Source organism: Aedes albopictus, chromosome 2 (assembly GCF_035046485.1).
Source record: "Aedes albopictus strain Foshan chromosome 2, AalbF5, whole genome shotgun sequence".
NCBI classification, from domain to species: Eukaryota; Metazoa; Arthropoda; class Insecta; order Diptera; family Culicidae; genus Aedes; species Aedes albopictus.
In genome coordinates, this window is record NC_085137.1 from 259,934,860 (window position 1) to 260,073,971 (window position 139,112).

Sequence of the window (139,112 nt, forward strand, 5' to 3'; positions counted from 1 at the left end):
GATGGCCGAAAGAGATCAACTGGTAATGCAACTTGAAAAGAGTCAGGACATGCTCATGAGCTTCCAGCAAGAACTCAACGCTGCCGAGCTAGAGCTGCAGAGGCAATGTGAAGAGAACAGGCGATTGAAAAATTCGCCTCAAGGTGCACACGCTCAGGCGCAACCCAATTCTCAAGAGATTCAAAACTATAAGAAGGAGATTGCACGGCTGAAACAAATGCTTCAAGAAACTGGAGCGAGAGGAGACAGCGAACTTGAGCAATGGCGAAAGGTCGTCGAGCAGGAGAAAAACCGAGCCGATCAAGCAGAAAAGGCAGCCATCGAACTGCAAAAGAGAATGCAGGTGAGTGGATCAAAGTGCCCCTTCTTCTAGTTACGATACAACTTCATTACTTTATTTTTATATTTTTTTAGGTGATGGAACAGCAACTGAAGCAGCAATTACTACAGATGACGAATATGCAGAAACAAATGACTCAACAACAGCAGCAGCAGCAACAACAACAACAACCCCCTCAACCCCAACAACCCCAAATTAATCCGAAAGAGATGGAGAAAATTCAAGAAGAGCTTAAAACAGCTGTCACACAACGGGATCAGTTCCAAAATCAATTGGAACTGTTGGTTCAAGAGCTGGAAAAGAGTCAGGTATGCATTCCAATGCCAATGAAACTATCGAACACCCATTTACTAACATTATCTGCCAATTAGATGGAAGCTCAAGAAGCCGCAAAGAAAGCACAACAACAACAGCAGCAGCTTCAGCAGATGCAACAACAGATACAGCAACTGCAGCAGCAATTGCAACAAGCTACGCAAACGGCAAATCAAAAGGCAGCCCAGAGTGCGAGCATCTCGGAGCAGGACCGAAAGCAGCTAGAAGCACAAATGAAACAAATCGAAGACGCCACCCGACTGTTGGAAAGCGAACGCAAAACATTCGAAGACCAGCGTAAGGTCATCGAAAATAAGCGAAAGGAACTGGAAGAAAAGGAAAAGAACCTGGTGGAGTTCGACAAGCAGCTAAAGAAACGAAAAGAACAAATGGATCAACTGGAAAAGTCTCTACAGAAGGTGAGTACGTGAATAGTTAATCTGATTCGTTAATAAATTTCAATTTCGGAACCGTAAAATAGAGTAACCTGGGGTAATACGCACCCCTGGGGCAAAACGCCCTCAAGCCTCACTATATAAGTGATATTCCGTCAGATGCAAGCAAACTAGACGTAAAATTGAGCCGGACAAGCCCAAGAATGACAAAAATATTCGAATGAAAAGCGTGGAAAACGATGATTTTCTACATTTGAAAAGATTGTCTAATTTGAAGCGCACGCAATTAAAACGATTGCGCGCTGATTATATGGAATCAACCTATTAACTACCATACCGTAAATAGTAAGATGGAGCCGCCTGGTATTTCATTAGAATTCAAAGGGGGAAATGCAAAAGGTCGCATTGCCCCACCTCAAGGTGCGTTTTGCCCCCAACAGTTTTTCAGCACCCAAAACGTACAACTTTTCTAAATTGTCAATTTAATTCGGTAAAATTGATATCATGCGGACCAAAACTTGACGTCACTTAGTCAAATAAGCAAACTAACTTTCAATACGCAAGACACCCGTAAAATCATCTTAATCTTAGTTATTGGGCCACGTTAGGGAGTGCATATTACCCCACCTTCCCCTATGTATTGACTGCAGTACTTGTGAGCTCTCTATGATTAAAATTCTGCAGTATGATGGCTCAAACCACCAGGATTTCGTTTTATTTCATTGAACGTTATACCTAATTTTGGTGGAATATTATATATGAAATCCTTGTTTTATTTAACTTTATTCTCGTAGTGTTGGATGAAACGTCGTACTAGTAATACGGAGCCGTGGGTTCAAATCTCAGCAGAACCAAGTTGTACTCTTTACGTACTCTTTTGCATTTTTTTCTTCCAAATTGTCATTTAAACGTGCACATTTTTTGGAAATTTTAGTCTACTTAGGTAGTGCAATATAGATTGAAACAATTCTAATCCTAAACAAAATCAAACTTACAGGCTGGAGGTACAGCAGCAGCGGCCGGAGAATTGAACAAACAGTTAACAGAAACACAACAACAGTTGGACAAGTATGTGAATTATAAAATCTCTTTTTAAAAAATAATCTCATCACAATCTTCTTCAATTATTATCAGAATCACCAAAGAATTGAACGATTCCAAAGAAGAGGCTCAACGATCAGCCGCCGAAACAGAACGTCTACTGCAACTTGTACAGATGACGCAGGAAGAGCAGAACCAAAAGGAAAAGACCATAATGGATCTGCAACAGTGAGTTTTTAATATCTGTGGAGTCATATATATGTGAACTAATTTCATGCATTGCTTTTTTACTTACAGAGCATTGAAAAACGCTCAAGCAAAATTGAAGACAGCACAATCACAGCCGCAAGATGCTGGACCAGCCGGTTTCCTGAAGAGCTTCTTCTAAGCAATATACCGTCGATACTTCAACGATTTGTTCATACTGATAAAGCACCAGAAACGGCGTTGTGTAGTCATCCATATACTTGTTTAAGATGCCCCAAGTACAGTTCCCATTTTTTTATGATTATCTTGAATTCTTTGCCGAGTTACCTATGAACACGTGTTGTTCCAGTGGATTCAAATCAGAGCAACGGTTATTTTGTCACCGTGAGAATCATAAATAAGACCGATCAACAACTTGTTCGTGAGCAATATATCATCTGTAAAAATTGTTAGAACGTGTCGATCTAGCGAAGTAATTGTTGAAAGATACAAACTAATACAAACCATGCTGCCATATTGATAAAACTAAGTAAAAGAGTAAGATAAACTACGGAAAAGTGATATTTACCTAGTCAGCATCGCTACACTCGGAGTACTTTAACCAGCGCATGAGAATTCGAGATAGTCATTGAATTATATGCTGTTGAATAGATATTTACTGTAAAAAGTATACACGTGGGTAACGTGCATATTTTCTCTATTTTCGCATGTTACCTAAACAAAAAAAAAAACAAGAGTTGGGCAGTTCGTTCACGATTTCAAACCTGCTTAAATTCGAAGATATATCAATTTAATTTTATCGGCGACATTTCATTCTTTCACCTACAAATTACGAACTTAGATATTTTCTTTCAAGTCCACCATGTTTGCAGTGCTACAATTAGTTGACATTTTACGTTGCTCTAAGTTTAAGCTAAATGCGCACTCGCCCATCTTGAAGGAGCACCACTACTGCTGCTGAAAAGTGAGCTCTCATCGGCAACTGCGTCGAAATCGGAGCGCTAGGATAAAGAGTATAGACAATAATCTAGAAAAGCACCGTAAAAAAAAGAAATACTCTTCATTTGGTGACACAATGGAGGCATCCCGCCGGGTTGTCGTTTTTAAGTGATGAACGATAACGATTGGTAACATTTGGTGCTTTCTACTTAATACCAAATTGTGAACAAACAGTATTGTATTTTGCTCGATATAATCGCAAACCTTGTCGCGAACATACATCGTAAACTTGATGTTATGCTTGATGTATTATTTCAATCTCTTGCTATTGCTTTTTACTCGAACATTTCTAAATAAATAAGGGTAAATTTTTATTCTCAGTCCTCAATCTGTCAGCTAAATGGCAGTAAAGCATGTCCTTATATCATATTGAAACCCACATTGTTGAGGTTACACAGATCGAAAAAAATAGTGTAAATTTCTGTGACATAGCGTTGGAGAGTGGGATTTCATAGAATTTTACATGACATTTCATGTAAATCTAAACAGAGTTGTTACATGGCATATAACACAAATTTACATGATATATCATATAAACTATCATAGCTAAAAGTACAGTTCAAAATGGTTACATCGAGTTCGCTGTAACAAATTCACCTCCATTGCTTCAAACACAGTTCTCCATCGGATTGTAAAATTATAGGTTGTCTGCAGTATGGAAATGGAGCTTTCTTACAATTTTTCATGCAATAAATTATTTTATGTAAAATCGAATGAAATGAATGAAAATTTAAACGTTCTACGCCAGGTGTAGTTTTCAGAATATCTTTCTATGGCCCCACGGGAAGCGTGTTCCTAAAACACAGCTTTAAAGTTAATACGCTTCATGATTCCAGGCTGGTCGGACACTACATGCTTAAGCAGTTTTCGGATGACTGGTACCGATACATACAATCTAAAAAGACACTACACCGTCTTCAGCCAGAGGCTGCACAGACTGAACATTACCAACATGAGACTACGGACAACACACATAACACCCAGTGGCCCAATGGAGAATTTTCCGTTTGACGAAAAGTTTTCCCCGACTGGAGCGGGAATCGAACCCGCGCTCCGAGGCTTACGAAACGCCTAGACGACTGACGCCGCTAACCGCACGGCCACGAAGCCCACTACGATCTTTTCAATGGCGTTCAACACGCAGTCTTGGCCATGTTAACCGTGAGGTAACAGCAAGATATTGAAACGTATGAGTTGACCGAAAAAAAAATCCAAGTTGTCCAAAGAACATGCCTTTCTGTTGTGTACATGAACGTGCAAATGATACAATGTGTTGAATACCTACCTTACCGGTATTAACATAACACACTAGAAAGACTCAATTAGGTTGGAAGCTTGAAACTGTAATTATTTATAAAATAATTTAGGGGAGTGTGATCATTGATTCGTCATGTGCATCTTGAAACAAAGGATGTAACTTTGGTTTACTTAAAATCCGAAGAATTTTACCAAAAATTGATTCTAATTGAGTCAACATTTTACAAGTTTGTAACTAGATGGTTCAAACGGGGCAAAAGTCCTAGGCAATAATTTAAGAAGTCCCGGGAACCTACACAGATCGAAAAAAGAGTGTAAAATTCTGTGACATATGATGCACATAATTGGAGCGTGGGATATCACAGAAGTTTACATGACATATCATGTAAAGTTCATGAAATATCATGTAAAATTCCATTATATGTCATGTAATTCAGCATGACTCTGAGAGTTTACATGACATATAACACAAATTTACATAATATATCATGTAATCCATCATAACATTAAGTTTACATGACTAAAATGAAGTTTACATGACGTGTAAATCTCATTATTTTTATCTGTGTAGGGAAAACCCGGGATGAACGCTATTCTACAGTTCAGATTGCCACACACTTAAAACGGAATGCCGCGATCGGCCTTGCAAATATCGCTTTTGAGTATGAGCATGATTGACCGCCCGTGGTTGCTCCTCTGTTATTGCAAGGACATCTGCATTTACACGAAGAACCAACAAATTATGCTTGGGACTAGCCTTCTCCTCATTGTGTAAATGCTGATATCCCAATACTTTTACAACCACTTCGAACAACTCCTGCACTTGTTTTGGTACATCGACAAGCGGTGGCATTATAGATACATATGTAGTTGTTGGCAAAATATAAAATGATCGATTAGGTTATCTCTGCAAGGGGGACATTTAAATACTTCCTTGAGGTGAATGTATCTTTGAAGGTGCGAGATTTTAATCCTCAGCAATGCGGGTTGATGTGGAACAAAGAAACACACAACCAAAATGCTCGAGACCGTTAATCTCTTGCTCGAATCCGCCACATCGTGGTTACGCCATGATATTACACTCTTAACTCTTAACTCTTACCGAACTTGATACTAATATAGAACGCCAGAGAAGATGGTCTGATCTGGACGAAGCAATTTAGAGTGAAACGCAGTGTAATATCGATGCAATTTGCAGTATAATGCAGTATATCTCAGATCATCTTCTAGCACTTCACTACATGGCACTTTCTGATTAGTTAGACATCTTTTACTCGACATCCTAGCATCGTTGAAATATGAAATCATTTACTGACTGCATAAGCTGTACTGCATTTTTTTTAAATAATAATATCCTGATTATAAGGTTGAGAACTGTGAATAAATATTTCACCTATTGGAAAGAACGCAATCCCTAACTAATGAATAAGGTTTTTAATTTAATCTTTATCCTATTCATGCACACACTTCGCTTGTATGTTGCACAGTCAAGTCCTTCCTAATAAAATGTCATCATAAGAAACACTTTTCACTTTTCTCTGTGGGCAATAAAAAACAGTAAATCTTTCTCAATCTCGAGCACCCTTTCGTCAATCGTTTCCAAGTTCACCCACCAGCAAAACTTACACGACTTTACGTATAACAAGCAACTAAGCATATGCGTGTATTGTTTATGTCTAGCGTGCATAATATGGAGACGGAAGATGGACCATTAACGATGACACTAGTACTGTCACAAATTATAGTCAGAAGTGAGATCGATATTACTATCTATTTTTTGTACTACAAAACATTCGTGAACGGAGGACAAATATGTAAATACGTGTACACAAATTACAAACTATCGAACTTTAGAAAAATAGCGCGGAAATAGTAAACATGCGTCGTTGAATAGTTATTTTTAGGATTCTTGTTGTTAATTAGTTTAAAGTTTTTTAGTTTCCCAAATGTACAGTCTGAAGAGTAGCTATCGGTTCTAGCTGATTCATAATGGTTATCGGATTTATTCACAAACTGTTGTCATTGACAAAGGAAAAGCACAAAGTATAGTAAAATGGAAAACCTTTCATTCTCAATCACCAACTGTTTATCTTCTACGGAAACTATTTTCAGTACCTTATCACAAAAATGCATGGAAAGAAGATTATATATACACATACATAGAAACCTATTTGATAAGACTTACTACCTGTGTCCAGCTTCTTAATATTAAACTGTATTGAGTGAAGATACAGACGAAGCCAATTCCCTTCTCGACGAAGGAACAGATGATAATCTAGATCGACCAAGCGCAATTTATCGACGACATTTCTAGTAAATACTATAAACATGAAATGCGGTTGCTGTTCCGCCTTAAGTGTCTACTAAAACATCATCATAACAAGTCGAAACACAAGTTTGGTTTAGCAAATTGAATAAATGCAGGATTCATGATCATGAAAATAATGCGCTTTTGAATCTTGCCCACAGAATACTTCCCATCGATTTTTGTTCTGTCCACATTTCACTTTTTATTAGTGTTTTCCAATTTCCAAAATTTTATATTTCCAGAAGGATGAAAACGTTGCATGACATAAAAATTGAAGTCCTATTTTTTTAAATTTATTCAACACATATATCAGAAATATCTTGGTAAAATCAGGTTTAAAATATCTATTCAATAACCGGATTTCGTGCTTTCGCTTTCTTCCAACTCTGCTATTAAGTTTAACGCGGTAATGCTTCTGAATAAATTCTCGAAACAATTCAAACAGGCTCCAGCAAGTGTTTTTTGGGTTGGAAACCGTTTTCAACAGTGCTCCTGAAATGTTATGAACTCCACATGATTCTGACAATTGAAAATTGCTAACAACATACTCACCTACTCTAAATGACATCGAACAACATCTTTCTAGTTCCTTTCAGAACTCATCATGGTAGGAAGTTTCAAATTTCCCGATAGAGAACATTATAATGTTAGAGCTCTAGTTTTGGTGGAGTTGTGCATTTCTGGAATAAATAATTCTTTGATAATCAATCGTCTGAAGCAACGGCGGTTTTAAAAGGGCGTGTACTGAGCATTTTTAAAAGATAATCATTGAAATTAAATTGATGTTCTGTATTTCTCATGGAGTTTTTTTTTAAATACGTGGTGTTCAATTGGTTCGGATACACAATAAAATTGAATGTAAATGAATGTATTGATTGAAAGCTCACATAATTCTGATCAAATACAGTATATGTTTTGAAATAAACTGTCCTGTAATAATTGCACATGTGTCTGAAGTTCCTTTCGGCCGGCACGCACGTCTTTCTTTGGCATTTCGTCTAGTTTTTTATTGAGTAACTAGCTGACCCTACGTGGCTAGCCACGTTTTCTCAATTCCGAAAATTATCCTAATGGCTTAAAGTGTTTGATATGCGTTTTAAGTTTATATTCAACCTTATTAAGAAACGATATTTATTCCTCTGAACTGTTCTAGAATATCCTACTACCTTCTTTGTCTTTTTTTTGGCAGGTTCGTCCAAATTCAAACAGAAAACTTTTAAATACGCTATTATTCGTGGTAAATTTTCGAACATGTTATTGGTTTGATTCTTACGAAGAATGTGCGGGACTGTTCATGAATCTTCGATTTCATCTTCTGATTCTCACAGGAATATTCCTACAATTTATTAGTATTCGTACTAGTGGCTTCCAAATATTCCATTATTTCTCAAATATGTTTGGTGATTGTATTATTATTTCTCTAAGAATGTTTTAGAATATTCCAAAATCATGCGTATCTTCATCTTCTTTTTCCAGAACAGTTTCAGAAATTTCATTAAATTCGAAAAAAAAGTTCAAGAACATTTAGTTTATACATATGCCTCTTTATTCCTTGAAAATACATTCTAGAATATTTTGTTTTCCTCGTTTTTAGAAAGTTTTGAAATTTCTTCTAATTGTGAAAAGAAATCAAGTTCTTCCGAAGAATGTTCAGAAACTTGTTTTTCTTCTTCTCGGTAAGCTCCAGAAATTTTTTGTTATCCAAGCAGAGAACTTTCGAATATTATATTATGCTTGGAAACTTCTCGAACATTTGTAAAAAAAATCTCGAGCACTCATGGAAAGTTCTGGAAAAGTTTAAAAACCTCATTTTCCTTCCTATTTTTATTTGCTTTTTCTTCTCCTTATTCTTTTTTCTGTAGTTCATACAATGCTTTTCCCACCATTCCACCATACAGGAAATATTTCAGTGAAACTTTGCTAGCGTGGCGGGAGGACAGATATTCAACTCCGGGTTGTATTTCATGTAGCCCTATTTTGATGCACCTGTTTTCGATCTTCTTAACATAAATTTAGAAAAAAAAAATATCCATCAAGGAGATTCTTGAAACTTCTAGTATGCTTCTCCTCAGAAGCCAGTGTATCAGGAAATATGTGAAACATTTCACGCAGCATTGGACTCATCAGAAGCGCCAGAATTTATACTATCATGTATCTACTTTTTGACTGTAGACGATTGTTGTATATTTTTTGTCCATTGAATGGAACAATGTTCTAGAAATGAAAAACGCCTTCCAAAAACGTACTTCCAAGTACAGACCTCGAAAATTTAAGAAGATTAATTCTTCAGAAAATTCCAAAACGTTATTCTTTTTTTTTTGAAACTTTCAGTAACTTCCAGATAGTTCTCGGAAGTTACATATAAGTATTTTGATGCTCCAGAACATGCCAGAATGTTCTTCTTCTTATTATTATATTTGAAGAGTCCAATAACTTCCAGAAAGTTCTCGAAATTTTTAGACGTTTGATATAGCTATGGTGAAACATTTCAATGAAACATTTCAAAGCGTTACGGACAGACAACGCTGGGATTTTATATATATGATGATGGTGTTAAGTTAAATAAAATTAGGTTGTTGTCCTCAGCATTAGTGGTAGCATCTATGACCATACGAAATAATCTGTAAGATTCAGATTGGGTGAAGTACGGAGTCATTTTATCTTGATCTTTAAAATTGCTAAAATTGTCGCTGTACCTGTTTTAATGATTTTTGTTTTGTAAAAAAGCAAGGATGCGTTCTATCTCAGTTTAATCCATAATTATCTTCCAAAACTTGATTATATCCCTATTGTGGCGAATTTTACCGATTCTGTTTTTTTTTTGAAAATCTGAATATTTTACATAAATTATTCTTAAAATTTTGATTCGAGCTATGTAAGGCATTGTCCATTTGAAGTCTGAATGGGCAAAACACGTATATCACGTAGAAGATTGAAATTATTTATTGTCAAATGTTAACGAATTGAAATTATTTTTATAGTTTTTATTATACATCTACATCTTCTCCCTTTTCCGTGATAACAGCCTTATAAATCAACATATAGGTAGTAAATTTTAGAATCGAACGCTTCCTTATGTTTGTTCTATATTTTGATCATCTGTCGAGTGCCTTGAGCCTTTTTGCCAGTCTGCCCAAGATTCATAATGAAACATTCGAAATATTAGTTTTTTTTTGTGAAATTAGAGCTAATCCGGTTAATTAATAACAGGAGAAATTTGAGATCTTTTTACATTGATAAGAGAACTTCTCCAACTGCCATGGCAATTTTTTAAAATAGTTTTCAAAATATATCTGAGTAATTTCTTGAAGGTCTATTGCAGACGTATTATCAAAACAGCTGGAGCCCATTTGATGTCTGTTATCGATTCGAAGCAAACTTCTAGAGGTGTAATTTAGGTGAATTATATAACAGCAACTTTCCACAATATTCTTGAATTATGTTTTTAGTTGTGTGAATTTTAACGCATTGTTAACTTATCAAAAGCACTTCTCAGCTTCTATTTGTGTTTTCCTTCAATATTTCAACTATATTTTTTTAACCCTAAATTTATTCATATATTATCTTTATGTTGGTATTTTAAAAGTGCCTTATTAACTTTATTAAAGCACAAAGCTTACAAAATTGCTCAATTATCCTGACTCATTTCCACGTACAATATGCTTTAAAGTTACTTGCTATAACTTTTTTTTAATAATTCCTTGCATTCAACGTTGGTGTGGTAATGGTCTATTTCGTAGATCGCAACTACTCTAACGTTAAAATAATCCAGACTGCTCTTAGGAGCAAGGCTAAGTACTTAACTTTGTTCTAATCTTTAACAAGAATGCTACAACCATGGTCACAATTCCTGGCCACATCCATTTTTACGTAACAGTGACCGTCTCACATTGAAACTAGCATAGCGTTGAAGTAAACAAAAATCATAACTTTTCAAAGATTGTAACTTTGAAAGCGAGAAGTAAATTCAATTGTATGAAATATGACACAGTGCATTACCCCTTTAAGTTAATGGCAGGCTGTCAACAAAAAGATATATGTGTTTCTTTTTTAATTTCATTAACTCAGAGCATCAAAAGTATAAAACATTCGTTAGCAAAAAATGAAGCTTTTGAAAATCTCGTGTTGTGCGTTGGGTTTTCAGTGGCAGTATTTTTTTTTTTTTGTTATTTTATATTACTCATCCTAAAAATCATTTAATTCAACTGCAATTACACTGTTAAAAATTTGCACTAACTTTACAAAACCAACAAAAAACTCCTCTACACCATTACAAAGGCCCTCATGTTTTGCTTGTTCAAATGTTTTGTGAACAATAAAAAATCTACACACTGCCAAATGCCACAACGTTAGTCCCCTTCTCATGTATAATATTTGATAAGTGTTTCTTATTGTTCAATTTTAAACTATTTTCGCGTTGATTTGCAGTGATTTTGTTGTTTATTTATTTTTGAAACATGCATCTTATTGAAATTATTTCACTAACACTAAGTTGGTTCTTCAAGAATCAATATACTGCATTCTACAATATGCAACTCAAATGACAAAATTTTAATATATTCATTACCTAAACAATTTCTGAACCTTCAAACCAATGAAATATGATATTACTATGTATATCACAAATATGTGACAAGAAACGTTACCAGATACACTTGCTCAAAAGGAACGATACAAATCATAGAATGAATGAACCATTTGAACTAGACAAAACATGTTCGGACAAGTTTCACTCAGACACACATTTCAAATCTGTAATTCAAAGCAACTATAAATCAATCAGCAAATCTGACAACCTTTAATCCTTTAACCAGAGTTTTATATTTCAGTCCCTTAAACTAAAATGAAAATACGTGGACAATGGACCATTACTAAAGTAAATGAAATAGCATCACAATAAAAAAACGTTGTTGTCGTTGAAAAATACAATCATATGAATTCATCGAAACAACAATAAATCTTGAACATAAACCCAGTCGAACTTACTATAAATTCGCATGGATTTAGTGATTGCAAAGAAAGTATTACTAGTCTATGTTTAAATCAACACGAAAATCATGCAAATATAGGAATACTCGTAAAACAAATTAATCATCTATAACCGGGAACAGATGGTTCAGCAAGGGTGTAAAATAATTTCGAATAGTACGAATTAAACAAATCATGTTTATTTCTTAGTAAAACAAATAAAACATAGAACATTTCATTTCTTTCACATATCTCGAGAATCACGATTATAAGATATACTACAAAAAAAAACTAAAAACGCATTAAATCAGATTGAGGCAAAATACCTGCAGACACGCTAACTGTTATTACCGACTAAGTAGTTATCTATCTTTGACAAATTGAAACCTAACGATCGTATCAGGATAGAATAAAAATTAATTGGATATTTGGACACTGGAACGCAAAAAAAAACACAAAACAATCTGTATAGAATAGAATGAACATTGGTAGGAAATGCACAGAATCGGAAACTGAAGCCGGTAAACATATGATGACAGGATCGGTATATATTTTCACGTAGAAGCATATACTTGGTCGAGTGGAAAACAAAGACTCTAAGCCCAAAAACGCCAGTTAGGGAAGGACACTGATCGTCGGAACTCATACTCGATTGTAAATCAAAGAACACTAAACTAAAAAGATCGACGCTACTTGATGTGTGCAAATAGTTAAGCGGTAATACAAATGTTAATATTATTAATTATATGAAACAAAAGAATATTGTTTTACTCTATCGAAAATATCACCACCCACATAGATATTAATCATTCTTCAAACCAGACAAACTGTTCCATGAATGTAATGAAAATGGTTACCTATTCCGACTATGGTACCGAAATATTCTACCGATTACTCTGCAAGTCTGTAATACCATAGTTTAATCTCAAACATTGTTGAGTTATTACTCATTATGAATCACAAAAAGTTTGATAATGTATCCAATTCGAACACATCTGGATCTACCACAATGGAATATGTTTATACTACATCTGCTGTCAGTTCTGGATTTAGGGGGGGGGGGGGGGCATAAAGGCCAGGGCCCCAGGCTAACCCATTTCAAGGACCCCACAATATTTCACTTCGCGAGAAAAAAAAGTGACCCAAGAACAAAAGCATAGAAAGAAACTTCTCTTGACTTTGGTGTTGTCATAAGAACTTCAAATTACTGTCTACTGGCAAGATGTATGTGATAAGTTGTGATTATTTTAAGAAGTTCTGCCTCCGAAAGCCATTAGAATTATTTTTATTTTCGAGCAATTTCTTAAGAAAACTTACCGTAAATCCTGAAGAAAATCTTTGACTGAATTCTAGAAGAACTTAAAATCTCTATTCTTACGGAGTCAAAAAGTTCCTGCAAATTTTGTTTGTTTTTTTCTGTTTTAAGCTTTTAAAAATTTTTGGTTAATTAAAAAAAAAGACACGGACAACGTCTTCAGCTTTCGGCTGTACACAGACTGTTTTAAACTTAACATTAGATAACGAACAACGGAGCAAGCACCAGTGGAAACGGGGAAGAAACTATTCTCACGAAAAGTTTCAACGCCCGAAGCGGGAATCGAACCCTCGACCCATAGCATGGTGCGATTATAAGCTTGGTGACCCTAACCGCAATACAGATGTTGAAAGAATTAGACGATTTTTTTTTTCGAAAATTAGAAGTATTTTTGAAACTTGTAAATTGGGTTTAACTAAGACAGCTTTCGACTCACTGAACACCAAAACTGGTGATTTTGTTTTTCTTTGAGGAAATCTAGCGTCAATTATATTATTTTCCGATTATTTTGATGAGATTCAGTCCATTTTTTTAAGTTGAGAGATTTGCTTACTGAAATAAGGAAGAATCTATGGCAAGCTCGTGAAATATTCAATAGATTCCTTGAAAAAAAAATCAAAAGAAATTGACTAAAAACTGAAGATTTTCAAGAATACTTAATAAAAAAATGGAATTGGAAATTATGTCAGAAAATCCATCCATTATCATGGATTCCAACTAGAAATTTATTGCGTCGAAAATTATTTTGGGAGGTCACCAGAACAAAGACACAATTGGTTGCTAAAGCAGTTATGCCCATTTGAAATGTTGGTGCCAATTTTTGGATGACCCCAATGTTTGATTGTCCAAAGTAGCAAACTGATTGTCGCAATAAAGCAGTTACAAAATAAACTATAGGGTGTCCCAGAAAGTATGGGCACAACTTCGTATAGCGAAAATACAATCATTTTCTTAACAAACAACAATTTTTATATTTTTGTATTTTTATTCAAGGTATTTTATTTGATACCTGTAAAGAGTTTATACATTAAAAATGGTTTTTGTATGCGGAATATTTAAAATGAAAAAAACATCTTTCAAAACTTCTGCACAAACTACTTTTTTACGGTTTTGCCAAATATCCGAATTCGAAACATTTTTTTCGAATTTTTTTTACATGATATATTCGAAAACATGTTTACTCAGATGGTTGATTGATTTTTTTTTATAGAAATATGTTTTGCCTGTGCGTACGTGTATTTCATAATTTTGAGAAAACTGAAAAATTCGCCTTTTCTATTTCTGGATAAGACATGCCCACAGACATTCGAGTTTTTAAACATGTTTTAACGAGAATAAAAATAATTCAATCTACACTTTATAAAGCTGGAGTATTTATTTTACTTATAGTGAAATTAAAATGTAATTTTCTGCATGTTGCGATATATATTCAGAAGCTTGTTTTCATCTATTAGAAAACCGAGTTTTCAAAAATATCGATTTTGGCGTTTAAATTCATTTTTCAGGTTCAAAAGTTTATGTTTTCAATTCAAGCTAAGGGTTGCACAATAGATACGCATATGGAAATACACGAAAATATTTTTTGAAATTTTTATTGAGGTCAATTTTATGCTTAGGGAACAATTTGTTAAGCGATGTTATTGAAAAATATAGCAATTTGTGCAGAATCTTCAAAAGGTCTTTTAGGGAATGTTCTTCCGCTTTCAAACGAAGTGTTAAATGTTAATTTTAATGATTGGCATTTGATGTCAATATAATAAGGCAGGATATGTGTGAAAATAAAGTTTGTTTATGCATCCATTCCCAAATGGCAGAGCTACAAAGTTGTGCCCATACTTTCTGGGACACCCTATAGTGGGCTCGTTTCACTTTACTTCCATTGTTTACATTGCATTGTTTTCCTGTCTGTCAATATATTGCAGTCTTGTTTACGATTGTTAGTAAATAAAACTAGTAGGGTATGTGTTCCATCAGTAATCTCACGCTCCCATGTTCATCCTATTCGAAAACAAGCGATTACAGCGCCGATTCCGTTCTTTTTGTTTTCATGGGTGCTCAATTCTAACAAAAAATACAAAAATAAGAAACAAAACAAACAGCGCTTCAATCCCTTGTTTTTCGTAGGATGAAAATGGAAGCCTCATGCTTAATAAGGGAACCAGTACCCTAAATGAATTGTTTTGTTTCATTATCTATAGTCGCAAGAAAAGAACAATCATCAAAACTTGAGTTCTTCTCAGAAAAAATTGAAACTGAATTCGAATAATAAGGGAATTTTCGTATTTTTAGCAGTTTTGTTCTTATCGTCATGTTTTTTTAATCTGTTGAACTTAAAGTTGGTTCCAAATCCCTTCCAACCATGCTGAGTGATATGCCCCAATTGCAGCTAGTTTGATATTAATTTAATACTAGCACAGATAACAAACGTTTATGCTAGCATACGAAATGTGTGTAAACCCTATCAACCGTCATTTCAATAAGGAAACCTAACTGGCTTCCATTTAGAGCATTCATATCGCTTTAGTGCAAATGGCAAACGCAAATAATCCCTGGCAGATAGCATTTACTGAAGCAATCTGTTGTATAGATGGAAGCAGTGAGCAATCATTTTAGTTTTAACACAGGTTTTAAGATAAATTTTGTTGTATGATAGATATCTGTTATCTGTGATACTAGACTGGGCCAACATGATCTATTTTTAACGAAGAGTACACTTAAGCATCTAAAATTCTGCAACATTTGTCATTTAGATCTGAAGAAGTAAACTTGACTTTGTCCCTACGACATCATCCATGTGTAAATGTTATACAGTTTAGTTGAAATTCTCCATAGTAATTCCCATACAAACTCCTTTTGCCTTTGGATCACCATCAAATCAACACATAAATTTCTAATAATGTGACAGGACTCTAGTTTTGTAGCAAGGTTAGTAATGAACCTATGGGAGCTTTGGATTTTTCACATATTTGAAATCTGAACTGCCCTAGAATCGCACATTACGGCTTACAACTAAACAACGCTTTATTCTTCAGCAGCTCTTCAGTTCAGAACATGTGTCTTCGATCCTTATTTCTTTCCGATAAGGTGGGAAAACGTGAATCAAATGTGGTCAAAACAAAAATTTGGTATTAATCAAAGGTTTTTTTTAAGTACCGTAAACTGGGATGTAGTTGATCAATGGGTTGAACCTGATCACTCAATTACCCACGGATATCCACTTTCAAGGAAGTTACCATTACATTTTATTGCTACGTCATTGGATTGCGAATGGTTGAAATATAATTGTTGCTTCCTTGAAAGTCGATATCCGCGGGTAATTGAGTGATCAGGTTCACCCCACTGATCAACTACACCCCAGTTTACGGTACCGGATCGGATGTATAAATTGCGGATCAACGTATACATTACTTTCAAAACATACACTGTATGTATGGACTACATCAACAGTATCTAATCATATTTTTCTACTCCGTGATTGGCCAGAACAATCGAAGTTGCACAGAGATCCAATGAATGGTGCTTGGGACTAGCTACACACTCTCAATGTGCACAATTCAAGAGTTAAATATTTTAAAGTCAATAACGGCGTCGGCCACGTCCTTACGGCCATTGGGAATGGGAAGGAATTTTAGGTCGACAACCGTTGTTATTGGAAACCGTGGAATCCACAGCATCCCCACAGCTGTCTCGGGAAGGAGTATTTGTTAGTAGGGTAGGGTGGATCTTAGAGCCACCTTTGGTAGGTGATATGAACCACTAGTTATATGAAAATACACGACACGGTCTTCATCCCGATTATGATTTATTTGGTCGCGATAGTAAGGATAATGTTCATACGTCAACGAGCATTCTATAATTGACGCGTCACCACATTGATCGTTTACGCTACCGTGAAAAGCGACTTTCCCACAAAAGTTATCGCGCGCTTCAGATTTCGCATTCAAGATTCACGTTCCCCATCTTCCTACCGAGAAAACCGACCGACTCACGGAAATAGTCGCGCGTTTCCCACAGTATTGAACTTAGAGTATACGGAGAATAAACTTTCAAGCTTAGATAGCTATTTTCGAATTATGTATTTTACTAAGAGTAGTCTCATGGTAGAGTAGGCCGTTGAGGTAATTTAGCCAATAATTTTTAATTTGCTCAATGATTATTGTGAGCTGCAATTACTTTCTTCTAACATTTTTATCGCTTCAATAATAATCCAGCACCAGAGCTACAAGATTAGTTTGCAGATATTACCAGACTCCAGGAGTCCTCATTAAAACGCATTGGCGAAATTACCCCAACTTCTTGTAGTATGTAAAGAAAAAAAAAACTCGGAATGATCTCACCCAGTTCCATGTCGTCGGATAACCGCAACCGCTCATCAACTCCTTCAATTTTCTGCAATACTGTTTGCTACCAAGAGTGCGTCCATTTTTTTTCACTTCACGAGGAAGGAAAATGTGCACCTGCCCCAAACACGTGTCACTTTTCCCTTCAAACAATAAAACGCGACCAAGATTTTCATCGCAACTACCACAATCACGCGTCACTTTTCTTTTTTTTTTCGCCGAACATTGCAACCCGATCGCGATCCCCAGACACGCATCATTTTTTATTTTTTCCTTCGAACAATGCAACGCGATCGAGATCCCCATCGCAACTACCACAATCACGCTTTATATTTTACTTTTCCCTTCGAACAAAGCCACCCGATTGAGATCCCCATCGAAACTACCCCAAACACGCTTTATTTTTCAATTATTTTTCTTATGCAGCCATTCCATAGAAAAACGATATAGTGCAACTCCGGTTATCGTGAAACTTGGTGGATTTGTAGTTCATCGAAAATAATTAGCCCGTGTTCTTTTTATTTCGTCATTAGAGAGACCGATTTTTGATCAATCAAGATTTTTAAAAACTAAAGGTTTTCAAAAAATCATAACTGTTGAACCAGTTGACCGATTTCAAACTTCTTTCTTTGTTTAAAAGCTATTGATTTGTAGCAATTTTGCAATCGAATATAATGTTCATGACCGACCATTAGGCTGCGGCTTACTTTTCAAAAGTTGTTGAAACCTGTAATTCGTAAGCTCTTCTGGATTCAAATGGCATAAATAGAAAAGTGTCTGAGTTTGAGTCAAAAATATTGACACTTAGAAGTGGCGCAATCATCTCAAAGTTGAATTTTCGAGTAATAAAAAGGTATTTTCACTTCAAGTGCCATAACTTTTTCACTTTTCAACCGATTTTCAATCTTTTTTCATGAATTTCTCACAAATTAAAGAATTAAGAAGAACATCATTTTTTTCAAAGTCACTCAAAATATGAGTTTTTAAAGATCTTATTTATTTTTTTCTTCTTTTTATAAAAAAAAATTTAGAGTCCGATAACTTTTCAACCGTTTGACCAATTTCAAATTTTTTAGCTTGCTTTTGTAGATATTTCTGTTGCCTATCTTTGTCCCAAACCAACTGTTCGTCAAAGCAGTCACTTTTATGATACTTTTCACCAAAAACTGCCAAAACATGCCCTTAAACTTGATTTTTTTATGCAAAATTGGAGTTTTCGGGGGTTGCATTTTTTACTCCAAACCAGATAAGGAAATGGTTCCCTTATTAAGCATGTCTCTTTTTCACCCTTCGAAAAACAAAGGATTGAAGCATTGTTTGTTTTGTTTTTTATTTTTGTATTTTTTTGTTAGAAGGGAGCTCCTATGAAAACAAAAAGAACGAAATCAATCGGTGAAGAAAAGGGTCCTTCAAATATGACGTCCATCGTTTAGGGGGGAGGGGGTCTGAGAAAGTGTGACACTCCATGTATAAGTTATACAAAATAGCGTGACAGAGGGGCGAGGGGGGTCTAAAATTCCCGAAAAATTATGGACGTCATATTTGAATCGGCCCTTATCGCTTATTTTTTAATAGGATGAATATGGGAGCATGAGATTACTGATGACACACACAGGGATGGGAACACTCACTTTCAAAAAGTTACACTCACTTGCTATTTTCCCAGCTCAGAAGCTTGCAATCAAGAAACGATGTATGGAAGACTTTTGTCTTGTGGTTTTGTTTAAAACTTTTCCGAATAGAGTAGAGGTCGCACACGAATCCCAAAGTCGTAACAGAGCTGTGAAAGCAACTCTCCACGAGGTGAGTGTAATTTACATTCACCTCGTGGAGACTTGCTTTCGAAGCTCCCTCACGACTTTGGTATGCGTGTGCCACCCCGACTCTATTCGGCAAACATTTAGACAAAACCACATGGCAAAAGTCGTCCATACACCATTTCTAGGTGGAACGCCTCTGAGCTGAGAAAACTGCAAGTGAGTGTAACTCTTTGCAAGTGAGTGTTCCCATCCTTGGGCATCATATTTAGGGATATGAAACACATTGGAGGATTTTTTTTTCAATTTTTTTATCCTCGCATGAAAATGTTTTTTGATTGATTTGATTCAATTGATGTTTAAGGCTTCTATATGATTATTTAGAATAAATATTTCACTTTCAGTCCGAAACTAAGCATGAAAACAATAAAAAAATTGCCAAAGTTCTGCTTTTTCTAATAAAATACGTGTTTTTAACCGTTTTTGGTATTTATCCATTCTGACACTATATTTTAAAGGTACAGTTTATTCACGGCATTCTAGGGCAACAAAAACATCTACAAAAGCAAGCTAAACAATTTGAAATTGGTCAAACGGTTCAAACGTTATAGGATGCTAAAGCTGAAAAAAACTGTAATAAAAAGAAAAATTAAATTAAATCTTTTAAAAGTCATATATTGCGTGACTTTGGTAAAAAAATAATATTCTACTAGTTTATTTAAAATTTAATTTGTGAGAAATTCATAAAAAAGCTTGAAAATCCGTTGAAAATTGAGAAAGTTATGATACTTGAAGTGAAAACACCTTTGGGAACGTCCATAAATTACGTCACGCTTTTAGGGGGGAGGGGGTTTTCAGTAAAGTGTGACAACCCATACAAAAATTTGAGAGGTCTCATACAAAAAGTGTGACATAGGGGGGAGGGGGGGTTGAAAATTGGCAATTTTTGCGTGACGTAATTTATGGACGCTCCCTTTTTATTACTCGAAAATCCAACATTGAGGCGATTTCGCCACCTCTAAATTTTAATATTTTTGTCTCAAACTCAGAAGTTTCTCTTTTTGTGTCATTTGAATCCAGAAGAGCTTACGAATTACAGGTTTCAACAACTTTTGGAAAATAAACCGCAGCCTAATGACCATATGGTTTAACTGGTTTTATAACAAGCTTATTAGATGTGCTTTTTGATTCAATACTTGTTTTACGGGGTTTTAGTTCCAATTTACTTTTAACATGGTACATTTCGTAGAGGGACACCATCGCAGAAATCTTGTTTTTGAAATTTTCAAACTGAAATGCGTATATCAGCTCTGTTATTAGGTTTTCTATAATAGGGGGCCCATATAGCCGAGGCGGTAAACGCACGGGTATTCAGCATGACCATGCTGAGGGTGACGGGTTCGATTCCCGGTCGGTCCAGGATCTTTTCGTAAAGGAAATTTCCTTGACTTCCTTAGGCATAGAGTATCTTCGTGCCTGCCACACGATATACGCATGCAAAATGGTCATTGGCAGAGGAAGCTCTCTCAGTTAATAACTGTGGAAGTGCTCATAGAACACTAAGCTGAGAAGCAGGCTTTGTCCCAATGAGGACGTTACGTCAAGAAGAGAAAGAGAGATAATAGAATCTTCTGGACATTTCTTCTTTGAATTGATCTGAACAAGATTTCCGAAGTGAGTTTTACTGAGAAATGTATAGTTTAGGGAATATCCTTGATCTAGTTTCGGAAGTGAAGCGTTACGCTAGCGTGCAAACAGTATTCGGCAAATGGTTTCCCGTTACGGCGAAAGGTATGTAGTTGTAGATCAAATGCTTTGAAAAAGCGGGAGATACCAGGGGTAAATGGCCCCTCTCTCCATCTCTCTGTGAAAAAGCTGGCTACGCCGTTGATTGCTGCGGAAACAAGTTCTTCTTATGTAAGCACGAATCGCTGAAATATCAGTGTATCCATCCGATCGTCTCGTAATAGGCATATTCAGGCAAATTTCATAATCACGTGTCTAGACACTCAAATGCATTTCTGTCGTGTAATTTGTTTGAATTGCTGGTTCTTTGATGATGCATTTTTAGCCATGATTTTCCATTATGCGAGCAAATTTCCGAGGTCAATTGAAAATTGCACAGAATTATTTTCGGATTCCAAAACCGTTGTCAAGAATAAATACTACCCATTGAGTCGAATCATGATGGAAAGACTTATTTAACATGTGACATTGTACAGAAACATGTGCTAATTGATATATTAGTACAATCAAGTGCTGTAAAACTATTTTGTAAAGAAATTAGGACAGGTCAAATAGAATTCTTGTTAAATTTGAAGATGATGATGGTCATGCATTGGCTATTTTTTTTTTCATTTGAATTGATTTAATTATTTAAGAAGTAATGTTTATAGCATAATTATTCAGCATTATTCGGCTTTCATCACCATTTTCAAGCATCAATTCAGCATGCACGTTTTTTTTTTCGGTTAGGTGTTTAGGTAATTGAGGTAATTTAGGTAATTTAGGTAAATTTATTCTAATTTATTCATACCTAAATTGCGGAGACAAGTGTAGGGAATTTTAAATTGTAAAGGCTATGCATGCAGCCAGTTTTGTAACGTAACGTAGTATAGGTCATCAACCAATCCCTGTTAGTGTATAAGTTTTGTTCGTATCCATCGTTGTTCGTGAATCATCGTATCGTCGTTCGTCGTCATCTGAACGATCTCCTTCTTCGGCCCGCCTGACCATGACCGTGAAATTTTTGTGCCAACTCATGATGGCTATATATAAGATCCGCCAAATAGGGTGGGCTAGCTAGTATACTTTGGATAGTCCGGAGGAGTGACGAATGTCGGTTGACGATTTAGTCCGTTACCATACTAATCGTCCTAGTTCCGTGTACGTGTGTAGTGTTCAAATTATTAAAACCTTAAAACCTACTCTAAAACTTACAAACTATAAATAAAGCTAAAAGGTGTGTAAATCCACAGCTAAAATTACCATTAAAATTTAACACCTAAATAGTACGGATCGTATTGGGAAACACCACGAACGGTTGGGAAGTGAATGTGCACCAAATTTGAAAAACGTTAAACCTCAACCGAACTAGTCCCAAACGGTCATGAAAGTGCTAATTTGAATATCAAGCGAGCCAGTGGTGCTGGACTTTGTACTGCAGTTAGAATTGTGGAGTGATCAAGCGGACGGACTATGAAGTGAGGAAGAACAATGGTAATAGTCAAGACTGTGGCCGTCCAGCTTACCAGTGGTGCCAGCTCGCTTGATTGATCACTCGAAATTTCGCGCGCGGATTGTACCACTCCCTGGACTCGGAACAATGGCCCACGTTACAAAGGCCTTACCGACATGTGATTCCCTTGTCAAGTGTGGGAATAGTAAATAGAAGAAACCCATCCCGAAGAAGAAATGAGAAGCTGAACTGAAGAAGAAGAAGAAGAAGAAGAAGAAGTAGAAGCAGAAACAAGTGCTCCAGATCGCCCGGTGAGTCCCACGTCATCATGCATGCCAACGAGTCCAGCGAACGGCCGCAACGGTGAGCTCACACTGAAACCAATTTAAATGAAATCGTCCAAAATTGAAATTAAAAATCCCTTTTAATAAAACTTTTTTTGTGTGGCCTACTTAACCTCTACTGTGTATCGTAATTATTCATATTTAGAAAATCTTGTTTCCGCCATTTTGTTGTGTATTTTCCGCCTTGCCACCGAGTATTAACGGGAAGATTGTCCGGGAAAACCGCATTGCAAACGACCCTGTGAAAAGTGTGTTGATAACCCCTGTTCCATTGACTTTGCCATAGGTCAGGGGTTCCCACCCCGCTTTCAGTAAGTAGTATCAATGTATAGAAGTCACTGTCACTTATTCCCAGTTTTTGTGGGCAAAATTGCCTGAAATTTGGGCATATAACTCAGCTTGGTTGGAAAGGATTTGAGGCCAACTCTCAGACCAACAGGATTCAAAAGAAAATCCATGACGAAGAGAACAAAACTGTCGAAAATACGTAAGTTCCCCTATACGTTTATATTTTAATTTACATGTTTTATGTTATTAATAACAAAAGGTTATTGCAACCATAGTAAATTGCAAATGCTCCATGAAGATCAAAAAGCTCTCTATACAGAATGGTCATATGTTCCATAAATATGTGCAATGTCCATAAATAATCGAAACCATTATACTTCATAGAAAATGTACTGGTAAAACTAGAAATTGTCTCATTGAATGTGAAATTTTGCACCAATAATACTGAAATACTCCATAAAAATACAAATGCACCATAATATTTTGCTCCATAAATAATTGAAATATCTATAGTCTGCTACAATACACTCTCGCGTTTCTGCGAATCTCGCAGAGATATACGGCAAAATGATGTTCTTTCGAGCTTGCTGTTTAATAAGGAGAGCGGGGATACACAAAAAGTAATTTTACTCCTGTACACTTTTTGAGTTCCATTTTGGCCCCATATCAACTGTGCAAAATTTCAGCTCGATCGGAGAAACTATATTTTAGCGCCAGCCGCTTTAAGTTTTCATACGATTTACTATGGGGAAATCACGTTTTCAAAGAAAAATCGCCACAGGTTGCCCCTTAACCCCTAAAATATATCGATTAATGATTTCTGTTGGAAATTGTACGAGGAACAAACCCTCTGAAGACTGCAAAGCGATCTAAGGTATGTGAAAAAAGTTATTGACTTAAAACCGAATGGCATACCAAAGCTATTTAACATGTAAGGAATAACAATAAATAATAAAATCTCGTCATTTTATCGATCGGGAAAGGCTTAATAACTTTTTCCACGAATGTCGCATCGCTTTGCGGTCTTCGGAGGTCTGATTCCTCGTGAAGTTATCTACAGAAATCATTCAACGACTCATTTTTAGGGATCAATGGGTGACCTCAAGCGATTTTTCTTTGAAGAAGTAAATGTTCCCCATAGTAAATCGTATGAAAAACTAAAAATGGCTGGCGCTAAAATATAGTTTTTTCGATCGATCTGATATTTTGCACAGTTGATATGGGACCAAAATGGAACTCAAAAAGTATACAGGAGTTGGAGTTTTCCCATTTTTTATATTTTCCCATATAAACCGTGTACCAGGCTAAAACACACGTGTGGAATCATTTTCACGAAGTCCGTTCAGCTGCTTGGTTTCGCTGATGATATTAATATTAAAGCCCGCAAATTTGAGACAATGGTGGAAACTTTGATCCGTCTAAAAATGAAGCCAGTCGAATCGGATTGGTCATTAATAAGCCGAAGACAAAGTCCATGATGACAAAGGGCTCCAAGGAGGAATCACCGCACCCGCCATCCCGATTTTCTCTCGATAGTGATGAAATCCAGGCGGTTGAAGAATTCGTGTACTTGGGTTCAGCGACTTGAGGTCCGCCGACAATGACACAAGCAGAGAGACACAGGCAGGAAATCGATCATACTTTGGACTCCGCAGAACTCTACGATCGAATAAAGTTCGCTGTAAGACGAAGTTAACTATCTACAAAACGCTGATTAGACCGGTCGTCCTCTATGGGCACGAAACATGGACCCTACGTGCAGAGGACCAACGCACAGTGCTGCGAATGTATGGAACTGCAGGACAAAATTCATAACTAACGTACCATACATTTTTTCTCAAAAGTGTCTTCGGTGAAGTTGTCAAACTTGATAAAAGCTACAATTTGCATAAATGTCCTATGTATAATTCATAATCGCTTAAATGTCTTAAACGCCAATTTATTTTAATCTAGCTGTTTTTTTTTCTAGAATGCATCTTAGGCAACTGTATAAACATATAGATCATAATAAAACGGTAAGTGGATCCGAATGACAATAGTTAAAAGATCCACTTTAATAAATAAATAAAAAAAAAATAAAAATAAAAAAATAAAACGGTAATTGCAAGAATGACTTATTTACCAAACTTTATTCTCACCGAACATTTTATTTCTTGAAGGTCGTGCGTTTGGCCATTTCTTGTCCAGTTGCATACTTTAAAACAGGAGAAATTGTTAAAGTTTACCCTCAAATTCTTCGTAGAAATCAGCAGTTTCATAAGGAAACGTGGGAACAATATAAACTGATACATTTTTTTGTTTGAATGGATCGGAAATGAACACTTGATCAAAAATCATCGATTTTGACTATAAATTTTGACTATCACTCGGAAAAAGCTCGATTACTAACAAATTAGCAAATAAAAGCAGCTGGAGTCGAATTCAGTATTCAGCGGACACTATAAAGAAAACATGGTGAAAAATTCAGAGAGGTCTTTTAAGGTCATTTTTTGTTCCATCAATTTGAATTTCGGGGTCGTTTTTCCTCTACGCCATATAGTACTTACATTATGACATTTTATTTTCACAAATATCAAAACATATTGCCGTGCTAAACAAAAAAATAGATTCTACTGATGTGTTATAGACCTTCCATTTTGATTATCACTGAAAACTTAAACGTTTAATAATGTTGATCTAGACCAAAAGTGAATCTGTTTTAAAAAATATTATTTTTCTATGAACAACGAAAACACTGTTTAATAATCTAGGTTTTTTGGTATAATAAACACGATCTTCTAACTTATAATGGCCGAGCAACATACTTCAAGCATGTATGAACAGCATGGCATACTAGATTGAACAAAATTTTGAAGTCGATTTTTTCACTTTTGTCTATGGGGCGCAGCACTGTGCAACGCGCCCTTGGAATTTTGGAACAGAAAGTGTTGCGTACCATCTACAGTGGAGAAGGCGAATGAACCACGAGCTTTATCAGCTGCTGAGAAGCCAACCATCATCCACACTGCAAAAATCGAAAGGCTACGGTGGGCGGGTCACGTCATCAGGATGTCGGATAGCAACCCGATTAAAATGGTTCTTGGTGCGTGGCAAGCTAGGTGAGTCGATCAAGTGGAGGACGATTTGTGCACCCTTCGCAGAGTGCGTGGCGTGACTGGAGACGCACAGCCGAGTAGAATGAAGACGACTCCTACGTACAGCAGAGGACACTCAGGCCGTTGTCTGACCAATAAGGTAAATCTTCTACAATAAGTGCGTATGGGGCCAAGGAATATTACGCCATCAGTAGTGTATATCTTTTTCATGCAATACTAAGGGGCTGTTCAATAGAGGCAATTTTCACGATGTTTCGACACCCACACCACCACTTGTAAGATTTTTTGTATGAAAGCCCTTTTTTTGTAAGGTGCGTAAGATTTCTCAAACCGCCTCTTCTCATAAACCCCAACGTAATTAATGTACGGCCCGTAAACAGTATCATCATCAATTTATGAATGCACTGACTACCGTTTAACTTTCCGTGCATTTCTTCATGCTGAAGTTGTCTGCTATGAATGACGAAAGGGAACAGAGAAAAAGCTCAAAGTAAGCTCGAAACAGTCGCTTTCTCGAGCAGGTAAGAGTGTTCTGATGATGTAGTAGTACGTATGGATTGGTATGCATACATGGTTGAATTGACGTTCAAGTTCAGTAGAAATGGAAATAAGCTAAAGCGAAACACAATTAGTTCATCGAAAACCTGATTGTCAAGTAGTTCCTATTCTAGTAAGAATTATATTGAACTATTACTCAAATCAATAACGAAAAGAACCATTTGCTAACGCATACAACAACAATTTTTGTCGCAAGCTACAAATCCAACACCACTACTGTTTTCAGTAAATTCTCACCCGACCTCCATATTGTATGCACATCGGATTACTGAGCCGAAGGAACCGGGTATTTGCAAAGAAGAACAGAGTGAAAAAGCATAAAGTGACATTTGCTTCAGCCATCATTGGAAGGCAGTAAAATTTAGTATAATCCAACGGAAAAGACAGTTTTGTCGCAAAAATGATTGATCCTGTGCATTTAAACTAATCAAGGACTGAATATTAGAGTTTTTTGAAAATTGTGTGCAAGCAATGGATAAAAACAAATCTCCGATACGCCGCGCAAAACGTCAGTCAAAAGTTGTAGAGGAAAATTTTTGGGACTGCAGTGTCTGCACATACAGAAACACAGCCGAAGCGTTCAAGTGCTTAATGTGCGACGTACGAAAAGGTAAATGAAATTCATCTCGTCGAAATGAAGATTGATTTGAGTATCGCCTTTTCCATCGACATTATTAAAGATTTGTAAATTTTTGGAATTAGTTGTATAATTTATTCAATTGTAGTCGATACTCTAATCAGTTTTGCCTTGGAGACGTGTATATTTATGTATATTTATTATTGCCAAAAAGAATAGAATGCATTATAATTAATTTCAGTATACTCGGTTCCAGGCACGTCGACCCGCAAGCCTCGCCTTAATTCAGCGCTGGTGGCACAACAGGCGGCGACACAGGCATTCCCGGGTGCGTCCGGTGCTCCAACGCAAAACTCCAAATCACCCGGAAGTAAATCATCACGCAACAAAAACAAGCGATCAAAGTATCCAGCAAGGTTAAAAAATATTGATCGATCCAGCGGACAAACCCGAGAAGTTACAGTCAACTCAGTGACGGTAGTTATTACTGAATACAAGCCTAAATCTACTGTTAGTCGACATGATTCAAGTGAAAGCTTTAGTGAAAGTAATGATTCAAGAAGTTAGATTAATTTTAAATGTGGAGTTACATTTCCACAATTGATTAACTTATTACAGAGAATGTCAAAGTTTTAACTATGTAAGTAAGAAATGTAGAAACAACATGTGAACTTTTTTGCAAAGATATTAAGAGTACTGGCATCTATCTGCTCAAAGTTATGATTTTCTTGTTTAATTTATTCCACAATATGTTGTGACAAATAAGGTCCATTGTAAATTTTTCTTTTTCAACCCTACAGAAAGCACTCTTCCATTGATGGTTGTAATCCGTGTTGCAAAATAATCTGACTTACATTGTGGTGAAACAATTCCACATGATGATATTAAAACACACTACATGGAATCACAAACTGTACTAGGTTAAGAGAACTGTACTGATTTTTATGTGTAAATTTCCTTAGAATGCAAAATAATGTTTAGGACCATGAATTAAAATTGATTCAACTAACACCATAATTGTTTCTATTAGAAATGTTGACCTCGATTGATTTTTATTATTTTATTATTCATTGTACTACAATGTCTTTTAAGCTTAAGATGATTGATAAATCAATTGTTAAAAGAGTTAATACTGCCACGAACTTCGGAGTAGCACCTCGAATATGTAGATTGAATTACCAGTCCAGACGTGAATTTGTAAGCCCAAGCCTAGATTTAACATGGTACATTTCCTAACAATAGACTTCCAGTTACGACACAATTATTTGAGAAACATTTTTGAAAAACAAATGACACTGTCGAAAGCAGTATAATGCATTTATCACATACAATCTGAACAATATGCGAGCGGTAATCCATCGAATTAGTATTATAAAACTCTTATTTTAGGCGAGTGATTTACTCTTTAAAGTCTGAATTATCCGTCATAAGTGGAACAAGAGAGTAAACCAATTTCAGTGGGTTGATTATGGAAATAGAACAAAGTCTAGCCATGGAATCAAAATAAACGTGAATTATGAAACGCACATTCGGTTGTAGTTTTCTTGAAAATATCATATGCATAGTTTCTGTTTCGAAGGTGAACGAAGTTGGTGTTGAAAGTAAAATTTATATAATTAGGTATTCAACCCTTTTTCGAAGTTTTGTAATAAGTATAAACGCCAAACCATACAATGGATTAGGGTAAGTACAAGTGATATCGGTCGAATGAAATGGGCATTGAAGGGAATGAAATGGCTTACGAGTTTGCTAAAAGTGGTTCCAATTTACGGTTTGCTGACCCAGAACCATTCAGTGGTATGTCAAACTGTACAATAAAAATGGAGCTGAAAAGATGGGCTGAGCAGCGGTGACATCCAAATGGATGGATATCAGATATTGCATCCAGTCAAAACAATTTAGGGTCTTGTACCACAAAAACCAAGTACATGATTGCTGGTGGTCAACGTCGGTCCGATCGTGGTAGTGGTGACGAAGTGGTGCTAGGTGGTGACGAAGTGGTGCTATTTGGTGATAAGTTTGTTGTTGTAGACGAATTTGTTTATCTTGGTACTCTAGTAACGTGCGATAATGATGTTACCCGCGAGATGAAAAGACGGAATTCAGCTGCAAATCGGGCCTTTTTCGGTCTGCGAAACCAGCTGAAGACCCGTAGGCTGCAAGCGAAGATAAAACTCGCGTTGTACAAGCCTGTGATTCTTCCAGTCGTTTTATACGGCCGTGAATCGTAGACGTTGAGAGAAGCTGATCGGAGAGCATTCGAACGTTAAGTGCTGCGAACAATACTCGGCGGTAAACTGGAAGACGACATCTGGCGGCGTCGCATGCACCACGAATTGTACCAAGTATTTAAAGAGATGGATATAGTGAAGCGAATAAATCACGGCAGGCTGCGGTGGGCTGGGCACGTAGCTCGTATGCCGGAGGAACGACAAGCTAAACCCATATTCAGCAGAGAATCACGAAAGGGCCGTCACACAGTGGTCCAGATTTGAAAATACCTGGCAAAAATTTCCAAATCGTAGTAGTCTGCTAGTTTTAGCCTATATGAGTGTATTGGTACATGATTTAGCGCACAATTTCATTTTTAAGGCATTTTCATTTTTAGTCGATTTCTTCGAACAAAATCAGAACAAAATTGATGTTTTGCATACAATTTTACGGTACACATATCATCATGGCGCTATTGTTTTGGCAGCTCTTGGCAGTTGCATTTTTCTTTAACCGTTCTGCATACATAAACGAGCATTTGAACGGAATCTCCTCGCGGGGAGTAGCGGGGAGCGATTTATAAGACACTTTGAAGTCGAACTGTAAGAATTTTTCGTACTTATGACATGTAATGTCAATTTTGAAGCCAAAAGTGTTATTTTGATCTCTTGCTCCATTGCAGATGTCTGATACATATACACAAGAACTTACAAATAAACTTTAGAAAGCAATTGTATTACTTATATCAATAGACTTTTGTAGTGGTTGAACTTGTTTGTGTTCTTTATCAAAAATTCAGCACTTTTTCCATCAGCAGCTATTTAGCGTTGTAACAAGATAAAAAATCAATATATCCAATTTTTTTAAATGCCAGTTAGTGCTCCTGGTATTACGGATGAATGCTCAATATACTGTATCTCATATAAGACATGTTCAAAAATTTAATTTCTGCCAGCTTTTCTCAAAATTGGACCTCTGTGCGTCGGCTTCGTGGTAGGCCGCGCTCACGTTGGCTTTTTGCAGTTGAGGAGGACCTAAGAAGGGCTCTGAACATTCAGGGTGACTGGAAGGACGTTTCAGCTTGTTGTTGTTCCATTCTAGTTTTCTCGGGGGTCTTTTAATCAGTAAATGATCAACAATAGCATTGGCAATAACATCGGTGAGTTAATCTACAGCAACAACAAAGGAATAACAACTCTTTAACCAGTTTCGCTTGTGTTTTTGGCTAGAGCAGACGTGCGGGCGCATCTCTCTAGTATTGCAAGCTTTTTAATCCGTTTTTATCGTGCTGGTCCGTGTGATTTGTGTGTTTATCACTTAGAGGAACGTGCTAAAAAGCACCACTTTGTATATCGTACACGATTATTACGCGAAAAACGCGATCGAGTGAGTGATTTTTGCTACGAAAATCACCGAAAAAGCCCCCTTTAGCCGGCTTCACGGCAAGGGGGCCTGTGTGCAGAGCGAATAACAATTTCATCACCTTCGCTTTCGGGTGCTTTATTTGTACACCGCAAAGCAAGAGTTACACCAGTGATCGGGGTTAACCCCAATAAAGTGTGTGCGTGTGTGCCCGCGTTAGTGGCATCTGAGAAGAATTTCTGTAATAGTCCGAAGAAATCGTAGCGACCGCTAGAAATCGTTGTGTTTTGCGTCATACCAGCACCTCGCTGGTCACATTGAAAAGAAAAACTTACCGCTCTCCGTAGCGAAGAACTCCCATCGGGAGCCGGGTGAAGGCACACAGTAGTGAATTAGACCCTTAATAGTGCGCGAGTGGACCCACAAGCGAGTGCAAACACATTCCGAGTGCTGTTTCTCGCTGCACGCAGTAGGATTTTTCGACGAGAAGGTACCCGAAAAAACAGGTTAGTGGGTGGTGGTGTTACTTTTGTCATAAAGGGGGGCCGCTATGGCGGCGAGTTCATCGGGACCTCCCTCTATTTCCTGGGGAGACGGTCAACCAGACATATTCACACAAGGGAGGATTGATGACACGTATACCGGAGCAACCCTTCCGTCATACATGGACCCGGAGGGAATGTACGGTGAACTGCATCTGCTGCGAATCTCGGGGGCTAACGGACCTCTACCGAACCGGCCTTTTCATATCCGTCGATCCGTAGAGAAGTTTGTTGGAGGAAAAATTGAAGGAGCTTTTCCGGAAAACAACAAAACGACATATGCATTGAAAGTGCGGAATCTACGACAGTTCAACCTACTGCTGAACATGAAGGCGCTTATAGATGGCACTGCGGTCAACGTCACTGAACACCCAACGCTCAATTCCATCAGGTGTGTTGTCAGCTGTCGGGACGTAATGGACATGCCCGATGGCGAACTCCTGGAGGAGCTAAAAGAGCAAGGAGTCAAGGATATCAGAAGGATTACGAGGAGGAACGGACAAGCGCGCGAGAACACTCCGGCGATAGTGCTGACCTGCCGTGGGACGAATCGACCAGAAGCAATCGATTTTGGCTACATCCGATGTAGAACACGTCCTTACTACCCCTCACCCATGCAATGTTTTTATTGCTGGCTTTTTGGGCATGCAAAGATGCGCTGTCAGGCCAAAACCGCTACCTGTGGGACCTGTTCCGGAAATCATCCGATTTCCGAAAATAAGGAATGCAACCATCAGCAATTTTGTAAAACCTGCAATACGAACGATCACAAAGTCTCCAGTAGATCTTGCCCACTTTGGCAACTGGAAAACACCATACAAAGAGTCAAAGTGGACCAAGGGGTCTCCTATCCCATGGCCCGTCGGATCGTTGAGCAAAATCGAGGTGAGAGCGCGTTTGCCAATATTGTCGGTCCCGCCGACAATGACGCACTCCGGAAAACTAACGAGAGGGTAGATCAGCTAACTGCTGCTCTGGCATCCAAGGATGCTGAGATAGCTAAACTTCGGGCAGCCCTTGCCTTCCGTCCCACCCAACCGATAGCAGTCAACGAAGAGATCGCCGCCTTGAAATCTATTGTTGCCGACCAGGCAAAGCAAATTCAGATACTCACCAGCCAATTATCCGCGTTTCTCAACGCCGTTATGCCCGCAGCCAGCATTTCCCTCCCTCAACCTGTTGTCTCTTTACCGACTAACATCGTACAATCAGGTGTGTCTACCGCCGAACCAGTAGCCGCTACCTCTGCCACCACTACCGTCGGTGCCACTGCTACAACCCTTACTGTTACTCCGATTGCTCCTACTGAAGCCGACGACGCTACCATTGCCGTCGAAAGTACGGCCACTTCTTCAAACTCCACAACCGCCGACGCCCCCATAACCACTGCTAAGCCTCTCCCGGTAAACGACCTCGATAATGTTTCTTGGGACTCCGATTCACACTCCTCCGAACAAAGTGCAGAGTTCTTCTCTCCACATCTAGAGAAGTCTGTAGCTTCACCTCGTACGCCACTCTCTAACCGCCCTGGAACACCCATTCCTGGGTCTGTCAAGTCAAATACGGATCCCACGAAAATTCCTAGTAAGCGTCCCAGAGGGAAAATCTCTCGGACTGAAACACTTTTCCAGCAACAACAGCAAAAGAAATCCAAACTGAAGAGTTCGTCCATTAATCTTGGGGCTATCCCTAAGTCACGGTAAGACCATTAATCTACTCCTCTCTTCCCCTCCATCACCACCCCTACCTAGTAACATGACTGATAACGCTGTACCTTCTTGCTCCAATTTTCCTGGAGTCACAGAACAACGAGATACGGAACAAACGGCTTCGGGTCGTCGGGGCGCCAGCGTACCGGAAGCCCTGTCCCAACCGGAATCGCTGGACCGACTCCGGCACCCAGCCACCCAAAACTGTATCACTGTCCACCTTGATAGTCGGGGCGCCAGCGTACCGGAAGCCTTTCCTCAACCGGAATCGCTGGGTCGACTCAGGCATCTTGGAACGGATATATACGAAGAGCTCCAGAACAATCGATGCCCAGCTAAATCCGCCGGTAGCCGTGGCCCCCTCAGTGCGGACGTCTCCCACACCGGAACTGACGGACCACCTGCGGCGCCGGGGGGAGATCTGGAAGAGGGTAGTACGGCCTCAATGCCTGCTACACTGGACGACGTGGGAAGAAGTGAAGGTTTTAACGAAGTCGGGACGCGCCGGGCTCTACCCGCTACCCCGAAGGACTGCGTGGGAAATCAAGCTTCTTTAGGACAAGTACCCACCACGGACGGCTTAGAAAGCCGCCTACCAAGCACTTTTTCCGCCTCTGATGGCCAAAGAAGCAGCTCGCCAAGGATATCGGTCATCCCGGATGGCCAAATAAGTTGTCTGTCACCATACGCTACCCCATTTTTCCCAACCACCACTGGACCTCTCGGACACTCAACGGGTCCGTCAACTAGGTCCTGTATTAGCGAAGAAACAGCAGAGACAGCAACATCCTTTTTTTCCGCCGTCGGATCATCCCTGCCTTTGGTGGGTTCACCATCAGGACCTGCCACTGGTGGGGCTCTGTTTCGTTCGAGCACCACGTTTGTCACTAGCCCCACGTCTCAGGTAAGGTCTAATCACCCTATTCCGGCCCTGCCCGAACCGGTCAGATTTTGTCTGCAATGGAACATCAACGGATTCTTTAACAATCTGGCGGACCTTGAGCTACTGGTTAATAGTGAACCTCCCTGGATTTTGGCCCTTCAAGAGATAAACAAGATTACAGTTGATCAACTAAACCGCTCCCTCGGTGGGAGATACAGCTGGACCATAAAACGTGGAGTCAATTTTCGACACTCCGTAGCCCTAGGTGTTCTTAGGTTCCTCCCTTTTGTAAACCTGGACATTGACTCTTCCCTCCCAATTGTCGGTGTTAAACTGCAGGGCCCAATCAAGATGGCGATGATCTGTGTTTACCTGCCATGCGGGGCTATACCGAATCTTCATAGCGAGCTAGAAAGTCTGCTAAACCAAATCCCACAGCCAAGAATGATTCTTGGCGATTTCAACTCACACCACCCAGCTTGGGGCGGAACGCGTTCTGACCACAGGGGGACGACACTTTTTGAGACCTTCGAGGCTGGTGATCTAACCATCCTCAACGACGGATCGCCAACGTACTTCAGCGGACCTCACTCGACCGCGATCGATGTTTCCGTCGTCAGTCGGTCCGAAATCCAGCGTTTTTTTTGGACTCGTAACCCGGATCTACATGGTAGCAATCACCACCCGTTACAAATTTCAGTGGCAACTGAAGCACCTGCTACGACGAGGCGTCCTCGCTGGGTCTACGATCTTGCTAATTGGACAGAATACAACAAAATAGTCTATGCTTCGTTACAAACCTCCAGTCCGAAAGACATGGCCGAATTTACTGCTCTTCTTACGCAAGCGGCGACGTTGTCCATCCCAAAATCCGGGAGCAAACCTGGTCGCAAAGCACTACGTTGGTGGTCGCCGGAGATTAAAAAGATAGTTAAAGCTCGAAGGAAAGCACTTCGAGCCGTCAAGCGAGTGGCCCTCGATCATCCAAACCGAGAAATGTTGCTGGATCGCTACCGATCCTTGCGTAATGACTGCCGGCAAGCCATACGTGAAGCAAAATGAACCTCTTGGAAAAAAATTCCTAGAGAGTATCGATGCCAGCCAATCTTCTGCCGAACTGTGGTCCAGGGTTAACGCCCTTAGCGGTAAACGTACTGCCGTGCCAGCCACCGTTAGCTTGGATGGGACCAACACCACGGATCCGATCGCCATTGCAAGTGGTCTTGGCAAATATTTTGCTGACCTAGCAGCCTTCGACAGCTATGACACGAACTTTGTGCGGCAGACTGGCGCTACTACTACCGATATTGCGAGTTTCTACGTCCCAGTGGACAGCATACCGCTGGACATCAATCAACCATTCTCCTACAGTGAATTGCAATTCGCCCTGAGCTGTAGTAGCGGCAAATCAGCCGGCCCCGATGACATTGGGTATCCGATGCTAAAAAACCTCGACTCGTCTAGTAAGCTTGTTCTGCTCGAGCTTCTAAACTCAATATGGAGTCGTCATCATTACCCCCCTGAGTGGCGGGAGAGTTTGGTGGTCCCTATACCTAAGCCCGGCAGCCAGACACGCCAGTCATCCAGTTTTCGACCCATCTCCCTCACGTGTTGCCTTTCGAAGGTAGCCGAACGCATGGTCAACAGGCGTTTAACACATTATCTGCAAGAAAACAGGTTCCTCGATCATCGTCAACACGCTTTCAGATCAGGGTACGGAACCAACACGTATTTTGCTGCCCTAGGAGAAGCTCTACAGAAAGCTAAGAACTTAGGCCACCATACCGAGATCATTTCCTTGGATATCTCGAAGGCGTTCAACAGAACTTGGACGCCTTTAATTCTCCGTAAACTAGTACGCTGGGGCCTCGCTGGTAACATTCTCCAATTCATTAAAAACTTTTTAACTGATCGTACCTTTAGAGTCATAATAGGGGACAGCAAATCGGAGTCCTTCAGAGAGGAAACTGGCGTTCCACAAGGATCTGTAATCTCAGTGACGTTATTTCTCATCTTGATGAATGGTGTCTTCGAGGACCTTACAAATGGCGTCCAAATCTTCGTGTACTCCGATGACATCGTCATTGTCGTGTCTGGCCCCACCATCCTCGCCACTCGCAGGAAGGCACAGGCAGCCGTGACCAGGGTAGCCAAATGGGCTGCGTCTGTAGGGTTCACCATGTCAGCTCCAAAGAGTGTACGCTGCCACATCTGTAACTCCGGTCATCGGGTAAAAGGACCACCCATCAGCATAAACAACCAGCCGATTCCGTTACGCAAAACTGTTAGGATCCTAGGGATTACTATCAATCGCAGTCTAACCTTCAAACCACACTTCGACGGCGTTAAGGCTAGTTGCCAGAGCCGCCTTAATCTACACGCAGAAAAATGGCGCTTGTTTAAAACAATAAAACGCATGGTTGATTTTCAAACTGAGAATTTACTTATTCCAAAGTTATATTTAATTGTTTTCATTTAGAGTTTATCGATAAAAACAACCGATTACCATCATTTCATATAATGTCAAAAATTTCATTTGTTTCAACAAAATAAAAACCATAAACATGGTCCGAAAGCACTCACACACCTATAAAATGCTTACCCCAACATCGCCACAACAAAGAAGGTGCAGCAAATCCATCACGCCAACTTCCAAGTGCAGCTTTGGTCGTGATGGATAACGCGCTGGTACTCACGACAGCATCCACAAAAAGTTGATCGGCTTCGCCTTTTTTGTCTTTTTTTTAGTTGTTCTCCTCTCCATCCGCTCACCGACGGTCTAAAAATAGATTTCCGAGCTGCCGCAGGAGCTGCTGTCACCAACACAATCACATTCCGGCTTTGTTAGTCACAAAAGTGCAGTCGTTTAAAACAATCTGTTATTTTATGTTGAAACTACCAAATCTGTGTTTGTTCTAACAAACTGTGGAATATTTCGTCAAATGAAAACATTTGTATTATCAATCAATGCAACAGTTCAGTTTAAACTAGAAATCAATTTGTCGCTATAGTAAACTGAAAAATCGGTTGATTTGAACTATAATTTAATTATGTTTACAATTTATTTTTCTGCGTGTAATAAAAGCGCTTTCCAGTTCCCACCGAAGCATCAATCGGAAACTTCGTTTTCGCGTAGCCGCCGCCACTGTCGACAGCCGTTTACTGTATGGTCTGGAGATAACCAGCTTGTCCATTGATACCTTGATCAGAACATTCGCGCCGGTGTACAACCGGTACTTAAGGATAATCTCTGGTCTTCTGCCTTCCACGCTGGCGGACACCGCTTGTGTTGAAGCAGGCCTTCTGCCCTTCCGTTATCGAATAGTTGCGGCCCTCTGCTGTAAGGCTGTCGCTATAGCGGAGAATACCGCAGGAAATGCCAGAACCTACCTGCTAGAAATGGCTAACAGTCTACTCCAGAACATTGCGGGTGTCTCACTACCACCAATCGCCAAGTCCCACTGGTCCGGAGAGCGCAATTGGCGTGGGTCTAAGTTTAAATTTGAACGCAAGATTCAAAACAGTTTTAATGCCGGAGACAACTCTGTCCAGCTACGACAATCCGTAGCTGAACTACTCCGTACTAAGTATGACAACCATCACCGGCGGTACACCGATGGCTCGCTGTCTTCGCAGGGTGTCGGCATGGGAGTCGCTGGGGAAAACTTGGCGATCAGCAGGAGCCTTCCTAACCAATGCTCGGTTTTTTCTGCCGAGGCCGCGGCCATTCTCGCTGCCGCCACAACACCGGCAAATCGGCCTGTCGTCATCATAACAGATTCAGCGAGCTGTATCTCAGCCTTACAATCCGAAAGGCCTCGGCATCCATGGGTTCAGCGAATAATTAAATGCGCCCCACCTGGCGTGACATTTCTCTGGGTCCCAGGGCACTGCGGTGTTCCTGGAAACGAAACTGTAGACCACCTAGCAGGGACAGGGGCATCCGACAGTCGCTACACACGTACAGTACCATCGATCGACGCCAAACGCTGGGTTCGCTCAATACTACACGATGCTTGGCAGAGGGAATGGATTCAACCTAGCGGAGCGTATTTGAAGAAAATAAAGAGAAGCGTGGATCCGTGGACTGACCCCAAATCTATGAAGGATCAGATCATCATCTAGACTGCGAACGGGGCACACCAGGATGTCTCATGACTTCGGAGGTGGTCCTTTCCATCGGACCTGTGAAATTTGCGGAGTTCACAACTCTGCTGAGCACATTGTCTGTGTCTGCCCAGCATACGAGGGTCCACGGCAGCTGTACGGGATTCCGGGAAGTATTTGCGATGCCCTCAGCAACGATGCGTCGGCACTCGCGGCTCTTCTGTGCTTCGTGAAAGACGCTGGACTCTATTTTAAGATTTAGATTTGCTCCTTAAATGTCTATTTTTGTTAGTTATATGCTGTATCCTCGTATTGCAACGTTCCTCTTTTTGTCGCATTATCTATTTGTAAGATTTTCGGATTTCGTCCGCTCTGTGATTTAAGATTTCTCCGATCAAGTGTTGTATAGACGTTTTTAGATTGTATCCTTCTGTAACTTTTGAACTGTGTTTGTTATACTCTGTAAATGATGCTCTGTGAAATAGTTTTAAGAAGAACTTGTGTAGTTTTTTCAGGCGAACCCTTCAGGATCGTCCTGTTGATCGAGACTCGGGATGAACCTGCCTACGGCAGAAAATCCCTAAATAAAAAAGAAAAAAAAACTCTTTAACCGGCGGAGTTATTATTTCAAAGATATTTTCTTTGACACATTCTACCGTGACGTTACAACGCACATTGGGCAAAACCAAGCCCAAAGGTGGAAAAATAATAACTTTCTTAATACAAGACCCTATGTGACCATCAATGACTCATAACAAATCATAACAAATGCCGTAAAACAGCATAAATTCTCAAATTATAGGGGGAACTGGGGTAAAACGGGCTCTATAACTCGCTTCAGAGTAGTTACCCGTACATGAATCATCCACCAACCAATTCATGAGAAAATTTGCTTTCGAATAAGCCATAGGGTCTTGTATTAAGAAAGTTATTAATTTTTTCCACCTTTGGGCTTGATTTTGCCCAATGTGCACTCCATGAATTGAGTAAACGAAAAAACGGGACAGCATAGCATAGCATGAATACTTGCACAAATGTTGGATGGAGTTGCAAAGTTGAATATATCCATTGACATTGCTGATATCGCTACTATCTAAAATGTCATAGATCCACTCAGCTCCACACACCTGTCCAAGTCCTTGCAAGCATTTATAAAGCCCTTCATCAACTTAGAAAGAGCCCAGAGCTGAAGCAGCTTCCAATAGATAAAAGGATGTTGAAAATAGCGAATTTTCAACATATATAACAATGAAGAGTACAAAGAGAGTAATCAGAAAGACCTCACCAAGTTTCGCGAAGTCCACTGACTCTGAGCGTTACGTTGCACCTGTATTGATCTGCTTTGCATGAACCATTCTTTCTTGATATGCTGCAAACGGCTGGGCTGGAAGTTTCTGCCAAATGCAATCGCGCTGGGAAGAACTGCCCGGCAATGTTCACCATCAGGATGATCCATCTGACATTCACCCGCTTGATCCAATCCATCACGACCATCTTGAGCTCTTCGTTGCCCATCATCTTCTGACAAATTTCCTCCTGAAGAAGATGCGTTCGGAACGAACCTCCGGACGAACGTGGCAGCACTAGGATCTTTCTTCTCCTCCTATTTTCCTTATCGTCGACCATTTTTTAACACGGAAATGGTCAAGCTTTCTCCTTCATCTGGCAGCTTCGCAGACATAACAACTCCAATGGTTGTTCCAGCAGGCTAAACTTCCGGCGGTTTGGTTGGCCAAATTTCGTATTTTATTTTGAATTTGATCGGGGCAATAAAAAATCGGTGGGGGGGGGGGAGGTTGTCTGAAATGTCCGAAATATAATAGACGTCGTCTTTAGGTGGCATCTTACATGTGAGATGACCCTTTTGCACCGCTTCCGTTTCACGAACCAACTTTTAAAATCGATGAAAATGCATTAGTTGTAACGATTTTTTTTTCAATTTGTCTTCGATTTCGACACAGTACGCCCTGCGCACACATTAAAATATGCATAAGGTCTGTACTCAAAAAAAAAATGCACCACATAAAATTATGTATAACTTTGTACTGAACGCATTTAAACAGCTACTGTATAGTATGTGTAGATGATTTTATGAAAATTTCATAAAAATCGGTAAAATATTGGCAAAGATATCTCAAACGCAAAAAAATGATATTTTTTTAAATTTTGTAAGAACGAAGATTAAAAAAATAATTCTTTTTTTACTCTTTTAGCTCTAGAACCGGAAATACTCAGCCGTTTACGATGAAATTCGAAACATCTACGTATTCAGTGTTTGGCTCAAAAAGTCTAAATTAATTTCTTTTTCATGAACATAAGTTCGAGATGGGATTCTTTACTAATAGTTTTTGATCCTCGTATACATTTTGCTAAACTGATCGATGGAATCATTGTATAATTATCAAAATTATCGTTATATAAGGTAACATTGATCATACCTATCAACTTTTACCAACGGTCATTGCATATAAGTAAAAGTTACACGTTTCATATTATTAAAAAAAAAAAACTGGTTCGCTCAGTACAGATTTAACTAACCCAAGAATCTTTTAATACATTTTTGTATTTTTAAATAAGAAATGTCTTCAATAAACAATGTTCGTATATGTAAAAAATACCCTGACAAGTAAAATGCAGTGTCCCTAAATTATTTTGGAGTTTTTTGATAAATAAATTTCTCTAAACCGTGATTTACGCCTAAAGGTAGGCAGGACTTAGAGAGCCAGCTAGTTTGCAGAGCACCAAACCAACCGACGTAAATGATATAAAATCTGAAGTAGGTACCAAATAACGGATCGCAATGAAAAGGTGATCGATTGGTCACTACCAGCGGCTGACCAATCGATCAACTTTTCAGTGCAATCCGTCATTTGGTTCTCAGATTTGTGCTCTTGAAAATTCAACGTGTGCCTTCGTTCTGTAATCTCCATAAGCCAAGTGTTATGGCGAGACATTGTTCATAGTTCACTCAGTGATTATTTTTCGATTGATTTGTTTGGTCCACCGAAGAAAAACCGTTGCATAGTTTCGTGAATATTTCTGCTGAATTATCAAGCAAATATTGTTTAGGTGCTGTTACGTCGAATGCCTAACAAATGAAGCTATTACAATGATTAAACGATTAAAGTTTGAAAAAAAATGGATTATTACCCCACTATAGAGTGTGTTTTTGAAACAAAGTCGAAATGCCGCTTTTTTTCATTCGGATCGGCCGCAAGCGCGTCGTCGTCGTCGTCATCTATTTGACAGTGCTCATCTTCGTACGGGGCGGTTTAGTGTGTTTTTGGAGGCAAAGTGGAAGTGCCGCTTTTTACAATCGGATCGGCCGCGTCGTCGTCGTCGTCAATTTGAATGTGCACATCGTCGTACCCGTGTGTAGTTATAGCGGTTCACTGTGATTTAGGAGAAGAGGCCAGTTAGTAGAAGATGCTGCAGCACATACGCACTGGACACTTCGAAGGATGTTTGTTGGTGAGCTCGTTCAATTTTATCATAATAATTAATTCTAAAGGATGTATAAATTCTGCTCTGGTTTTTGTGCATTTATCTAACAAATATTGAAAAGTTCGTCACGTCATGTGTCGGCGCTAGTTCCCAATGCACATTTAGTTGATAAAAAATATATGTCTTTTATTTTTTGCATGTACACAAAAATTTGAATGGTTCGTCATCTTCGGTGTCCACATTTTTAATATTTTAGTCAAAATGAATAAATGTTTTGACTCAAATAAAGGATGCATGAATCACATCACTTACCAAAGTGAATCCAAATCGTGTGACTCTCCCCCTTCTAACTAACAAAAACTCCTTCCCGTGACGGTCGTGGAGAAGATAAGGTGATCTCGGTATCTAGTAGCAACGTACGTTATACTAACATTCCTTCCTTTCCTCGATGACCGTAAGGACGTGGCCGGCACCGTTATTGACTAATAAAGTTTGGAATTCTCGAACTGTGCACATTGAGGGCGGTAGCTACTTCCAAGCTCCGTTTGTTGATTCCTTGTGCAATTTCGATTGTTCTGGTCAATCACGGAGTAGCAACTACGAATTGTACGGTCATCTATGCTCATTAGTGTGGGTCATCGGAACCGTTTTCTCAGATCAAACCTTTTTTGGTTCCGTTTCGGGTCCTGAGTATCTGTGCAAAATTTGACCACGATCGGTTGCGTCTACACTTTGCGCATTGCAATTGAAATTTGTATGGGATTTTGTATGGGAAAACATACTTTTTTGCATTTTTGTCATAAGTTGAAAAAGTTTGTCTTAAACTTTTTAACCGATACTATAAAATGATAGCCTAGGATGTTCTGAAAAACTTTGTTGAACACCGCAAAGCGATCCGATGCTTGTGAAAATAGTTATAATCAACAAACCGCATGCATGTGTTTATGTTTTAACATGTAAAGGAATATCAATTGCAACAAAATTGTACTGTTTCACCAAGCAATGTCAACGCTATAACTTTTTTCATAAGCATCAGATCACTTCGCGGTCTTCGACAAAGTTTTTCAGGGCACCCTAGGCTATGTTTTCACTTTATCGGTTACATGGTTTTAGAAAAAATTCGAGCTTGTTATGAGAAAAATGCAAAAAAGTTTGTTTTCCCATGTAAAACCCCATACAAACTTCAAACGCGATGCGCAAAACGTAGACAGAACCGATCGTGCTCAAATTTTGCACACTTATTTGGGTCCTGAAATGGGATCAAAAAAGCTTTGATTTGATAGAAAACCATTGAATTTTTAATTTTTCCATATAAACGATGACCCACTCTAATGCTCATGCTCAAGCTCAATTGGATTATTACCCCACTATACCCTACCGCCTGCGCTGCATTCTGCTCCTCCAGAACCGCTCTGAACTCCTGCCCGAACAATTCATTCCACAAGCTAGGCAAATGGGCTTTGTGAACTAGAGCTTGAAAAATGGAAGTTGCACAACCCGGTCAACAAGTGTAAGGCAGTAGAATAGAAAAAAATCACTTAAATAAAAATATTTCGTTAACCCTCGAGTGATCGTGTTGTTGTATTTTCTACAACACGTTGAAAAAATCTCACTTTTTGTATTCAGCATTAGAGTGTTGCTGGAAAAGGCTTTACATACATGCAAAAACTTTTGTACTTATCGATAAGAAAATATGATTCCTAATTGGAAAAGGTTATTTTTGCTAGGATAACTGGTCGAAACCATTTCAAAAAAGCTCCGTATTGTAAAAAAATGTCGTTCCAAAATTTTGAACAGCACAAGTACCAGCAAACGTTAAGAAGCAAACGGATGTCTTACCGACTGTTTACTGCATTTGTTTTGGTGGTACGCCAAGCTTTGCCAACCGAAAATTTAGATGAGCTGCGAAAAGCAATAAGTTTAAATGAAATGTGTTTATAAACCCCAATAAACTGGGTGGTAGTTCTTATTTGCACAGAAAACTTTCAAAAAATGATAAATTTGATTTCAGAAAAATGCTAAGGCCATCCCGACTAGATGGACATTACAAAATTATAACAAGCTGTGTTATTTTGTTACAATACATTTTTATAACAAGGGTTGTTATAAAACATGTACCGTTAGTAGTTAAAATAACAAAAATTCTAACAAATTTCCCACTGAAAATAACAAAAATGTAATAACTTGTGTTATGATCATAACAAAAATATTACAAAGCTTGTTCCATGAAATATGATAGAATTTAACAAAATTATAACAAATTGTGTTATAATTCCTTTGACACCTAGGGTAAAAACTAATTTTTATACTCATTGTTTAGGTAAATATTTTTAAGTGTGTCATTCTATTTTTAGAAAAAGAAAGTAACATAAAAAATAGTTTCAAGAACGTTATAAAATTTTTGGATCCGAACGGGATTTGAACTAAGACGCTTTCCTTCGGTAGAAATCTGGCGCCTCTACCAATGAGTCCATCACGGCTCTTGGAGAGGGTGGTAATAGAAGCTTTACTGGTTCTACATATTGCCAGTTTCGTCATTCAAATCCTTGTATGTCTGACGTACACGCGAGGGGTAGTATGACGTCACATTGGGCTCGTTGACACATAAAAGACTTGATTTGTCGTGAGAGATTTTGTTTTAATCGATCACAATTATATCATATGCAGATATGATAACAACTTTAGATATAATTTAGTTATGTTCAAAATTTTATTTTGTTTTAAGCAGTGAAATTAAATCCATCACATTAGCGGTCATCCATTAAGTATATTATCACGTTTAGAGGAGGTAGGGAGGGTTGAAAACTTCCAATTTTAGCGTTGCGTACTTAATCCTTCAGGACGCGCGCCGGTGGAAAAAGTACAATACCAGAAAACCTCGCTCGTCGTATACGGCGCGAGCAAGGTGCAGTTTCAGGATCAAACTGGCGCGAGTCCTGAAAGGTTAATGGATGCTCCCTAAGGTCGAAGTAAAATAGGCAGAATAAACAAATTCCATGATTAAAGCCTGTATCCGCAATAATCGGGATACAAAAGCACGTCAGTAGCTCTGTAATGAATCGATAGAATTGGCAAAATAATTCACTGAGGACTCTTTGGTGTATGTTTATTATTTGTGCCAAATTTCATAAAAATCGATGCATTACTTTTAACCATGGATGAAAAACAAACAGACGTGGTTTTAAGCATTTTGTACAATCATGATCAATTTTCATTCGCATACTAGATGGTTCTTTTACGCTACAGTTTAAAGTTATGTGATGATAATTATGAAACTTCGTGAGCAGTTATGATACTTATAGAGACACTTTCTTGCAAAATTTCATCAACTTTGATCAATTAGTTTAAAAGCTACTGGTGTTGATGGGGGTGAGTGTTAGTGAAAATTGTTCGTGTTTTTCATGTGCGATTTTATTCATAACTTTTGAATTTCTCTGCAAATTTTCATGAAATTTTCACAGATGCTAGTTGATTATGTGTATACTATGCCTGCAAAATTTGATGATTATTGGTATAGTACTTTCAATAGTACATTCGAAACAATAAAGGGTGCTCAATAATTGCTGTCTGAGGGGCTAAGATCACGTTCAGTCTCAATACATGTTTCGACTATAAAATTGTTCATAGTGCATCGATTTTATTGAAATTTTGCCAATGCAACTAATGTAAATTGAGAGGTTTGTGTTCAAAATTTCAGCCATTTACTTTGCCAAATTAAAGAGTTAAAGCGTTGACAAGAAAAACTAGGGCGCACATTCAACTCTTTCATTGCTACAAACAAAAGTACTGCACCGATTCACATGAAATTTTGTAGGTGAAATGAACACATCTTAATATACTATTAGACAAAATTTGAGCAATTTCAATGTATCTATTGCAGAGTTACAGCTGTATTTCTGTATCCCGATTATTGCGGATACAGGTTTTATTTGGCACAAAGCCAATTGGTTTCCTTATCATTTTTTCTTTAATATGAATGGTTTCTGAGTTACAGTTTTTCAAGAACATTCATGTCAAAACATGAATACTTCTCAAAAGTTACTCTAGAAACCAAACGATCTTTTCTCACGCCTCAACATTTATACAATTGTTATGCTGAATACGTTAGCTAAGTTTCGCCCGAAACTGAGATATTAAAGTTTTGTCGTATACCGATTTCGCGCAGATTCGCTATATAGTGGTTTCACTTTTACACGACTTTCTCTAAGCGACTTTCCCACAGTTTTGAAGTTACGCGTAGTTCATTATAGAAGATTTTTCTTTCCTGTTAGCCTTTTTTCCGCCGGTCCTTCAATTTCTACTAAAGAACGCTCTTTTCTCTCGAGGGGTCAATATTACAAAAATTATCAAACTTGTTTGCGTCAATACAAAAAATCTAGAAAATTTAGAAATTATTTGTTACAAAAATCATAGCAAATGTTATAATAAATTTGTTACGAATTTATGTTATAGGCAATTATTTTAATACGCATAATATAACAAATTTTGTTATATACCTGTTTGAATAAATAATACAAGTTTTGTTATAGTTTTGTTTCTTAAATAATAACAAATTTTGTTACAATTTTGTTATGGTCATTGAAATATGAGAATCCTTACAACAAAATTATATCAAATTATGTTATTCCTAACAACGGTTGTTATAATTTTGTTAGTATTTTGTTAGGTGCTTCTGGTCGGGATGGCTTCATGGATTTTTTTTTTCAGGTTTTGATAAAGGTATTTCTAAGACAACTTACACAGTGCAACATTTTTTTGTCTCAAGAGCAAACTTATGTGTCTCTGACAGATTTTGGGCCGCTAAATCCGAATCCGAGCTCAGATTTGCTCCAGCACGTCACAGTTTTGAGCTATACCTCAATTTATAGTGCAAAATATGCGTTTTAAGGCTTTTTTTATTTCAAGCCATTAAACATGGACATATTGTTTAAGCAATCTAAGAGTAAATTGATCAATTGACATCTACATTAATGACTCATGCAAAATATTTCGTTTTACCAAATTAAATTTGGTCAGGTGTCAAAATGAGATTCCACAAATCTTAAAAAAAAATGATTGTAGTCATCGTAATACAAGTGCAAATATATGTACATAACGGCAAAAAAAATGATCCCTTTTGAATAATACAAGAAAAACCACAAATTCTCCGAAATAATAAAAAATAAATAAAAACCATATTTTACTGGAGCTAAGCCGATTGCAGCATGTGACTTGCCTTGCATAATTAAACATTTTATAATAAATCATACAACCATCTCAGTGCGCATAAGGTGAGGCGCATTTAATAGCACTTTATTAGAAATTATTATAAAAATACTAAATTTCAACCTTGAAACATTATTACAATCGCTTATGGATGGAAACTTGAAGCAGAAAATTGCACATTTCAAAATATCGACTAAACAACATTTTTATCAATTCCAATGCACCGACACGGTATCAGATATAAATAAGTCTACCGCTAGTCATCAGCTCGCAGCAAGCAAGCCTGCATTAATTATTTTATATATTATTCTAACGTCATTTTTGCCTTTTTTTTGGTATCACAATGATAAATATTAGTTGCCACCTGCACTCAGCAGGGTCAACCTCAGGGAACTTACCACCGTGTTCCCTGCCATCATTTATGCACGAATGCACAAAAAACATAAGCTCTCCCTCACTAGGACAAAAATCGAAGAGGATGGCATGTGCAATAGAACTATTTATCGTAAGCCTTATTTCATTTTGCAAGCGTGGACGCTACCACCTGTACCTTACCGGCGGGAGGTGTTGGTGTGCATGATGCACTTGTCAGCGCAGTTTTTCGTTTTTGGTATCACTTTAATGAAAAGTTTGATGGGCTGCAAACGGTGATGGATTTTAATTTTCTTTTCAACATTGGAAATGCCACTCGCCAATTCTGCCGACAGTCAGGCGAACCCGGAAAACCAAATTGCATTGTATTAATGAGAATGTTGGTTTTGCATGAAACATAGATTCGGTCGCTGTTAGTCATTTGAATAATGAGTTTCGAATTGATATGTTTCATAGACGAGGTCTTGTTTTTCTTAATTATCGGTATGAAAAACATGACCTATATTTTTTTTTTTCAATTACGTCTAACACTATTTTGTTCAAATTTTTGCAATTATTTTTTCATTATATAGAATTGTTTATTTATCTTCTTATTCTTTCTTGTGGCGTAACGTTCTAACTGGGACAAAGCCTGCATCTCAGTTTCTCAGTGTTATATGAGCACTTCCACAGTTTTTAATGTTCATGCCAAATTATTGCATGTGTATATCGTGTGGCAGGTAAGAAGTTACTCTATACTTAAGGACCTATGTTCAAGGCTTTGCTCCAGGACCGACAATATGGGACTGTGATGACAACAGCGTCGCTATATATACTATATTTTTTTTTTTCGAGTTGATGGAGCTTCCAGGTTTTCTTCAAGTGCAGCCAATAGTGCTTTCGTGAACTACGACGCAGTTGCCACCCTATTCCTGGATTTTTGCTACTGAACCTATTCACGAAATCTGGCCAATTTGTCTTTTTCGCGAATGACATGGATATTATTGCAAGAACATTTGGAACGGTTGCTGAACTGCCCAACTAACAATTACTCATTTTACAAGCACCTTTACGACGAATTGATTCAGCATGATGCTGAATAACATTTGGATAATTTTCAGGCACAACCTTTGTTCACACAAATTTGGAGAAACTATAAAGCATAGTGTTGTGTACCAACTGAACTGTTTGTTGTTAAATCGTTTTACAACTAGGTATCAGGTATCAGTAGGTCGGCTCTAGAGGCACGTTCTCCTCCATTTGGGAAATTTGTGCCATCGCCATGAACACGAGCCTATTCATCATTTACCTGACGGAGAAGGGAAGGAAAAATGATAGGAGATGGGAAAGGACAGGTAAGGGAATAGGATCGTCATACTCGCAAAAGCGTACCACAATGGGTTCACATAGCGTCCTGAAAAGGACACTGTAATAACGCATAAGCGTGCCACAATGGGTTCGAACAGCGCCCTGAGAAGGGCACTGTGATAATGCATAAAGCGTAAAGAGAGCCTATAGCTCTTTACCACAGCTGGTCAAGAACAACAGAACGTCCTGAAGATTCAGGTTTCTGAAGTCAGTTTCACTTAATAAGTGTTTCCCGAGTACTCGGAAACGCAATTGCGCAAAAGCTGGACAGTTACATATTAAATGATACGAAGTTCCATAATCGGATTCACAGCTATCACATGCAAATGAATCAGCTTGCTGAATATTCGCCATGTGATAACTGAGTCGGCAGTGGCCAGTCAATGCTTTGACCAGCATGCTGCAATTCTGCTTTGACAGATTTGTTAGATACTTTGCCACCCCTAGAGATGGCTCAGTACAATACAATTTTGTTTGACGACATGACTCCAAACTATTCCAGTATTGTTTGTGCTGAGTGGCAGCCCAGGTGTCAATCCGAAGCTTCACCCAACACTTGGATACCGGAATAGCTGGTTCAGGGCCAATGAAGTCATGTGATGCTCCAGTGCGAGCTAACTCATCAGCCAATTCATTTCCAGCGATGGAAGAATGGCCAGGTACCCATACAAGGTGAACAGCGTTTGCTGAATTCAGCTCCTCAATTTGAGTTCGACAAGCGATAACTATCTTCGACCTGGAGTTGGCCGAAGCAAGTGCTTTAAAAGCAGCCTGGCTATCTGAACAGAAGTATATTACTTTGCCCATTACGTGCTGTTGAAGTGCTGATTGCACTCCGCACATAAGAGCAAAGATTTCGGCCTGAAAAACGGTGCAGTGTCTGCCAAGTGAATAAGACTGATACAGCCTTAGCTCACGAGAATAAACACCAGCACCTGCTCGACCTTCTAGAAGGGAGCCATCAGTGTAACATACGATGCCGTCTGAAATACTTCTCTCCAGATAACCAGATGTCCACTCTTCCCGGGAAGGGAATTTCGTGGAAAATCTCCTATATGGAAAATTACAAGCAATTGTAAGATCACTTGGAGCAAGGACAACTTTGTCCCAATTCACCAAAAGTGGAAACAACGAGGTGTGTGTTGAACTGCGGTTCACAGGAGTTTCCTCTAGTAAACCGAGTACCCATAGACGGTAAGTGCAAGAAAGTGCTTCTTGTTTGAGATGAATGTGTAGTGGGACAACGTCAAAGAGAACTTCGAGCGCTGCCGTGGGAGTTGAAGAGAACGCTCCAGACATCGCCATTAAGCACATCCTTTGGAGATGGCCTAACTTTGATTGGACCGTTCTCACTTCGCCCTTTTGCCACCACACAAGACATCCATATGCCAATATTGGCCGAACAACAGTTGTGTAGATCCATTTGATATACTTGGGTTTTAGACCCCAAGTTGTACCAAAGGTTCGCCGGCATTGCCCGAAGGCCATACAAGCTTTCTTGATTCTGAACTCAACATGAGGTGTCCAGGAAAGCTTGGAATCAAGAATAACTCCAACGTACTTTACCTGTTCAGTCACATTGATTTCAGAATCAAAGAGACGTAAAGTTCGAACACCATTACGGTTTCGCTTTTCCGTGAAAAGAACAATAGATGTTTTACTCGGATTTACCGAAAGGCCATATTGGCGACACCAACCCTCAACTACCTGAAGAGCGTTTTGCATCAGGTCGAAAAGGGTGCTGATGCACATACCGACTAACAATGTTAGGTAGTCGTCGGCAAAACCATAAGTAGGAAAACCGCTATTATTGAGTTGCCTCAATAGCGTATCTGCTACGAGATTCCATAAAAGTGATGATAAGACTCCCCCTTGGGGGCATCCACAAACACTCAATTTCCTAATCGCCGCTTGACGCAATGTCGAGAAGAGATGTCGGTTTTTGAGCATTTGGTGAATCCAATTGGAAATCATTGGAGATATACCATGACCCCGTGCGGCTTCCAATATGGCATCGAAAGGCACGTTGTCAAAGGCACCCTCGATATCTAAGAAAACACCCAAGCAGGATTGCTTTTGAGCGAATGCCTTCTCAATATCGTAAACAACTTTGTGTAAAAGAGTCACAGTGGACTTTCCAGATTGGTAAGCATGTTGGTTCACATGAAGAGGCACATTGGCCAGATAAACATCACGGATGTGATGATCCACAATGCGTTCTAAGCATTTCAGAAGAAAAGAGGTCAAACTGATAGGTCTGAAGCTCTTTGCTTCTTCATACGACGCGCGACCCACTTTCGGAATAAACTTCACAGTAATATCCCGCCAGGATTTGGGAATATACCCTGTAGCAAAACTGCAAACAAGTAGTTGTTTCAAAACATGTTTGAAATGATCAAATCCCTTCTGAAGCAAAATAGGATAAATCCCATCTGCCCCAGGAGATTTGAAAGGAGCAAAGCTATTAAGTGCCCATTCAATCGATTCTAAAGTTATGATACTCCGAGCCGAAGCTAAAGAATCATAACTACAAGAAAAGACATCAGGTTCATCCGAAGATGTAATATCCACACATCCGGGGAAGTGTGTACTGAATAAACATTCTACCACATCAGAGGAAGTGAAATCACCATTTGGCAAACGAAGTTCGTTCACTTGAAAATCCTTAGATTTTGCAAGGATTTTGTTCAATCGACTGGCTTCACTCAGACTGGAAACATTTGTACAAAGGTTTTTCCAGCCGGATCGTTCAGCAGACCGAAGAGCTTTCTGGTAGGCCTTGCGAGCCGACCTGAAAGCCTCCGATCCAACCGAACGTCGTCTGTTCCAACTCTTTCTACATTGTTTCCTGAGCTTCGCCAGATCGGAGTTCCACCAAGGGGTTCCTCTTGTGGTCTTCACAGACCGCAGAGGGCAGGCTTCTTCAAAAGCTTCCATGATGAAGGCCGTTGTAGTATCAACGGCATCATCTAAATCACTTGGAGTGTCAATTGATGGTGAGTATCCATGAAATTTGGCTGCAACCAAATCGGTAAAGAGATCCCAGTTGGTTGACCGGGGATTCCTGAAACGCAAAGTTTGCGAAGTAAAATTCACATGTTCAAACAAGATGTAACGATGGTCAGATAAAGATTCTTCATCTGACACATGCCAATTGGTCAGCTCATGACTAATTCTGCTAGAGCAAAGCGTTATGTCTAACACTTCCTCTCTACCAGATACCATGAAGGTTGGGCGGTTGCCTATGTTAAGTAATCCAAGATCTGTACTACTCAAGTATTCCATCAAACTGGAGCCTCTCAAATTGATGTCTGAGCTGCCCCAGATTATATGGTGAGCATTAGCATCACTACCAACAATTAGCGGAAGGCCTTTTGCAGTGCAGTATGCAATGACTTGCTTGAAAGCATCCGTAGGGGATGGTTCATCATGCGGTAAATAAACCGAACAATAAACGTATTTCCTGTTGAGGTTTCCAACAGATACATCTATTATGATAGCACATACATCTCTGGTAGTTAGTTCAGAGATGAGTGTAGCAACGATTGCGTTGTTGACAAGCACACATTCTCGAGGCATGACACGTGAGTTTGCCATTTCATTTTTACTGAAAGTAGCAAACACCGGATTCACAAGGTTTCCTAAATAGAAATTCCCCTTACGAAAGTAAGGTTCTTGGACTAACGCCACTTGGGCTGTACCAGTTTGCATAAGTCTACAAAGATTGATCGTTGCTGTTCTTTTGTGCTGAAGATTGATCTGAGCTATCCTAACCGTAGCCACTACCCAAACTAGGCAAGATTAAACTCTTAACAATCACAGCACAAAAAAGAACAGCAACAATAAAGCCAGATCGGTATCGAATCGAGTGCGCCAAAGGCGAGGATGCACAGAATACACTGTGTAAAACGCATAATGCGAAACCATATAGGTGAAAATCTAAACTAATTAATAACATCTTCATAATCCCGCCCTTATTCATCCTCAAGTATGAGATTGAAGAAGGGCAGCTGATTGTCTCGGAGAAACACAAGGTCCACCGCGCTATTGCTCCGGTTAGCACAGTAAGGGCAAATACTGTGGAGGGTGCCCTGGTACTCCACAGGCTCCGTTTGCGGTTAGGTTTTTATTAGACCCCCCTAGCCATTCATTCCTAGGCACGGTAAGCATAAAGCCGCATAACACCATGAATTGGGGGTCACCTGATTAGTGGATTCCTACCACTGGAACAGGCGGTCCGTAGTGCTATTCTTAGCCAGTTAAACTAACCGCTACCGACACTACACAGCTATCTAGGCTGATCGGGAAAAGAAGTTGATATTGGTGATCAACTTCATAAGGGCCCGAAAAGCCGGCAACTAACTGCCCAACTAACAATTACTCATTTTACAAGCACCTTTACGACGAATTGATTCAGCATGATGCTGAATAACATTTGGATAATTTTCAGGCACAACCTTTGTTCACACAAATTTGGAGAAACTATAAAGCATAGTGTTGTGTACCAACTGAACTGTTTGTTGTTAAATCGTTTTACAACTATACATTAAGGCTGTTATTCAGCTTTAGCAAAAAAATGATTAAAAATAGAAAAGAAATGCAAAAATTTTCAATTTCCACGAGAGTTTATGAACTTAATACTGTGAACAAATATAATGGAATAATAACTACACATAAATTTACCTAAATCCAGATTCGAACTCGAGACCCGTCGATTACCAGCCGCATGCCTTCCTATCTGCGCCATCCTAGAGATGATGAATTGCAGCGCTCAAATCAAAAGATAAACTTTCCGGGGTTTAATAATGATCAGACTTCGACTCCTATTCAGCAGTGGTGAATTAGCACAACATTATGGCTAACAACTGAACAACAGACTAGTTCGGCTGTTGTTCAGTAAAAACCACGTGTTTTATACATCATGTACTCTGAGTTGAAGTATGATGAAACGAAAGCGCTTATTTGACTTGTGAAAAACACATTATACAGATACATGTGCTAATTTTTACATGAACTTAACAAGAAGCAGAAAAAAGTTTTGTTAAACTATGTTGTAAAGGAATTACTGCGAGTCGAATAAAAATCTAATTGAACGCTTGAAAAATGTTTTTAATTATCATTGTTGATACCAATACGAAAAGTTGAACATTGGCTACTTTTTCAATTGAAATAGCATTTGTACAGTAATGTGTACAGCATAATTTTAGTTCAGCTATAATTACTATTATAAAGCAACAATTCAGCATGCATGCTTGTTTGCGGCTGGTGATTGTTAGTTGAGTGTACACCCGCCTGAAACGTTAAGCAGCAAAGGTCGGGCTGGTGGTGAATGCGGCTAAAACAAAGTACATGCTAGTAGGTGGGACTGAGCATGCTGGCAGCATGATGGAAGAATTTGTCTATATCTCCCTTGCTAACGGCTGATAATAACGTGAGCCGTGAAATGCGAAGGCGCATCATCAGTAAAAGTCGTGCCTACTACAGACTCCGGAAGAAACTGCTGTCAAAAAAGATTCACCCCGCACCAAATGTACCATGTGCAAGACGATAATAAGACCGGTGGTCCTCTACGGACACGCAACATGGACAACGCTCAAGAAGGACCTGCAAGCACTCGAAGTTTTCGAGCAACGCGTGCTAAGAACGATTTTCGGCGGCGTCACATACACTGTGGTGCATAATTAATCCGACAATCGCCGATTTTCATTCAAAATGGCCAAGTTTAAGATGGATATTGAACTACTAATGTGCTGAATTTTACGTATACGAAGTACAACAGGTTTTCGTTCACAGGTCTGGGCGTGGAAAGTCGTTCAAAATTTGCAAAAGTAATCAGGCAGCGGTACCCCTTTGATTTACACGCGTGCCGCTGTCCGATCAATTTTGCACATTTTGAACGCCTTGCCACGCCCAAACTTGTGAACGAATACATTGTGTACTTCGTATACGAAAAATTCAGCATATCAGTAGTTCCATATCCATATCCATCTTAAACTTGGCCATTTTGAATGAAAATCGGCGATTGTCCGATCAATTATGCACCATAGTGTATTTACCAATATTTCAAGATACACAAACTTACACAACTTAAAAACATCCTCGCCAATTACTACTTCCATACTAACACCAATAGACCTGCCTCTGTCTCTACCAGCAACAATGTACTTCGTACAGCCGAGATTATTACCAAGCATCTCCTCACTGTCATCTTATCATTGTCCCACGATCGATACCGATCAGAGCAATATCATCCACAAAGCCGAAGAGAATGTTCGATTAGATGAAAAATGTCTTGTCATCGTAAAAGTGCTGTGCAAATTACGTCCCTCCCTCCTGCCGGCATAACTTCGAATGCTAAAACGTCGAATGGAACCAAACGCCGAAAGGACAAAGCGTCTAGAGACCGAGTAATGTAAGCAAACAGTTAGTTATTTATTCCTTCAAAGCAACCCATTCGTCGTTTCATATTTTCGACGTTTTGGCCCTTCGAAGGTTTAGCAATCGGCGTATGATACAGTTTTAGCACTAAATCGGCGTATGATACAATCGATCGAGACCAGCTATGGCAGATTATGCACGAATATGGACTCCCGGATAAACTGATACGATTAAGGCAAAGATGGATCAAGTGATGTCTTCTACTTCTTCTTTACGGCTCTACGTCCCCACTGGGACTTGGCCTGCCTCTCTCCAACATAGTGTTCTTTGAGCACTTCCACCGGTATATTGGAGGGCCTTCTCTGCCTGCCATTGCATAAATTTGTATATTGTGAGCCAAGTACTATGATACTTTATGCACAGGGAGTCGAAAAAATTTTGTCGACCGGAACGGGAATCGAACCCACCGTCTCTAGACTCGATATTTTGATAAATATTTTTCTAAATATCTACCCACTCAAAAAGCAAAATCCAACCAAATATTTTTGAAGGGGGAGGAGACAAAAAGTCAAAATTAAATTTGTTTCAGCCTAACTTGCAAATTTGAGACGATAGCGGAAACGTACATCCGTCTAAAGAATAAAGCCAGGCAAATCATATTAGTCATTAATGTGTCGAAGACCATTATACAGCAAAACCGCTGTATAAAAGCAATATTCAAGCTACCTTTCCTACATCCAACGAACGATCTGTACAGTACGACAGAACATAATATTCTACCAATACAAGTACTCTACACTTTCAGAGTCTGTATGATCATGTACAAAACCACGTATAGCCTTAAATTGCACCACAATTGGTCGTACAACTCTAAGGTAGAAAGGAAATGGTTCCAGAATATAGGACCAGACACATTTAATCGACTGCCAGAGGACAAGAACGCTTAATCCATTGTTCAGTTTGAACGTCGTTTGATAGCTCATATAATATATATATAATATATTGTTCGTTGAGTTCCTGTGAACAACTTATATTCTAGTTATAATCATTATTTTTTCATTATCTTTTTTTTTTTAATTGTAATGAATAATTAACTAAGCTAGTTCAACAAGTTCTGGTGACCCTTTCAAAGAACATTAATTACCAACTGTTAAATATGTACTAAGAATTGAAATAAAATAAAATAAAAAAGACCAAAATACATGATGGCAAAGGGCTCCAGGGAAGAATCTCCGCCCCCGCCACCCCGATTTTTTATTGTCGGTGATGAAATCGAAGCGGTAGAGGAATTCGTGGTGTGACCGCCGACAACGACACCAGCAGAGAAATTCAGAGACGTATTGTGGCAAGAAATCGAGCTTACTTTAAACTCCGCAGAACTCTACGACCGAACAAAGTATACCATCACACGAAGTTAACTATCATGGACTCTACGTGCAGAGGACCAACGCGCTCTTGGAGTTTTCGAACGGAAGGTGCTGCGTACCATCTATAGGGGATACTCAAAATAACTGGGACAGGTAAGATTTTCACTTTTCAAAAAATGTTCAACTCGCTGTAACTTATCGAAAAGGGCATCAAATATTCCCAAATTTTTACTGTAAGTTCATCAACTAGTTGTGTATCAGTGGTTCAAATTTGGAAAAGAAATTGTTCCAAATTTGAACCACTGATACACAATTAGTTGATGAACTTACAGTAAAAATTTGAGAATATTTGATGCCCTTTTCGATAAGTTACAGCGAGTTGAACATTTTTTGAAAAGTGAAAATCTTACCTGTCTCAGTTATTTTGAGTATCCCCTGTACAACGGAGCGCAGAAGGAAGGATTTGCGGACCCTTCGCAGAGTGCTGAACTGGAGACACCGGTACTGAAGTCTGACCGGTAAGGTAAGCATATTAAGGAGAACGTGCCTCTAGAGCCGACCTACTGAAGGTAAGCATATGGTTTCGCATTATGCGATTTACACAGTGTATTCTGTGTATCCTCGCCGTTAGCGCTTTCCAATCAATACTGATCTAACATGAACATGGACTCTATGTGCAGAGAACCAGAGGAGTTTTCGAACGAAAGATGTTGCGTACCATCTACGGCGGAGTGCAGACGGAAGGCGGGACTTAGAAAAGGTAAATGGACCAGATATAGTAGATATACAAGTCATTTTTGTCCTTTCCACACAATAACTATGAATACCAAGTACTTCGGAGCTAATTTAGTCGTCTGATCTAATTCTAATCTGATTCTAATATCTATTAGACAAAGTGTATCTCGATGTTTTTCATATCCACTTGATAATCGATTCAAAATCTTTTGGCAGTTAACAAAATATACAATATTCCAGAATATCTAAGGTATTTTTTAATTATGAAGTATTGCATACAAGATTCTAGAAGGTGCCTGGCAATTCTGGTACATAGTTTAGTCCATGGTCCACGCTATTTTGGAAACCAATCCACTAGATGCCAAATCCACAATATTTTCTAGAATGACAAAAATACACAATCACACAAAATAAAAATGTTAAATACGAATAATACAACAATAATTTTGATAAGCGTAAGAAGGGTTCTTTTTAGGTCAAGTGGGTTTGAACATGGACAATTTGAACGGTTGACAACATTACAATAGCTGTTGTAATGTTGTCAACCGTTCAAATTGTCCATGTTCAAACCCACTTGACCTAAAAACAACCTTTAATTTTGCCCTGAAGATGAGTGAATAAACGCTCGAAACGTCGGCTATAATTAAAACCGTTGTTTTATAAGTAACCCGATGACCGAAAACGCGCCTGTAATTGCTAATTTTGCTGAATATAAAGGCGTTCCACACATAGTGTAATGAGTGAAAAGGCCATCAAAAATAAAGTAATTTGAATGATACGTAATTTGTCAAACATACATTAGATAACACATTGTCTCAGTCATCAACTAATTGCCGAGAAGGACAACTTTTCTAAACTGGATGACTAAACACCTGAAAACTTCAACTTGTCGAGAAGTTGTTAGGGCACAAATCGAATGGAAACGAAATAACTTGGCGAAAAGTTGTTAGAACAAATCGAACCCACAACAATCTCATTGTGAAATAAACGTATAACAACCCATATCACGGGAGGTCCCACCTTATTATATTTATATGTTTTCAGAGTACATAACATTGGCATGAATGTTTTCTCCCTTTAGAAGGAACTGGAGAGATGGATCTGACAGGTGCTCCGAAATATGTCCACATCTGATTATGTTGAACATATTTTGGCCATACCTCAAACCACCATTTTAGTAAATATTATCGCCAGCGTTGAAAAATTCATTTCGGCATATCTAGATTCAATCACCTACAGCTCATTTTAGAAGCTGAACCTGAGAATATGGTTTATGAAAAACTTGTGCGACTGGACCAGTTCTGCAAGAAAGTCACGGAATAATCGCTCTTTTTCGAATATTTAAGGTAAATGTCACGGACTACCTTCGAAAAATGCCAATGATATTCACGGTGAATATCATTTGGCATTTTTCAAAGGTAGTCCGTGGCATTTACCTGAAATATTCTAAAAATAGTGGTTTTTCCGTGACTTTCTTGCAGAAATGGTCTAGTCGCACAAGTTTTTCATAAACCATATTCTCAGGTTCAGCTTCTAAAATGAGCTGTAGGTGGTTAAATTTAGATATAACGAAATGAAATTTTCAGCACTGATTATCGCTCCACCGAGGTTAAGAACAGTTTATTTTGAGTTCTTACATGGCCCTAACTACATTCACATGAAATAAATATTTATTTGTAAAATTTAATACTTCTTCGAAGCCGACTACTAATTTGTCACCTTCTTTGTTTTTGGTGCTTTTCCGTGTGTTTCATTGGAAGTGAAAACATTTTCTCTGTTTTTAAAACTGAACAGCATATTTAACTGACAGCCAAAACAAAGGTCATCACACAGTTGAATACTTTTCGTGTTCTAATAAAAAATTACCAAGATTTAGTAGAGATTATGTGATAAATATCATTCCCTAGGTGGGCCAAAATACCTGCCCGGTCCAGAATACCTTCACTACCCTATGATGAACAAATTTTGGGAATACCCTTCAATAACACTGCATGTGAAATACAAAGCAAATAATTCAGCAACAAAAAGGGAACAAGGAGATTTCTGTTTATAAAAAAATAAGCCACCTCAATAATACAAACTCTAAAACCTGCACTAATTCTAATAAATGAACCATTCATTTAATTTATTTCGTTAAACATCAAATACATGATAACAATGAATCAACAATTTGCTGCCATAATACTCGATTTGCAGCTGCAGCTCTCCAACGTCGGTCACACCCAACCCTCGCCAAATCACGCTCCATCTAGTCCGCCCACCGTGATTTCTGCGCTCCACGCCTTCTTATACCCACCGGATGGTTAGCAAACACCAACTTTGTAGGGTTGTTGTTCGGCATTTTTGCTACATGCCCTACCCACCGTATCTGCCCGCCCAGCTTTAGCCACTTTCAAGATGTTGGCTTCACCGTAGAGTGCAGCGAGGTTGTGGTTCGGCGCCACACATCGTTCTCCTGCACGCCGCAGAAGATCGTCCTTAGCACGCGTCGCTCGAAAACTCTGAGCGCTTTCAGGTCCTCCTCGAGCACAGTCAATGTCTCGTGAATGAATGAACCATCTGTCTAAAATAAACACTGAGGTTTCATTCCGCCAAAATTACGATTGACCGACATTGAGAACTCATAGTATGGAATTTGTTTTATTTTTAAACTGCCATCTTTTTATAGTTAAAGATTGAAAAAAAGTGTGAACATTTATGTCATGGTTATAAAAATAATTAGATCAAGAGGGACGTTTCCAGTAAAATATGCCTTTAAAGTCATTTATTAGTCAATCAGTCAGTCCGTTAGTCAGTCTAAAAGAAGTATTAATTTTATACAAAACATTCAGTACCTATCCCAAGTAGCACCTGCAACTAAAATGGAAATGATCAGCGTTGCAAACATGTTGCAACAGAGTTTTCATGAAACAAACAAAATTAAAACCTATTAAAATCCCGGTATTAATGCCAAACTGAGGTGTAACAGTTTTATAACAAGTAGCAAAATGAAAACAAACGTCATCATTAGTCGAAACTTGCGAAACCAATTTGTAACTGAAGTATAATCTGATTGTTGCAACGAATCTTAGTTACAACCGTTTACAAACCAAATCAACCAAAACATTGATTCTGATTGTTATAAACATGTTGCACCTGGAACTTATTTAGAACATAACGAACAATTTTGACAGGAGAGGTAGAAGTTCCAAAATGTGCGGCAAAATGTTTTTGTGACCATGAAAAATATAAAATGCACTATAAAAAACAAAAATGATTCAAAAATAACGCAATCATGTACAAATAAAATGTAACCTTTTCTTCATAAATTTATCGACATATTCCAAATAATATAAAATTAAAGTGGTAAAAAAGAAAAAAAATCTGATTGGAAGTATAATATTGACCCAACAACAAAAATTCTCCCTTATTTTCGCAGTACTGAACGACTGATACCTACCACTGAAAAGATTTGAATATATGGGGTTTTGATAAATCTTACGTAACGTACAAAAATATTAGGAGTTTCCCACGAAACATTTTACAATGGGTTTACATTTTTTACAAAAAACGTGAAATTTTCGTTACGTAATAAAAGGACAGCCTCTTGTCGACGTAAATGGGAAGTACACGTCCAAGTGTCTGCATTTTTGGTTGTTTGTGTCCTGCACGGAACATTCAAACTACCTTATTTTGGGTAGATTTTACCCTAAAATGAGTATATCTAATTGATTAGTTACCTAAAATAAGGTTGTTTTTCCTCTCTCCCCCACAGATGTTGTCGTAAATAAACAGAGATGCGTCTATCCAACGGGGTCCTTGAGGCCAATAAGCCAATTTTGGGTAAATGTAGATTTACCCAAATTTGGGTTGAATGAAGGGGGTCTTGGGTTGAATTTACCTACTCTTGAGTATATTTTTAGCTGGAGGTAAAGACAATTTACCTTGCGTGACTGATTGGACCGGGATTGCGTCAAAAGCATTTAATTTTGGGTAGTTTGGCGGTTCCGTGTACCGCGTGCAGCATTGTTGTACTTTGTCAATACGGATTCCCATAGACATGATTTAGCAAATAGTATCATTCTAAATTCTAAAATTAATTTTCAGCATTTTACGGGCGCATTAAATAAGCTGCTGAAATGCACTCCGTCAAAGTAATATGGCGAGTTAACTTTTACCATAAATGCCTAAATTTTCACTCGCAAAATGATAGGTAGACTGAGGCGCGTTGAGAATACGGAGCTAAAATGCGTAACTTACCGATAAATTTGGAACGGCACACAAATTGGCGTTCTCGGTCAGCCTTATTTGCGGTATATTTAAGCACACAATTTATCAATCACATGAACGAAACTGTTGATGCATTATTTACTGGCAGTGACGAATGTGGTGGCTAGCTGACTAGTTGTCGAATCGGTCACCATTTTTTAAGACGACTATAAGTTGTATCTTGGTTATAAATCGATTGCGTATTAAAACCGTTCATATCACGAATGGATGTTTTATATTGGCTCCACCTCTTGCGCTTTTTTGGTTGCAATTTAGTCGTTAATATGACGATTGGTTCAAATGGCATAACTTTCAATATAGTTGCATACACATTACAGGAACTTATTAATGTCCAAGTGTGTTGCTTGGGATGTCAATTATTAGGAAATCATTAATAAATCACTGGGCAAGGAATTTAGTATTCAAACCATTGAAACGAATTTTGCGAGCAACAATACTAACTAATACTTCAACAGATTTAATTTGCGTAGAGTTAATCAATTTTAGACAATTTCTTGAACGACAAAATCGATTTTTTTTTTTCGAGTTTCAAAAAATATGTAAGAGAAGCATAACCAAATGTAAAACAACCATATTCCATAACTGAAGTGTTGAAGGATTGTAGTCTTATAAATAAATAAATAAAATAAATAAATAAACAAATATAAATCTACACTAATGGTGGAATGTTTTCGAGGAAAAATTATATTTTTTTTATCTGAAATGTTAAAGCCATTATTGAAAGTCCATAAGCCAATATTATCTAAGCTAACCTGCATAAAATGACAAATAATTTCTCTGTTTTTTTTTTCACCTATGGAAATTACATTATCGTCAGCGAATTGAATTAAATAACAGCCATTTGGAGTGATTTCTGATATATATTACATAAAAAAGGGCATTGAGGAAGACCATAATAACTATAACGAAATTTTTTTGAAGGCCCACTGTGATAACAGTGCATAATTTTATATTAGAATCCTATTTTTTATTGTAAGAAAGTATAAAAGGCCATAACAGTTGTGCAATCACGAGTATCACAACATTTTCTAAATCTAATTAGAAGAGATGAAAAAATATCATTTTTTTCAGCCCATAACTCAAGACGATTTAAAATAGTCCCCTCCATAAGTTTACGGAGACAAGATAATACACTAATTAATTTTCGACAGAAGAATCTCTGCCTGATTTCAGAATACCGTAATCCGGGGTAACATTGATCAGAATTTACGATCTTTCTTGAATAATTCTCTTGTTTAAGCAAAAGTTAAATGTTTTATATTTTTAAAACAAGTACTGGCCCTCTGAGTATGTGTTCAGCTACTCGAAAAAGTATTGTAAAACTTTAAAACATGTGTAAATAGGTTTTTTAATCTAATTTTTGATTTGGTTGATTTGGGGTAACATTGATCATGTCAGTGATAAATGTTTATTTGTGTTGAAAATACCCTTACTTACTAAATTCGGGGTCGCTGATTTCGAATATGTTGTCCAAATTCTTACAAATTATGTACTTTTTAAGTTATTTTAGGATTAAAATTCTCTAAACCACGAATAACGCCTGAAAATAGGCAATAGCTTAAGGAATTGATAGCCGACTTTTAATAAATCGTATATTTTACTGAAAAAGAGCGTTTCCATAAAAGTTTCGTTTATAAAATCCAACTCTAGGATATCATATTGAAGTAATACAGTGATTTCGAAACTCATATTGTATCTAGCCAAGGATGAATGTTTGACAATGTATCTCATTACGTTACGAAACACAGTTATGGAAAAATCGATTTATTTCAATGTTTATGAAATTCAATTTTTATGGATTGCATGTTATTTAATAGCTAAATGATAGCAGATTACGATATACCATTCGATAGCAGAAACTAATTCAATGTAAAATGCTTGTTTGAACATTTCCTGAGGTGGGTCAAGCCGATCAATGTTACCCCGCTGATCAATGATACCCCGATTTACGGTACTAACAACTTTAATAGAATGCCATTTTATTGTATTAAAGCCACAGTGGCATTTGTGAATCGTTGGAACATATATATCTAACTCACTAATTTACTAGTGTTTTATGCTAGAATCATCCACCATTAGATATCTACAAAAAAAATCAAGTGCATAGAAAAAAAACAGCGAAACCGCTTTCTTGCATTTTCAACATTCGCCTGGACCTGTCTGGACAACTACGACAGGCTTAATCTCATACGTGTAAAGCGGCGCAACGAAGGACAGCGAGAGGCTAAAATGAAGATCGAAGTAGTACCCGCAAGACGCAACGGGTGAGAATGTCGGACTACAAAAAGAAGCCTTTACGACGCTACTACTAGCAGCCACGGCAAGTACAGACAGGGGCAGACACAGGAAAAACCAGACCGTCATGCTTGCAACGGAGATGGTGATGGCAGCGAGAGAGAGAATGTGTCGAGGTATTGAATCGAGCCGAGCCAGCTTCAAAATAGGCTGGATGGCGATGGCAAGGAGCTGTCCCACACCAGCACATGAAACCTCCCGACTCAAATTTGAATACGACAGGCCTTGCACACCAACACTAGCGAAGAATTTCATAAATGACAAGTTGCTTTAGAAATTTTAGCTCATCGCACAAATAAGTTTTATAATTTTCCAGCAAGAAATTAAAGCGACTCGATATTCCATACTTTATGGTGCATTCTACCGACCAAGTGCCGAGTATGTCGAGCACGCTGAAGCATAGTCAGAAATTACGATACTTGATGGGGCGGGTAGACCATAAAGGATGCTGTTTCATGTTGCTGGACGAAGTACGAGAGGAAATGAAATACTTGCTGCGCCGGTCGCTCCATGAAGAAGCATAAAATGTGCGCTATCCCACGCTGTGCGTTTCTCAGCACTACTTTCTGGGCATATTTCAGCCCCATAATGTGTTGGATTTATTCCGACTTTGAAAGGGAACTAGAAATGAAATACTTTCTGAATCGTTCGTTGTATACTCGCACAACTCAGCGACACAAGCAAAACGTAACCAAGCTCAGAAACAGCCAGAGCAAAATTATCAGATCGAGTGTACATTACTAGCACTGTATCTATACTGCTGCTTTGAAAATAACGTCAAGTTTTTAAGGAACCTGCGTTGAAGTTCTGGGCTACCTTCAAGGGGTCGCCCATCGAAACTCGAGATTCGGACTAAAGATTAAGTTTAGAAATGTTCTACAATTTTTGACCGAACAGACCACAGTGCATGCAGGAAAAAAACTTTTCCCTGGTAACATTTGTTCGTGATTTTTCCTAGTGTGAATCATTGTACCATAAACCCTTAAAATCACTATCGCTATCAGGAGAGAGCTGCATGTGCAATTCAACTTCTGTCCCAGATAACCAGGTCCCCTTCCTGTTGGGGCTTTTTCACTGCAACAACTTCGGTATGGCTATATTCACAACCCCCCAAAACCAGTCCAGCCATCGGCACATTGCGTGGTCACGCATCGTTGAAAATTGACAGAGTTTCCTGCTCTCGGTACACCCTTTGCGCCGAATGCTGCTATCACCGGATCCCCTCCGCAAATTCAACCGTGATAGCTTTAACGTGGTGGATGTCAAAGTCGAAAGACTCGTTCGGCTTTAATATAATGCAGTGGCGTGCGTAAGGGATTAGATCGTAGGGAACTGATAATAAAACTTATTCATTAAGGATCTATTGTGGTTAACGATTCAAAATTCTATGAGTGAACTTAATTTATTTTGAAAAATTAAAATTTTGAAGATTACATTGTTGCATCAAATTAAGTAAACTTTATTCTGAAAGCCCTTACCGTGGCAAACGTCATATTGCCCACTTTGTTTATTGATATGCAGTTCTGAAGGAAAATGACTCGCAAATTGGAAATATAAATTTTCCTGCTTTGGAGCTTTTTTGGTCGATTTTCTCTCTTATTTGGAGCCCAGCACGTATGAAACAATTAAATAATTATACAGATTCGTTGCCCCGTTCTCGACCCAAATCGTGACATACAAACGCCATTGCATTTTTATTCATATAGATATAGTGATCTCATTTTGATCGATCACTTGTACCCAGTACAACCAGGGATGTATTGATCTTTATGTCGTTCTCAAGAAACAAGGAAGTTCTACCGAAAACTAAACATATCACGCAACGGTTTCGAGTCGCGATGAGGAAGGTTTGTCACTTGACAGATGGACGAATCGAATTGTAGAAGCAGCACTTCGATGCGCACCTGAACTGCGCGGAGAACGTAGTAACAGGAGATCAAGGCAACGGATGAAACAACAACGTCCTTGGGGAACGTCCATAAATTACGTCACGCTTAGAGGGGAAAGGGGAGGGGGGGTTCAGCAGAGTGTGACGATCCATACAAAATTTTCAGAGGTCTCATACAAAAAATGTGACATAGGGGGGAGGGGGGGTTGAAATGACGATTTTTTGCGTGACGTAATTTATGGACGTTCCCTTGTAGCAGCAGACGGCTTCTTCGACGGCCGATCGACAACGGACTAGATCTTTACCGTACGGCAAATCCTTCAGAAATGCTGTGAATACCAGGTCCCAACTTATCATCAGTTTATCGACTACGCGGTGGCATGCGACCGCAGTATCAACCAAACAGAGCTAAGGTACACCGGGGCAAGTTGAAACGGGTGGGGCAAGATGAAACAGCGGGTTAAAATGATGTTATCCAATAATGGTGAACAGCTTGAATACCAGAATACATAGTTTTTGATTCAAACAATCTATCGGCGAAAAAAAAAAACAAATTGTATTGAAATCTATTTCAAAACTTCGCGTTTCATCTTGCCCCACCCGTTTCAACTTGCCCCGATGTGCCTTATTTAAAATTATAGACGTGAACGGTTTTTCTGAAACCAGACTGATCATATCAACAATTAAGATGTGCAAAATTGCATAATGGTTGCATGGGAACTATCATTCGGATCTCGCCAGGAACAGTGGCGAGGTGACGGACTCTCATGCGTCATGCCCACGCTTTAGCATCGCCTTGCAATGGAACGAGCCGGACCCAACAACAATCGTGAACGATTTTCACGAAATGCGGTCAATTTGTGTGCTTTGCGGACGACATGGACATGATCGCCAGAACATTGTTAACAGCAGTCACGTCTTTTATTAATTTATTTATTTCAATTCGTCAACCTACGTAGACTAATACATTATACATGTACATTTTTTTTTCTTATTACTTAAAATTATAATTATGAAATATATTGAAAAATATATTTAAAAAATAATGAAATTAAGTAGTGTCCCTATTTCTAATGGTATGATAGTTTATGTAATTCAGTATCATAATTTCTATTTTATTTAACTCATTTTGGTATCATAATGGCCAACTTTTCCGAAGTGGTTCATTAAACAACTGATATGAGTTGCATAATGAAAAATAGTTGCATAATAGTTATTTATGTAACGAGTTGCAAAAGGTTGATTTTTTCAGCACGAGTCGTACATTTATCCAACGAGGCTTGCCGAGTTGGATAAATACGAAGAGTGCTGAAAAAATCGAGTTTTGCAACGAGTTCCATACAAAATTTTATGCAATGATTTTTTTCATAATGCAACCCATTTGAGTTGCATAATGTTCATAATGCAACTCAAATGAGAATGCATCTATTTTTCATTATGCAACTCATTTCAGTTGCATAATGAGCCAGTTCGGAAAAATTGGCCATTATGATATCAAAATGAGTTATATAAAATGTAAATTATGATACTGAATTGCATAAAGTTCATAATGCAACTCATTTGAGTTGCATTATGAACATTATGCAACTCAAATGAGTTGTATAATGAAAAAATCATTGCATAAAAATTTGTAGGGAACTCGTTGCAAAACTCGTTTTTTTCAGCCCTCTTCGCAAGCTTCGTTGGATAAATGTACGACTCGTGCTGAAACAATCAACTTTTTGCAACTCGTTATATAAGTCATGTGTAGAATATGCGAAATACATTGATGTCTTCATCATATATTTCCAAAAAGAGCTTTATATCGTTGGCATCAATTACCATAAATTACTATCTTGAATAAAGGAAATATTGCTTAAGTAGGGTATAAACAGACTTCGCCCCCTAAAATTCTGCACTTATCTTCGCCACTTCATACAAAAAAAATGAAATTTATATGGAGGGGGCAAAGATTAGAGCAGTGGCGAAGTCTAGTGCTTTTACCCTAAATGATAAAAAGAAGAAGTTCCAAATGCGAACCTTGTAGTACACCGTAAGACCAAGCCCACTCATGGGCTCAATCAAGCGTTTTAACGTTAAGTAGAGCCCCGAACAAAGAAGCGAACCGCACCGGTCGCTGCTAAGTAGGGTTCGAAAGCGAAAACTTTACGTACGGTTCGTAGCAGGGCTTAGAATATAGAGACACGCAAAGTACGGTCTCTATCCGTAGGCTCGTGTGCTCTCTCGCGTTTAGCTCTCTGGGTAGCGTAAAGAGGAGACGAAAGAACATGAGTATGGATTTGTTGCCAGGTATATAGTTTCTAGAGAATGATTTTCTTGTTTTGTATAGGTAGGAATTTATTTTAGTTTGCATCAAATATTTGAAATTTTCAACCAATCAACATCATAGATCGTTACACGAATAACACAACAAATTGTCTGACATAGAATTGTGATAGAGTGACAATACTAACGCAGAAAAATAATAGGTTTGAATTGACAAGCTTTGCTTAAGAATGTTATGAATAAAGTTTTCGCTTCTTCGCCAATTTTAGGATCATGCATATTGAAAATGTATTGATTTTCTCTTAAAAATAGTTACGATTGCTCATAATCGCACCTTTAGTTTTTGATTCGGCCGATCGTTTCGAAACTAATATTTGAAGAAATGTATAGTGATTCAGTGAGTTTTGCTGTTTTAACACGTACATGTTTGAGCCGGGTTTTCTACGCAGCAAGTAAAGCTTAGTTTCGCACATTTAGAAAAATGTCCAAATAAATAACTCGCGAAGTTCGTTCCGACAAGTTTCAAAATTATCGTCATCCGACGCAGATTCCGGTGAGAAGATGTGCGTATTTTCTAACCCAAAAAGAAACTATTTGACGGTAATAAGTGACCACAAGGTTTTCTTTCTTCACTTTACGGGCTGAGATCCTCCGCTTTGAAAGAGCTGTGCCTAGCGTTTCGTTTTGTCGTGCATATTTCAAAAAAGGCAAAAGAGTTTTGGTTTGATTGCTGTTTTTGAAAATGGTGGTCGTCAGTAAGTAGTTTATTAAATATAAATTTAAAAATATAAATTAAATAAACGAGACATTAGGAAGAAAGTATGCGAAATGGGTAACTTCACCGTCCACGCATCCTTCTTCCCCTGTAAATTCGAGAAGTACCTTGCCGAAATAAAATATTCTGTACTCCAAGTATTTCGAAGAATCATCTTTGCGCGTAAATACAACGCAGTAGACCATGTATCATATCTCTGATATGCTGCAAGCATCAGTATTGACAAGAAAAGTAACACGATTGCTTTCCGTATGTATGAGATTAGATAAGAGTAGTTACGATTTTTCAAAGATGCATTGACTGTACCTAACTCAACTCAGATATCATAGAAACACTACAGTTATTTCTTTTTGTAAAAACTAAATCATACCGATAAAAATATTAAAAAATGTAGTCGAGCTGCCAAGTTTCACCAATTAAAATAGGCGGTGTGCAGGACTGCCATATTGTAGGTTCCTCGTTATAGAAAAAGCAAGGCGTTGGATGTTAAAATACAACAATTGTTGTATGAAGTGCCAAAAAGGAGAGTGTGCTCATTATGTACTTTGACAAATACGCAGTCTACTTCAAGCGCATAGAATCTGCTTCCTACAAAATATTCATATACCAGCATCCAAAAGATCGCAATATATATAAAAATTTGCGAGTGATGCTTTGTAACTAAAAGGTTGTGACTGAGTATAGAATTAGCTGATGTTAAAATACTCGTTAATGAAAAAAGGTTGCGCAAACTTATCGCAGACTGTTAAAAGACAGCTTCTACTATGACCAGGATTCAAGAATCTTGACCTACGCGAAGTTGTAAAGGAGACAACTACGTTATAAATGTGTTGGAAATGCAAGGGATGTAATTATTCAATAAACCTAATTATTAAAAAAGATGCTCATAATCTCAAATTCAGATAAATTTCTTGCGAGAAAGTCAACATGGATATCGAAGAGATGGATATTATTTTAGGTAAAAATTCAACCTACATGTCATACACTAAGCAACAAACATATAATTTAAAAAAAGATTGCTTGAATTCCGGGATTAAATACAATCATAAATTATTGAGAAAATGATATCTTTAAACGCACCAAAACTGGTGCAAATCTCCAAGGGAATAATTTATTTAAATTCAGTTTTTACTAACAGTTTTCAGTCTTATCCAAAACCCCATCTTTCATAATATGAGTACAAATTATTATACTGAATAAGATTTGCAATAACCCCATAGAAATACACAAAATATTGCGATGATTTACAGAAGTGCAAAAAACCGATGGTACGGAGAGAATAGAGACCAGCGGTGCGCAAAGGCGACCGATCATTATTTTACTCACATGGAAACGAACGACCGGTGCGAAAATGGGTTGATAACGAAATTAAAATTTGCTAACGACGTGCTGTTGCGTGTGTAGTATTAAGCCCACGGGTGGGCTTGGTCTAAGTGACTTGAATTGGTTTTTATTTGTATCCATCAAATTTAATTATTTGTTGGCGGTCAGTCAGGTATGATTCGAGCTATTTCAGGTGACCTGGTTCTATTCCAATTTTGTGCAATTTGAAAAGCAGCATTGGTATGTGGTGCGATCAAATGCCTTACTTACTTGATACTTGATGGGCTACAATTCGTAACGATGAGTCTACGCCGAATGAAGTATCTGCCTCCACTGACTGGCCTCGGTCCTGGGCCAATCGCTTCCAGTCGCCCTGAACGTTTAGAGTCCTTAAGTCCTCCTCAACTGCAAAAATCCATCGTGTGCGCGGCCTTCCACGAAGCCGACGACCCCTTCCTGGTTCTCTGCTGAATATAATTTTAGCTTGTCGTACCTCCAGCATACGAGCTACGTGTCCAGTCCACCGCAGCCTGCCGTGTTGTATTCGCTTCACTATATCCATCTCTTTATATACCTGGTACAATTCGTAGTTCATGCGACGCCGCCAGATGCCGTCCTTCAGTTTACCGCCGAGTGTTGTTCGCAGCACTTTACGTTCGAAACACCAAAGGCTCTCCGATCAACTTCTTTCAACGTCCACGTTTCATGACCGTATAAAGCGACCGGGAGAATCAGAGACTTGTACAACGCGAGTTTTGTCTTCGTCTGCAGCCTGCGGGACCTCAGCTGGTTTCGCAGACCGAAAAAGGCCCGATTTGCAGCCGCAATCCGTCTTTTCACCTCGCGGGTAACATCATTATCGCACGTCTCTAGAGTACCAAGATAAACAAATTCATCCACAACTTCAAACTTTTCCCCACCTAGCACCACTTCGTCACCACTACCACGGCCGGACCGACGTTAAACTCCAGCAATCATGTACTTAGTCTTTGTGGTGTTAATCGTAAGTCCAATCCTCGCAGTCTCCCTCTTAAAAGGTACAAACGCCTCTTCCACGGCCCGACGGTCGATTCCGATGATGTCGATATCGTCCGCGAAGCCCAGGAGTATATGCGACTTCGTGACTATGGTTCCGCTCCTGTGCACAGCACATCAGCTCTCCTTATCGCTCCTTCCAGTGCTATGTTGAACAGTAAGTTCGAAAGAGCATCGCCCTGCTTCAATCCGTCAAAGGTTACGAACGATGACGAAATTTCATCCGCAACCCGTACACTTGATTTCGATCCGTCAAGCGTCGCACGAATCGTCTAATCAGCTTCTCGTTTCTCTTCGCTGAATCGTACGCCGCCTTGAAATCAATAAACAGATGATAGGTCTGCAAGTTGTACTCCAGAAATTTATCGAGAATCTGCCGAAGGGTGAACATCTGATCCGTCGTTGATCGGCCCTCACGAAATCCTGCCTGATATTCGCCGACGAAGGAATCCAAAATCGGCCTCAGCCTGTGGAACAGAACTCCGGACAAAATTTTTTACGCTGAATTGAGGAGTGTTATTCCTCTGTAATTCGCGCACTCCAGTCGATGCCCTTTCTTGAAAAGAGGGCAAATGAGACCATCCAACCAACTAGCGGGCAGTTCTTTCTCCTCCCATATCTTCAATATAATACGTTGTAAGAGTTTATACAGCTGCTCACTACCGTGCTTGAGAAGCTCGGCCGGGAGTTCGTCCTTCCCAGCAGCCTTGTTGTTCTTCAGTCCCCTAATGGCTGCCTTGACCTCGTCTAGCGTTGGAGGTTCCGCAGCTTGTCCGTCGTCGTCGTTTCGAATTCTGTCCGTCGCTCTTCCACTCCCACCGTTCAACAATACCTCGAAGTGCTCTCTCCACCTGGCAGCCACTATTGTCTTGTCTGTCAGCAAGTTTCCATTACAGTCGTTGCACATGACGGGAGAAGGCGCTGTATTTCTCCGCACGCCATTGACAGTTTCGTAAAATCTCCGCATATCATTCTGTTCCATACTCTCTTGCGCCTGAGCAATCACATTTTCCTCGTGTTCTTTTTGCCTTTCTCGTACACCAAGGTGTACCGAAAGGCTATATGTTCACTCCAAAAATGAAATTTTGATAGAACCCCCGGAGGGCCAAGTCTTATATACCAATCGACTCAGCTCGACGAGTTGAGATGCTGTCTGTGTGTATGTATGTGTGTGTATGTATGTGTTTTTTTTTTTTTTTTTTTTTATAGAATGAGGAAACCTGTTGGTTAGCAACACCGTAGGAAAACCACATTCTGCACTACCTGACCTTGCTCCGCGGCACGCCCGTTAGGGATTACTTCGTAGAGGAGGGGGGGGACTGTGCTTTCGCACTCTCGCTCATCTGTCAGCCATCACACTCGGCATATCTCTAGGGGGCCAACTCGACTAACTGTTGGTCGGCCCGCCATTTCCTTTGGAGGTGGAGCACGATTGTGGATACCGTGTTCGACACGACATTCCACTCGTCCACCCCCGTACACATCCTCTCAATAATGTTATCGGGAGTAGTATCCCTGCCGCATACCTCTAACATGCTCGACCTCTGCTCCGCAAAACGCGGGCACTCGAAGAGTACATGTTCCGCCGTCTCCGCCCTGTTTGCACACTCCGGGCATGAGGGTGAGTTTGCATGCCCGAACCTGTGCAGGTACCACCTAAAGCACCCATGGCCCGACAGAAATTGTGTCAGGTGAAAGTTCACTTCGCCATGGGGTCTACACGTCCACCGGGACACGCTTGGTATGAGCCTGTGTGTCCACCTACCCTTTGTTGAAGAGTCCCAGACTCTTTGCCATTTCACCATAGACGAAGTTCTGGCGTTTCGTCGCGCACCTCTCGTACCTCTTTCATCGTAGCACTCAACATCCTCGGCCAACACCAGTGCTATCGGCATCATGCCCGCTAACACGCATACCGCGTCTTTCGAGACAGTCCGGTATGCACTGGCCACCCTGAGGCACATCAGCCTATGTACACTCTCTAGTCGGTCAACATTCCTCTGCAGCTTGAGCGCGTTCGACCATGCGGCGGCGCCATACCGTAGTATGGACACCGCGACTGACGCGAGCAGCTTCCGCTTACTCGAGACAACTGCCGAACTGTTTGACATCATCCTAGACAATGCCATAACCGCTACACTCGCCCTCTTACAAGCATACTCGACATGACTACTGAAGCTCAACTTGTCGTCGACCATGACTCCAAGGAGCTTCAGTGAGCGACAGGACTCGATCGAGCACCCGCCCGTGGTGACCACTGCCTGCTGTGCAGACTGGCGGTTGTTCACCACCACCACCTCTGTCTTGTGGTGTGCGAGTGTCAGTTGCCTCGACCTCATCCAGCCCTCCACTATGTCAATCGCATGCGCTGCCGTCAATTCCACCTCTTCGAGCGACTCACCGTATACCACCAGGGTAATGTCGTCGGCGAAGCCAACCAACTTTACTCCCGGTGGTAGTGCTAGCCTCAGTACTCCATCATATGCCGCGTTCCACAGTACCGGACCCAAGATGGATCCTTGCGGTACACCTGCAGTGACATTGTACTGTTTTTGGCCTTCCTCGGTGTCGTAAATCAGCACCCTGTTCTGGAAGTAACTACCCAGAATACGCCTTAGGCCAGCCGGGACACCTAAGCGAGATATGGCGCTCTCTATGGCGGCCCAGCTTACACTATTGAAGGCGTTTCTAACGTCTAGCGTTACGATCGCGCAGTACCATATGCCTCTCCTCTTTTTCTGCAGCGCAATTTCGGCCAGTCCAGTCACCGACCTAATGGCATCCACTGTCGATCTACCTTTGCGAAACCCGTACTGGCTGTCTGATAGCCCCGCGTTGTCCGACCTCTCGGTATAGACCAATAACCTTGACAGAATGATCCGCTCCAGGAGTTTCCCGGCCGTGTCCAGGAGGCAAATTGGTCTATAAGCCGACGGGTCGCCTGGTGGCTTCCCGTGCTTGGGCAGTAGAACCAACTTTTGCCTTTTCCACCTCTCCGGAAACTCGCCTCTATCCAAGCATCTCTGCACAGCCGATCTGATCATGTCAGGGCTAGCCTCGATGGCCGCTTTGATAGCCACCGTCGGAATGCCATCCGGGCCCGGGGCCTTGTTCAGCTTAAGTGATTTCGCAATTGCGGCTAACTCCTCATTCGTCACTGGGGGAACCTCACTCGGACCAGGATGGTCTTGTGGTGTGGGTGCCCATGGTCTCACCTCGTGGTGCGGGAACAACGTTTCCACGATCCTCTGCAGCATCGCGGGAGAGCGTTCCGGTGGTGCAGATGTGCCTTTCGTTTTGCACATGACTACGCGGTATGCATCTCCCCAGGGGGTTGTGTTGGCCGTCTGACAGAGATCGTTGAAGCACGCCCGCTTACGCGCCTTGATCTCTTTGTTCAGTGCCAACTTTGCCGCCCTGTATGCCACCTCTCGCTCCGCTCTCGACTCATCGGTCCGGGCTCTCTGCATCCTTCTCCTTGCCCTGTGGCAAGATGCACGGAGCTCCGCGATTTCTTGACACCACCAGTACACCGGTCTTCGTCCATTCCTGGGTATGGATCGCCTCGGCATTGCCGCATCACACGCTCGTCTCAAGGTACCAACTAGACCGTCGCTAGACAAGTAGTCTGTATTCTGCTCCATGAGCATCCGCTCCACAAATGCCGGCTTATCGAAACTCGAGGTTAGCCATCCTCGGTGAGTGTCGGTTATCCTCGACTGCTGCCGTCTACCGCCCTGTTCGATACTGTATCGAATCGCCAGGTGATCACTATGCGTGTACCCGTTATCAACTCTCCAGTCTGAGCTAGGGTTAAGCCCTGGGCTCCAGAAGGTCACATCAATGATGGACTCCGCACCGTTTCTGCTAAAAGTGCTTACACTGCCGACATTCGCGATCTCAACGTTCAATCCCGCCATAGCTTCGAGTAGAGCCCAACCTCTCTCGTTCGTAGAGCGACTGCCCCACTCGACCGCCCACGCGTTAAAGTCCCCACCGATGACCAAGGGGCTCAGTCCAGCTAGAGCGCTTGACAGCGAATCTAGCATGGACGAGAACTGACCTATCGGCCACCTAGGTGGGGCATAGCAGCTGCAGTAGTAGACTCCGCCGATCTTCGCAATCGCGAAGCCCTCGCACGTCGTGGAGATTATCTCCTGGACCGGGTACCGACCGGTCGTACAGATCGCCGCTTTCTTGGCCTTATCCGCAACCCAGTTCCCGTTATTGGGGGGGATGCGGTATGGGTCCGAAAGAAGCGCGATGTCTATACTCGACTCCGAGGCGGATTGCCACAACAGCTGCTGCGCGGCTTCACAGTGATTCAGGTTCAACTGTGTGACTTGCGTCATTTTCGGCCGTTACGTCCACTTATGCTTGGGCACTTAGGCCCACCCGTCACATGGCCCTTGTTCGTCGTGCAAATCAGACACTTTGGCGCCGATTTACACTCCCTGACGAAGTGGCCTTCTACTCCGCATCTCCTGCAGAGCTTGCTCCTATCCGGGCCTTTGCATGCCCACGACTTGTGGCCTCGTCCGAAACACCTGAAGCACACTTCCGGCGGCTCACATACACTGAGCGGGCACTCCGACCATCCGACTTCGACCATGCCCTTAGCAGTCGCTTTCTTCGCTTCCCCGACTGGAAGCTTGATCGTCGCGATCTGCATACCTGCTGGGCCTCGCCTCATGCGGATCGATGCGCATGGCGCGTCCACATTACACTGCTGTTTAAGAACAGCAGAGAGCTCCTCCGCGGTGGTGATCTCATCCAGGTTCTTACACTGGATGGTCATCTCCGGCGTCAGAGCCCTCACCCGCACTTTTTCACCAAGCACTTCTTGTGCTAGAGCCGTGTAGGAAGAGCCCTTGTTAACGGCATTCTTCTTCAGCTCTAGCATCATCTCTCCAGTCCTAGTGCGCCGGATGCTTTTAACATCCGCACCTAGTCCCGAGAGACGATCCTCGCTCCGCATAGCCCGCAGCACATCTGCGTAGCTATTGCCCTCTGCTTTGAGCACCAGTGCGTCGCCTTTCGTACGCTTACGCGCCGGCTTCGCCTTGGTTTTGCTCAAAACCTTATCTCTTTCTACGCGCCCTCTCTTGCCAACCGTGATCCAAGGGTTCACCTTCCCTTGGACCGGTTGGTCACTGCTACCGCTCTTAGCAGTCTCGCCTCGGGGTTTCGGCTCTTTGCCCCGAGCCCGTTTCGCGACCGGCTTGGCGTTACTCGCACTACGCGGGCGTTTGCCACTCACCGGCCGCTCCACATCCATCGATCTCGGCCGTTTGGTTTGGGCCGAGATTTTTCCACTCTCTGCAGCCCCACCTGGCTGCACCTTGCACACACTCTCTGTGGAGGAGCGGTCCGTTTGCGTGGACCTCTCCTCTCTACCCGCACTACGATCAAACAGGAGATCGTACTCCCTCCGGGCCTGAGCGACCGAATCGCGGAGCCTCAGCAGACCTTTTTTAAGGTCTTTACTGATGTTGTTCCGCCCACTGGTGTATCCGATCAGCTCGTCGAGCTGTTCGGAGACCACCAGCAGCTTCGGAAGTCCATCCCTGTTGCGAGTCAGCGCACGCGTGAGCTCTGCCCCACTCATCTGCGTGTCCTCTATTGCCGACCCGACCCTCGGAGTGCCGTACTCCGACACTTGCGGGGATTCTACCCTCGACGCCTGCGTTGGTGATCTGACCAGTCCGCTTTTCGCGAACGGGTTGATCACCTCACCCTCCACGTTCTCAGATTCCCTAATCAAATACGATTCCATCACTGCTGTAAGGGTCCCCCTTAGAGCCGCTATCCCTCACTGCCACTGAAGTAGTCGCCCAAGGATCCCGGTGGTTATCTATGCAAGCAGGGAGGCCACCCACGGGTTGGCACAGGCCCTTATGGGACCTGAGCTCAGAGCCAGGATCAGCGCAAATCAGGATACTTCAACTGAACCTACCTCCACCCAGTTAGTTTCCTAAGCTGGATACAGTTCGGGAACGTACTCTAAGGCCTTGCCAAGGTTTTATGGGACGGAAGGCGGCTCCGACATTAGCCCATCCGTCGTTTCAGGTCAGTGTCACCCGGCCCTACTAAGAGGATAGAATGCCGTCACCACCAGCACTCCTCTACTCCGCGGTCCTCTTAGAGCAGTGGTGCTCATCCTGCGGCCCGCGGGCCGCATGCGGCCCTCCAAGCCTTAAAATGCGGCCCGCGGAGTACTTTAAGACGAATCGAAATTTTTGAACGATTGTTATTTATCTATACATATAAAAATGAGTTTGAAATCCCTTTGAGGCAACAAAACTCACAAACGGCTGAACCGATTAGGATGGCTCTTGCACGGTTCGATTCGTTTTCATGGTGGCTGTGTTTATATGTACAAAAAGTTACGAAAATTAACTAAAAAAGGAGGAAAATTGGTAAAGTACTGATTTATCATGATTGGAGAAGAAAATCGACATGAACGAAATGAAACCAATCTAGAATGCCATGCTGTAATGACCTTTACATTTGTCAAACCAACTTGGCAAGACAAAGTTTGCCGGGCCAGCTAGTAATATATAGTTATTTATAAGTGGTACGAATCAAATGAAAGTTTGTTAAAAATGTAATCTTGAATCATTTAAAACTTAGTTGCAATTTTTAAGCGCTGTCAATGCAACGCTGAGCAAATATTTCACATTTTGCCTTTCCAAAGAACATAAAAACACAAAGCACGAAGTTTTTGACAAAATACTCAACAAATCTCAACTTGGTTGACAATACTGTTTAATTTCCACTTCTTTTCTATTATAAGACTCACACATTTTTTCGAAACAAAACTTACGAATCCAATTTCAATTGTTCAAGCGAAACTCCTGAGAAAAAAAAACTCACGAGATTCATAAAGCGTCTTCTGTGCCCTTTTGGAGAAACTTTTGGATACATTTTTGGAGAAACTCCAGGAAACATTATTGGAGAAAAATTTTAAGCAACTCTAAGCGAAATATATGGAGAAACATCGTCCTGGAGAAAATAAACCTGAAGAAACTGAATGAGAAAGTTGTGGCGATACTGCATGGAAATTATAGGAGCATCTCCAAGAAAAATGTTCTGGTGCCTCTCTAACAGAAATTTCTTAAACAACTTTAGAATAAATTCCTCGAGCAACAAAAAAAAATTCAGGAGTAACCACAAACAAGATTGCAGGACCAACTGCATCAAGACACAAAAGATGACTAGAACGCTTGAGGAAAATTTGAACAATAAATTTGAAGCAACTTATGCAGCAACTTTAGAAGATAACAATTGTTAAAAATCGAATTTTTAAAGAAATTTAATGATGAAGTATTTCATCAACTTTAGAAGAGACTTATGGAAAAAAATTACTAAAATCTTAAAGAAAACCCTGGAATTTTTTGGAAACATCCGGAAGCTATTCTAGAAGAAATTCTTGGAAACGATTAATGAGGAATTCCTGAAGTAACTTCAGGGCAGTTCCAAAAGCAAATCTAAGAGAAGGTCTTGGAGGTGATCCAAGAGAATTCTAGAAAAACTAAAAGAAACTTCAAGAAATTTCTCGAAAACCTTCTGGAGCAACTCCACAAGAAATTTCAGGAGAAAATCCAGCAAACCTTTTTGGAGCGATTCAAAAAAAATTCTAAAGCTGCTTGATAAGTTCTTGAAGTGGCTTCAAGGCAATTTTAGGGGCAACTTCTAAATTGTTTGTTTGAATTTGAAGCTCAAACGTTTATCTCATCCGAACTTATGAATCTAAATTGAACTCCACGAAGGGCAATAGATATTAAAGTTTAATTACACAAGTTCTGAACAGTTCAGATTTTTAATAAATATGCTTTAGAACTGTTCTTTTGTTGCTTCTGTGCATCGATGTTTTATGCGGCCCGCAGGTCGATTCCGAATTGCAAATTTGGCCCGCGGTATCATCCATCCTGAGCACCACTGTCTTAGAGTGTACCATCTCATTGACCAGTAACGTCGCGCGCCAGTATATCGTAATCAGGAGCTTACTGACATCGCTCCTGATGTGCCCGAGGCACCCCTGACTAGGCTGTGGCACTTTGGAAGCGGTGCCGGTTCGCTTGAACAGAGTTGATGCTTCCGGATGTGTGGTATTTCTGAAGAGGCCCAGCAGAGCCCACTGCTGAACCCCCGCCACGCCTAGGCAAACCCCGCTTGAACAGTTCGTGTGCAGCGCACATGATGCTCGGTCACCTTGCGATGCCAAAGGTGGTGAGTCCTCACTGATGTTAGAACATGCTTCGCCTAAGAAACGCCATCTTAAGCTCCCACCGACTGTATGTATGTGTGTGCGTGTGTATGTGTGTATGTGTACAAAAAGGTCACCTCACTTTTGGATAGTAAATATCATCCGATTTCAACGCTTTTATTTTCAATCGACGCGGAATATTGTCCCATTGTTTCCTATTGAAAATGGTTTGAATCGGTCCAGCCGTTCTGGAGTTATGGCCATTTAGGTGTTCCGGACCGGTACCCCAGGAAGGGGCCAGATATGAAATTGCAACAAACCCATGCATGCGACCCATCTAACCACGGCATTTTCGATTATCTGACGAACGGTAAGCAGGAAAATAGTCGCAGATTATATCTGAACCGGTAGTGTTCCGGAACCGGTTCTGGGTCCGCCGGAAGTGGCCAAATATGAAAGTGAATCAAACCCATGCATGCGACACATCAAATTGCAGCTTTTTGTATAACCTGATGAACGGTAGACAGGAAAATAGTCTCGGATCATATCTAAACCGGTAGCATACCGGAACCGGTTCCTGGTGTCCCGCCGGAAGTGGCCTAATTCATACATGCGACAAATCAAATCATGGCCTTTTCGATAACTTGTACGATCAGCAAGAAAATAAGCTATGCCCACATTATAAACTACTGATAGTGTTCCGGAATCGATTTGAGGTATCTCGCTGAAAGTAGCCGAATGTAAAAGAAAACCAAAAAAAAAAAAAAAAAAAAAAAAAAAAAAAAAAAAAAAAAAAAAAAAAAAATATTCGCGACACATCAAATGGCTTTTAAGGTATCCTGATGAACGGTCACCAAGAAAAAATATCTCAGATCATGCTTGGGAAAACTAGTAGTGTCCCGGAATCGGTTCCCGGTGTCCCTCTGGATGTCCCGCCGGAATTGGTCAAATGTAAAAATGAGCCATGTAAATTTTCCGGAACCAGTTAAGGGCGTCCCACTGGAAGTGGACATACATAAGAGTGAATCAAACCCATGCTTGCGGTACATCAAATCGCTTTTTTGTCAGTAACCTGATGCATGGATGATAAGAAAATAGGCACAGTCCACAGAAGTTACTACCGGTAGTGTTTTTAGTTCCGGGTAACCTGATTAACAGTTTTCATAAACTCAGATCACATTTGAATATACCGGTAGTGTTACGGTAAGAGAACCAAAAACCTAAAAAAACTAAAGCGATCTCAGCAAATCACACCATTTTAGATTCCTGAGACGTAAATTTACAGTAGGATGGATCAACGTTGTATGGAAAAATTGAAATTTAAGCGCATCAGCCCGGAACATTCTTTTAAATCTCTATTTGCGTCTAAAATTTCTACGCAAAATTTTGATGCGGCTGGAGGGCGAGCTCTGTAATGTGGTTGATATTTGAATGTGATATAGCATTGGCAATTCAAATTACTACATTACAAATTCTACATGAATTTTGCAACCAATGATAATAAAATATAGCATAAAATGTGCAGATAAAACTTTGTCAAAGTGTTCTGTGGAAAAAGTTTAATCCTGGCTAGTAATTGTCATCTTGGTATGAATCAGCCTCCAGTGAAGGTGGTCAAGCAGTCAACTGAAAGGACTGATATTTTCAGCTCTGCCCATACGTTGAATATAATGTCGGAATAAGTGCCCCAATTCGATGATGACCTTGATAAAATTCTTGATTTTCTAAATAAAGTATTCTCATGATTCAGAAATTCGTAGGTGGTACAGTCCCAGATCGCTGTTATGAGCATTTCCGCCTTCTCATCCATTACCAAAGCACAGAGATTTGGGGCTGATCACTGACTCTAAGGAAAGATTGATTGCGTCGACGGAAAGATCATGAGTACATATTTGACGAGAAAGGCACTATTACCACTAGGTGGATAAATCTGGGTTTTTCTTTTTGCAGTGGATTCGTTTTTCGGCTACTCTTGCTTCCCTGTATCGCTCCCTGCTCTGCCGGGTCCCCGACACCAGCATCCGGCTTCTGGCAACATTCTTCTCGTCCGTTAACCTCTGGCACTCCTCGTCGAACCACCCGTTTCTAGGTCGTCTTTGAGCAGTACCTATCACCTCCCGCGCTGCTGTACTCATCGCTCCGTGGATAGACTCCCACAGAGTGTTGAGATCATCGCTCTCGTTGATCTCACTTATCCGCTCGTCCAGCTTCTGGTGATAGTCAGCTACCGTACCGTCTGCTGGAAACCGCTGGATATTGAAACGCATCGATCGCCGGTTCCTAGAGTCCGACACGGTTGATGACCGAGCTCGTATCTTACTAACTACGAGATAGTGATCTGAGTCGATGTTGGGAAAGTTCTAACATCAATTACGTCCGAGAAATGTCGGCCATCTACCAGCACATGGTCGATTTGGTTGCAAGTATCGCCGTTTGGGTGTCTCCAGGTGTACTTGCGGATATCCTTGCGTGCAAAGCAGAGATGCATTTTGAACGCTCATGAGCTGTGAGCGTGCCGAAAATGTTCACTGTTTGCTCTTACGTGCGTGTTCACATTTTTGATCACAATCTTGGCAACTAGATTGCTCACGGGATGGTGTTCAAAATTGACAGCTCAGATCGTTAGCTAAATGTAAATAAGGTTCTTGATATTTGACGATGCTGCGCTTGCAATTGAATTTTCGCCTAGTTTAGCGAACTAGCTTATTGGTGGTAATAAATGTCGTGTGAGATGTTGGGTGGCCGAGATTTAAGGACTACCTTCATTACACCAGGTCATAAATGGACCGAACCCTGGACACACGCCGAGTCGTAGCTCAGGTGGGTATCCCCAGACTTGCAAGACGCTTTTCCGGTAGAAAGTGTTGTCTAGGAACTGGCGCGTGCCGGTATTATGAGCCATTTGTATTAAGTGGAAGTCAAATAGCGGAAGGGATCCTCTAATAGTAGACCAGACCAGACTATTTCCAATCGTTCATAGAGAATTTTCCACTATAAATATAAGATTTCCACGACCTAGTCCACGACCGACGCAGCCGACAGGTGCGTCCTGGCGATGATGACCGAATGACTGCAAAGGTCACAAATCTGTTGCTATTAGATACACAGTGCACTGTGTTCAAACACCTACTAGGTTTTGAACTTGAACACGGCTCACGTGAGCACAGCTCCTGAACAGAACATGAACAGAACGTGTTCAAATGCATCTCTGGTGCAAAGTAGGTGCTACTAATGGCCATCCCCCTGGCGGCAGCAAAGTTGACTCATCTCAGGCCGTTGTCATTAGTGACGGAGTGAAGGCTCTCCGTACCGATGATTGGACGGAAAAACTCCTCTCTTCCGACCTGCGCGTTGGCGTCACCGATGACTATCGTAACGTCGTGTTTTGGGCATTCTCCATAGGTCTTGTCAAGACATCCATAAAACGCATCCTTCACATCATCGGTTTTCTCGTTGGTAGGCGCATAGACATTGATCAGGCTTTAGTTAAAGAATTTGTCCCGGATCCTCTATACGCAGACGCGATCAAATGCCTTACTAAAGTCCATATTAAGAACTTTCACGTGGATTCCATTATCCATTGAATTCAATGTATAGTCAACAAAATGAAGCAAGTTTGTTGAAGTTGATCGGCCTTTAAAAAAGCCGTGCTGCATGTTAGTTATTCTGTTTTAGTAACTTTTTGTTGACAATTGCCTGAAACAGTTTTGGAATGCAAGAGATAATGGCTATGCTGCGAAAATTACGTGCGTCTTAATTACGACTAGATTTAAATATAGGCACAAAAAAGAGTCTTTCCATACTTTTAAGAAATTTGCAGTATCGAGTGGCATTTTAAAAAGCCAAAATAAAGGAGCAGTAAGCTCCTTAGCTAAATTATTCAAAAATATTGGAGGAATTTTGTCAGGATCATGTCCCTTAGAGGCGTCCAAATTCAAATGTGCTTCAAAAATGTCATTTGGTTGAATTTGATTCACACCAACATTCCTTATAAAATCTGGGTAGAAAGCAAAGTCATCGCGGTCACGATCTTCTTCCGAAAAAGTTGTATAGATTTCCTGGAAAAATCTGCATATAGGTTGCAATTTTTCCCGGGTTGTCTCCAATTGTTTCGTCAAGATTCATTAGGGATGGAAAATTGTCAGATTTTAAATTTGCTTTTTACGTAATTAAAGAAATTCTTTGGGCAGGACTTTATTTCAAGTTCAATTTTTGTATTGTATTCTTTTAATGCATTACTAATTTCGAAATTTGATTGATCGCATATGTTTGAATATTAAGATAAATTTTCATCGTTTTTGTCTTTTTTTTTTGTAAAATATATGGGCTTTTTGTCTGCGATTTTTCAAAATTTTGATTTGTTGATTGTACCAGATTAAGTACAATGAATTTATACGACGACATTTCGTTTTTATTGGAGTGTGTTGCTCAATAATGTCATTCAAAATTTTGAAGCATTCGTGTACATTAGATTCAACATTTCTTCATTCCTAAGAATAGCTAGCCAATCTACACTATTTAATTTACATTTAAAGTTTTCGTACTTCGCCAATTTGTATCCAAACACTTCCTCATACTCGCAGTTGCTGGGGATTTTGTGTTCACGAAAGAACAAAAAATATTCGATTGCTGTGTGAAACCCGATGATGTCATAAAATGATAAATTTATAACTAACAAATATCTTCCAAATGGAGTGGAATATGCCTATGAGACCGACCCTTTAGTAGGTAGGTAGCAACCAAAACTCCTGCAGACGCCCTTGTTCTACTGCACTTTAAAGGAGATAACGTGGGTGAGGAAAAGTAAGTATATATGAGATGATACCTTAAGACTTCCACATGCCAGGATGCCTTGTTCTGCAAAATGATAAATATTCTATTCTATGTTCAAGAAAGGCTTCTGTTTTGTTTTAACAAATTTCGAAATGCAGGTGAATTTGGCGTTAAGAGAAACTCGATACGAAAGCGCGTGAAAGTTGTTGGAAACATAAGCAATCAAAATCAAGGTATTCCCTGTTTAGAAATTGCCGCAGCATAATTGAAAATCAACCCAAACTAATGCATATTTAATTCGACATGCTACCTGCGTATGTGTGGTGGCGCTCCTTTGATGATGATGCCAAACAACAACGGGTTGGCTCTGAATTGCATGGCTCAACTTTTTCCGGAGCATACTTTGTAGAGCAGTCCCGCCCGATAGCAGCGGTGGTAGCTGCCGGACGATCTCACATCCCGTCTACGTGTGCACAGCCTGTGTACCACGCTCGCCGACATGCGATATTTATGCCAAGCCCGATGTAGATACCTATAATGCAAGCGGATGCCCAAAACGCAAGCAAGCAGTCCGGGAAAAGCACTCGAATTCCCTTCGTCCTGTGTGAACATATTCTCTTTAATATATCCTTGCCATGTGTATATCAGCACCAGAACGCCTTTGGAGCCTTTCGTTCATTCTTCCATGCATAACTGCAGCAGCGGTTTCCAACCTTTTTTTTACAGGATGGCTTAGTTAAAAAAATCTAAGTAACTGTGAAACAAGATAAATGTGATAATTTGATGATGTAAAACTTTTCTCTAACTATTTTAAAGAAACATTCATTAGAACTTAAGCTGGGCAGTGCAATCCTTTATCCAGCATTTAAACATCTCACTTTGACGATTTTGTTCAGCTGATTCGAGGTTCTCAAGAGTGAAATAAGGTTTAATTTTAACTTTTCAAATTTGATAATCGTGTTTAAAAAAAAACTGCTGGAAACTTTTACTCTCCAATTACGACCTTCAATTTCCAAAAGAGATATCTGCTAGAGAGGGAATGTATAAATTAACTCTTGTGAAAACCTGGGAATTGAACATCAAATATTCAATTACCAGTGAAGCGGACCTGGCGTGATGGTTAGAACACTTGACTATCACGCTGAGGACCTGGGATCGAATCCCACTCCCGACAAAACTCACAAAATGTGAGTTCTTCCTTCGGAAGGGAAGTAAAGTAAAAATATTACCAACATATTCTTGAAAAAGGGGATTAATTGTAGTGTCTGAATAACACAAGAACTGTTCAACTAATCCTACATTGAGGCTGAAGAAGCGAAGAAAACTTGTTAGGGTCAACTTTTAAAATTATTTTAATAAGGAAAATATCAGCTGAAAATTCACTAGGTGTTCGCTAGAATTTCGCTAGGGATCTGCTAGAACTTCGCTAAGATTCCTAAAAGATTTTACTTTGATTCTTCTGGGAATCCACTGGGATTCCTCTGGAAAATCGCTAGGAATTCGCTGGGATTCCACTGGGAATCTGCCATAACTCCTCTGGGAATCCGCTGGGATTCCGCTGGTATTTTATTATGGGGTCACTGGGATTCTGCAGGGAATCCGCTGAGAATACATTGAGATTTCGCTATGAATCCGCTGGGATTCCGCTGGGAAACCTCTGGGAACCCGTTGGGATTCAGCTGGGAATCTGCAATTATGCTGGGACTCTGCAGGTTTATGCTGATAGAGACTTTTTCTATTTCTTGTCGGATCAGATTATTTACATAAAAAAACATTCTTGATTTCTTTGGGAATTAACCTCTCAGTTAAAACTGTGAAAGTTCTCGCAGAACAATGAGCTAAGAGCATTTTGTATCCCAGTTGGAACGTAAGAAAGAAGAAGGAGAAGGTAGGTATTTAAAGATCATATTTTTAAAAGTACCGTCGTTCGGGGTGACATTGGGCCTAGGGGGTAACATTGGTCCATCGATCCTACGGATTCAATATAAATCAGAGAAACCACCGGTGGATGCCAAATATCTTAGAATTATGTATTCTAGTAGTTTAGCACACAATATGCTTTCTCGTCGTATTCTAAATGTGCGGACTAATGGCCCAATGTCACCCCGCTTTGGCCCAATGACACCCCGCACGACGGTATCATTTTCAACCACCAACAGCTTGAAAATTAATACGTTTTTGGTACAATAGTAATTTTAGTAATGAGTTAAAAATATCTTGTTGAGAAACGCTGTATCCTTGAGTTCTATTCTCACTGGTTTCGCTGTTGCTGAAATTTTGACTGAAATATGAGCTTTAATATGGAATAGCAAGCAAAGACCGTGTGTGTACTACTTTGGATTGGATCTGCTCAGCTCATCTCGAATGCTGCTGGCCCAACCAGAGCGCAAGAGTGGGATACCTTCAAAACAGCAGCACCGTCCGGGACAGGAAACGACATTGAAGGAAGGTTGCAGCAAGATAAAACGAATAACGAAAATGACGATGCCGACGACACTGCTTCGGCAGACAGCATGGACGGCGACGATAGAAACCAGTGGGGAAACCGGTGAGGCGAGGGCAAGTGGTGGCTAGGTTTTAGATTCCATACTTGGTACCAACGCAGCGGAGCCACCAACCGAACCATCGCGTCGACGACCAACGGAGGGAATATGGATGAGTGCAACGTGAAGATAAAGAGACAGGATGTAAGTGAACGGAGCGGAAGTGAGGCAAGGATTAATAAGAAATAGTGCATGCAAGATTTTCAAGCTACTAGATGAATATGGATGGGTAGAGTTTCAAATATGTTAAACATTCATTGATCATTGCGTATATTTTAAGAATGCAGTTCAACGCATTCCACAGCACGCAGCTTCAAAATATCTGCAGCGCCAGTTGCCCTCGATTATCATAATCCCTAGACCAACAATGAACAAGTGCCGCAAAGCTTTTGGCTTGACGTATGTTTGCCGATATCATTTGCAATGTAAACTGAAATCGTACACCTTGCACTGCCATGGCCGGATGACACCTTGCGATAGGGGACATGATTTTTTCCGAAGGGAGAGTTCAGATCCTGCTTGCACCATTTACACACTTTATCAACAAACAATAAACAGACAAGTACACGCACCATGCTGCAAAAACAAATATCAGTGTTTGTCATTGGCCCATTCACGACTTCTCAATGAACTCCTGGTCTTTCCTAATATCACGCTGTTGCACGTTGATCGCATGTATAAATTTTACTAGAAAGTGTCCTATATCCAGATCGGTTCTAGGGTAATGTAAATTCCATGCCAAACTATGTACCTGTAATATAAAGCAAAACTAAAATATTACATAATATCATGAAATATATTACACTAGTTACCAGCATTTTGAACACAGTAAGCCAATGATCATTTTGAGCTAAAATTGTAATTTTTAGTTCGCTCGCAATTAATATTTCAAATTTTATTTCAACTTTTGTTTTGCTTTATGATAATTATCATGGTTATATGTATCAGTGATGGCTATAATACCTCAAGTTGGCTAGAGTTGATTTTCAACCTTTTTCGATGCAAATCATCGTGAAACATTTTGTGAATGAAAGATAACAGTCACAGTAGATGGTTGCACTCATTTACACTTCAAAATTTGCACTAATTATAATAAAAATAAACCTCTTCAAGATTCGGGCTTATTTGTACCCTTTTTTGCTATATTACTATACTAAACCAGACTAATTTCATAAGATAGACTTGCCTTACCTTACCAATCAGGCTAAGGCCGGGGTGGCCTCTGCTGTACATAGTAGCCTCCTCCATTCCACTCGATCCATGGCTGTTTGTCTCCAGTTCCGCACTCTGCGTAGGGTCCGCAGATCGTCCTCCACTTGGTCGACCCACCTAGCTCGCTGCGCTCCACGTCTTCTTGTACCGGTCGGATGACTCTCGAGAACCATTTTAGTCGGGTTGCTATCCGGCATCCTGATGACGTGACCCGCCCACCGTAGCCTCCCGATTTTCGCGGTATGGACGATGGTTGGTTCTCTCAGCAGCTGATGCAGCTCGTGGTTCATTCACCTTCTCCAAGTCCCGTCTTCCATCTGCACTCCGCCGTAGATGGTACGCAACACCTTCCGTTCGAAAACTCCAAGGGCGCGTTGGTCCTCTGCACGTAGGGTCCATGTTTCGTGCCCATAGAGGACGACCGGTCTAATCAGCGTTTTGTAGATAGTTAACTTCGTGTTACGGCGAACTTTATTCGATCGTAGAGTTTTGCGGAGTCCAAAGTAGGCACGATTTCCTGCCACAATGCGCCTCTGAATTTCTCTGCTGGTGTCGTTGTCGGCGGTCACCAGTGAGCCCAAGTAATTCATAAGATAGACGGTAGCATTTTAGAGTGAGAGGAAAAAAATATAACAACTTTAGAACTAACCGAAAATTGTTAATTTTGGCACCAATTGAAAGATATACTTGTCAGCTACAAGTTCTCTGAATAACGTATGACAATAAGATTAAAGCAAACATAAGTAATTATCACATTTGTAATTTGAAGAACCTTAAAAAGTAGAATTTACTCTGGAACAGCCTCATATACGTTTTAAGTTGGATATTTTATAACAGAACTATATTCTCTAATGTCTTGTGATTATATGCTTCTTTGATATCAATGCTGTAGGAGTTGAGCCAAATAAATATTTAAATTCAGGAAAGCCGAATTCAAGCATTGAGTATAGGTGACCGTACACTTCGTAGTTGGTACTCTGTGATTGACCTGAGCTAGCGAAATTGCACAGAGAACCAATAGGCTAGGGGCTGTTGGACCTGTTCCGTCGAGTAACCCACAAACAGAGGAATTTCCGCGTGATAAGAATCGATAATAAACGACCGCAAACGTAGCTCAACTTTACTCGACACGTGAATCTGTTTTATTGAAAGAAGAACAAAGTAGTTAATAAACAAGGTAATCGAAAAAACTTTTCTCTTGGCACGTTTAGTGCATCAGCGCCCTTCAGCAGTTGCCGCCAACACTCCTCCTCGCTGATCACTGAGCTTCATCCTTTTTGGATTTCCGGGTGAGTCCTAGCTGCTCTGCATACTGCTTCATCTTAGATGCTCCAAGAGGCTTAGTAAACACATCGGCTATCATACTGTCAGTAGGACAGTACTTCAACTGGATCACACCGCTGGAGCACAGATCCTTCGCGTGAAAATATTTTGTGTCAATGTGCTTACTTCTTTTATTCTGACGATCTTGTGATACGAAATCCATACAGCTGCGATTATCCTCGTTCACAACTGTTGGATTTAGCTGCTTTTCGCCTAACTCGCTCAATAGCCTGCGTAGCCAAACTGCTTCTTGCCCAGCTTCTGACAGTGCAATGTACTCGGCTTCCATTGTTGAAGTAGACACGCAGCACTGCTTCCGGCTACCCCAACTTACTGTTGCGCCACCCAGTTGATATGCGAATCCACTCGTTGACTTTCTGTCTGTTGTGTCGCCTGCCCAGTCCGCATCGCTGTAACCAACAAGCGTTAGATCTCGATTCTGCTGACCTAGCTTAAACTCGTAGTTTTCCGTTGCCAGTAGATATCGAACAACTCGTTTCAGTTCCAACCAGTCGCACTCTCGAGGGCAATTGCTCTTCCTGCTCAGAATCGATACCGCCGCTGCGATATCCGGCCTGGAATTTATCGCTACGTACAGAAGCGCGCCAACCAAACTGTGGTACTGTTCACTGTCCGCTAATGTTCCGCTGTTTTGCAGTTTGTAGTAACCGATGTCCAGTGGCAACTTACTTCCTTTGGCGTCTCCAAGTCCAAATCGCACTGCAATTTCCCGTATGAAGGCTCGTTGGCTGATTGAGTAAAATCCATTTTCATCCTTCGTCACTTTTATTCCAAGAAAGTGAGAAACCTCGCCTAGGGACGAAATCTCAAGCTCACTTCGCAGATCTCTTTCCAGCATGGCATACTGTCGGTTATTCTTACAAACCACGATGATATCATCTACATATATCAATAAGTAGATCCAATCGCCGCTCTCTAGTTGCTTGGAGAATAAACATGCATCCGAAGCTGACTGTGTAAATCTCAACTTTATCAGTATTTGCTTTACAGTTGTATTCCACACTCTCGCCGCCTGCTTCAGGCCATAAAGGCAGCGATTCAGCTTACACACCAGCTTTTCCTTCCCCGGAACGGTGTATCCCGGCGGTTGTCGCATGTACTGTTCTTCGTCCATTTTTCCATTGAGATACGCATTTTTGACATCAATGTGCCACACTTGAAGCTTCCGATGTCCTGCCACAGTAAGAAGTACCCTGAACGTTTGTTGCATAGCAACAGGAGCGAACACTTCAGTGAAGTCGATACCGGGTCGCTGTGCGTAGCCCTGGGCAACAAGCCTTGCCTTATAGCGCACGACTTGACCAGATGAGTCCTTCTTCTGCTTAAACACCCATTTAGACCCGATTGGTTGACGACCGGGCGGCAAAGGTGCAAGTGTCCAAGTGTTCTTGCTCAACAGAGACTTGTACTTCTCGTCCATAGCTCTCATCCATTTGTTCTTGTCCACACTGCTGACTGCTTCCTGGTAACTTTTCGGTTCCCTATGGTTCACCTTAACAAGGCCAACTTCGAAATCTTCCATTCTCCTCAACAGCTCTCCGACACCTGAACCTCTTCCCGGTTCTGGATTCGGTTCAGGATCTTCTCCTTTATACGACGAAGACACATCCGAAAAACCTTCGAAGGGCGGTTGGTCATCCAAGCTTGCTGCATCACTGCCTTCCTCCGAAGCCAGCCATTCAATCACCTCAGGATTTGTTTCCGGTATCTCCCGTTGCTTGACTTTAGAAGTTTCTTTGCATTTCGGCTCCTCCTGAAACTCTGAACCGAGTTCCAAAAATCTTGCATCCCGGCTAACGGTAATTTTACGATTCCTCCTGTTCAGGAAACGGTACGCCTTAGCTCGGCAATCATACCCAACAAAAGTGAGCTTTTCAGCTTTCTCATCGAGCTTGTCACGCTTGGCATCCGGGATGCGGACATAGGCATCACAGCCGAAGACCCTTAGGTTGCTAAGATCTGGCTTCCGTCCATGCCACAGCTCGTACGGAGTTTTCCGCACCACCCGTGATGGCATACGGTTTTGGATATACGCTGCAGTTGTGATTGCTTCTCCCCAGTATCGCTTGTCCAGATTCGCATCCAGGAGCATGCATACTGCCATGTCGTTGATATAACGATTTCGACGTTCTGCCACGCCGTTCTGCTGTGGAGAATATCCTGCCGTCAACTGCGCTTCGATGCCCTCCTTTCGATAGAAATCCTCCAGTTCTTTATTAACAAACTCCCCGCCGCGGTCCGAACGGATTGTTCCGGGTTTCCTGCCGAACTGATTTTCAACAGCCCTCACGTAGTTCATGATGCATCCTTTCGCCTCAGCTTTATTCTTCAGTAGGTACATCCACAAGTACCTGCTGTAATCATCGATGATAGACAGAAAGTAACGGTTTCCGCCTGGAGTAACATTCCGCATTGGTCCGCATAGATCCGTATGAACCAACTGCAATGGCCGCGTGGTCTTCTTCACTGACTGTTGGGGAAATGGCAAACGTGCCATCTTTCCCTCCAAACAATGCTCACAAACAATTCTGGCGCCGCAGTCAACTATCTTCACGCCGGCCGCTAAATCTTCCTTCTTCAAACGCTCGAACACTGCTGGATCCCGGTGGCCAAATCTCCGATGCCACGTATGTTGACAGTTCAAAGTGTGATGACAACCTCCAGCAACAGCAGCCTGCTCTGATTCCCTCAGCACGTACACTCCGCCAGACCTTTCTCCAAGCACCACGACGTTGTCAGCTTCATCGAGAATCTCCACGCTATTCCGCTTGAACAGGACCTGGAATCCCTTCTCAGCAATCTTGCTTACGGATAGTAATCCGCTTTCCAAATTCGGTACGTACAGCACGTTATTCAGGTTGATTTCCTTCGGCATTCCGGTGCCGTCCACGCCCGTCACGGTTCCAGAACCATTTCCGCTAGACCTTGAGCAGTTTCCATCTGCCATCACGACCGTCACACTTGAAGTTTCCTCGAAGCTTTTGAAAAAATTCTTCGATCCAGTCATATGGCATGATGCACCACTGTCGATTGTCCAAGAACGACCGAGCTTAACCCCCGCACACACAGCAAAATCAACTACTTGTGCAGTAAAACTGACTGGATCATGTTGACCTTTTGCTTGCTTCGCCTTCGCTTGCTGTTTGAATTGCTGCGGCTTCCCCCCCCGATGCCTCACCTCCATCCTGATGCGCTTGTTTCTGTGCCTGCCACTTTCGACAGTCCACCTTGAAATGTCCCGGCTTCTTGCAGAAAAAGCAAACCTTTTGTTTGTTTACTTTCTGCACCTTGAGGCCCTGCTCATCGTCGCGAGCTCCACCGTTGCGAGACAGCCGCTTCTGATATTCGTCTATCAGTTTGAACCGGACGAGTTCCATCGTCACTTCTTCGTCCTTCCGAGCTTCCAGTGCCGATGCCAGGAAGTGGTACGAGTCGGGCATACTCCGTAGAATCATCGCCACCCTCAATTTCTCTGCCAATTCCAATCCAGCGTCCTCCACTCGTTCAAACAATGCGTCCATGTTGAGCAAATGCTTCTCAACATCGCCACTTTCTTCCAGCTTAGCGTCACAAAGCCGACTCAGTAGGGCTAACTGAGAACTTGCAGTTGCCTTCTCGTGGTAGTGTTTGAGTGCATCCCACACTTCGCTTGCACTACCGCAATCCTTGATCAAAGTGTACTGACTTCGATCGATACACAAGGCAATTGTTGCACGAGCCTTTTTGTCGGCTTTTTTCCATGCTGCAGTCTCCGGCTCTGGCTTCGGTTCATCTACGACGTGCCAGAGGTCCTCTCGTTCGAGGAACATCTCCATCTCGAACTTCCATGTCGGGTAGTTTTGATTCGACAGCTTCGCAATCGAGAACTTGACCGGATCCGCCATCTTGCCGTCGGCCGAAAAAAAACTTTCCGCTCGCCAGTCAGCCGTCCCACGCGCCGCGCCGAAACAATCACCGTCCGGTTTCGCGATTTCCGTCCGAAATACGCTTCAATTCGTCGATCCTCAACTGGGCCCGGAACCTGTCGGACCTGTTCCGTCGAGTAACCCACAAACAGAGGAATTTCCGCGTGATAAGAATCGATAATAAACGACCGCAAACGTAGCTCAACTTTACTCGACACGTGAATCTGTTTTATTGAAAGAAGAACAAAGTAGTTAATAAACAAGGTAATCGAAAAAACTTTTCTCTTGGCACGTTTAGTGCATCAGCGCCCTTCAGCAGTTGCCGCCAACAGGGGCTTGGGATTTGCCACTATCCTCAATGTACACGTTTCAAGAGCTCAAACTATATTGGGCCAATAACGGCAACGGCCACGTCCTTAAGGTCAATCGGATAAAGGAAGGAATGTTAGTTCAACAACCGTTGCTACTAGAGGTTGTATGAACTACGGGATCCTCCACAGTTGTCACGGGAAAGAGTTTTGTTAGTAGGGAGGGATATATAGTTACTGAGATAGGGATTCACTTTGATAAGTGATGCGATCCATGCAACCGTGAGCATTTATTCAGTACCTGCCTTACCTTGATACCTTGTTGGCTACAAAGTAACTTTACTCCAACACCGAGCGTACACGCTAACCCTCAGTTACCCTGTGTCAAAGCGACCCAGATTGAGCAAAACTGCAGTTACTCTAATCTGAGTAAAGGCACCTTTACTCAAATCTGGGTTACCGATATTGGGACAAAATCTGGGTAAACGGTACCCAGCTCCTCCGGGGCCTTTATTTTGTTAATTTATTTCCAATTTAGATTTTTAATAAAAAGCTCCCAACTCCCATGTGCTGTCCACTTACCTGATGCAGAAAAACAGTTCCTCGGAATAATTAAACTGTTTTCCCGCCATTTATCGGCATATTTTTTTGCGAAAACATTCATAATTTGCAGCGTTCTCTTGACCGCTGCCATTTTCTCAAGCCGGAAAATGACAAAGTGCCGATTACCCAGATCTTTACCCAGATTCAACGAATCTGGGTTTTCGCGTTACCCGGATTTTAACAACTGCTAACAACATAAAAATCCGGGTCGAATCGATCCAGTCTATGGGTAGTTTCAGGTTAGCATGTATAGTAGAGCACCATCTTCGTCGGTCTTGGGCGATGTTCCTCCAGTTTCCCCGAACGTGTAGGGATAGTAGATCTTCTTCAACCGCGTGCAGCCAGCGAGTTCGCGGCTGCCCACAAAGTCGCCTTCCTCTACCGGGTTCTCTGCTGAATATTGTTTTCGCTATTATTTCTTCCGACATTCGCACTACGTGTCCAGCCCACTGAAGTCGGCCGTATTTTATACGTTTCACAATATTCGAATCTTCGTACACTTGATACAACTCGTGATTCATGCGTCTGCGCCACACTTCATTTTCTTGTTTCCCACCGAGAATTGTCCGCAGCACTTTGCGCTCAAAAACTCCAAAAGCTTTTCGGTCTACCTCCTTTAACGTCCACGCTTCGTGACCGTAGAGGGCAACCGGAAGAATCAGCGTCTTATACAGAGCGAATTTTGTATGCGTTACAAGTTACAGGACCTAACCTGGCTACGCAATCCGTAAAAGGCCCTATTCGCAGCTGCAATACGCCTTTTCACTTCACGGGAAACGTCATTGTCACATGTCACTAGTGTTCCAAGATAAACAAATTCTTCAACAACTTCAAACACTTCCCCATCAATCACTACCTCAGCACTAACACCACTAGGCCTGCTTCTGTCTCTACCCGCTATCGTGTACTTCGTCTTGGTAGAGTTAATCGTCAAGCCTATCCTCGCTGTCTCTCTCTTCAGAGGAGCATAAGCTTCCTCCACTGCCCTACGATCGATGCCGATGAGATCAATATCGTCCGCAACACCGAGGAGCATGTGCGACCGTGTGATGATAGAGCCATTCCTCTGCACGCCTGACCTCCTAATCGCTCCTTCGAGTGCAATGTTGAACAATAAATTTGAAAGAGCATCCCCCTGCTTCAATCCATCCAAGGTCACAAACGACGTAGACACTTCGTCCGCGATCCGAATACTTGATTTTGATCCATTCAGCGTTGCGCGTATCAGTCTAATTAGTTTCGCCGGAAAACCATGTTCTGACATTATCTGCCAAAGCTCATTTCTTTTCACTGAATCGTACGCTGCTTTAAAATCAATGAACAGATGGTGAGTCTGCAAGTTATATTCCCGAAATTTATCTAGGATCATCCGCAGGACAAACATTTGATCCGTCGTTGATCGGCCCTCACGAAAACCAGCCTGGTATTCGCCGACGAAGGACTCCTCAAGAGGTCGCAGTCTGTTGAACAGGACACGCGACAGTATCTTATACGCCGAATTTAAAAGGGTAATCCCTCTGTAATTGGCACACTCCAGTCTGTGCCCTTTCTTGAAGATTGGGCATATGAGGCCATCCAACCAACTGGTGGGCAATTCTTCATCCTCCCAAATCTTTATAATAATCTGGTGGATTGATTGATGTAGCTGCTCGCTTCCGTGCTTAAGAACCCAAGTAACACACTTGTCGCCGAAGAGTCACGGCGGCGCAGGTTTTTGTTGCGCAAAAGTCACTGTGACTTACTTCTAGCAAGTAAGTGTTTATTTGTTAGAAGTAAGTCACAGTGACTTCTGCGCAACAAAAACCTGCGCCGCCATGACTCTTCGGTGACAAGTGTGTTACTTGGGAAGTTCGACCGGGATCTCGTCCTTCCCAGCAGCCTTGCTGTTTTTCAGCTCCTTAAGGGCCTTTTTAACTTCATCCAGTGTTGGTGGTTCCACTGCTTGACTGTCATCCATTATGTTAATCCTGTTCCTGGGTGCTCCTTCGCTGCTACCATTCAACAAATCTTCGAAGTGCTCCTTCCACCTGGCTGCCACCATTGTTTTGTCTGTCAGCAAATTTCTTTCCCGGTCATTGCACATGGCGGGGACTGGCGCAGTCTTGTGCCGTGCGCCATTGACAGTTGCATAAAACCTCCGCATATCGTTCCTGTCCATACTTTCCTGCGCTTCAGCAATAACACTCTTTCATGGTGCCGTTTTTTTCTGCGGTTGATTCGTTTCTCTTCTGCTCTTGCAACCCTGTACCGCTCTCTGTTCTGCCGGGTACCGGCCACTAGCATTCGACTTCTGGCGGCATTCTTTTCGTTCGTCACTCGTTGGCAGTCCTCGTCAAACCAACCATTACGTTGGCGTCGCTGAGTGGTACTAAAGACACCATAGGCGCCAACTTAGGGGGGGCAAGCATGGTTTTGCCCCCCCAATATTTGACGATTTTTCGATTTTCCCATACAAAAAATCAGAAAAACCAGGCTTTGCCCCCCCAATAATTTGACCAAGTTGGCGCGTCTGAAAGACACTGTATGCTAAAGACACGAAATCTGATGATTGTTGCTATTGATGATGATTGTCGCGTCATGACGATGATGCTGTCGAGCAATGCTTTTAAAGCGCGTTTGATAGGTCTCCTGCTCGATTGGAATGACATTGACAGCAAATTTGGAATTCCAATTGGAACATTTCGTGTCTTTGCATATAGTGTCTTTAAGTGGTACCTATCACCTCTTGCGCTGTTGTTGTCACTGCTTCGTGGATAACTCCCCATAAGCTGTTGACATCTCCAGATCCGTTGGTCCCTCCTATCCTCTCGTCTAGCTTCTGACAAGCGATGGATATTGAAATGCATCGTCCTGTTGTTTCTTGAACTCGTGACGCTGGATAATCGCGCCCGAATTTTTGCGGCTACAAGTCCGAGTCAATGTTCGGGCCTCTGTAGGACCTCACATCTATGACGTCCGAAAAATGTCGCCTGTCGACCAGCACGTGGTCTATCTGGTCATTTATTCAATATACACACAAATGTGTCACCTCACAATTTGCAAGAATGGAATATAAATTTTTGGAATAAAAATATTTTTTGGAAGGACTCGAGAACCAATACCGTGCCATGCCCTAATACCGTGACCTTAAGGATGCTCTTCACTTCAAAGAGCCCTGTAAAAATCAATAATCCATGTTTCTTGATTTTTCAAACGCTATATTATTGCTTATTGTGTTTATTATGTATAATAAATATGATTAATGGAATTCCAAATGTTTAATCCATTGTTAAAATCAAAATTTTAAAACAAAGCATTGTTCCTAATACCGTGTATGCGACCCGCATACATTGGTGGTCGTTTGAATAATCACTATATCAATCATACTAAGTTCATACTTAAAAGAACCTGTACGCCAAACGTTGCCTAGAGGTTTGTGCAATTGATTCATAAAGTAAAAAGTATCAATAATATTTTCAGTTTTCAAGCTTTAGCCTAAACACGGTATTTGGAACACAAAAGGAACCATGCTCTAATACCGTGTATTGGTACTTTGCACTCACATTCTGTTAATATTTTTAATAGCTTGTTTTTGTAAATATGTGCTAAATTTATCACGCCTAACTTGAGAAGGTTTAATATGCTAATGATTGAACTAGTTACACAGTTAAAAAAATAATACAGTTAGTAAAATATTTGAGTTTTTTGTCAAATACACGGTATTAAGAGGCACACGGTATTAGGGCATCGCACGGTATGCATTGCTACTTGCCATGAAATCGATATATTGGAACAAAACTTTGTGCACCGCACAAACTGCACAAAATATTGACGCATAATAACAGTTCAGTGTTGCCAGCTCCGTTAGTTGGCCAACTGTACAAAAATACAGGAAAATTTAATTAAAATGCATCAAAATTATACAAAAATTGGGCAGACACTTGAAGTAACGAACTTTGCAGTTCTTGTTCAGTAAATAAATATATGAAGGGGCAAGTTGCGCCACCCTTGTTTGAGGCAAACCACGTTATTTTCAGTGTTTTTTTTCAACCGTTAAAATAAGAACAAAAATGCTTCTTAAAATTTGAGATTACATATTTTTTCTAATAAAAATGTACAAAAGCTCCAAAAAAAGATTTTTGTTACTTTTGGTGTAATTTTAGCCTGTCAAATTTTTGCACTTTTTTACATCATTTAAAATATTTTTTCTCGCTTTTCCCACAAACTGTTTTGCCCACTCCCATTATTTTTGTACCAAGCGGAAAACGTATCGAATTTGACCCTTATAACTTTTTTACAAGGGTCCAAACTTCTGAGGCATGTGTGGGGTAAAATGCCCACCCCTACTTAATAACAATAAAATAGCTATTTAGATCCAAATTCTGACATAAATTATGTAGAACACAAGTTGGAACCAAGTAATAGCACATTTTCACTATAAATAAGTTCCCTAATCACACAGCAGTGCGTCATTTTGTAGTAATTATTGATAAAACAACTCACTATGGCGTTTAAACGGAATTGACCAATAATTACAGGTGATCCATAATTGTGTAATGACTGTATGCCATTCACGAACAACAACAGTTGTCAATAACCAAGTATATGTACACTGAAATAAATTTTGTTGTAGACACTACCGATTCCATAGTAAAATTACTAACCGTACCTATGATTCTCAACCGACAGCTATTTCCTGTTAATTCAACTAAAACACTGCCAATTTAACTAGCAGTGCTGTTAACATTACCAAAAATAATCTAAATTTAACAGCAGGCCATTGTATTTTTAAACATACCGTGTTGTAAGATGCGTGTCCAGGAAAAATTGACAAGGTTTAGTTGTTGAGTTGACTACGTTTTTAGTCAAATTTACTGCAATGCATTGTAACTTCAATCATATTTCAGTGAACTTAACAGATTTTGTTGTCGGTTGAGAATCATAGGTACGGTTAGTAATTTTACTATGGAATCGGTAATTTCCACAACAAAATTTATTTCAGTGTACACAATTTGGCATCCTGGCGTTAGCTGTGGCTAGTGGCGCGTATTACCCCGCATCAAAACTAAAATTCTCAAAATCATACTTTTCAAATTTGATTTTTTCAGTGGTAAAACATAAGTAAAACTGGTTTATGGTTTCTTCCATTTGGAATGAAACATGTTGGTGCTTCATGTTAGCCAAAAAAGTGTATATTGTGCAGTGTTTCGCGGTTAAAATTGGACTTTTCCTTAACGTGGGCGTCTTACCCCCAGATCCCCTACCTGTTTTAATGAGTTTTACCGTGTAAAAAAGGCAAGGGTGCGTCATTCCTCCGTTTAGCTCATAATTATCTTTTCCAAAACTTGATTATATCCCTATTGTGGCAAATTCTGACCTAAATTCGCATTATGTAATATACTAGCTGTCCCGGCAAACTTTTTCTTGCCAATCCCTTGGTGGTTTGACAGCTTCTGAGCTCATGTAAGCACCGCACTCTAAATTGGTTTCATTTCAATCATGTTGGTTTCTTTCCAGCTTATGAAAAATCAGCATCTTCTCAATTTAAAAAAAAAAATATTCTGATTCACCTCCTAAGATTTTAGGTTTGTCGCACCACGATGGTGTAGTGTACGTTCAGCGTGCCTTGCTGGGTCATAATAACTCCAACATCCTACTAGGGTTACATGTTAACCTTCATTCACGATCAAGTATTAACCCTCGAGTGATCGCGCTGTTGTATTTTGTACAACAAGTTGAAAAAATCTCGCTTTTTGTACTCATCATTATCGTGGTGCTGGCGGTGGTGGCCAAACGAGTTACAGAAGGTTAAGAAGACGACTGGTTCAAGTTTATTTTATGATCAGTTTTTATAGCTTATAGTAGTATTCTTCTTCTTGTCTGTGACTCTATGATCCCACTGGAACTTGGCCTGCCTTACATTCTACTTAGTGTTCTCTGAGCACTTCCACAGTTATTAATTGAAAGGCATCTTTGCCAGCCATTGCATGAATTTCTATATCCCTTTCGGGACGGAACGCAAAAAAAATGAAATTTCCAAACAAATTGCTCAACTTTAGCTCTCCATTAGGGTAAGGGAGGCAAGGTTACTGATAGGCGAAAATTCTCGCGAAAGCCAAACAATTAATTTCAGTGTGTATCGTCCCAAATGTTCATCATAGAAACAACAACTCGTTCATTTACTCACAAAGGCGTGAATGAACTCGTCCAGCGTGAGTGTGTTGCCCGCCAACTAACTGGAATGAAAATTGCGAGAGCGCTCTCGAACTATTTTCCATTCAGCTGCGAAAGATAATCTGCTCGAAAATATCGTGTTGATTCTCAGCTTTCATTCCGATTCCCACTCACGGCGATAATATCATCGATTGTAAAATCGGCAGGGGCATGGGTAAGATTTAAGGCCGGACGGGACGGTGGTTGAATCGTCCGCCATTGCTCTGTTGCTAGTAAGATGCAAATCTCAACTTCTACTTCATATTATTGACTAGAAATTTGATCGTTCATTTGCTCACTTGTGGTGCACAATCGACTAAAGTTTCAGCTACGTCAGTGCAGTGGAAATTGATATTTGCTTCTTCAAAATCGCGAGGCAAATTGTTAGAAAGAGAGGGAAGATAGGAAAAATCACACGTCGTCCCGTGCGGCCTTAATCAGAAGCCCGTTTGTGTGCATTAGGGTTCGGAATTAGTCAGAAATAAAGTTATAAATTGATCGATTGATTGACTTGTCTTTATTTGAGAGACTTTCAGCCCTTGGCTGGTTCGTCTCTAAAGTTATAAATTTGTTTGGTAGATCGAGAACTGACATGTAAGGGTTCGTTCAAAAATTACGCAACGGGGAGGAAGGAACTTACCTTACCTTACCGGTCAGGCTAAGGCCGGGGTGGCCTCTGCTGTACATAGTAGCCGCCTCCATTCCACTCGGTCCATGGCTGTTTGTCTCCAGTTCCGCACTCTGCGTAGGGTCCGCAGATCGTCCTCCACTTGGTCGACCCACCTAGCTCGCTGCGCTCCACGTCTTCTTGTACCGGTCGGATGACTCTCGAGAACCATTTTAGTCGGGTTGCTATCCGACATCCTGATGACGTGACCCGCCCACCGTAGCCTCCCGATTTTCGCGGTATGGACGATGGTTGGTTCTCCCAGCAGCTGATGCAGCTCGTGGTTCATTCGCCTTCTCCAAGACCCGTCTTCCATCTGCACTCCGCCGTAGATGGTACGCAACACCTTCCGTTCGAAAACTCCAAGGGCGCGTTGGTCCTCTGCACGTAGGGTCCATGTTTCGTGCCCATAGAGGACGACCGGTCTAATCAACGTTTTGTAGATGGTTAACTTCGTGTTACGGCGAACTTTATTCGATCGTAGAGTTCTGCGGAGTCCAAAGTAGGCACGATTTCCTGCCACAATGCGCCTCTGAATTTCTCTGCTGGTGTCGTTGTCGTCGGTCACCAGTGAGCCCAAGTACACGAATTCTTCAACCGCCTCGATTTCATCACCGTCGATATGAATTCGGGGTGGCGGGCGCGGTGATTCCTCCCTGGAGCCCTTTGCCATCATGTACTTTGTCTTCGACACATTAATGACTAATCCGATTCGCCTGGCTTCCCTCTTTAGTCGGATGTACGTTTCCGCCATCGTCTCAAATTTTCGAGCAATAATATCAATATCATCGGCGAAACCAAGCAGCTGAACGGACTTCGTGAAAATCGTCCCACTCGTGTTTATCCCCGCTCTTCTTATTACACCCTCCAAAGCAATGTTGAACAGCAAGCACGAAAGACCATCACCTTGCCGTAACCCTCTGCGAGATTCGAAGGGACTCGAGAGTGTCCCTGATACTCGAACTACGCACATCACTCGATCCATCGTCGCCTTGATCAACCGTATCAGTTTATCCGGGAATCCGTATTCGTGCATAATCTGCCATAGCTGTTCTCGATCGATTGTATCATACGCCGATTTGAAATCGATGAACAAGTGATGTGTGGGCACGTTGTATTCGCGGCATTTCTGCAACACCTGGCGGATGGCGAACATCTGGTCCGTTGTAGCGCGTTCACCCATGAATCCAGCCTGATATTGCCCCACGAACTCTCTTGCAATCGGTGATAGACGGCGGCATAAAATTTGGGAGAGTATCTTGTAGGCAGCGCTCAGTAGTGTGATCGCGCGGTAGTTTCCGCAATCCAACTTGTCGCCCTTTTTGTAGATGGGACACACGATACCTTCCATCCATTCCTCCGGTAATACTTCCTCCTCCCAAATCTTGGTAATGACCCAGTGTAGTGCTCTCACCAGTGCTTCTCCACCGTATTTTAGAAGCTCGCTTGGTAGTTGATCTGCTCCAGCGGCTTTGTTGTTTTTCAACCGGCCAACCTCCTCCTCAATCTCTTGAAGGTCAGGGGCCGGAAGTCTTTCGTCCTGTGCACATACTCCTAGATCGGTTACCACGCCACCTTCGGTACTTGCAACGTCGCCATTGAGGTGCTCATCGTAATGCTGCCGCCACCTCTCGACCACCTCACGCTCGCTCGTGAGAATATTCCCGTGATTATCTCGGCACATGTCGGCTTGTGGCACAAAGCTTCTGCGCGAGCGGTTCAGCTTCTCGTAGAACTTTCGTGTGTCCTTAGCGCGGTACAGCTCTTCCATCGCTTCGCGATCTCGTTCTTCCTGCTGGCGCTTCTTCATCCGGAAGACCGAGTTCTGCCTGTTCCGCGCCTGTTTGTAACGTGCCTCATTCGCTCTCGTACGGTGTTGCAGTATTCTCGCCCATGCTGCATTCTTCTCGTTTTTCAACTGTTCACATTCGCCGTCGTACCAGTCGTTTCTGTGATTCGGAGTCGCGAAACCTAGTGCTGTAGCCGAGGTACTGCCTATGGCGGATCGGATGTCCCTCCAGCCATCTTCAAGTGTAGCTGCGCCAAGCTGCTCTTCCGTTGGTAGGGCCACTGCTAACTGCTGCGCGTAGGGGAGGAAGGAAGCCTAGCGCGTAACGCACTTCATGCTAAATTTAAAAAATACAAAAGTTGTTTCGTAGTTGGGGGTTTTGGGGGCTGTCAAATGTTGCTTTCCTTTCGATTGATTAGCAAATCAACTAGCACTCAAGTGTATGAAGATTTTAAATCTTGGAATCGATTAATTGATAAATATTGATTGGATGAATGGTGTCTCCGGTAAAGTTATTAAATAATTAAAGGATTTACAGAAGATGGATTGCTTGATTCGTAAATGTAACTCTTCCGCTGAGTGGCACAAAAGAGCAAACAACTCGGCAACAACATTTCAAAAGGGCGTAACTGCATTTTGAAACAAACCCCTCTTTCACATCTGTGGATCGTATTTCAATGCCGCCATGCAAATCACCGCCAGTATAGGAAAGAAGAGCAATTTCTCTGTCTAGTAATGTTTGTGAATTTCGTGGGAAACTTAAAATATGACCCACAGATGTGAAAGAGTGGTTTGTTTCAAAATGCAGTTACGCCCTTTTGAAATGTTGGTGCCGAATTTTGTCCAATACATTATCTCTCTTGGTCAGGATCATGATACGTGGTGTATTATTTTAGTATGTTTGTACAATTTTTGATTCCTCCCTTTTCTTTCAGAGAAGCATGTTCTTCAACTATGTAATATATGGTCCGACCCATAATCGTAGAGTAAATCCACGCTTCCTAAAACACTACATCTTTTCTAGATACTCTTCATACTAAAATAGCAGAAAACACCATCCGCTTGTGCACTTACCAGTGTATTTTGTAGTATTCAAGTTTAACTTGTAATACGAGAACGACCAATCCACGCTCGATGAAATGACCTTGCCAAAGGCACACACCTTCCGGTTCATCAGTTAGGTTTAAAATACCGTTAGAGTTTCTTACCAAGCTCATATTACTGTAGCGCAATATGTATATTAGCGTGGGACACGAAAAGACATTTTACTCCTGTACACTTTTTGAGTTCCATTTTGGCCCCATATCAACTGTGCAGAATTTCAGCTCGATCGGAGAAACTATATTTTAGCGCCAGCCGTTTAAAGTTTTCATACGATTTAGTATGGGGAAAATCACTTTTTCAAAGAAAAATCGCCACAGCGTGCCCCTTAACCCCTAAAAATATTTCGATGAATGATTTCTGTTGGAAATTTTACGAGGAACAAACCCGCTGTAGACCGCAAAGCGATATAAGGCACGTGGAAAAAGTTATTGACTGAAAACCGAATGGCATGCCAACGCTGTTTAACATGTAAGGAATAACAATAAATAATAAAATCGCGTCATTTTATCAATCGGTTAAGGCTTAATAACTTTTTCCACGAATATCGCATCGCTTTGCGGTCTTCAAAGGTCTGATTGTCTACAGAAATCATTCAACGACTTATTATTAGGGATCAATGGGTGACCTCAAGCGATTTTTCTTTGAAGAGGTAAATTTTCCCCATAGTAAATCGTATGAAAAACTAAGAATGGCGGGCGCTAAAATATAGTTTCTTCGATCGCTCTGAAATTTTGCACAATTGATATGGGACCAGAATGGAACTCAAAAAGTATACAGGAGCTGGAGTTTTTTTCATTTTTTATATTTTCCCATATAAACCGTGTACCAGGCTACTGTATATGTGTCTCAAATATGTAAATGCACAAAGGTATAAAAATGTGCATCTTTAGTGAGCATTATTTAAAGACACGGTATCGATACCGCGCTGCTTTTCTTTTGAATCGGCACTCGTGGTGATAATTTATCATCAATCGCAGTGAAAAATATCACCCGCGATAATTACTACTCCAGTTTTCGCTTCCTTCGAATCGTTCACTTTCGAGCAGCGGTGCGAGAGTTGTGATCGATGAATGAACACCACTTCGAGAGCGCGAGAATCTTTGTTTACAAGCACCACTGCAACCAGCGAGAGTTTTCCGCAGCTAGACAGTGACAGCTGAGTTCATTGCATTAGCGATCAAAAAATGCACGGTGAGCTTGGGAATGCTTATCGGCTAAAAAATCATGGTGAGTGTTCCACGATACGATAATTGGTAACCTTGAAGGGAGGTATTTTGGACTCCTCGATTCAGCGAAAAAAGAAGGTTCCCACTTCAAAATATGGATAATTTCAGTAGGCATTACATAGAGCAACATGTTTTCTGTCGAAAAAGGCCAAACAGAACTCAAAATTGTTGTAGTAAATACAAGAAATATCAAAACTCCTGAAGGTTCTCGGGCTTCTATTTTGGACCACCTGATTTTATTTTGGACCACCAAGTGCACATATTTTGGCCCACCGAATTAAACTTCAATTGATTCATGAAATGAAAGCCACCACAGCAAAAATTTATAAATAATTAAAACAACGTGAAGTTTACATCTTTTCTATTCATTTTTTGAGGCAGGGAACGTTTAAAAATTACGTAACGGTAAAAAAATGATGATATTTTGTTGTAATTGACAGTTTTTACGCATTGTTGTATGATGTTTCATAAAAAAATGTGACGCAAAACGTGTATTTATTAACTATTGCATGACGTCAGTCACCATGTATAAATTACGTAACGCTTAATAGGAAGTGTGGAAGTCTAGTGATTTTGTTAAATATAAAGACGTTCCACACATATTGTAATGAGTGGAAAGGCCATCAAAAATAAAGTAATTTGAATGATACCTAAATTGCCAAACATACATTAGATAACACATTGTCTCAGTCATCAGCTGATTGCCGAGAAGGACAACTTTTCTAAACTGGATGACTAAACACCTGAAAATTTCAACTTGTCGACTAGTTGTTAGGAAACAAATCGAATCCAAATTTTTAACTTGGCGAAAAGTTGTTAGAACAAATCGAACCCACAACAATCTCATTGTAAAATAAACGTATAACAACCCAGATCACGGAAGGTCCCAACTTATTCTATTTATCTGTTTTTAGAGTACATTACATTGGCATGAATATTTTCTCCCTTTAGAAGGAACTGGAGAGATGGATCTGACCGGTGGTCCAAAAAATGTCCACATCTGATTATGTTGAACCGCATACCTCAAACCACTATTTTAGTTAATATTATCGCTCCACCGAGGTTAAGAACAGTTTATTTTGAGTTCTTACAAGGCCCTAACTACATTCACATGAAATAAATATTTATTTGTAAAATTTAATACCTCTTCGATGCCGACTACAAATTTGTCACCTTCTTTGTTTTTGGCGCTTTTCCGCGCGTTTCATTGGAAGTTGAACTCTCTATCATTTTCTCTATTTTTGATACTGAAGAGCATATTTAACTGACATCCAAAATAAAGGTCATCACATAATTGAATACTTTTCGTGTTCCAGTAAAAAATTACCAAGAATTAGTAGAGATTATGTGATAAATATCATAAAACTCCCAAGGTGGGCCAAAATACCTGCCCGGTCCAAAATACCTCCACTACCCTACTCTAGATTTCCCAACAAAACACCAATAGTTATCCCTCATTTGGAAGAATCATTCTTAATCTTTCGATTTCTAGCTTTGACTACTTAGAAAAACCGAAAATAAAAAATATGCGACAGATAAAGAGTGGAGACCCCTTAGCTTATAGTAGTATTAAATTGGCGGAAATGAGTGAAACTTTTGGTATCGTGCAACCTGAAACAAGTCTGGAGCTCGATTTGAATAGGTCGTATGTGCTTTTGTCGATTAAAAATTCGATCAGTTGTATTCACTTATTGTAGCAAAAACCGTTGAAATTGAACAAAGTTGATGCATACAGCAGGATCATCACAAAACAGGCTTTCCGTTTCATCAGTAAAAGTCTCCAAAATATCTTCCATATTGCTACAATAACTAAAATAAACTGATCGAATTTTATATCGACAAATGTACATACGACCTATTTAAATCGAGCTCCAGAAGTGTTTAATGGAAAAAGTATAAATTCTTCCACTTAGACGAATGTTTGGCTTTGGTGAGTGTACTGTACATATATTTCATTGAAATCATGAACTTTTCAAATCTAAACGACAAGAAATATGCGGTTATTTTCGAAGAAGCATTACCAATGCACCGTTCGGTACGGGCCAGTGCACTGTCACATCACAATAGCAAAGGTTGACTCCAATCAGCAGGAGGCGATCCTTTTTCCCACGTCCCGACGCGTTTGGTCCGCTTGAAACCACCACACTGGTCTTCTCGATTAGAGCAATCATGGTTTCTCAGAAGATGATTACTTTTTTGAGAAGTCCTTCTTTTCTAAACCATAATTTATCGACGAGAGTGCTGTTGGAAATTCAATATTTTATCATTCCCTTTTCGGTCGACCAATGCTTGCCATGGGGCACTTTTTCAATCTTTTCTTCCACTTCTATGTGTTCAATCTGAAGCTGGGATTCTTTATTCTCTACTTTCCTGTCGCTTTTTTGCTGGAAAAAATCGAATGAAGAAAAAGAAGCCGAAATGTAACGCACACGTTTCGTTTGATGCTGAATATGTATCACTCATTTCGTTCTCTCTTTTATCGGTCCTTCTTAAGAAATTTCATGAAAGTTTAAAGAAAAGGTATCCTGTCCATTGTTTATGCAAAAGCTGGAGGAGTGCTATTTTCTCTGTATCTTTTATATGCTTGCGTGCAGGAAAAAGTATGATATTTGGTATGTACACTGTAGGCGAAGCCTTTGTTCGTTACTTCGTAGGATGATAGAATTAGTGAACGTTTAGCATAGAAACTAAGAGTCGGTCGATATGAAACGTAATAAAAATATCGCACGTTTTATGTTAGTTTGGAATGTTCAAATGACACACTATGCTACGATTTCAAACTGAAAGTACGGTCTTCCATACTACCAAATAGAGTCTTTGTGCCACTAGTAATCCTACACTCGCAAATCCTATCCCAAATCCTATAGTATAGGCAATAGTTTCTATTTTATCATGTCCCTTTCATGCAGTGCGTCGAAAATTGCTCTTGTCATTATTTATTAGACAATTAGCTTATACTATAAGCATTCAATTATAGTATAAGCTAAGGTTTTCTAGATTAACTCTTTCAAGTCAACATACAGATAAACCAAACTGCTTTTAATTTGACAGACTTTTAGGCTGTCTCTGCATCGTTTGAAAAATAATAGTGATTGACTTCAAAACTATTTCTTCCCTAATAAGATATTCAAATCTCTACACATAAAAACAAGTTTGAGTTCCCTTTGAGGCAATATAGAGTGTGTGTGCTATCAGTAATCTCGCACGCTCCCATACACAGCTAATCGCGTTCGGTAATTTTTACCGAAATCTCGACCGCTGAGCGTTCGGTAATGGATTTTTACCGAAGTGCTGTAGAAAAATTACAAATTTCGGTAAAATGTTATCGTTTATCTGTCAAACTCTAACGAACTTCGGTAAAAGTTGCTACCTTTACCGATTTTTTCCTGTAAAACAAACTTAACGGTTGAGATTTCGGTAAAACATTACCGAAGTCGGTGATTTTTTCTAACTGTGTATACATCCTATTCGAAAACAAGCGATTATAGTATTCCGTTTTTTTTTGTTTTCTTGCGTGCTCACTTCTAACAAAAAATACAAACAAACAATGCTTCAATTCTTTGTTTTTCGTAGGATCAAAATGGAAGCCACATGCTTAATAAGGGAACCAATACCCTAGTTCACGAACGTAGAAACCGATCTGCATGAACATACAGAAATGTTTGAATTGCTGGGACATTGCCCCCCCCCCCCCCTTTCACAGTAAGTTTAAGTGCGGGATTTTGAATAAAACTGCGGTTTTGCATCGAATCGTGTTGCAGTCTTCTGCGTACTTATTCAGCATCTTGTATTGCATAAGTGCGCAGAAGACTCCAACACGATTCTATCACAGTTAGAAAAAATCACCGACTTCGGTAATGTTTTACCGAAATCTCAACCGTTAAGTTTGTGCTACAGGAAAAAATCGGTAGAGGTAGCAACTTTTACCGAAGTTCGTTAGAGTTTGACAGATAAACGATAACATTTTACCGAAACTTGGTAGATTTTTACAGAATTTCGTTAAAAATCCATTACCGAACGCTCAGCGGTTGAGATTTCGGTAAAAATTACCGAACGCGATTAGCTGTGTATGCAAAAGTGCAGCCTCATTAATGATCCCGCACCTATACTAACTTTGAAAGGAGTGGGGAATGTGCAATAATACATATTATTGGTTACTCCTGGGGGCCCATATAGCCGAGGCGGTAAACGCACGGGTATTCAGCATGACCATGCTGAGGGTGACGGGTTCGATTCCCGGTCGGTCCAGGATCTTTTCGTAAAGGAAATTTCCTTGACTTCCTTGGGCATAGAGTATCTTCGTGCCTGCCACACGATATACGCATGCAAAATGGTCATCGGCAGAGGAAGCTCTCAGTTAATAACTGTGGAAGTGCTCATAGAACACTAAGCTGAGAAGCAGGCTTTGTCCCAATGAGGACGTTACGCCAAGAAGAAGAAGAAGAAGATGGTTACTCCTGGACTATGAGTTACAGTATTGTAACGGTTGTGCTCAGGAAGTTTTAAACCACGCTTGAAACTCAAATGTCAATTCAACATCACGCACGCTAAGTGAAATAACGTTCACACATGGCTGCTTTTGCTGCCGTGTCCTGCAACAGAATGCAAATTGGGCGCAAAAAAAGAAGCTACTCATCAAAAAGATGCGCAGATGGTATCACCTGCGAATTTACGCTCCTTTTATGCACCATATGCAATGGCTGAGTGGATAAACGCTGGTCTCGGCAATTGGAAAATAAATAATCGTAACACTACGGTAAAGGAACGAACAAGATGTTTTCGAGTTCCACAATGAAAAAGTTAATGTTGGGGAGAAGCGAGACCGTTCCAGGTGTTTTAAATATCGAGTGAAACGGCACAGCTGACTTTTTTTCTGTAATCTATGTACTTTGTGTAACGAACCTTGAAGATGCAAAGGATTGATGTCTTCAATAACTCTATTGAAAAAAAAATTACTGTATCAGCAATTCTCAAACTACCCTGATAAAAAATATCATGAAAATACGATAAATTTTATTGTTACAACGGAGCGGACCTGGTGTGATGGTTAGAACACTTGACCATCACGTCGAGGATCTGGGATCGAATCCCACTTCCGACAAACTCACAAAATGTGGGTTATTCCTTCGGAATGGAAGTAAAGCGTGGGTCCCGAGATGAACTAGCCTAGGGCTAAAAATCTCGTTAATACAGATAAAAAAAATTGTTACAATACCATTTTTTTTTTTCAAAAATTATTTACAATTAAACGTATTGTAATTTGCACAGCACACTCACCATCACCCCTATTGTTCTATAGCATTCAACGAATGCTAAATGGCTTTTTCGCAATAAAAAATGGCGGTCGTTATGCATCATAACCATAAAATTTTGAAAAAATTTTCATACATTTTTCCGTGAAAAACAATAGAATGTATTGTATTTTAATGAGCTATTATAGGGCAATTTTCAAAAGAAAACAATATATTCTAATGTTTTTACATTGGTCTTACAATACAAATACAATTAATTAAATGGTGTCAAATGAATCGTTGTTACAATAAAATTACAAGAATATATGTTGTTATTTGTAAGCAGTTTTTACTTTTGAAAATCCATAGAATTTATATTTCCCGCTAACATTTACATCCAGCATTTACGAGCACTAAAGGGCGCCAAAATGATATGCACATTTTTTATGATAAGAATCAAACACTCTGATGTCTGTCTGGTATGCATTGCTTGGCAGCTGTTGATAAGATCTATCATCAATCTTTTCAAATACTGCCAAATATCACAAGTCAGACCTCAGGTCATATGATCCATACCATAAATCGTTCACAATTCATGGGACCATTAGTACCTGTAAATGCTGGAGAAAAATGTTACCGAGAAATATGAATTCTATGGCTTTTAGCTTTTCAAAGGCGAAATCTGTTCACATGACAACAAATATTATTGCATGTTTATTTTAACATCGGTTCAATTGACCCCATTAAACTAATGTATTTAAATTGTTATCTATGGTAGTTTACTATTTACTAGTAATTTATTTGAAAACAATAAAAAAAATCATTGTTCACCTTTTTCTTGTCGTAATGTCCTAACTTGGATAAAACCTGCTTTTCAGCTAGTTTTCTATAAGTACTTCCTCAGTTATTAATTGGAAGCTTCCTCTGCCAACACGGTTTGACGTCTGTCAGTCGATGCAGTTTTAGCGAATAACATTCGATAACCGAAACATCTTCTGTACTCAAATTTAAAAGGAAAACTAAAAAAATCTGTCAAGTGGTTTTGTATTTGATTATACAGAGTACAATAGCATGATCCACGCAACAATAATATTTAGTGTTATTTATTTGTTACGAATGGTTTTTAAGTTTAGTTGAGAAATCTGGAGCTCGATTTAAATAGGTCGTATGTACATTTGTCGATATAAAATTCGATCAGTTTATTTTAGTTATTGTAGCAATATGGAAGATATTTTGGAGACTTTTACTGATGAAACGGAAAGCCTGTTTTGTGATGATCCTGCTGTATGCATCAACTTTGTTCAATTTCAACGGTTTTTGCTACAATAAGTGAATACAACTGATCGAATTTTTAATCGACAAAAGCACATACGACCTATTCAAATCGAGCTCCAGAAATAAACTCTTTTTTGATAAAAAAAAAAGTCCATGAGAACTATGCAGGCACTTTTTAACTGTATAAAAACAACTTAAATTATTTTTTACTGATAGTAACTTAAAATTATTAAAGAACTACATATTGAAAAACAATCGAATCAATTAGTCACTAATAAAGCTAATGTTCACTTTTTGCACGAACTATATGGGCTCGATTTCAATTGAAAAAAGGAACAATATATCTACTGTGTGTTTTATTGTGAACAATAAAATCAGTCATATGTTAATAACATTTACCATGAATTGTAATTTTTTATCCGGGTATTCAGATATTATCCGCTCAGCATTAGGGGCAAGACACTGTGCAAACGAGAGTAACTCTGAGAAATTCTGAATAACTCTTTTTACCAATGATCGACGAAATTTGTTTAAAAAACACCCCTAAAACTGCAAGAAAAGCGAGATATCGGGCAATATTGTTTTGATTTTGCGATAAATCAGACAACACCCACGCAAAAACGGGAGCAATCCGGAAAATTCTGAGCAACTCTGTGACGGGAAATGTACTTTCCAGCACAGTGTCTTGCCCCAAGGCTCAGCCCTAAAATGCGTAGGACTCACTCAGAAATGCACAGTTTCCAAGCCATACCAAAAATTGCACTCTTCTGGGATAAGTCAATATTATTTTGGTTTACGAAAGTCGTTAGTGAATTAAGCCATAGATTGCGGAATTACAAGAATTATTTCATTTTTTACGATTTTGTGATCGGACTGGTATTGTGAATGTATGACTTTTGCACATCTTTAGTCTTAAAAATATGCACTTATGAGTACTGTGTAGTATAGCAAGCATTGAATATTTTTATTTTTATCAAAGTTGATCATTTTTCACCAATGTTTGATACATGCCATATAATATGATACGTCACACTATTAGCATAGACAAGTAGATGTAACGCTTCGAACATTTTCCGATTCAAATCATAGTCATGGAAACATGTTCACCCAATGCTGAAAATGCTGAGTTCGGCCAACCATCCGCTAGGTGACATTAGCAGGCTGGTTCTGTCACATTCGCCCGAAAACCATTCGCCCGAATTCCAAATGCCCGAATGACAAACGCCCGAATGTAACAAACGCCCGAAAGTCATTCGCCCGAAAAGACCATTCGCCCGAAAAGACCATTCGCCCGAAATACCATTCGCCCGAAAAGACCATTCGCCCGAAAGACCATTTGCCCGAAAACCATAATATCCTTGGAAACTTTTACTGAAATCAATTTAGGCGTCGTCCACGCGTATTTCTGAATGCCATTATCAACTAAAAGTAACTGCAATCATTTTCCTCAGAGGGTTTTGCTTTCTTTGAACACAGTCTGATGTAAGAGTTACATACATTTTCGGCAATGATTCTGTCACATTCGCCCGAAAACCATTCGCCCGAATCACAAACGCCCGAATGACAAACGCCCGAATTCCAATCGCCCGAATAGACCATTCGCCCGAAAAGACCATTCGCCCGAAAAGACCATTCACCCGAATGACCATTCGCCCGAAAAGACCATTTGCCCGAAAGACCATTCGCCCGAAAGTCATCCGCCGATTCCATGCAATTTCTTTGAACAAGTTTTTTTTCCTAGTTTGCCATGATGAAAGTTTAAGGACAATATCCAACCAATCGCAAGAACAGCTTGACTAGCGCCAATAATAATCATATTAGCTTAGTTTGAAAGAACGGCCTATGTTTTGAAGAAGGCCTAATTTCTTGTGAAAATATTACATAATTGGTCATTAATTGTTATAGCATTGTTGATCGAGAGGATAGCGCCAAAACTTCAGCACAAAGTAGTCAATACTTCCAAGTTAATAGTATTCACGATTGATCTACTCGGAATAACTACGTATCGTTAAAATGAACAATAGTTCATGAAAATTAAAACGTGTGAGCTAACGGATGCAGAAAAACACCAAAATCGCGAGAATGCAGCATTCCATGTTTTGAATCCAGAAATTGTAAACATTACAACGTCAAGGTCCCCCATAAAATAACAAATTAAAAGAACAGCCCATGATTGAAAGAAGGGCATATTTATGGTAAAAAATGACATCATATTGAATTTAATTTCCTTGAAGGTAGAACTAGAAAGAAAAGCCTATTAACAAAAGAAGGGACAATTCCAATGAATGTTTTCACAGCTACATATATTGCTGAAAATGTTTTTAACAGTATAAGCCTTATATCAGTTCAAAGAAAGCAATATGCGTGTACGACGCCTAAATTGATTTCAGAAAAGTATTTCCAAGATTATTATGGTTTTCGGGCGAATGGTCTTTCGGGTGAATGGTCTTTTCGGGTGAATGGTATTTCGGGCGAATGGTCTTTTCGGGCGAATGGTCTATTCGGGCGAATGACTTTCGGGCGTTTGTTACATTCGGGCGTTTGTCATTCGGGCATTTGGAATTCGGGCGAATGGTTTTCGGGCGAATGTGACAGAACCTTCGGCAATATAGCTGTGAAAATATTGATTGGAATTGTCCTTGCTTTTGTTAATAGGCTTGTCTTTCTAGTTTCACCTCCAAGGGAATTAAATTCAATTTGGTGTCATTTTTTACCAGAAATTTGCCCTTCTTTCAATCATGAGCTGTTCTTTTAAGTTGTTCTGTTATAGGGAACCGTAACGTTATACATGTAACTTTTAAAATTCTGGATTCCAATCATGGTTTCAAAAGAACAGCTTGTTTAGATAAGAATGGGAACGTTGTTACTCCGAGTAGATCAGTCGTGAACACAATTAACTTAAAGTGTTGACTACTCTGTGCTGAAGTTTTTCTTTATCCTGTCGATCAACAGTGCTCTAACATTTAATGACCTATTATGTAATATTTTCACAAGCAATTTGGCCTTCTTCAAAACATTGACCGTTCTTTCAACCTAGCTAATATGATTATTATTGGCGCTAGTTCAGCTGTTCTTGCGATTGGTCGGATACTAAATACACCACGCGTCTGTCCTTAAACTTTTATCATGGCAAACCAGAAAAAAAAACTTGTTCTAAGAAATTGCATGGAATCGTTCTGGCGGATGACTTTCGGGCGAATGGTCTTTCGGGCGAATGGTCTTTTCGGGCGAATGGTCTTTTCGGGCGAATGGTCTATTCGGGCGAATGGAATTCGGGCGTTTGTCATTCGGGTGTTTGTCATTCGGGCGAATGGGTTTCGGGCGAATGTGACAGAATCAGCAGGCTAATGTCAAACCCGAACAAAAACAATGCGAACGCCACGGATGGGCAGTAGGTCAACTATCAAATTTTCAAATATACCGGTAAATCGATGTACGAGGGTAATTATCAGAGTGTTACGTCTGTTTGTTTGTGGTATTAGAGACTTCGCTTTTACCTTGAAATACGTTGCACCTTTGAATTATGTTGTTGTTACCAAAGCAAACCGAAAGTTAATCGAACGTCATTAGGCCGAAGGTTATTAGAACGAATATGCATGTCATTAGTACATTGGTGGTTGGACCAACTGTATGTCTGGACGTTCAATGAAGTTTGTCCATGGTTTTGGTGAAGACCATACTGATGGTCAAACAAACAAAACGTTTTTTTATTAAGCTTTCACTTAAGAAATATCCAAGCATGTTTATCTAATATTGTTTGAATGTTATAAACTGAAAAAGCCTCCCTAATATTTGACAAAGAGCACGGTTTGATAGAACTATCTATAACAGACACGGTTAAAACAGAGATCTGCAGAAAAAGTATCCCAGACAAACAGACGTAACACAAAACCATCGTCAAAAAAAACGTAATCAAACCACCAAAATTGTATTTTTTTATTTGTTCTTCTTTGTCTTGAATGAATGGCCCCACCCTACAGAGAAAAATATTGAATTCTACGTTCAAAAACACACTTAAACACATTAAAATCAACATGATTACCAACATAAGGAATGCACAGATACAACTGGACAAAGTACAGGTCCCACCATACGTCGTTGTACGAGCAGCCAAAGTTGTCGGAAATGATGTATTTGGTCGATCAATCCTTAGGTGGCAATAGTACAGGGTGCGGCAGGAAAAAAATGCGAAAAGTTCAAGGCACTATTACACGCTAAATATGGGATATATATGACTATTTTTTCATGACAGTGTATCAGTCAATGTTTATATTCTAGCACTGAAAAATAAAAATGAACATATTTGATGTTTAACATGTGATAATGTAGGCCTAATAAGCGGATATCAATAAACTGCGCGCCCAATGGTCATTAAACAAAATGACTATAACAGTAACAAAATTAGCTCAAATTCGATTAACAACCAGACAACACTGATCCAGAGCCATGTAGTTTCACATACCAGATGAAATAAGTACATATATTTGATGATATTGTGGAGAAAATCAAAAATTTTGTTTTATCAGATGCGAGATTTAGTGACCTGTGTGATTTTCTGCGGTTTGAAAATTCTGGTTGTCTTCATCTTCGGGCGCCGCCCTGTAAAGGTTAGTGACCAAAACGGGAAATTTTTTAATTAACTTTTCAGAAAACTAGCCTATTATAGATCATGGGACGTTGAAACATAGATTGGTTAATGCCAAATGGACAAAAATGAGGTTTGAAGTTGAAAAACACTTTCGCATTTTTTCCTGCCGCATACTGTAAGCAAACGTTGAACAGTGTCCTATTTGTTGATCAATGGTAAGTAAATAGAGTGGTTCTTTGTGAACGTCAAAAACGACGTATGGGTTCAACATTTAACCACCTCATGCCTCCCTCGCCATCTGCTTCAGCAACCATAAGTACGATGGAGCCCCCTGGTATTTTAACTCAAGTCAAAGCGGAAAATGCCAACGAGCATTTTGCCTCACCTCAAATGGCATTTTGCCTCCTATAATTTTTATGCAAAACATGCAAAATGGTCATTGGCATCGTTATCTGCGCCGTTTGATGTTCGTCAAGGTACTGCTTCCACCTTTCAATCACCTCTTTTTGGTCCATCAAGATGCTGCCGTCATATATTGCACAACTCGAGACGGGTGCTTCAATTGCTCTGGAGAATTATAAATTATTATTCGGCAATTTATAATCCTGGTCATCCTAGAAGATAAGCAAAGAGTTGAATAGACAAGCGATTTTTTGGCTGCACATTCCTAGTGTTCAAATGTTGCTCACAAACTTTTCCCTGTATGCCGACCAAAGCGATAAACGAATGTTATGAACGTATAGGTTATGTCATCGTTTTAAAGTAATGCTGAGAAAACCACGACTCCCACATCCAACAAACAAGAAGCATCCACTGCGTGACAAGTATGGCTCGATTATCGATAATATGATTATTATTGAACGCATTTTATAAATAACCTATATACCTACGCACCCATGCACTGGGTGTACCCTGGCCCGGTGGCTGTTTGCAATTGTGTTCTCTGCCCCGGTAGGTAGCTATATATAAGTCATATATTTATAATTATTTGTACTTCTCCCTGCAGTTGCATCCGATCATCGGTGGAAAATCTTCGCATTTTGGCGTGCAAATTATAGGAAATATATAGGCACATGTAAACAGGGCACTATGTAAATATGTGCATTTGATGTGTGCATTTTAAAATTTAAAATAATATATTCTAATGTATGTGTACATACCCAGCTGGATCAATTGTTATGGTGGTTCTGGAGATTTCGAATCAGTATTTTAATATATTTTAAATGCTATGACGAATGGTCCGTATGTCTTAGCTCTTGATTAAACAAGCGTCGCACGAAAATATTCCACAGCTACTGTGAGAAAGTAAACATAAAGGTTGACCCATGGGTTGACCACAATAAACATTAACAGAGCTTAACAGTTTGATAATAAATTTTCTCCATATTTTGAATTTTTATTACAGTGAGGGGCAAAAAAATTACAACTAGTTACTTTGTTGAGAGTACTCATTCATTTGTTGAACCTCATTTTTCATTAACTTTTTTTCAAAAGTGCGTACTTATTTTTGATTTCTTCCAATAATATTTGATCCTTATTGTTTTTCACCCATTCTCGTAAATATACGATAAAAAGTGTATGTTTATTGAAGCTTATTGATAAATATTCAGAGCACCTAAGAGCGCATTGGTTTTGAGAATGAAAATGACTTTTTTAATTCTTTTTATTTGTGAATTCTAACTAAGGCTGATTCTTCACAGAGTGAAAATGGTTATTTGTAAAAGCCTTCAACCAAACTGAAATGTTCTAACTTAATAACTGCATAATAATAATAATAATAATTATAATAAAATAATCACAAATGCCACCCTCATGTGCACGCTTTGTGTTAAAATATAACAAAAGCTTGGTGATCCAACCTACCATACCATTCACTGGAGCTGATTGAAAAGCGGTAAGTATGTAATATATTTTCCAATGCGAACTGTGTTTCTGTACATGAACGAAATTTCACGTTAGAGCTACACATGAGTAGATGGACATCCGAGTCCAGCGAATGCACTTATTTTAAAATTACCAGAAAGCAACCGGGATAACGCACCCTGCCGTATAACTCAGAATAATAATAATAAACTAGACTTGAATGGCAGTTGCAGGGTAACTGCTGAGCAATGCATCACTGACAAGATTGAGTATATTTTTTTTTATTTCAATTTTAAAAGCAACAGACAAGTTTAATGCTTCCGGAAAACTGTATTACTCTTTGAAGAAAATACTTTGAAGAAAAAACACGACTCAAGACAACTGCCTAGCATGTATTGTTCGTGCAGTTGAAAATCGGAATTTTTGACACGCGAAAAACGATGTTTCTCATAAACCGTGCGTCGGACGTAGAGCCTGTATCCGCAATAATCGGGACACAGAAGTACGGCTGTAGCTCTGTAATGAATTGGTAAAATTGGCTAAATAATTGACTGAGAACTCTTTGGTATATGTTTATTATTTGTGCCAAATTTCATAAAAATTGATGCATTACTTTTAACTGTGGATGATACACAAATAGACGTGGTTTCAAGCATTTTGTACAATCATGACCATTTTTCATTCGCATAACAGATGGTTCTTTTACGCTACAGTTCAAAGTTCTGTGATCATAATAATGAAATTTCGTCATCAGTTATGATACTTATAGAGACACTTTCATTCAAAATTTCATCAACTTTGATCAATTGGTTTGAAAGCTACTGGTGTTGATAGGCGTGTTAGTGAATATTTTTCGTGTTTTTATATGCGATGTTAGCCTGTTCATAACTTTTGAATTTCTCTGCCAATTTTCATGAAATTTTCACAGAAGGTAGTTGATTATGTATATATTATGCCTGCAAAATTTGATGATTATTGGTATAGTCACAGATAACAGATGTTTATGCTAGTACAAATTTTTCGCAGAATCCTGTGTAAATGTTCGAAACGATATACGTTGGCTCACTACCGCCATCTACTCAACTGATTGCGGCATTACATCTAACTTGAATGCAAGAAGAGTTCAAAGTTCCAGTTTCATTCAAGATCGAATACAATCTTGAATGTAAAATTGCGTAGTGCATGCAATCTTGAAAGCGATCACTGACTATCGATCACTGCGCCATCTCTAAATGATTGCCACTTGAGTTTCAGCTGCTCGTTACATACGAAATGGCTGTTGAGCATTTTTACACACATTGCCAATATAAGCATAAACGTCTGTTATCTGTGGTATAGTACTTTCCACAGTACAGTCGAAACAATTAAGGACAAGGTATTTGGAGTGCATACCTCAAAATTTCTAGAGCACCGTTTTATAGAACCGTTTAACGGATATGGCTCAAAATGCATCATGCTGGTTGCTCAGTGATTGTCAACAGGGTGATGCATTTTCATTCAAATCCGTTTAACGGTTCTAAAAAACGGTGCTCTAGAAAATTTGAGTGCTGACTAATTGCTGTCTGATGAGCTAAAACCACGTTCAGTCCCAATCAGGGCACAAAATTTTCGAGCAGATGAGTTGAAGTTCACCGTGCGGCAATTTTCATTCACTTGCCTGCATATCCATATTCAGCTGCTCGATATGTACCCGTTTTTCAACTGAATGAAAGTCAATGAGTATTTGTAAACATCTTATAAAGTGTTAAATTGCTGATAAAGTATTAACGTTTCGATTACATTTAACGGTGCTTTACACAGATCTTTTCCCATTTGATTGTTGTGGAGTGTTTTTGGAAGGAATCGAAGCCATAAACGTAGGTAACTATGAAGATGTCTCTCGATCGGCTTCATATTCAATGACTACGAATTGACTGACTGTGTGAAGATGGAGAGCGAAAATGAATTTGTTTGTTTTGAATATTCAGTGCAGAATCATTCAAATTCGTGCTGATTTCAGTTTTGCATTTTGCACCCTGGTCTCAATAAATGTTTCGACTATAAACAAGTTGATAGTGCATCGATTTTTTTTTGTAATTTTGCCTATGCAACACATGTAGATTGAGATGTTTGTGTTCAAAATTTCAACCAATTCCTCGGCCAAATTCAAAAGTTACAGCGCTGACAAGCAAAACTAGGGGCTGTACAAAATTCAATGGCGCACATTTGACTCTTTCATTGCTACAACAAAAAGTACTGCACCGATTCACATGAAATTTTGCAGGTGAAATGAACACATTTTAAGATGTTATTTGGCCAACTTTGATCAATTTTAATATGTCTATTGCAGAGTTATACAGCTGTATTTCTGTGTCCCGATTATTGCGGATACAAGCTTTACGTCGGGCAAAGTGCGCTTGATCGGTTGGTAATCAATCTTCGAAGGAATGTGCTGATTGAGGATCAAGGGTCTCCAGCTCCACTCCTGCATAATGCTGGATTCGTCCGGAAATTGTAATGCAACGAACAAGACGAACAGTCGAATTACGGTGTTCGCGAATAACGGTCAATTTTCGTGCATTTGGAACCGTAACAGGGTTGTACACCCGCCTTGAACGTGTAGAAGCAAATGCCGGATTGGTGGTTAATGCGTCAAATACAAAGTACATACTGGTAGGCGGAAGCGAACACTAGGATTCATCTAGAAAGAAATGGCACGATAGATGGGAATACTTCGAGGTCTTAAATATATTTTATCTAGTTTATTCATTTGAGTCTCAATCGAGTATATCATTTTATGGAAAAGTAGATCTTTTGTACTTAGTACATGTGTACATCTCTGTAGGAGTTCATGTAGAAATTCCTGGAGCAAGAAATATTTGTAGATTTTCCTGCAAGAATGCAACAAGAATTTCTGGAGCAACCCTAGCACGATTTCCGGAAGGGTTTATATTCTAATAGGATGCCCGTGTATGTAGCTGCCGGTTTAGAATAGCACTACGGACCCCCTGTTCCGGAATAAAAGCTCACCAAACAGGGAACCCTAATCCAAGGTGTCAGGCGACCCGTGCTTAGGGATGAATGGTTGAGGGTGTTTAAAATATGCTCGATCTTTAACGAACCGTATCTTGGGTAGATCACCTTTTTGGGTTGCATTACGGAGCCTGGTGATATCCAACTTGTTAAGCTAGGGTTATGCGTTTTGGTAATAAGGATTCATAGTTCAAAGTGTTGGGAATATGTATTTTGTGCATTCCAGCACCCTTCGTAATCGAGACATCCGATGTGTAAATAGAAACACCCTGAACATGTTTTATGTTGTCGAGCATTGTTATTGTTTATACTTGAGAATGACTTTGATGATTGACTATTTACAATAAATTCAGTTCGTTCGTGATCGTCAACTGTTTTCCAACTGTTTTTTCAAGTATTTTACTTTTGCGCCGGTCCGGAAAGCTTCGCTACTCGTCCCGCTGTTGTGTGTTCCACTGTGAGTGATATCTCCAACACAAACCCTTTGCTACATACTAGTGACAGTTTCTGGAGTGGACCTGGTGTGATGGTTAGAACACTTGACTATCATGCCGAGGATTTGGGATCGAATCCCACTCCCGACAAACCCACAAACTTCGAAAGGGAAGTAAAGCGTGGGTCCCGAGATAAGCTACAGCCTAGGGCTAAAAATCTCGTTAATATAGACAAAAAAGTGACAGTTTCTACAATTGTATTTATTTTGCCTTACAGATAGTTAAAGAATCGGTTTGCTCTCACCGAGACCACACTTGGTTTAAGAAAAACAAACATGCTTTACGTATCTAATTGCGTAATAACCTACTTGTACTGGTGATATAAGGACTCACGTGGGTTAGGGACTGTTCATAAACCACGTAGACCAAAATTTGACCATCTCAGACCCCCCCCTCCCCCTCGTAGACTTTTGCCCATACAAAAATTTTGAAATTTGTATGGAGCGTGGACTTTGGCCGGACCCCCCCCTCCCCCCAAAAAGTCTACGTGGTTTATGAACGGCCCCTTATTATTACCAAACATATTCTCTAATTTGACAGAGCTTTGCGACTAGCCTAAAGCCCCGGGTTTTTCTATGTTGTTCTGGGACTAAACTAGAAACAAGACATAGACGGAGTCAGAGTTCCGATGCATGGACAAATACCAGTTCTACCGTTTTGTTTTTTTTTTTCAGAAATAGAACCGATTATGTGTGATTAGGGGCGCACTTTCGTTGGGATTTATTGAGCTTTGCAAGGATTTCGCGACGATCGTGCAAATGTTCAATCTTTGACAGCACAATGTTCACACATCCAATAACAAAGGAAATAGTGCATAAACAAACCTATTAGTCGAAACACCACCCCAAAATAACGCTCCGTTACTGGAAAACTGTAGCGGCGACATCAACCAATGTATGCTGAAACCGGTGTGCATATTTTGTGGTGGGACAATTTTGTTTGCCTGTGCGTCGTATTTGGCGCAAAATCGTCAATATATCCCTATGAAAGCGGTACCTACCTTTTCATCACATTCGATTTCTCGAGACTCTAAGGTAACTAAACAAGAACTGTACAGAAATCGATGCTTCATTGCCTCTCAATGACAATGGAGTAGTATCGCATGCACTAAATACTAAGGATACTGTATTGCCACAAAATATCTAAATACTGGTCGCAGTGGCTCATCCGAGCAGAAAAGTAAATCTAATAGGAATTCTTGGAGGAATTTATGGTAGAATCCGTAGAAAAGCTCCTGGTGAAATCTCCGGAGAAAATTTTGAAGAAATTCCTGGATGAAAACCGGCAGTAATTCTTAAAGCAATCCTAGCAGGAAATTTACAACAAATATAAATTCCTGGGGCAATCCCCGGAGGAATCCCTACACATAACTGGAAAGTAAAACCTAATTTCGCATGTTTCCATATTGGGACGAGATTTGGCTCAATAAGTGATTACCCTAGCGCCACATGTTTTAGGATGTCTTACTTATAATTTCAACACAACTACAGATAACGCTTGACGTTTGTTATGCTTCAGAGGTACCCAACTAATAAGAAGAGTCTTTCAGCAGTTTGAAACCATAAAACTTTTTAAGTTGGATAAGATTAGGAACATACGCGAAGCATACGCGCTGAATCTCGAGGCAGAGTTGCCGGAATATGGTGTGCTCGATGTGGCCCCTCTGGAGGACTGCTGGAGTACAGTCAAACCAGCCATAAACAACGCAGCCGAGAGCACCATGGGGTACGTAGAACGGAGTCGACGAAACAATTAGTTCGACGAGGAGAATAAAACGGTTTTGGAGGAAAAGGACGCAGCGTGGGCGGTGATGCTGCAGCATGGAACCCGACAGAATGTGGAGCGATACAGATAAAAGCGGAAGCGGCAGACCCGCCGCTTTCGGGAGAAAAAAACGCCACCTGGAAGAAGCGGATTGCAAGGAAATGGAACTGCTGTGCCATTCACAAGGAACACGAAAGCTCTACAAGAAGCTCAACTTATCCCGCAAATACTTCGTGCCTCAAGCCGAAATCTGCAGAGATAACGACGACAGCCTCCTGACGGACAAACGTGAAGTGATCGAAAAGTGGAAGCAGCTAGGATCAGGACAGGCAAAATTTTCGCTTTTCAAAAAATGGTCTACTAGCTGTAATTTTTCGAAAAGTGCATAAAAAATAATCAAATTTTCACTGTAAGTTTATTACCTAGTGGTCTACCAATAGTCCAAAATGGGAAATATAGGGCCATTCTACATTAAGATCGGAAGATTATAGTTACATCGCATTATTCCTAGCGTTTATGACTTATATGATGAGGTTCAAAAAACTAATTTAACGAATAGACTATATCTTGAATATAATACGAAATAAGTCAAAACTTCAACATTGCTTCAAAAAATTAAGAAGGTATTAGGCTGACATAGGGTATTATCGGCAGGTTGGTTCTCTTCGTCATGGGGGGTTTTTGTGTGCCGAATGGTCTGAAATGGCAGCCTATTTATTGCACCCACAAACAAATAGAAACGCTTCATAGAAAATCAATTAGCGCTCCATAAATAATGAACATATATTCCATGAAAAAGTGCAATGTTACCCATAAATAATTGAAAACGTTCCATACTTTATAAAAAATGTACCGGTAAAACATAAAATTTTCTCATTAAAAGTGAAATTTTGCACCAATAAATAATACTGAAATGCTCCATAATAAAATACGAATGCTCCATAGAAAAATGCAAATGCTCCATAAAAAATAATATTGTACCCATAGAAAATTGAATATTGCTCCATAGCAAAATTAAATTGCACCATAAAAAATTGAAATTGCACTATAAAAAAAGATGAATTCTTCATAAGTATTATCTAACTGCACCATAGAAAACACGAATTGCTCCATGAAAAATTGAAAACACAGCCCAACATTTTTTTGTCTCAAGAGCAAACTTATGTGTCTCCGAAGGATTTTGGGCCGCTGAATCCGAATCCGGGCTCAGATTTGCTCCAACACGTCACAATTTTGAGCTATACCTCAATTTATAGGGCAAAATATGCGATTTTGGACTTTTTTGACTGCAAGCCATTAAGCTTGGAAATATTTTTTTAAGCAATCAAAAGGTTAATTGGTCAATTATCATCTAAATTAACGACTCATGCAAAATATTTCGTTTGACCTAATCAAATTTTATAGGTTTAAGCATTTTATGTTTGTATGAAAACTTGCATGCAACTTTTGGAGGGTGACTTGTATGGGAAATATCGTACCTAACATAAATCGCTTAAAACTATCAAATTCGATTTGGCAAAACGAAATATTTTGCATGAGTCGTTAATTCAGATGTTAATGGTTGCTTAAAAAAATATTTCCTTGCTTAATAGCTTGCAGTCAAAAAAGCCCAAAATCGCATATTTTGCCCTATAAATTGAGGTATAGCTCAAAATTGTGACGTGTTAGAGCAAATCTGAGCCCGGATTCGGGTTCAGCGGCTCAAAATCCTTCGGAGACACATAAGTTTGCTCTTGAGACAGACCAAAAGTTAATTTTTGTTACGCTGTGAAATCGTCCATAAATAGCATATTCTCATAATTTGATTCGACAGGGCTGAATTGCTATACATACATTGCACTGCTTTAGTGGTGCAAATGTTTAAAGTTATGGAGAATTTTCATTTTTTTATGGAGCAAATTGTATTTTATATGGTGCAGTTTGATAATACTTATGGAGCATTTGTCTATTTTCTATTATGCTATTTCAATTTTAAATAATGCAATTCAATTTTTCGATGGAGCAATATTCAATTTTCTATGGGTACAATTTAATTTTTTATGGAGCATTTGTATTTTATTATGGAGCATTTCAGTATTATTTATTGGTGCAAAATTTCACTTTTAATGAGAAAGTTGTATGTTTTACCGGAAAATTTTTTGTAAAGTTTGAAACGTTTTCCCCAAGTAACCACAGCGCTGAAGCCTTATTGCATGCAGATATACGGTGTATTTAGTGCAATCATTACTTTACATGCAAACTTAAGGTTGATTTAAAGTGGAAGTGGGCAATTATAGAATCAAATTAGGATTATACTGGTATAATCTTGAAGTAGTCGCATAATTGCCCATTTCCACTTTAAATCAACTTTAAGTTTGCATGTAAAGTAATGATTGCTCTAAGTACACCGTATATCTACATGCAATAAGGCTTCAACACCGTGGTTACTTGGGTCAATTATTTACGGGTGACATTGCACATTTTCATGGAACATATGTTCATTCTTTATGTAGCGCTTTTTGATTTTCGATGGGGCATTTGCAATTTGTTATGGTTGCAATAACCTTTTGCCGTCTGAAATTTGGGCATGTTACTTAGCTTGGTTTGGATTTGAGGCCAACATTGAGACCAATAGGTTAAAAAAAAACCATGACGAAGAGAAAAAAACTGCCGAAAATACGTAAGTTCCCCTATATATAGTTCATTTAAATTCTCTCTCACTAACCTAAATACAAATATGTTTTTTTTTTTCATTCTTCAACCACTTAACCTAATTTACAGCTCTTTTGTCCACTAGGACACTGCGTTAGCGATTCCAATTGGCAGTTGCATTTACACTTTGTACAGTGCGCCTAAAAGTTTTCTATTATTCTACTATATCGAACTGGTTGGCTTTGCGCTGTTGTCACTTTTCTACGCTGTCCAGAATGTAGAATGAGGAATGAGCACGAGGAGATTGACGATGTGTCCTTTATGAGTTGCCGTTAGCCGCGATATCCAAGTTACCGGGTCCGTTAGAGCATATGCTCAGAAGAGGGTCAGGTGTCGGCCACTCTCGAGGGGAAGAGCTACTGACGAAAAATTGCAAATGCCAGGGCTGGGATCGAACCCATGACCATCTACTTATGTAGTGAACGTGTAGCCACTACGCCACGGGCTCCAGCACAAATATGTTTTGAAAAGAAGTAACAAAATATTCGACTACAAATTGAAGAAAGTTATGGGATGTATGTTTTAAATAGACTAATTTATTAAACCAAATGAAAAATAAACTAAATCGCTATTTTCAATTTCAAGTTAAGTCAAACAACTTTCAAATCTTATTATGTATATAAGCGAAGCGAAGCGAGAATGAATAAAACTGTTCAAAGTTGGCTGTCCTCTGTAATGTTGTCGAATATTATCACGTCAAGGTTGACCTCATGTATCAAACTAGAACTATTTATAACTTTTTTGTTTTCAACTTTACTTTATTCAAGTTCGCGTAAAATTCTGTTGAGATAAAACCTTTGTGCTGTACTTTTTTTTATCTGTAGGGGAGACTGGGGAGACTTGATCCCTTTTTCTTAATTTACCTGAAACTTTAAGAAAAACACAAAACTAGATTCGATTTCCGCACAAAATGGCAGGTAAACATCTATTGCAAGTTAATACACAACAGAAGGCCTTTAAATTATTGTTAAAGTTTTCAAAACTGTGTTTTTATGAAGGCATGTCTTATGATGCATTTTTCAAAAATGGGTGACACTTGATCCCCCTTTGAGCACATGGTTTATTTAAAGGGAAAATAATCCCAGAGTCTTCCTATTCATTTTCTTTTCGAGTATTCTTGTATTTTCGATGAATATGGAGTGTTTGAAATTGTAAGATTTCCTTAAATTTTTAAGGATATGCCGTATTTTCAATATGGGGAGACTTGATCCCCCTTTTCTTGGTTTGTACTAAAGTTATAATTATCTGACACATTTTATCGTTGAAAAGACTAGAATTCCAAGTAAATAGGGGCTTCCGAATAGAATTTTATTTTTTCACATGTATAATGTGTGTGTAATCCTCGAGGGATCAAGTCTCCCCATGTCACTGTTGTGTATACTAAGCTGAATCAATTAGAATGTGTTAACAACAGCCTTATTTGGATAAATAAGTTTGAAAGTATTTTATTCAAACTATGTACTGTGAAATTTTGACACGATTTGGATCAATTTTCACAAAGTTATTGAGATTTTTCGGAATCGCCTAAAAGATTTCTGAAGGACTGAAAACAAACCATCAGCCGTTAAAAAATAATGCAATGTACAATCTAAATCACTTATAGCCAAAACATAGTCGTTTGTCCAGGAGTAGTTTTGGAAAAATTATGCTAGAAGAAAAATGTTTTTGATTCCGAGAAAATATGGGGGGAACAAGTCTCCCCAGGGATCAAGTCTCCTCAGTCTCCCCTATTAACGAGATTTTTAGCCCTAGGCTAGTTCATCTCGGGACCCACGCTTTACTTCCCTTCCGAAAGAAGAACTCACATTTTGTGAGTTTGTCGGGAGTGGGATTCGATCCCAGGTCCTCGGCGTGATGTTGTGCTGTATTGTATAATGTAATGAAAACAGAAACTTCCTTAGATTCGAGGACGTTTGATTAGATTTTACGAGATAAATTTGATATTACTATGATAAAACTTAGTGCGCACTTTTAGATGTTCGGTCTTAAATAATTAGTTAATTGTTACTAAAATAAATTTGTAAAGTTAAATCAAAATAAAGAAAATCAGATCTTATAAGAATAAATTAAAAAAAAACTACTATTCAGATCGTACCGAGAAACAACCTTGATTCTAATAACAAAGCCAATAGATACCTTCCCGCGACAACTGCAACAACCTGCCATAATCAAGCGTACGAAAGTGAATACAATTACCCACACAGCAAGAGTAGGTACCAGCCACGGTTTGCTATGTATAAAAATGTTCATGACCGCCTGCGGAACAAGTTCGCTTTGCATCTACTATTCAAGACAGTCAACCCATTGCAGGCAACCGGCACGCTCTGTCTCTTAATCCGGTCCAATAGGGTAACGCCGATGTTTCGATATGTTTAGTGAAGCTATAACTCTATATGATATGGAGTAGTATAGATGCAACAAAATTAACAAAAATGAAGATCCAAACCTAACAATTTCGATCAACGATACAATCCATTTTTGAGCTACCCTAACCAGCCGGAGTGATGGCTGTTCGTTGTCATCCGATCAATGATCAACAGGCAGCGCAGCGCGAAATAAAAAAAAATCACCGGCCTACAGATCGTAGATTTCTAATGCTATACCTACAACAACGAGCAGCCAGACTTAGTTTGTGGTGGCAATCCTTTCGCGATTGTTGTATACTGCACCTATCTCACGTTCAAGGCTGCCGGAAGTGTTTGAGAAATGATTCAGAAATCGTTGGGCAATGCACAGTGAAGGTCTTTCCGAATGTTGCAGAGACACAGAACAAAACTGATTATTTCAGCATACGATGAGGTCGGATGAAGTGCATGGTCGATCGTAGTGTCATATGCGTGCCCATAATCGTGGTAATAGTGTAAACAAATTACAATTCGAAGAGGGTATTCTGCTTAGAGGGTTCGAAAAGTCGGTACAAGAGTGTAAATCAATTAAAAAAAATGATTGTACCACCTACTGAAGGGTTTCAAAACGTTAGTCGATAGTTTTTTTATCCGAATTTGCTTGGATAAATATTATATTATTATTATTATTATTATTATTATTATTATTATTATTATTATTATTATTATTATTATTATTATTATTATTATTATTATTATTATTATTATTATTATTATTATTATTATTATTAGCTCTTTATTACGGGGAAATTCAGCACAAGACTTGTTCATCCCCGTTGGATAATACAAAAACCACAGATAACAGATGTTTATGCTAGTACAAATTTTTCGCAGAATCCTGTGTAAATGTTCGAAACGATATACGTTGGCTCACTACCGCCATCTACTCAACTGATTGCGGCATTACATCTAACTTGAATGCAAGAAGAGTTCAAAGTTCCAGTTTCATTCAAGATCGAATACAATCTTGAATGTAAAATTGCGTAGTGCATGCAATCTTGAAAGCGATCACTGACTATCGATCACTGCGCCATCTCTAAATGATTGCCACTTGAGTTTCAGCTGCTCGTTACATACGAAATGGCTGTTGAGCATTTTTACACACATTGCCAATATAAGCATAAACGTCTGTTATCTGTGCAAAAACTATCGTTTTCTTTGTTTTCGATAATAAATCGCTTGCACCAACATTAGGCACACTGTTCTTAGAGTGGGTCATCGTTTATATGGAAAAATTAAAAATTCAATGGTATCCCATCAGATCAAAGATTTTTTGATCCCATTTCAGGACCCAAATAAGTGTGCAAAATTTGAGCACGATTGGTTATGCCTACATTTTGCGCATCGCGTTTAAAGTTTGTATGGGATTTTGCATGGGAAAACACACTTTTTTGCATTTCTCTCATGACAAGCTCAAATTTTTCTAAAACCATGTAACCGATAAAGTGAAAACATAGCCTAGGGTGTCCTGAAAAACTTTGTCGAAGACCGCGAAGTATTCTGATGCTTATGAAAAAAGTTATAGCGTTGGCATTGCTTACCGAAACAGCATAATTTTGTTGCTATTGTTATTCCTTTACATGTTAAAACATAAACACATGCATGCGGTTCATTGGTTATAACTATTTTCACAAGCATCGGATCACTTTGCGGTCTTCAACAAAGTTTTTCAGAACATCGTAGGCTATCATTTTACAGTATCGGTTGAAAAGTTTCAGACAAACTTTTTCAATTTATAACAAAAATGCAAAAAAGTGTGTTTTCCCATACAAAATCCCTTACAAATTTCAATTGCAATGCGCAAAGTGTAGACGCAACCGATCGTGCTCAAATTTTGCACAGATACTCAGGACCCGAAACGGAACCAAAAAGCTTTGATCTGAGAAAACGGTTCCGATGACCCACGCTAGGGAGGTAAAATTTTATTTTGGTTCCTATTGAATTCATATGGGATTCTGGAGAATACGAACACTACATACATACATTTGCTCGCCAGGTCACGTTCCACCTGGTCCGCCCATTGTGCTCTCTGCGCCAATCGGATCAGTTTTTGTTTTACTTAATCGTTTATTTAAGGCTCATGCGCCAACATAACGGCATAACGGAGCCGAATTCAGTTAAAACTTTTTACAATTTCATCACAGATAACAGACGTTTATGCTTATATTGGCAATGTGTGTAAAAATGCTCAACAGCCATTTCGTATGTAACGAGCAGCTGAAACTCAAGTGGCAATCATTTAGAGATGGCGCAGTGATCGATAGTCAGTGATCGCTTTCAAGATTGCATGCACTACGCAATTTTACATTCAAGATTGTATTCGATCTTGAATGAAACTGGAACTTTGAACTCTTCTTGCATTCAAGTTAGATGTAATGCCGCAATCAGTTGAGTAGATGGCGGTAGTGAGCCAACGTATATCGTTTCGAACATTTACACAGGATTCTGCGAAAAATTTGTACTAGCATAAACATCTGTTATCTGTGATTTCATGTTTTTGACTTATAAACTATGTTAGTTTTGGGGAACCGTAAAACTCGCGGCTTGGTCGAGGTTAGGGGGAACAAAAATATTTGAGGAAAGGATAGGATGATGGGGGCTTTTCGTTGACACGTGGCAGCATGGTGTGGTGTATTGCTGCTGGTCAAACGTAGAGTGGCTGGACATACAACCTGTAACGATACAAACAAACGATTTTCGAAGGGACACGAGGTGGACAAGTGGATCAACAAGACGGGGGTATCAAACGAAAACTTCAGCTTGTTTCAAGAAGTCGTACACAAGCTTCATGTACTCAAGATCAAGGTTACCCAACACATCTCTAATGTCTTCCTTTTCTGGTTTCCCTCGGGCCCTGAGAGATGCACATGAATCGGATCTGGCAATACCGTATTCGGGGCATTCCCACACAACTTGGTTGATATCTTGATAGCCTACACCACAGCTACAGCGATTGCTATCTATGAGCCCTATTCGATAGAAGTGCGACCCCAGAGAGTAGTGATTGGACATAAGTCGACACATTATCTTGATAAAATCTCGACCCATGTCCGTCTTCAATACCTGAGGGAGAATTGAATGTAACCACCTGCCCATTCTTCCTGCATCCCACGCCTTCTTGTGCCAATCGGATCAGTTGCAAACACCAGCTTTGCAGGGTTGTTGTCCGGCATTCTTGCAACATGCCCTGCCCATCGTATCCTTCCGGCTTTGGCCACCTTCTGGATGCTGGGTTCGCCGTAAAGTGCATCGAGCTCGTGGTTCATCCTTCTCCGCCACACACCGTTCTCCTGCACACCACCGAAGGTCATCCTTAGCACGCGTCGCTCGAAAACTCAGAGTGCTTGCAGGTCCACCTCGAGCATGGTCCATGCCTCGTGCCCGTAGAGGACCACCTGTCTTATTAGCGTTTTGTACATGGTGCATTTGGTGCGTGGATGAATCTTTTTCGACCGCAGTTTCTTCTGGAGCCCGTAGTAGGCCCGAATTCCGCTGATGATGCGCATCCGAATTTCACGGCTCACGTTGTTGTCAGCCGTCAGTAAGGATCCGAGGTAGACGTATTCCTCCACCACCTCGAAAGTATCCCCGTCTATCGTAACATTACTACCCAGACGGATCCGGTCGTTTTCGGTTCCGCCTACCAGCATGTACTTTGTTTTTGAGGCATTCACCACCAGTCCGACCTTTGCTGCTTCGCGTTTCAGGCGGGTGTACAGCTCTGCCACCGTTCCAAATGTTCTGGCAATAATGTCCATGTCGTCCGCAAAGCACACAAATTGTCCGGATTTTGTGAAAATCGTTCCCCGGCTGTTGAGCCCGGCTCGTCGCATCACACCTTCCAGAGCGATGTTGAAGAGTAGGCATCCCGGGTAGAAGTGAATATCATAATCATATCTTAAAACGATCAAATTTTAATGTCATATCTTAATATGATATTGATGAGATATTCAAAAAGTTGCCAAATAACTTCTCAATATCTCATCGTGATATGATTTCAAAATTAGTACTTAACCTTCCAGGACGCGCGCCATCAAGCAGCTGAAACTGCACTGCGCTCGCGCTGTATACAACGAGCGAGGTTTTTTGGTAGTGTTGTACTTTTTACAACGGCGCGCGCGCTGAAGGGTTAATTTGATCTTTGGAAGGCCTAGTGCAACCCGCTGTACAAATGTCGAAATTTCCCAACATTGCGCATAAAAACTATTTTAAGTTTTCAACATTCATTATGCGTCGTCCCCAAATAACGTAACGCTTCAGGAGATAGGGGCTCAATAAATTCCGTAACGCTCCAGGGCAATAGGGAATACAGCCTAGCGTTACGACCCATACAAAAAAGTTGGATACTTTTTTTACAAAAGCACATTATGGATTCCACCAGATCCTAATGAACCAACCATTGAGTTCAAAAATATCGAATTTAGCGTTACATAATAAATAGATGTTCCCTTATGTACCCCACATTTTTTTCAAACGAGCACTGGGACAAAAAGGAAGTAGAAGTGGCCTTCATTTTCAATAAGCGGGTTTATGGCTGCGGCAATTGAACAAAAAAAAAAACAGAGTAATCGGCACAAAAAATGCATATTATCGATATTTGCTTTTCTTAAAAAAAGGCATAAAAATATATACTGATTTTATCTGATAGATTTTTAATCCCAGTTTATAATTATTTTATTTCACTGAGAGTAACTGTCGCTTTTAAAGTTTGGATCACTAGCTTTTGTTAAAAATTCAGAGAAAGAGCATGAAATGTGAAATAATCTGGAGAAAAGTGCTCTCTTAGTTTAGGAAAATATGCAATTCCTTATTGAGCCTTAATTCATTTTTTTTCCATACCATCACGTCAGTTTGCAAATTTTGGGTGGAAACTGTATTAATATTCTGCAATAGAACATTTATCATTGAGAAATCTAAAAAATACTGCTCTAGATCAAAATTAGCTCTTCACATTTTCATCTGCTACATCCAGAAATCGAAAGATCTGAAAATTACTGCTCAAGATCAAAATCAGTTCTTTGACACATTCATCTATAATCCGAAAATTGTAAGATCTGAAAACTACTATTCAAGATCATAATTAGTTCTTTCACACACTCATCTACAACATGGCGGGACCAAACCAACGCAACTACCATGACTCGCAAACACCTTGGAAAACGTAGAACTTGATGCTCTTGTTACCTTCTATTTTCAGATATGAGTCGTAGTGCAGTGGTAATGTCACTGCTCATAAATCACAAGTTCGATTCTGGTCGCGGTCATTTTTCTTTTTTTTACTCTAATCCATCTGTCAGATCATTTTATGATATTGGTTAGATGTGCTACAGCGAAAATTTCCCCAGATATTAGTCTGATCTTATAACATCAAAATGAGATATTATTATGTTCTTTCCCATACTATTTTTGATCTTATTTTTGATCTTTTATCTCTTATGTCAAACATACCAATAGCTAATTATGATCTTAAGTACTTCACTGAGGAATATCAAATGATGATATTGTTCTGATTTTTACTTCTACTCGGGATGAGAGTCCGTCACCTTGTCGCAGTTCCCGGCGAGATTCAAATGAGCCGGATAGTTCACCCGAAACCCTTACGCAATTTTGCACACCGTCCATCGTTGCTTTAATAAGTCTAGTTAGCTTTCCAGGAAAGCCGTTTTCGTCCATGATTCTCCATAGCTCTGCGTGGTCGATACTGTCGTATGCCGCTTTGAAATCGATGAACAGGTGATGCGTACGGACCTGGTATTCACGGCATTTCTGGAGGATTTGCCGTACGGTGAAGATCTGGTCCGTTGTCGACCGGCCGTCGATGAAGCCAGCTTGATAACTTCCCACGAACTCATTCGTTTAAGGTGACAGACGACGGAAGATGATCTGGGATAGCACGAATACGAACACTACCGCAACAATAGGGATACAGCAGCAACAATATGGATATATTTTTTTTATCGTACAAATTGGTACGAAGGTTCTCAGAATTTGATTTTTTTTTTTCATAGGTAGGGTTCATATGTATAGGCTCAGTGTACTAGATATGGTTATACTACCTCAAATTCGCCGATTTTCAGCCTTTAACGATGCAGATCAACAAAAAAAAGCTCAAGTTAACGAAAGATGGTTGCACTCATTCAAACTTCACAATTTGCCCAAATTATGATAGAAATAAATCTTTTTTTTTCAATTTCGGCTTCCTTGCACCCTATTTCGCCATGGCGTACTAGTTATGGCTACTCTCATAAGGAATACATGTAAATAGTGCGAAGTGAAACCGAAATAACTGGTACAGATGTTCGAATGAGTGTAATCAGTTTCCACTGTGGATAACTGACACTGAGGAAGATAACAAGTGGTAGTCGAAATGCGTGTATCTGTCATATGATAAGCAAAATAGGGCGGAATTAAAAGTACGAAACTGATTACACTCATTCGAAGAGGGTATTCTGCTTAGAGGGTTCAAACAGTCGGTACAAAGATGGTACAGATGTTCAATTATTGGCACACACCGTTTTTTTGCTTTGCGGTCAGGCTAAGGCCGGGGTGGCCTCTGCTGTACATAGTAGCCGCCTCCATTCCAAACGGTCCATGGCTGTTTGTCTCCAGTTCCGCACTCTGCGTAGGGTCCGCAGATCGTCCTCCACTTGGTCGACCCACCTAGCTCACTGCGCATCACGTCTTCTTGTACCGGTCGGATGACTCTCGAGAACCATTTTAGTCGGGTTGCTATCCGACATCCTGATGACGTGACCCGCTCACCGTAGCCTCCCGATTTTCGCGGTATGGACGATGGTTGGTTCACCCAACAGCTGATGCAGCTCGTGGTTCATTCGCCTTCTCCATGTCCCGTCTTTCATCTGCACTCCACCGTAGATGGTACGCAACACCTTCCGTTCGAAAACTCCAAGGGCGCGTTGGTCCTCTGCACGTAGGGTCCATGTTTCGTGCCCAGAGGACGACCGGTCTAATCAACGTTTTGTAGATGGTTAACTTCGTGTTACGGCGAACTTTATTCGATCGTAGAGTTCTGCGGAGTCCAAAGTAGGCACGATTTCCTGCCACAATGCGCCTCTGAATTTCTCTGCTGGTGTCGTTGTCGTCGGTCACCAGTGAGCCCAAGTACACGAATTCTTCAACCGCCTCGATTTCATCACCGTCGATATGAATTCGGGGTGGCGGGCGCGATGATTCCTCCCTGGAGCCCTTTGCCATCATGTACTTTGTCTTCGACACATTAATGACTAACCCGATTCGCCTGGCTTCACTCTTTAGTCGGATGTACGTTTCCGCCATCGTCTCAAATTTACGAGCAATAATATCAATATCATCGGCGAAACCAAGCAGCTGAACGGACTTCGTGAAAATCGTCCCACTCGTGTTTATCCCCGCTCTTCTTATTACACCCTCTAAAGCAATGTTGAACAGCAAGCACGAAAGACCATCACCTTGCCGTAACCCTCTGCGAGATTCGAAGGGACTCGACAGTGTCCCTGATACTCGAACTACGCACATCACTCGATCCATCGTCGCCTTGATCAACCGTATCAGTTTATCCGGGAATCCGTATTCGTGCATAATCTGCCATAGCTGTTCTCGATCGATTGTATCATACGCCGATTTGAAATCGATGAACAAGTGATGTGTGGGCACGTTGTATTCGCGGCATTTCTGCAACACCTGGCGGATGGCGAACATCTGATCCGTTGTAGCGCGTTCACCCATAAATCCAGCCTGATATTGCCCCACGAACTCTCTTGCAATCGGTGATAGACGGCGGCATGAAATTTGAGAGAGTATCTTGTAGGCAGCGCTCAGTAGTGTGATCGCGCGGTAGTTCCCGCAATCCAACTTGTCGCCCTTTTTGTAGATGGGACACACGATACCTTCCATCCATTTCTCCGGTAACACTTCCTCCTCCCAAATCTTGGTAATGACCCAGTGTAGTGCTCGCATCAGTGCTTCTCCACCGTATTTTAGAAGCTCGCTTGGTAGTTGATCTGCTCCAGCGGCTTTGTTGTTTTTCAACCGGCCAACCTCCTCCTCAATCTCTTGGAGGTCAGGGGCCGGAAGTCTTTCGTCCTGTACACATACTCCTAAATCTGTTACCACGCCACCTTCGGTACTTGCAACGTCACCATTGCGGTGCTCATCGTAATGCTGCCGCCACCTGTCGACCACCTCACGCTCGCTCGTGAGAATATTCCCGTGATTATCTCGGCACATGTCAGCTTGTGGCACAAAGCCTCTGCGCGAGCGGTTCAGCTTCTCGTAGAACTTTCGTGTGTCCTTAGCGCGGTACAGATCTTCCATCGCTTCGCGATCTCGTTCTTCCTGTTGGCGCTTCTTCATCCGGAAGACTGAGTTCTGCCTGTTCCGCGCCTGTTTGTAACGTGCCTCATTCGCTCTCGTACGGTGTTGCAGCATTCTCGCCCAAGCTGCATTCTTCTCGTTTTTCAACTGTTCACATTCGCCGTCGTACCAGTCGTTTCTGTGATTCAGAGTCGCGAAGCCTAGTGCTGTAGCCGAGGTACTCGATGTTGAGCCGCGGCGTTCGACTTCGACGCGTGGTGATAACTGTCGAAAGTTTTGAGCGCTTGCATACAGCGACTAAGTAGTGATCCGAATCTATATTCGCACTGCGGTATGTGCGGACGTTGGTTATATCTGAGAAGAATTTACCGTCGATTAGAACATGGTCGATTTGGTTTTCTGTTTGATGGTCGGGTGATCTCCAGGTGGCTTTGTGGATATCTTTGCGGGGGAAGAAGGTGCTTCGGACTAACATACCACGGGAGGCTGCAAAGTTTACGCATCGCTGGCCGTTATCATTCGATACGGCGTGCAGGCTGTTTCGCCCGATTACCGGTCTGTAAATTTCCTCCCTTCCTACCTGCGCGTTCATGTCGCCGACAACGATTTTCAGCGTTTCTAACTCAGCCGCTGGATGCCAGAACAGACGCTGTTTGAGCCGCACCTCCTTGGTGAACAGACACTCTGATCGTACCTTCTCAATCTAGCTGAAGTCAGAAGGACAACAGGCTGCACTACCAGCTAAGCACACAACTCTTAGCTGGCGGTCTTTGTCATCGCTTGACCCGTGGAATCCGTGACCCGTGAGGACCAGAGCTATATTGAACGCTCTCCTTATCGACTCACCGTTTTGCTGGCACACACCGTGATTCAATATTTTTCCTGTAAAGTATGAAAACAAATCAATCATTCAACACATCGATGACATTGGTCGGTCTTCTTCTTATTTTTGTAAAAATAATTTTCCTTAGGTAGTGCGATAACTGATACATGCACCCTATGAACAGAAACTATATTGAAAAAAATTAGAGTCGCCTAATTTCCCGGAAAACTCCAGTAGAAAACAAACATTTCCCATAGACACCACCTACTTTGAAAAAACATAACTCAAGAACGAAGCATCGTACACACATTTTTTTGTGAAACCATAAGCAAATTTTCTCAGCAATTCAAAAAAATACAAAATAAAAATACTTTTCCGGAAAAACTCACAAAAAAATATTTGTAAGGAAATTTTATAAGCTTTATTCTGTAAAATTTTCATGATGTGACTTTTCTTCGTTCCTGATTTATGACCAGTTTTGTGGAAAATGTCCAGATCTGCTATATGAGCCGTTTGTTTAATAAAATCATAACTCAAGAACGATGCATCGTAGACACAGTGTTTTTTTTTTTTGTGAAATCGTAAGCAAATCTTCTCAGCAATTGTTTTCAACCAAATATTTCACTGTTGAGGAAAAATTATTTCAGAAGTCCGGAAAAATTCCCAAAAAATAATATTTTTAAAAGGAAATTGTACATGCTATATTCTGTAAAATTTGCAAGATGTGTTTTTTTTTTCTCTTTTCCTAAGTTATAACCAATTTTGTGGAAATTGTCCAGATGTTGGTTGATTTTCGACCGTCGTATTATTATTTTTCATGAGGATTTCGACTGGATTTTTGATTGATGTTTTGGGTGGCTTTCTCAGTCTTTAAGTCGAGAACGAATTGCTTTCTACTCTCCCGACGTTTCGGCCGAAGGGTTTTGACCTTTCTCAGGGGTCTATCGTCCCCCGTGTAGATAGTTGCCTAACCATTTGTGTTTGGCCTGCCTTTTCATTATTTGTTGTTTTTAAATTTTTGAACTTCATCGAAAGATATTTTCGGATTCCTGCTGTCGATTTTGATTCTTTTTGCACCAAAATGAAGATAGTTACTTATATTCTTTTAATAGTACTCGAAACTTTGAAACTGTTCCGAGAAAGTTGCAAATTTTTTGGCATCCAGTTAAAATTTGTCATTTTTTGCGGGGGTATCCCGTCACGCTGTATTTTTTTTTTTTTTTCAAAAAAAAAGTCCAATTCCCAATTAAAAAGCATAAATTAAGTCTTTTATTCAAATGTGACCGGTTGATATGCTGGTTAGCGTTTGATTCTCGCGCAAAACGTAACGTGTGGAATGTGTCTAACGCTGGACTCCCGATACAGAACCAATAGGATCCCTAAAGAGAAGTAGCTGCGACTATGAGCCTCTGCACGAATTTGTCCTGTCCTGCTCACTCCCACAGAAAGTTTGAAAACAGCGCGCACAGTAAAAGTCAAGTTTGACTTTTACTGTGCGCGCTGTTTTCATACTTTCTGTGGGAGTGAGCAGTAGGCCAGATTCGTGCAGAGGCTCATATTCTGTGGTGGAATTAGTAACGCTTTTCATTAACTACGTAGACTACGTTTTGTTCATCTCAGACCTTTTTCTCCCTCGTAGATTTTGATACACTCAAAATTTTCACAAATGTTTATGGACCATAGACATCACCCAGACTCCCCCTCCCCCCAGAGAGTCTACGTATTTCATGGAAAGTCCCTAATAAAAGCTGCTTGGAGCAGTTGATCAAGAAATTATTATGCTTTTGGTTGAAATCCAAATTGGACGGCGGTGCGAAAATTGATTTTTGACCTACTTAGAAATTTCACAACTCAATTTGGATTAGTGCATATTGTGCTCAGTGCCCAAACTTTCAGGAAGTATCGCCACCTTGGAGCTTGAGAAAACCATTTTTGCCCCCTGCCTTAGGGCAATTTTAATTTTTCCTTAATATTTACTAAAAAG

At 40.1% G+C, this 139,112-nt stretch overlaps 3 protein-coding genes across 3 annotated transcripts; 2 read left to right on the top strand and 1 right to left on the bottom strand.

Annotated features, from left to right (window-relative positions):
* Positions 1-6: 6 nt before the first annotated feature.
* On the top strand, positions 7-4,189 carry LOC109414440 (putative uncharacterized protein DDB_G0271606). The gene is made up of 6 exons (XM_062851621.1): positions 7-343; positions 415-648; positions 712-1,074; positions 2,048-2,118; positions 2,185-2,319; positions 2,389-4,189. Exons 1-6 carry the CDS (start codon positions 26-28, stop codon positions 2,477-2,479), a joined length of 1,212 nt encoding a protein of 403 aa, XP_062707605.1. The 5' UTR covers positions 7-25; the 3' UTR covers positions 2,480-4,189.
* Positions 4,190-26,853: 22,664 nt separating this feature from the next.
* On the top strand, positions 26,854-28,808 carry LOC115253487 (YY1-associated factor 2). The gene is made up of 2 exons (XM_062851623.1): positions 26,854-27,315; positions 27,539-28,808. The coding sequence occupies exons 1-2, from the start codon at positions 27,177-27,179 to the stop codon at positions 27,847-27,849; spliced, it is 450 nt and encodes a 149-aa protein (XP_062707607.1). The 5' UTR covers positions 26,854-27,176; the 3' UTR covers positions 27,850-28,808.
* A 19,505-nt stretch (positions 28,809-48,313) lies between these two features.
* On the bottom strand, positions 48,314-97,421 carry LOC134288024 (uncharacterized). The gene is made up of 2 exons (XM_062851624.1): positions 96,793-97,421; positions 48,314-50,171 (listed from the first exon to the last, which is right to left on the bottom strand). The coding sequence occupies exon 2, from the start codon at positions 49,950-49,952 to the stop codon at positions 48,609-48,611; it is 1,344 nt and encodes a 447-aa protein (XP_062707608.1). The 5' UTR covers positions 49,953-50,171; positions 96,793-97,421; the 3' UTR covers positions 48,314-48,608.
* Positions 97,422-139,112: the final 41,691 nt, after the last annotated feature.

Bases quoted from the DNA above. Each gene is read 5' to 3' on its own strand.
- LOC134288024 (XM_062851624.1), bottom strand. From the start codon at position 49,952: ATGGCCTTCGGGCAATGCCGGCGAACCTTTGGTACAACTTGGGGTCTA.
- LOC109414440 (XM_062851621.1), top strand. From the start codon at position 26: ATGCAACTTGAAAAGAGTCAGGACATGCTCATGAGCTTCCAGCAAGAA. The intron at 344-414 runs GTGAGTGGATCA...ATATTTTTTTAG, and splicing joins AACTGCAAAAGAGAATGCAG to GTGATGGAACAGCAACTGAA. The intron at 649-711 runs GTATGCATTCCA...TCTGCCAATTAG, and splicing joins AAGAGCTGGAAAAGAGTCAG to ATGGAAGCTCAAGAAGCCGC.
- LOC115253487 (XM_062851623.1), top strand. From the start codon at position 27,177: ATGGATAAAAACAAATCTCCGATACGCCGCGCAAAACGTCAGTCAAAA. The intron at 27,316-27,538 runs GTAAATGAAATT...ACTCGGTTCCAG, and splicing joins AATGTGCGACGTACGAAAAG to GCACGTCGACCCGCAAGCCT.